The 144,179-nt window shown below is 39.6% G+C and overlaps 1 protein-coding gene across 1 annotated transcript; it reads left to right on the top strand.

Annotated features, from left to right (window-relative positions):
- Positions 1 to 38,897: 38,897 nt before the first annotated feature.
- GTPBP6 (GTP binding protein 6 (putative)) lies at positions 38,898 to 133,464 on the top strand. The gene is made up of 10 exons (XM_053707746.1): positions 38,898 to 39,357; positions 44,523 to 44,660; positions 47,207 to 47,277; positions 89,259 to 89,389; positions 90,844 to 90,914; positions 91,885 to 92,043; positions 119,587 to 119,795; positions 122,581 to 122,729; positions 123,429 to 123,578; positions 133,084 to 133,464. The coding sequence occupies exons 1-10, from the start codon at positions 38,898 to 38,900 to the stop codon at positions 133,205 to 133,207; spliced, it is 1,662 nt and encodes a 553-aa protein (XP_053563721.1). The 3' UTR covers positions 133,208 to 133,464.
- Positions 133,465 to 144,179: the final 10,715 nt, after the last annotated feature.

Here is a 144,179-nt window from a genome sequence, read left to right as displayed (position 1 = left end):
ATTCCTCTGAAGATTTTTTATTGCACATTTCATTTTTATTTCTTGTAAAGATATTGACTATAATTGATGATCATCAGCAAACCGAATTCTAATGTGCACCCAGAGAATTTCCGTAGAGGACATTTAATGTGATCAATGTATTACTTTATTAATTTGCTTACTAAAATATAATAAAATAAAGGACTTGTTATTCTATAAGTTTGGGATTCTTAAATGATCTCTGAACCATAGTGTGGAAGTTGGTATGCTTTTATACAGGGAGTGCAGAATTATTAGGCAAGTTGTATTTTTGAGGATTAATTTTATTATTGAACAACAACCATGTTCTCAATGAACCCAAAAAACTAATTAATATCAAAGCTGAATAGTTTTGGAAGTAGTTTTTAGTTTGTTTTTAGTTATAGCTATTTTAGGGGGATATCTGTGTGTGCAGGTGACTATTACTGTGCATAATTATTAGGCAACTTAACAAAAAACAAATATATACCCATTTCAATTATTTATTTTTACCAGTGAAACCAATATAACATCTCAACATTCACAAATATACATTTCTGACATTCAAAAACAAAACAAAAACAAATCAGTAACCAATATAGCCACCTTTCTTTGCAAGGACACTCAAAAGCCTGCCATCCATGGATTCTGTCAGTGTTTTGATCTGTTCACCATCAACATTGCGTGCTGCAGCAACCACAGCCTCCCAGACACTGTTCAGAGAGGTGTACTGTTTTCCCTCCTTGTAAATCTCACATTTGATGATGGACAACAGGTTCTCAATGGGGTTCAGATCAGGTGAACAAGGAGGCCATGTCATTAGATTTTCTTCTTTTATACCCTTTCTTGCCAGCCACGCTGTGGAGTACTTGGACGCTTGTGATGGAGCATTGTCCTGCATGAAAATCATGTTTTTCTTGAAGGATGCAGACTTCTTCTTGTACCACTGCTTGAAGAAGGTGTCTTCCAGAAACTGGCAGTAGGACTGGGAGTTGAGCTTGACTAAAAGGCCCCACAAGCTCATCTTTGATGATACCAGCCCAAACCAGTACTCCACCTCCACCTTGCTGGCGTCTGAGTCGGACTGGAGCTCTCTGCCCTTTACCAATCCAGCCACGGGCCCATCCATCTGGCCCATCAAGACTCACTCTCATTTCATCAGTCCATAAAACCTTAGAAAAATCAGTCTTGAGATATTTCTTGGCCCAGTCTTGACGTTTCAGCTTGTGTGTCTTGTTCAGTGGTGGTCGTCTTTCAGCCTTTCTTACCTTGGCCATGTCTCTGAGTATTGCACACCTTGTGCTTTTGGGCACTCCAGTGATGTTGCAGCTCTGAAATATGGCCAAACTGGTGGCAAGTGGCATCTTGGCAGCTGCACGCTTGACTTTTCTCAGTTCATGGGCAGTTATTTTGCGCCTTGGTTTTTCCACATGCTTCTTGCGACCCTGTTGACTATTTTGAATGAAACGCTTGATTGTTTGATGATCACGCTTCAGAAGCTTTGCAATTTTAATAGTGCTGCATCCCTCTGCAAGATATCTCACTATTTTTGACTTTTCTGAGCCTGTCAAGTCCTTCTTTTGACCCATTTTGCCAAAGGAAAGGAAGTTGCCTAATAATTATGCACACCTGATATAGGGTGTTGATGTCATTAGACCACACCCCTTCTCATTACAGAGATGCACATCACCTAATATGCTTAATTGGTAGTAGGCTTTCGAGCCTATACAGCTTGGAGTAAGACAACATGCATAAAGAGGATGATGTGGTCAAAATACTCATTTGCCTAATAATTCTGCACTCCCTGTACAGTAAAAACCAAATATATCCATTTTATTATAGACTATCAAGCATTTTATACCTCTTATGGACAAACCATTAGTGCATTTAGTAATAATAAATTTAACAAATGCGCTACTGCTCCAAAACCTGACTTAATGGTACATTATGTACATAACACTTGCTCATCGCAATAATAACAATTGTACCTAAGCAATCATAAGCTCATGGAGCTACTATGGGTGCACATAGAATCGGATTATTTACAGTGATCGCAGTCACAGTATTTGTTATAGCCATCCTGTCATTGACAGTAGATAAAAAAAGGTTATCTCTGATTGGGCCTGTATGAAGTTACTAGCAACCAATCGGTCACTGATTTCCTGCCCAGAGCACGCTATTTTGAATCGCTTGGGATTCGTTGAAAGGTGGGCGTGCTTCAAACGCACGCTATGATTGGGCAGGCTAAATAGGGGATAGGCTTATAAGGTGCTGCGAGCGAGTCACTCGTCTTGTCAAAATTCTGATTGCACATTGAGAAAGGCCGCTACTCGGCCGAAACGCGTTTGTGCCTACCTTAACAGTATGCTTATTTTAGCATAAATGTTTTTAATCATTTTCTAATCTTGTACTCACGCCATAATCAATCCACTGCAAGGGACGTGTGTACACAGAATAGAAGCCATCCCTGTCACCTGAAGCCAGCGTATCCTGTTACTGGCCAGGAATACAGGAGGGTGGTGGAAACTGTGTTTACTGTCTGGGTATATTGCAGTGTGATATCAACTGGTGTGAGTGTGGAGTGTTAGTGTGGGGCTTTTTTGTAATGGTGAGAGTGTTATTTCTAATCACAATCTTTTTAAGTTTTAACTTAACTTTACACTTTTGAATAGTTGAATATTTCAACATACTTACTCCAAATAATAGGAATGAGTGCTAATTAACCCCTTCTTGTCCATTCTCTCTCCCCCCCTATCCTCATTTAAGCAATAAGCACACGTCAGACCTCAGATCATACCCATGGTACTGAATCCCCTGTCAGCAATAAACCCACATCAGACCTCAGATCACACCTATGGTCACACCTATGGTTCTGAAGCTCCTGTCAGTAATTAGCACACGTCAGATCTCAGATCATACCTATGGTACTGAATCCCCTGTCAGCAATAAACCCACATCAGACCTCAGATCACACCTATGGTACTGAAGCCCCTGTCAGCAATAAACCAACATCAGACCTCAGATCATACCTATGGTACTGAAGTCACTGTCAGCAATAAACCCACATCAGACCTCAGATCACACCCATGGTACTGAAGCCCCTGTCAGCAATAAACCCACATTAGACCTCAGATCACACTTATAGTACTGAAGCCCCTGTCAGCAATAAGCACAGATCAGACTTTAGATCATACCCATGGTACTGAATACCCTGTCAGCAATAAAACCACATCAGACCTCAGATCATACCTATGGTACTGAAGCCCCTGTCAGCAATAAGCACACATCAGACCTCAGATCATACCTATGGTATTGAAGCCCCTGTCATCAATAAACCCACATGAGACCTCAGATCACACCCATGGTACTGAAGCCCCTGTCAGCTGCATTCAATTTTTTAAAATATATTTTTTAATTAACAGGCAATTAAAAGACCAGACTCTCTGTTTAACTACTGGACACATGGCAACCCTACTCCACACAGGTTGCACAGAATGTATTTAGTTTTAGACTGTTTTGAACTATAAAGTTGTGTTTATTTTGGATTACTTACTTGTTGTACTTCCCCTTTTATGAGGATATCTAGCTGAGAGCAAAGGGAAAACATTTCCAGGGCAACCTGTTTGGTGCTCATCTGAATTGGCTGCAAAGGTTTTTTCAAATTGATAATCACTGAAAAAAAAGAAACAAAAGTAGTAATAACAAGAAATGGTAAACTTACAGAGCAGACATAGTGATATCAAGAACTTGTGTACTTCCTGGTAAGAACACATAGGGGTAAATGTATCATAGTTCAAACGGACATGATACGATGTAGCGTATCATGTCTGCTGCCCATCGATAAATGCCGAAAGCTATCATTGCGCCAGCAGTTCTTGTGAACTGCTGGTGCGATGTCGCCCCCTGCAGATTTGCGGCCAATCTGCCGCTAGCAGAGGGTGTCAATAAACCCGATCGTATTCAATTGGGTTGATTTCTGTCCGCAGCCTCAGAGCAGGCGGACAAGTTATGGAGCAGCGGTCTTTAGACCGCTGCTTCATAACTTCTATTTCCGGGGCATCAAGCTCCATACAGAGCTCGCTAAATTGGCCCCTTAGTGTAAACATGTTCGTAGTAGCATTAGCAATAATCAGTCCACTCACTGGTATTCATAAAATGTACACATTTTGAAAATCAAAACAAAAATATATACTGTAATTGTGGAACAGTTTAGCAAGATAGATACCATTATTTTTTTAATTTTGTTTTACCATTACCAATGTCTGATTATGGGCCAGATTACGAGTGGAGAGCAAACGTTTGTGCCCGAGCAATAAGGGGTATATATTGCGAGGGTTTGCACGCATTGTGGCCTAACTATCAAACTGTCAACCGCAAATACACCAGAATTCTGCAGCGTAATTGTTGCGAGCTTGATCCAACCTAGTTATCAAAGCCTACAGACTGGCAAAAGTTGAAATTTGTGACATAACATACGATCCGCCGGTCTCAATCCGACGCAGATCGATGCATACGTCATTACAGATGTTCCGAATACACATTCGGCTCTATTTGACAGTTTTTCCAAGTTATCAAACTTTTAACAGGTACGCTCGCGGCTATTCCAGCCCAGCGTACTTGGTACTCAATCCGCCACCCTGGAGGCTGCGGATGCCATAGAAATCAATGGGAGTCTGAAAGCACCGAAAGCTTATGTTCAATGCTACCAGATATCCCATTGATTTATATGGTTGAAAACAAGTTACGTTTACAACTAACACCCTAACATAAACCCAGAGTCTAAACACCCCTAATCTGCCGCCCCGACATTGCCGCAACCTAAATAAAGTTATTAACCCCTATTCCGCCACTCCCTGACACTGCTGCCACTATATAAATGTATTAACCCCTAAACCTCTGGCCTCCCACATCACTACCACTAACTAAACCTATTAACCCCTAAACCGTCATCCCCCCACATTGCCAAAAAATAAATTAAGCTATTAACCCCTAAACCTAACAACCCGCTAACTTTAAATTAAAATTACAACATCCCTATCTTCAAATAAATTTAAACTTACCTGTAGAATTAAAATAAACTATATTAAACTATTAATTAACCTACCCTAACTATTATCCTACAATTAAATTAAACTACCAATTAAATAAAATAAATTACATATTAAAAAACCTAACCCTACTCAAATTAATTAAATATACAATTAAACATTATTAAAAGTACTAAATTACAGAAAACAAACAAACACTAAGGCCTAGATTTAGAGTTCGGCGGTAGCCGTCAAAACCAGCGTTAGAGGCTCCTAACGCTGGTTTTGGGCGCCCGCTGGTATTTGGAGTCAGTGATTAAAGGGTCTAACGCTCACTTTTCAGCCGCGACTTTTCCATACCGCAGATCCCCCTACGCCATTTGCGTAGCCTATCTTTTCAATGGGATCTTCCTAACGCCGGTATTTAGAGTCGTTTCTGCAGTGAGCGTTAGAGCTCTAACGACAAGATTCCAGCCGCCTGAAAATAGCAGGAGTTAAGAGCTTTCTGGCTAACGCCGGTTTATAAAGCTCTTAACTACTGTACCCTAAAGTACACTAACACCCATAAACTACCTATGTACCCCTAAACCGAGGTCCCCCCACATCGCCGCCACTCGATTAAAATTTTTAACCCCTAATCTGCCGACCGCCACCTACGTTATACTTATGTACCCCTAATCTGCTTCCCCTAACACCGCCGACCCCTGTATTATATCTATTAACCCCTAACTTGCCCCCCACAACGTCGCCGCAAGCTACTTAAAATAATTAACCCCTAATCTTCCGACCGCAAATCGCCGCCACCTACGTTATCCCTATGTACCCCTAATCTGCTACCCCTAACATCGCCGACCCCTATGTTATATTTATTAACCCCTAATCTGCCCCCCACAACGTCGCCGACACCTACCTACACTTATTAACCCCTAATCTGCCGAGCGGACCTGAGCGCTACTATAATAAAGTTATTAACCCCTAATCCGCCTCACTAACCCTATCATAAATAGTATTAACCCCTAATCTGCCCTCCCTAACATCGCCGACACCTACCTTCAATTATTAACCCCTAATCTGCCGACCGGAGCTCACCGCTATTCTAATAAATGTATTAACCCCTAAAGCTAAGTCTAACCCTAACACTAACACCCCCCTAAGTTAAATATAATTTTTATCTAACGAAATAAATTAACTCTTATTAAATAAATAATTCCTATTTAAAGCTAAATACTTACCTGTAAAATACATCCTAATATAGCTACAATATAAATTATAATTATATTATAGCTATTTTAGGATTAATATTTATTTTACAGGCAACTTTGTAATTATTTTAACCAGGTACAATAGCTATTAAATAGTTAAGAACTATTTAATAGTTACCTAGTTAAAATAATTACAAATTTACCTGTAAAATAAATCCTAACCTAAGATATAATTAAACCTAACACTACCCTATCAATAAAATAATTAAATAAACTACCTACAATTACCTACAATTAACCTAACACTACACTATCAATAAATTAATTAAACACAATTGCTACAAATAAATAAAATTAAATAAACTATCTAAAGTACAAAAAATAAAAAAGAACTAAGTTACAGAAAATAATAAAATATTTACAAACATAAGAAAAATATTACAACAATTTTAAACTAATTACACCTACTCTAAGCCCCCTAATAAAATAACAAAGCCCCCCAAAATAAAAAATTCCCTACCCTATTCTAAAATACAAATATTACAAGCTCTTTTACCTTACCAGCCCTGAACAGGGCCCTTTGCGGGGCATGCCCCAAGAATTTCAGCTCTTTTGCCTGTAAAAAAAAACATACAATACCCCCCCCCCAACATTACAACCCACCACCCACATACCCCTAATCTAACCCAAACCCCCCTTAAATAAACCTAACACTACCCCCCTGATGATCTTCCTACCTTGTCTTCACCATGCCAGGTTCACCGATCCGTCCTGGCTCCAAGATCTTCATCCACCCCAAGCGGGGGCTAGACATCCACTGAAGAAGTCCAGAAGAGGGTCCAAAGTCTTCCTCCTATCCGGCAAGAAGAGGACATCCGGACCGGCAAACATCTTCTCCAAGCGGCATCTTCTATCTTCTTCCATCCGATGACGACCGGCTCCATCTTGAAGACCTCCAGCGCGGATCCATCCTCTTCTTCCGACGACTAGACGACGAATGACGGTTCCTTTAAGGGACGTCATCCAAGATGGCGTCCCTCGAATTCCGATTGGCTGATAGGATTCTATCAGCCAATCGGAATTAAGGTAGGAATTTTCTGATTGGCTGATGGAATCAGCCAATCAGAATATAGTTCAATCCGATTGGCTGATCCAATCAGCCAATCAGATTGAGCTCGCATTCTATTGGCTGATCGGAACAGCCAATAGAATGCGAGCTCAATCTGATTGGCTGATTGGATCAGCCAATCGGATTGAACTATATTCTGATTGGCTGATTCCATCAGCCAATCAGAAAATTCCTACCTTAATTCCGATTGGCTGATAGAATCCTATCAGCCAATCGGAATTCGAGGGACGCCATCTTGGATGACGTCCCTTAAAGGAACCGTCATTCGTCGTCTAGTCGTCGGAAGAAGAGGATGGATCCGCGCTGGAGGTCTTCAAGATGGAGCCGGTCGTCATCGGATGGAAGAAGATAGAAGATGCCGCTTGGAGAAGATGTTTGCCGGTCCGGATGTCCTCTTCTTGCCGGATAGGAGGAAGACTTTGGACCCTCTTCTGGACTTCTTCAGTGGATGTCTAGCCCCCGCTTGGGGTGGATGAAGATCTTGGAGCCAGGACGGATCGGTGAACCTGGCATGGTGAAGACAAGGTAGGAAGATCATCAGGGGGGTAGTGTTAGGTTTATTTAAGGGGGGTTTGGGTTAGATTAGGGGTATGTGGGTGGTGGGTTGTAATGTTGGGGGGGGGGGGTATTGTATGTTTTTTTTTACAGGCAAAAGAGCTGAAATTCTTGGGGCATGCCCCGCAAAGGGCCCTGTTCAGGGCTGGTAAGGTAAAAGAGCTTGTAATATTTGTATTTTAGAATAGGGTAGGGAATTTTTTATTTTGGGGGGCTTTGTTATTTTATTAGGGGGCTTAGAGTAGGTGTAATTAGTTTAAAATTGTTGTAATATTTTTCTTATGTTTGTAAATATTTTATTATTTTCTGTAACTTAGTTCTTTTTTATTTTTTGTACTTTAGATAGTTTATTTAATTGTATTTATTTGTAGCAATTGTGTTTAATTAATTTATTGATAGTGTAGTGTTAGGTTAATTGTAGGTAATTGTAGGTAGTTTATTTAATTATTTTATTGATAGGGTAGTGTTAGGTTTAATTATATCTTAGGTTAGGATTTATTTTACAGGTAAATTTGTAATTATTTTAACTAGGTAACTATTAAATAGTTCTTAACTATTTAATAGCTATTGTACCTGGTTAAAATAATTACAAAGTTGCCTGTAAAATAAATATTAATCCTAAAATAGCTATAATATAATTATAATTTATATTGTAGCTATATTAGGATGTATTTTACAGGTAAGTATTTAGCTTTAAATAGGAATTATTTATTTAATAAGAGTTAATTTATTTCGTTAGATAAAAATTATATTTAACTTAGGGGGGTGTTAGTGTTAGGGTTAGACTTAGCTTTAGGGGTTAATACATTTATTAGAATAGCGGTGAGCTCCGGTCGGCAGATTAGGGGTTAATAATTGAAGGTAGGTGTCGGCGATGTTAGGGAGGGCAGATTAGGGGTTAATACTATTTATGATAGGGTTAGTGAGGCGGATTAGGGGTTAATAACTTTATTATAGTAGCGCTCAGGTCCGCTCGGCAGATTAGGGGTTAATAAGTGTAGGTAGGTGTCGGCGACGTTGTGGGGGGCAGATTAGGGGTTAATAAATATAACATAGGGGTCGGCGATGTTAGGGCAGCAGATTAGGGGTACATAGGGATAACGTAGGTGGCGGCGGTTTACGGAGCGGCAGATTAGGGGTTAAAAGTGTAATGCAGGGGTCAGCGATAGCGGGGGCGGCAGATTAGGGGTTAATAAGTGTAAGGTTAGGGGTGTTTAGACTCGGGGTACATGTTAGGGTGTTAGGTGCAGACGTAGGAAGTGTTTCCCCATAGGAAACAATGGGGCTGCGTTAGGAGCTGAACGCTGCTTTTTTGCAGGTGTTAGGTTTTTTTTCAGCTCAAACAGCCCCATTGTTTCCTATGGGAGAATCGTGCACGAGCACGTTTTTGATGCCGGCCGCGTCCGTAAGCAACTCTGGTATCGAGAGTTGCATTTGCGGTAAAAATGCTCTACGCTCCTTTTTTGGAGCCTAACGCAGCATTTGTTTGAACTCTCGATACCAGAGTTAAATTTATGGTGCGGCCAGAAAAAAACCCGCGGAGCGTTAACAGCCCTTTTACCGCCGAACTCTAAATCTAGGCCTAGGTTACAAAAAAAAAAACAATTACAAAAAATAAAAAACTACATTATCAAAAATAAAAAAGAATTACACCTAATCTAATAGTCCTATCAAAATAAAAAAGTCCCCCCAAAATAACCCCCCCCAGCCAACAATAAGATACCAATGGCCCTTAAAAAGGCCTTTTGTGGGGCACTGCTCCAAAGAAATCAGCTCTTTAAACTGTAAAAAAAAAATACAAACACCCCCAACAGTAAAACCCACCACCCAACCAACCAACCCCCCCAAATGAAAAACCTAAAAAAATCTAAAAAAACCTAAGCTCCCCATTGCCCTGAAAAGGGCATTTGTATGGGCATTGCCCTTAAAATGGCATTTAGCTCTTTTACATGCTCAGACCCTAATCTAAAAATAAAACCCACCCAAAAAAAACTTAAATAAACCTAACACTAACCCCCGACAATCCACCTAACACTAACCCCCGACAATCCACAGTTATTGAAGTCCCGCTTGAAGGATCCATCCAGCCGGCAAGAAGTCTTCATCCAAGTGGTCTCTTCGATCTTCATCCAGCCGGCGAAGTCCTCATCCAGGCGGCAAGAAGTCTTCATCCAGACGGCATCTTCTATCTTCATCCATCCGGCGCAGAGCGGGTCCATCCTGAAGACATCCTCTTCATAAGGTCGCCGCCGTAAACTGGAACTTCAATGCAAATGACGCCATCCAAGATGGCGTCCCTTGCATTCCTATTGGCTGAAAGATTTCAATCAGACTATAGGATTAGAGCTGCTAAAATCCTATTGGCTGTTCCAATCAGCCAATAGGATTTGAGCAGCTCTCATTCTATAGCCTGTTCCAATCAGCCAATAGGATGAGAGCTCAATCCTATTGGCTGATTGGAACAGCCAATAGGATGAGAGCTGCTGAAATCCTATTCGATGATTGGAACAGCGAATAGGATTTTATCAGCTCTAATCCTATTGACTGATTGAAATCTTTCAGCCAATAGGAATGCAAAGGACGCCATCTTGAATGGTGTCACTTGCATTGAAGTTCCAGTTTACGGCGGCGACTGTATGAAGAGGATGCTCCGCACCGGATGTCTTCAGGATGGACCCGCTCCACGCCGGATGGATGAAGATAGAAGATGCCGTCTGGATGAAGACTTCTTGGCGCCTGGATGAGGACTTCGTCGGCTGGATGAAGATCGAAGGGGATGCCTGGATGAAGACTTATTGCCGGCTGGATGGATCCTTCAAGCTGGACTTTAAAAACTGTAAGTGGATCGTCGGGGGTTAGTGTTAGGTTTATTTAAGGTTTTTTTGGGTGGGTTTTATTTTTAGATTAGGGTCTGGGCATGTAAAAGAGCTAAATGCCCTTTTAAGGGCAATGCCCATACAAATGCCCTTTTCAGGGCAATGGGGAGCTTAGATTAATTTAGATAGGTTTTTTATTTGGGGGGTTAGCTGGTTGGGTGGTGGGTTTTACTGTTGGGGAGTGTTTGTATTTTTTTTACAGGTAAAAGAGCCGATTTCTTTGGGGCAATGCCCCACAAAAGGCCCTTTTAACAAAAGGCCCTTTTAAGGGCCATTGGAAGTTTATTGTAGGCTAGAAGTTTTTTTTTATTTGGGGGGCTTTTTTATTTTGATAGGGCTATTAGATTATTTGTAATTCTTTTTTATTTTTGATAATGTGGATTTTTATTTTTTGTAATTTAGTGTTTGTTTTTGTAACTTATTGTTTGTTTTTTTCTGTAATTTAGTCATTTTAATAATGTTTAATTGTATATTTAATTAATTTGAGTAGGGTTAGGTTTTTTAATATGTAATTTCTTTTATTTAATTTGTAGTTAAGTTTAATTGTAGGATAATAGTTAGGGTAGGTTTATTAATAGTTTAATATAGTTTATTTTAATTCTACAGGTAAGTTTAAATTTATTTGAAGATAGGGATGCTGTAATTTTAGTTTAAAGTTAGCGGGTTTTTACGTTTAGCGGTTAATAGCCTAATTTATTTTTTGGCGATGTGGGGGGCTGCCGGTTTAGGGGTTAATAGGTTTAGTTAGTGGTAGTGATGTGGGAGGCCAGAGGTTTTGGGGTTAATACGTTTATTTAGGTTGTGGCGGGGTAGGGGAGCGTCGGGATAGGGGTTAAACATTTTAGTATAGTGGCGGCGTTTAGTAACAGGGTATAAAGTTTGGAAAAAGATGAAAAGACGCGATATCAATGACTGCTAGTTAACAACAGTCCGATGCTCATCGCCACGTACATGGTGCGCGTCTTTTTGCCGGCTTTTTTCATAACTAAGGAGAGTGTATTAAGATATGCGGCCGCGATGTTAGGTGAGCGTATTTATGCCGGCGAATGCAACACAGTTGACGGCTTGATAGTTATCCCCCATAGGGTTTACCTCTCATAATACGAGTTGAAAGTAAATGCGATTGCATGAGGGCAGGCGCGATTCACGCTAAAAACATTACCATGACTTCAGAGCTCTGGTTAACTGTTTCGCAAAACATAAGTGTCAGAAAACATATGAGGTCTCAGGTGTCTATGTATATGTCTATATATGTATTTATGTATGTATATGTGTAAAAAATTATTTACAGACATATATACACCTATAAACATATAAATACATATGTACACATATATAGACATATATATATACAAGTGCATTTAAATCCTTTGCCGTTAAGTAGATAAAACATGTAAAAGCATATTTATGCAATATTAATTTTTAATAAAGGCTTTAACTATGTATTTACTGTAAATAGTTGACATTTCAATGTTCTGCACATAGCAGAATATGTTCTACGTACGATTTTTAAATAGATATTCCTATATATCTATACCTATATATAACTATGTATATATATATATATATATATATATATATATACACAGTATATATATATATATATATATATATATATACAGTATATATATATATATATATATATATATAGGTATAGATATAAATGTTACTGAAATATCATATATATAATGCTCTCTCTCTCTCTCCCCTCTCTTTTTCTCTCTCTCTCCCCACTCTCTTTAGCTCTCTCTCTCCCCCTCTCTTTTGCACTCTCTCTCCCCCTCTCTTTTGGGTTCTCTCTCCCCCTATCTTTTGCGCTCTCTCCCCCCTCTCTCTTCCCCCCTCTTTTGCTCTCTCTCTCCCCCTCTCTTGCTCTCTCTCTCCTCTCTTTTGCTCTCTCTCTCCCCCTCTCTTGCTCTCTCTTCCCCCTCTCTTTTGCTTGCTCTCTCCTCCCCTCTCATTTGCTGTCTCTCTCTCCCCCTTCTCTTTTGCTCTCTCTCCCCACTCTTTTGCTCTCTCTCTCTCCCCTCTCTTTTGCTCTCTCTCTCCCCCTATCTTTTGCTCTCTCTCTCTCCCTCCTCTCTTTTGCTATCTCTCTCCCCCTCTCTTTTGCTCTTTCTCCCCCCTCTCTTTTGCTCTCTCCTCCCTCTCTTTTGCTCTCTCCTCCCTCTCTTTTGCTCCCTCTCCCCCTCTTTTCCTCTCCCTTTCTCTCCCTCTCTTTTGCTTTCTCTCTCTCTCCCTCTCTTTTACTCTCTATCTCTCCCCCTCTCTTTTGCTCTCCCCCTCTCTTTTGCTCTCTCTCCCCCTCTCTTTTGCTCTCTCCCCCCTCTCTTTGCTCTCTCCCCCTCTCTTTTGCTCTCTCTCCCCCCCTCTCTTTTGCCCTCTCTTCCTCCTTTTTTACTCTCTCTTACCCTCTTTTGCTCTTCTCCCCATCTCTTTTGCTCTATTTCTCTCCCCCTCTCTTTTGCTCTCTCTCTCTCTCTCTCCCACGCTCTCTTTTGCTCTCTCTCTCCCACCCTCTCTTTTGCTCTCTCCACTCTCTTTTGCTCTCTCCACCCCTCTTTTGCTCTATCTACCCCTCTCTTTTGCTCTCTCTACCCCTCTCTTTTGCTCTCTCCCCCCTCTCTTGTTCTCTCTCCCCCTCTCTTTTGCTCTCTCTCCCCCTCTCTTTTGCTCTCTCTCTCTCCCCCTCTCTTTTGTTCTCTCTCTCCCCCTTTCTTTTGCTCTCTCTCCCCCCCCTCTCTTTTGCTCTCTCTTCCTCATTTTTTACTTTCTCTTATCCTCTTTTGCTCTTCTCCCCATCTCTTTTGCTCTATTTCTCTCCCCCTCTCTTTTTCTCTCTCTCTCTCTCTCTCTCTCTCTCTCTCTCTCTCTCTCTCCCATCCTCTCTTTTGCTCTCTCTCTCTCACCCTCTCTTTTGCTCTCTCCCCTCTCTTTTGCTCTCTCCACCCCTCTTTTGCTCTCTCTACCCCTCTCTTTTGCTCTCTCTACCCCTCTCTTTTGCTCTCTCCCCCCTCTCTTGTTCTCTCTCCCCCTCTCTTTTGCTCTCTCTACCCCTCTCTTTTGCTCTCCCCCCCCTCTCTTGTTCTCTCTCCCCCTCTCTTTTGCTCTCTCTCCCCCTCTCTTTTGCTCTCTCTCTCTCCCCCTCTCTTTTGTTCTCTCTCTCCCACCATCTCTTTTTGCTCTCTCTCCCCCCTCTATTTTGCTCTCTATCTCCCCTCTTTTGCTCTCTCCCCTCTCTATTTTGCTCTCTCACCCCCTCTCTTTTGCTCTCTCTCTCCCCTTTTTTACTCTCTCCCCCTCTCTTTTGCTCTCTCTCTCTCCCACCCTCTCTTTTGCTCTCTCAACCCAATCTTTTGCTCTTTCTCGCCTCTCTTTTGCGCTCTCTCTCTCCCACCATCTATTTTGCTCTCTCCCACCCTCTCTTTTGCTCTCTCTCTCTCCCACACTCTCTTTTGCTGTCTCTCTCCCACCCTCTCTTTTGCTCTCTCTCTCCCACCCTCTCTTTTGCTCTCCCTCCCTCCCTCCCTCCCTCTCTTTTGCTCTTTCCCACCCTCTTTTGCTGTCCCCCCTTTTGCTCTTTCTCCCCCCCCTCTTTTGCTCTCTCTCTCCCCCCATCTTTTGCTCTCCCCCCATCTTTTGCTCTCTCTCCCTCCTCTCTTTTGTGCTCTCTCATGGCCACGCCCACTCCCATCTGGCCATGCTCCCTGGCCATCGTCGCGCCTCCCCCACCCTCTCTTTTGCTCTCTCTCTCTCCCACCATCTATTTTGCTCTCTCTCCCCCATCTCTTTTGCTCTCTCTCCCCCCTCTTTTGCTCTCTCTCCCCCCTCTCTTTTGCTCTCTCTCCCCCCCTCTCTTTTGCTCTCTCTCCCCCTCTTTTACTCTCTCCCCCTCTCTTTTGTTCTCTCTCCCTCCCCCATCTCTTTTGCTCTCTTTCTTCCCCTCTCTTTTGCTCTCTCTCCCACCCTTTCTTTTGCCCGCTCTCTCCCACCCTCTCATTTGCTCTCTCTTCCCCTCCTCTCTTTTGCTCTCTCTCTCCCACCATCTCTTTTGCTCTCTTTCTCTCTCCCACCCTCTCTTTTGCTCTCTCTCTCCCACCCTCTCTTTTGCTCTCTCTCTCCCACCCTCTCTTTTGCTCTCTCTCTCCCACCCTCTCTTTTGCTCTATCTCTTCCACCCTCTCTTTTGCTCTCTCTCCCACCCTCTCTTTTGCTCTCTCTCTCGTGGCCACACCCACTCCATCTAGCCATGCCCCCTGGCCATCGTCGCGCCTCCCCCACCTTCTCTTTTGCTCTCTCTCTCCCACCATCTCTTTTGCTCTCCCTCCCCCATCTCTTTTGCTCTCTCTCCCCCCTCTCTTTTGCTCTCTCTCCCCCCTCTCTTTTGCTCTCCCCTCTCTTTTGCTCTCTCTCCCCCCTCTTTTACTCTCTCCCCCTCTCTTTTGTGCTCTCTCCCTCCCCCATCTCTTTTGCTCTCTTTCTTCTCCTCTCTTTTGCTCTCTCTCTCCCACCCTTTCTTTTGCCTGCTCTCTCCCACCCTCTCGTTTGCTCTCTCTTCCCCTCCTCTCTTTTGCTCTCTCTCTCCCACCCTCTCTTTTGCTCTCTTTCTCTCTCCCACCCTCTCTTTTGCTCTCTCTCCCACCCTCTCTTTTGCTCTCTCTCTCCCACCCTCTCTTTTGCTCTCTCCCACCCTCTCTTTTGCTCTATCTCTCCCACCCTCTCTTTTGCTCTCTCTCCCACCCTCTCTTTTGCTCTCTCTCTCCCACCCTCTATTTTGCTCTCTCTCCCACCCTCTCTTTTGCTCTCCCCTTTTGCTCTTTCTCTCCCCTCTTTTGCTCTCTCTCCCCCCTCTTTTCCCTCTTTTGCTCCCCCCCATCTTTTGCCCTCTCTCTCCCCCCCTCTCTTTTGCACTCTCTCTTGTGGCCACACCCACTCCCATCTAGCCATGCCCCCTGGCCCTCTCTTTTGATCTCTCCCATCCTCTCTTTTGCTTCTTCTGCTCTCTCCCCCTCTCTATTGCTCTCTCTCCCTCCTTTCTTTTGCTCTCTCTCCCCCCTCTCTTTTGCTCTCTCCCCCTCTCTTTTGCTCTCTCTCCCTCTCTCTTTTGCTCTCTCTCCCCCTCTTTTGCTCACTCCCCCCTCTCTTGCTCTCTCTCCCCCTCTCTTTTGCTCTCTCCCTCCCCCATCTCTTTTGGTCTCTCTCTCCACCCTCTCTTTTGCTTTCTCTCTCCCACCCTCTCTTTTGCTCACTCTCTCCCACCCTCTCTTTTCCTCTCTCTCTCCTACCCTCTCTTTTGCTCTCTCTCCCCTCCTCTCTTTTGCTCTCTCTCTCTCCCACCCTCTCTTTTGCTCTCTTTCTCTCTCCCACCCTCTCTTTTGCTCTCTCTCTCCACCCTCTCTTTTGCTCTCTCTCTCCCACCCTCTCTTTTGCTCTCTCTCTCCCACCCTCTCTTTTGCACTCTCTCTCTCTCCCACCCTCTCTTTTGCTCTCTCTTTCCCACCCTCTCTTTTGCTCTCCCCCCTTTTGCTCTTTCTCCCCCCCCCTCTTTTCCTCTCCCTCCCTCCTCTATTTTGCTCTCTCCCCCATCGTTTGCTCTCTCTCTCCCTCCTCTTTTGCTCTCTCTCCCCCTCTTTTGTCCACAGTTGCGTCCAGCCACCCCCCCATCACAGAGCTCCCGTCCGTCCTCCCTGCAGCTGCTGTCTGATCGCCAGGTATGTTTGTCCTTGCGCAGTCTCTACTGCGCATGACAGCTTCCGGCAAACATACCTGGCCTTTTATATTATAGGATATATATATATATATATATATATATATATATATATATATATATATATATATATATATAAAATAGAACATATTCTGTTATGTAAAGAACATTGGAATATGAAATATTCATATTTTCATGTCGGGTTAGCGCAAATTAGAATATACGATCCAGTTTACACGAGTGTAAGGTGTTAGGTTTTTTTCCATTTACTTCTATAGGGTAAAACGTGAATGTGCATGCGATATTCTAACTTCAGGTTTTTGCGCTTGTTGGGTTAGCACGAGAGCAAAAAAAGTTTTCTTTCAACTCTTAATACAAGCATAACCCAATGAACACAAAAATCTTAATTCTAGTTCAATTAAAGCTCAAGCAGGAGCGTTAATTTGCACACCACTCATAATCTAGTCCTATCCCTTTTATCTAATATCAGTAGTATATGGTTAAAGGACCAGTAAATACAGAAGATTTGCATAATGAACAAATGATCGATAAAAAGACAAATGCAATAGCACTTAGGGGTCAATTTATGCTACGATGTAGCATATCATGTCCGCCGCTCATCGATAAATGTCTACAGCATACGCTGTCAGCATTTATCATTACACAAGCAGTTCTTGTGAACTGCTTGTGTAATGCCGCCCCCTGCAGATTCACAGCCAATTTGGTGTCAATCAGCCTGATCGTATAGGATTGGGCGGATTGAAGACCGCAGCCTCAAAGGCAGCGGACCAGTTATGGAGCAGCAGTCTTTAGACCGCTGCTTCATAACTGCTGTTTCCGGCGAGCCTGAAGCTTGATAATTCGGCCCCTTATCCATTCGAAGCTTGATAATTCGGCCCCTTAGTCTGAACTTCAAATAAGTTGATTTATTTCCTGGCAAATTTCAAAGTTATGTCTAGTTCCACTCCTCCAGTATCATGTGACAGCCATCAGCCAATCACAAATGTTTATATGTATATTCTGTGAATTCTTGCACATGCTCATTAGGAGCTGGTGACTCAAAAAGTGTAAATATAAAAAGACTGTGCACATTTTGTTAATGGAAGTAAATTGGAAAGTTGTTTAAATTGCCTGCTCTATCTGAATCATTGACTTGCGTGATCGCTTTAAAGGGACATTTAACACTTTGAGGTGGTAATAAAAATGATAAATCATATATATAAAACAAAGTCTGCAAGATACTCTCATTATTTATTTTGTCCTCTTTTCCTGTAATTCCATTCTGAAATAATGAGCTTTTCAGTTCCTGTTAGAAATGGAAGTGCAGAACAGTTACATTCCACACAGCCATTGGCTGCACACTCTAGTGACCTATTTATAACTGTCCCTAATTGGCCACAGCAGAGAAGGTAACCTAATTTACAACATGGCAGCTCCCATTGTTTTATAGCTACTAAAACTTTACACTTATTTTGTCAATATTTATACAGCTAATAAATCTTTAAAAAATACATCTACATGTTATTCTCAGACTAATATTTTCTTTGACTGTATCATTCTATCTAGCATTTATTTAGTGTTTAATGTCCCTTTAAGGTCCTGAAAAATGCATGCCTGGTTAAGACTCGTGTATTCAATATGGAGGCAAACGGCGAGATGCAATGAATGTGTTCCCTGGGCCTTTAGAAAGGACAAGCTTGCACTAGATAAATATTTTTTCCAGAATCTGTCCACACACACACACAGATACATACAAAAAAATGTGATGTTAATAAAAGATAACATTATCAAGAACCTACATCCATACTAATTTTTACATAAAGTATTATCAAACAAGAGTTTTCTCTAGAGCCTGTCCCCCACAGATACAATAACATGTTGCTAACAAGAACATGTACACTGACTGTTAAAAATAAGTAGAAGAACCTTTTAGCTTGCTGAAAAAAACAAGTTATGTTAAGGTGAACCCATTCACTGCTACAAGCAAATAATGTGGACAAGAACTTGGACAAACACTGGTATAAACTAGTGCCCTCAATAACCTGTCCACTCAACTTACTGATATAAACAAGTTGTGTTAGCATAACCTTGCGCGTTCGCTAGCACAAACAAGAACCTGTCTATTTATAAGTTCAAACAAAGATGGCTACCCAAGATCTTTGACAACTTAGAAAAAACAGGTCAATTCATCAAGGAACCCTTCTCTCACTGATACAAGAGCCTGTCTTAAACAGATTGATGGTGGCATAAGGAACACTCATTAGCACAAATTAGGTGTTCTGTCAATGAGTTTTATCAAAATGATACAAGTTCAATGGCATATCCATCAATTGTTAACAAAAACCTTTCCAAACCAGTTCAAACATTTGTGGTAAAAAAAAAATCATTCTCATTCACAAGTGCAAGTGTTTTTATTAAAGGGACACTGAACCTAATTTTTTTATCTCATGATTCAGATAGAGCATGAAATTTTAATCAACTTTCTAATTTACTCCTATTGTCAATTTTTCTTTGTTCTCTTGCTATCTTTATTTTAAAAGCAGGAATGTAAATCTTAGAAGCCAGCCCATTTTAGGTTCAGCACCATGGATAGCTCTTGCTTACTGGAGGCTTACATTTACCCACCAATAAGCAAGCATAACCCAGGTTCTCAACCAAAAATGGTCCGGCTCCTATGCATCACATTCCTGCTTTTTTTTTTTTTTTAAATAGTTTTTTATTTGAGGATTGTTACAAGGTATACATATAAAACAAAGCAATAAAACATAGTAATAATGAGAAATACAGCATAGTACCACATGTTTCCAATATACACTTCATATTCCAGACAAGAGGTACAGACATAAGGTATGTAACTAATATGCCTAATGATCATTACACCTCCCTGATGTCACACGAGGTCACTTTTGGGCCTCTGTAAAAAACTAGTTACATTATAGGGGGCCAACTTCAACAAAGGAGACCACTTTTGGGTCCCAGATGACAAACCTCTTTTTTATTCTTTAATATGAACTTTGTACATTCGTATTTAATTACTGCATCTACATAGTGCCATCAATGCTACAGAGATCCAGCTAAGGGATCAGAAAATAGGGTATAGTTGAGGACACATCATTAATACAGTGGCTTCATATATAGAGATAGAGAAAAACAAACTGCAAACTCAAGCTAAACCTGTATAGACATCCACAGACGTAAATCAGAAATGATGACCATTATACAATATAAGATAGTAATATACATGAGATATAAACAACCAATAAACACACTAATATTTAACTATCTGGAGGCAAAAGGTGAACTAATCTAAGAGTACATCAATTAGCAGGTTAGATGTAGAGAGGAGCGTGCATATAAACACAGCAATATTATTGTTGGTAGGGCCCAAAGAGCAGCTAGGGCTCTTTGGACAGGGCAGAGACTGCGTAACTCTGCCAAAAGGGAAGGGAATGGAGGGGAAATGCAGGAGATAAATTGCTGAGACATTATCAGACTAGTACTGAAACTGCAGGCGTTAGCAAACTCTAAGAAAGATTTGGGTAGGTGGCATGCTGATACGCTGAAAGCTGCTTCAACTAGTTAAACTAAATGTATGCTTTAAATACATTACAGAAATATCCTTTTCACATACCTATATTATAGGGATAATAGCCCACATTATGCGCAGTTAAGAGATCCAAAGATCTCCTACAAAATTTTGGCAGAGTCTGTTACATGGTTTCACCAGAGTCGCACATCAGAATTATATAATACCACTTGGTCCTAGACTTATAGAATTTATGCAAAGGAATAAGATTTCCCAATGTCTGCCGGCATATTACTAAAATACATAAATTGTAAATACAGAAACATTCAGAGGGTAAATGCGATCAGTGTGTTCAACTACATAGACCTCAGGAAAACTTATACTGGCTAAAACATATATTACTTGCCTAAGGGACCTATTCACATCTGCATTGAGCATGTATGATCTCTAAATACAATTTAAGGAAAGAAGAGAAAACAAAAATTTTTTTTAAAAAAATACACACAGTAGACATAATAACAATGGAGTCTCTCCTGTGCTCAATGTTGGAAAACACAAACTATTAGGCAGGAAGCAGATCATCTGAAATATAAATTAGTTCCCTTGGCGTGAGTCAATAATATATTTGTACACCGCAAAGACAGTCAAAGTTGGAGCAAAATGTGTAAGATTGAATGGACCAGCAAGGACCGCAAACTAGCCCACTCCTGCCCGTCTGATTCTACAGACCAAGTTGCCACAGGAACAGAACTCCCGAGAGGCCGGATCAATTTTCCCCGGGATCCAAGCTAGGGTAAGGCTGCGCATGAGGAAGACAGTTGTCCACCCCGCAACAACCTCTCCGAATTTAGAAGGGCTACAGACCTGCATAAGGACCGGATCCGTGCTGATTGGCAGTGGCTCCGTCCAGGATGAACCAGCATGCAGTATGTAAAAAGTAAGGTCCCTCGTGGCAGTTCGGGCTCCTACTTGAAAGATAGATGTAACATGGAGCTCATCCTTAATACAGTGAGCTGCGCACGGTAGGTTGTGCACAAATCCCAGTTGCTTTTCTGTATTTGGCTCCAATAGCTTAGGCACTAGGGTCCGTGAGGAAATAGTCTCTGCGGTAATGCGACTTCCTTCCAGCTGCATGGGGCTGTGATGTGAGTTGAAGCTGGGTCCAATCTCCTCCTCCATAATGAGCCCAGTGGTCTCTTGTCCATTGCTCTGATCTGCAATGATTGCCAGAAGCCGATCAAACCGATCACACATCCGTTTTTCATGTTCTCTAAATAGGGCTTGTATCTGTAGAAATAGGTTCCCCTCCATGCTGTTGTTAACCCGGTTTCCCCGGGGGAGGGTGCCGAGATCTCTCTCACGAGAGGCCGTTGAAAGGTCTCAGCTGTCTGGTCTGGAAACTCTCAGAGATTTCAAAATAGAGTCAGCTAATCAACTGCTGCTACAGAAAGCACAATATCAGGCTGGATGGTTGCATATCATCAAGATTATAGGCAAAATGTGAGTCTGTTTTGCAGAGCTCCCAAATAAGCGGCCATCTTCAGACCTGGACACGCCCCCCCCCCACATTCCTGCTTTTTAAATAAAGATAGCAAGAGAACAAAAAAATTGATAATAGGAGTAAATTATAAAGTTGCTTAAAATTTCATGCTCTATCTGAATCATGAAAGAAAAAAAATTAGGTTTGTGTCCCTTTAATTATCTTTCCACTCACTTTTATTTCTATGAGAGCCTGCACCAAAATGTATACCAGATAACACTAAGCAGATGGAGTATAAGAATTCAGCTCAAGTAGTGGGGTTTATAGTTAAAGGAACAGTAATGTCAAAATTAACCTTTTATGATTCAGATAGAACATACAATTTTAAACAACTTCCAATTTACTTCTATTATTTAATTCACCTAATTCACTTGGTATCCTTTAAAAAAAAACAACAAACAGAAAAAATATATGTATGTAGGGCGGCTCAATAGCAGAATGCACTATTGGGGGCTAGCTGCTGATTGGTTGCAGCACCTATATGCCTCCTGGCATTGGCTCATCTGATGTGTTTAACTAGCTCCCAGTAGTTCCTTCAACAAAGTATACCATGAGAATAAAGCAAATTTGATAGAAGTAAACTGGATTTTTTTATTAACATAGTATTTGCTATCCACATTCCATGTTTTTGAATGCATAATAGCAATTGATAACAGTTAACATCTGGATTGCAATACAGAAGACACATTAACTGCATTACAGCATCTTATACAGAAACTTCAAGCAATTAACCATTTAGGTCTAGAAAAGGGATAGAGAAGGGTGCTATTGTAAAGAATATGGATAAATAGCACCCCAGCACCCACTAGAATCACCACTGGTCTAAAATAAATAACCCACATAAACATACACACTAGATTATGCTGAGATGTGCACAACACATTTATTTTCCCCTGTGCTGCTGTATTCATTTACTATTAAATATTACCAGCAATGATGTTAGTTTTCTATTCAATACAGTTTGTAATACATGCAGGAAATGCACAGTTAAAATACAATGTGTTTCATTTTAAATTGATTCAGCACACAATATCAATTTAAATGTTCAGTAAACTGTTGGCAGAAAGCATTTAAATGTTTGAAAATGATTCACTACATTTTTGCATTGCTGTTTTATAGTCTAGCAAACATGCTATCTGTTTAAATCAATAAACATTGTATTTTCTAGAAGAATTACACACAGACAAGCAATACAACGTGAAATGAAGCCAGAGTTGCAGCACATACAAGACGTTCTATTTTACCCACTACCTTTATAACAAGTGTGGTAGAGGCAGGGCTGTCGCAGGGGTTGAGACAGACTCACAGCAGCCATCGTTACACCTCCAAAACCCAGAATGAAAGAAGGATTTTTTTTCCAAGAGCTTCAGTGAAGGGGTGGAAGCGAAGCAGCACAGAAGGGAGAAATGCTATGTTGTGAGGATGCAGTCAGCTGTGTGATGGTGCTCTGAACCAATAACAGTGGATTTACTGAAAGGCTACGTTTAGACATTCCCTTTTTAACACTGGTGAATATATAGATGTAGAAAAAGAGGACATGAAAACCTTCTGGACTATTAGACTGAGGACAATGGTATTTGTAAAAAGACAGTAATAAAATAATCAGTGTTTAATCCTCAAATTCTAATTACTTTTTTGTAATCCTTTCATTGCCATGGATTTATAAACCTTTTCCTTCCTACTCTCCTACACACAGTAGCCCAGATTGTCAGCCATCACTGCTATGGTTCACATTCCATAGGAAGATAAGAAGACATTTGTGTTTAGAATATCAAAAGGCAGAGTGCAGCTATATTTTGTAGCAGTTAATGGACAGCTCATTTAAAGAGACATTGTACACCGGATTTTTCTTTGCATAAATGTTTTGTAGATGATCTATTTATAAAGCCAGTCTGGGAGTGTTTTTGTAACAATGTTTAGTTTTGCTTATTTTTAAATAACATTGTGCTGATTTTCAGACTCCTAACCAAGCCCCAAAGTGTCAGATGTATATGCACATTGACTACTGCTGGCTTCTGTTTGTATAATGTGTTTTTCATATACAGGGAAGGGGGGAGGGGTGGAGTCCCTTTCACTGGGTGTCCCAGCCTAGCCTCATCAACAGTGCTAAACTGGGAGCCTCTAATTAAGTTTTTAAAAGGTTTTATACTAGATTTTTAGATCAGTATCCGTGTATATTCTTCTTTACTATAGTGTCTTACATGCAGTTATATGGAAATTGGTGGATACTGTCCCTTTTAGTCATGGAAGTTTACTATGTGTAACTTTTATGGCTATAAAAGACAATTGAGGAGGTGTCAAGAAAATAATAAAAAAAAATCTTGTTTTGTTTGTCTTATACTGGTTATATTCTTTGTAAATGTTTATTTCTGTACCATCTACCAGTAATTGACTTCCTAAGAATGTATGCCATGAATTGAACCAATAAAAAAAAAAAAGAACAGTTGAAGCCAAAAAAAAAAAACAAAAAAAAAAAAAACAAGGAATATAGCTGATATGAGTGCCTTCTCTGTTTCTATATAAAACATGTCAGCCAATCCCTTGATTCAGGCATCATTTGGAACTTATTTATTTTGATAGTGTTCATATCCTAATGGTCACAAAGATTAGCTTTTTTTTTTTTAAAGTCAACTAAAATTGGTGATTTCGCATTTTCATTTTTTTCCCATTAGATCTGAAATAAGACTTAGAGGGATAGGAAAGTCAAAATGAAACTTGCATGATTCAGAAAGAGCGTGTAATTTTAAGTAACTTTTAAATTAAATTATATGATCAAATTTATTGGTTGATCACAATCTTTCTGATATCTGTTCCACTTTGGCGAGATTTACGTCAGAAATCAAAAGGAACACTGCAGGAAATTAGTTTCTATTACAAGATGCTGGTGGTTGCAACTGATATCATCTTCTAGAACTGGATTTTAGCAGTTCTCATACTGTAAATTGTGAAACCGCTAAGTTATGAGGTTTACTCCATTTCAATAATGTAGCTACAAAAATGCTGCCAAAACTTACAAATCTCACAGTAAAGAACAAGTTTTGTCTCTGAACAATTTCTATTACTTTAAGAATATGGTGACACAAGGTTATCCATACTGTAATTTGTGATTATTTAAAACATGAATCTTGGGACTATTCTTTTTTTTTTTTTTTTAAACTGTGCAAAAGATCTTGGTCTCCAACAAACAAGATGGAACAGTAAGGGGTTAAATTGTGGTCACAAAGACACAATTGCCAATTGAAGTCCCCTTTAAAAAGGCAACAACACTGACAATTAAAGGGACATAATACTCATATGCTAAATCACTTGAAACTGATGCAGTATAACTGTAAAAAGCTGACAGGAAAATATCATCTGAGCATCTCTATGTAAAAAAGGAAGATATTTTACCTCACAATCTCCTCAGCTCAGCAGAGTAAGTTCTGTGTAAAAAGTTATACTCACCTGCTCCCAGCTGCAGGTAAAAAAACTTAAAAAAATGAAGAAATGAACAGCAGCCAATCAGCATCAGCAGTGCTGAGGTCATGAACTCTTACTGTGATCTCATGAGATTTGACATAACTCTCCTGAGATTTCATAGTAAGCTTCCTTTACCTGATTGGTGAAATAATATGAGAGTGCACGATGCTAGTCCTTTCAGTTGTCCCAGGACAGACACACTAAAATGCTGCTTAGAAATCCTTTACAATGGGAGGTGGCTACTGAGGAACTTTTGAGGTAAAATATCTTCCTTTTTTACATAGAGATGTTCAGGTGATATTTTCTAGACAGCTTTTTACAGCTATGCTGCATCACTTTCAAGTGTTTAAACATTTGGGTATTATGGCCCTTTAAGCAAATGTGAGTATAAGTTAAAAAAAACAAAAACTCATAAACTGATTGCTACATGCCATTTCTAGATTTTGTAGTTGTGATTTGCATTTTCTCGCTTTTTCTCCAGATCTTCTTAGCGGTACCAGATATCAAATATTAAATACATATAAATATGTAAATGTCTGTCCTGTACACTGCTGATGGGCTATACAATAGAGATGACTTGAGCTTTAATTAATCTAGACCATATACACAAATACACAGCTAAAATGGCATCTGTCACCATTTTAGAGTGTATTGCACAAACGCAACATAATACAATTATCCCAAATTGTCGTGAAATACTCTCATATATGTCAAAAAGGGCAGGTAGGTGTTGAATTTAATGAGTGAAAATGGATCTTGACCTGATGCTGACCAGGTATTTTTTTTTAAGTTTTTTTTTTAAAAACAAAAACAGCAGTGTGTTCTGGGTAAAATCTGAGTTTAGCGTTCTAATTTATTTTCTCGGCCATATTGCATTAATTTACTTCAAAAATTGGTATCGGGGGGGTCAAATGAGGGCTACCAACAATACTACAGTGTTTGTGTCTCAAGGAACAAAATGGGAGCCATATTTTGGGATATGAAGTCCCTGTTTTCCCCATAGACTTTCCCCAGCCAGCCCTGCTCGCCTACATGATACATGATGTATCAAACCATCAGACTACAGGTATTTATACATTTCTGCAGGTTTTTATACATTTGTAACTGTTTACTGTACACAGAGACTTAAAGGGACATTGAACCCAATTGTTTTCTTTCATGATTCAGATAGAGCATACAATTTTAAGCAACTTTCTAATTTACTCCTATTATCAATTTTTCTTTGTTCTCTTGCTATCTTTATTTTAAAAGCAGAAATGTAAATCTTAGAAGCAAGCCTTGTTTAGGTTCAGCACCATGGATAGCGCTTGCTTATTGGAGGCTTACATTTACCCACCAATAAGCAAGCATAACCCAGGTTCCCAAACTAAAAATGGGCCGGCTCCTATGCATCACATTTCTGCTTTTTAAATAAAGATAGCAATAGAACGAAGAAAATTGATAATTGGAGTAAATTAGAAAATTGCTTAAAATTCCATGCTCTTTCTCAGGGGTATCAAACTCAATGTATCTGGGGGCCACTGGCCAAGTGTCCTGCACTCATGGGGGCTACTTGAACTGAGTAAATGCTATATATATTAGAAACTGGAAGTGACATTTACCCAAGTAGAAGTACATGGTGGGACATACACAGATATATTTATCTTGTGAGTGCTAAGTGAAGTGATCATTCTGGAACTGTATAACAATGTCAAAAGTGACATTTATCCAAGCAGTGCATGGTGGGAGTCTACACTGGACTCTTGTCTTTATTTTTATCTTTTGAGTGCCTATAAAGAACATAAACTAGTTACACCTCTAAGAACCCTAAAATAATGGACAGCCCAAATGAATAGTTTGCCTTAAACAAGGGAGGGCCACATGAAACTATCTTGGGGGCCACATATGGCCCCAAGGCCTGTACTTTGAGATCACTGCTCTATCTGAATCATGAAAGAAAAAATTTGGGTTAAAGCAGCTCTGTCAGTACCCACTGTACAAACTGCTGAGAAAATAATGTTCACACAGCACAGCCTTAAAAGGGTCATGAAACCACACATTGTTCTTTCATGATTCAGATAGAAAATACAATTTCAAACAACTTTCCAATTTACTTCTATTATTTAATTTGCTTCCTTCTCTTGTTATCCTTTGCTGAAATTATTATCTAGGCAAGCCCAGGAGCAGCGGAGAACCTAGGTTCTAGTTGTTGATTGGTGACTGCATATATATATCGATTGTGATTGGCTCACCCATGTGTTCAGTTAGAAACCATTAGTGCATTGCTGCTCCTTCAACAAATGATACCAAGAGAATTAAATAAATTAGATAATAGAAGTAAATTAGAAAGTTGTTTAAAATTGTATTCTTTATTTGAATCATTAAAGAAAAATTGTCACCTTACACTGTCAGAAAAAAGGGTACGGTTGGGGTCCGTTTGTGAACACTTAGGGTACAACTGCTGTGGTTGTACCCTCAATGGATTATAATTACACCTTAAAGGGACATGAAACCCAATTTTTTTCTTTCATGATTTAGAAAGAGCATGTCATTTTAAACAACTTTCTAATTTACTTCTATTATCTAATTTGCTTCATTCTCTTGATATCACTTGCTGAAAAGCATATCTAGATATGCTCAGTAGCTGCTGATTGGTTGCTGCACATAAAGGCCTTGTGCGATTGGCTCACACATGTACATTGCTATTTCTTCAACAAAGGATATCTAAAGAATTGAGCAAATTAGATAATAGAAGTAAATTGGAAAGTTGTTTAAAATTGCATGCCCTATCTGAATCATGAAAGTTTAATTTTGACTAGACTGTCCCTTTAAGGAACTAATATGTACCATTTAGCGGTAAATAAGGTACAAATATGTTTCCAAATGTCAAAGGGTCCATGTCTGTACCATTTAATTCCTCCAAAAAGGTACAATCACTTGTGTGACTAAAAGGTTGAGGAGGATGGGTGGTTCAAGGCTGCCAAACCCTGCAAGTCCATATCATTTGTACACCTCAATTATTCATATTCACATAACTGTCAGTCACTCAAAATGAATGCAACATACATGTTGTACAGCAAAATAATTATGTTCAATCGTTGTTGGTAATATGCAAAAAGCGGGCAAAGCAAAAAAATATATATATACCCATATATTCAATGATACTGTGTTGCTGGTTCTAAATAGCAAACAAGCACTTAACATTTTAATGTTTATACTTAGAGCATCAAGATGTTAACTCTTAAACATAAAGCAAATGTATTAACTAAAATTACAAAGAAAAACATTTGTTTTAAACCCTATAAAATAAACAAGAGGGGTTTAAAAACCAGTTTTAAAAAAATAAAAATTAAATTGTAACCGTTCCCCAGTCACATACAGGGACATTGTGTAACACACCATAGCGCCATCTGTTGGTTGAAAGTTCCTTGACATGTGTAACACAGCTCCATCTATTGGTAGCAGGTTCATCACCAAAATGTGTACTGGGGAAATAGATGCATTTGCATATATTTGCATATATTTTGCATATATTTTGCATAGAGTGAAAATTCAATGTATGTATTTGAGTTTTATCATTTAAAAAGACATCTTGCACCACACGCACAGTCTTAAAGGTACAGATCACAGTATGCATCAGCATGCAAAGCATACGGCCTTAAAGGGACACTCTGTCTTAAAGGGACAGGGGCATATGTATGCACAATCACAGCACTCACAGCCTTAAAGGGACAACTTGCACCACACGCACACAGCATTAAAGGAACAGCTCACACCATACACACCCAGCGTATCCTTAAAGAGCAGCTCGCCACATGCTCACACAGTCTTAAAGGGGAATGCAAAACAACCTTTAGTGGGTAAACTAACACCACATGCATTGTCTTAACCCCTTCCTGCCGGTACTTATTGGTTACATCGGAACAAAATTCTGATGTAAACAAATAAGTAAAAAAATGAAATCACGCGATCATACATGTGATCGCCTGATTTCAATGATGGGATTGGTTCTGAGGGGAGTGCATATGATGCTAGGCACGCTCTCCAGTTTGCAATCCCAGTTAGGAAGCCGTAGCTCAGTACAGCAGAATGGCTAGGACGTTCCATGCGCAAGGCAGTTAGGACGGCATGGAACGTCCTAACGGCGGGAAGGGGTTAAAGGGAGTGATAACCATATGTATCCACATGCAACGCACACACAGCCTTATAGGGACAAGTGACAGGGGCACCTGCACACACACATCACAGCCTTTAAAGGGACAACTTGCACCACATGCACACAGCCTTTAAGGAACAGCTCACACCATGCACAGTCTTTAAAGGGGCAGTATACACCAATTTTCATATAACTGCAAGTAATAGACACTACTATAAAGAATAATATGCACAGATACTGATATAAAAATCCAGTATACAACTGTTTAAAAACTTCCAGTTTAGCTCTGTTTAAAAGGTTACTGGAACACCCACTGCAAGTGGGAAATAGCAGACACCCCCTCCCCCTGCATATGAAAAGACCCTTTACACAAACAGGAGCAAGCTGAAGTAGGTATACGTCGGTATTCTCCTAAAACTTTGGGTCTTGGTTAGGAGTCTGAAAATCAGAGCAATGTTATTTAAAAATAAGCAAAACTATCCATTTAAAAAACAAAAAAAACAAAAAACAAAACAAAACTATATGGGCTATATAAATGGATCATCTACAAAACATTTATGCAAAGAAAAATCTAGTGTATAATGTCCCTTTAACCCTTTGCGGTCCTTTGTTGGAATACATCCGACCAAGGGTTTAAGCGCATGTGCTCAAATGTTGGATATATTCGACTTTGCCGCTTTTGAATTTCACAGCTAAATAGTGACATCTAGCGGTGACTTGTTATGTAGCTGTGTAATTCAAAAATATGGGCACGTAAATTAAATAAGACCTGCCAGCCGCACCAATTAAGCATTTAAAGGACCGGAAAGGGTTGAGGGAAAGGCACACATGCTTTTAAGCACACCCAAATGCACAAAGCCTTATAGGGGCACTTAGTTTTAAAGTGACAGACACAAACACGGCCTTTAAAGGGGCAGCTCACACCACAGGTTCACAAACACAGCACACACAGCCTTAAAGGCACAGATCACATTACGCTTGCACAGACTAGTCTTAAAGGCACATTCACTCACACAATACACAAAGTCCTTAAAGTGATAGTAGTGTCCCTTTGTCTAAACTTGTCCCTTTGTCTAAACAGATCTGGAATGTTAGAGATATTTTAGATGGAGTTTAACACTTCACTTGTAATGAAGTTACGCTATAATTTACTTTTTAATGTAGCGCTGAAATGAAAATACCCTGTGCTCGGGGGACTTCCGGGCGGCGGCCATCTTACTGGTCGCACTTAGCTTCAGCTCCTCAAGTTTTCTCCATATTATATAAATTATTTGAAGCAGATTGGGTAATATTTTACTTAAAGTAGTGGAGAGACTTGTCTGTTGGTGACCCGAACCGAGATTTAGGGTATTGGATTGTGGCACAGCTTAATTGCCCTCAGTACCAGACTATTCACTTTGGGGCCTTCCCCTATAACCGAAGCCTCAACAACGTCCCCACAACTAACTGTGCCTAGAGTGCGCGGCTTTCACAAATCAATGGAGAACACTCAGATCTGTATAGCTGAGCTGGCCTTACTCTTGGATGAACACAGAATCAAACTCTGCAATGCTATAGAATGGGCATTCTGTTCTGAGCCTCGCCAAAGTAAGAAAGTCATGGAGCAGCCACAGGCAGCAAATTCACCTGGCCCTTATGGGGAAGCTACTGCAGAAACAGAGCAGACTATAGGCCCTAATATCCGTTATGAAAAAGGCAAATCTACCTCTGACCCAAGCTTTGCGATAAACCAGCATACCGTTCAGGCCACAGCCGATGAACCTGCACCGTACATGCCTGAAGATGCGGAGCTACCGCAGCGATCCCCACGTGAGCTGGTCCCAGTCATTAGCAGTCCTGTGAGACAGTGGAAAGAGCCGGACACTTTACCCCACTTGACTGAGCTGGTATATATAAAAGACGGCATGCAGAGCACGATGGGTGGAGGCTGGCGTGTGGAGCTACCAAGCATGGAAATGGATACATGGCCGGAGACCTACCTTATCATACAAGCGCTAGAATGCGGTAAAGTTACAGGCTGCCACGAGCTCCACATGTTCTCAAGTAGCCCGACGATATTGAGAATGGCTCTGGCGGAGGTTGCGGTAGCCAAGGGGTATGAAGAGCATGCAGAGGTGAGAATAAAGCACCAAACTCAAGACTGTTCACATTTGGCCCCAAGCGATCGCCGGTCTGGTGTCGGATAGAGGGATATCTTGATGGGGACTTTGCAGTCTGAAGCCCTAAATCCATAATCTATCATTGGGATCTAAATCCTTCAATGACTGTTACCTTATGTACACTTTGCATTTTTATCGCTACTCTGACTGTCAAACTGAGAGGGTGCATTACTTATATTTATCCATTTTGGCCCTGTTGGGTATAACTTTATTCCTAAGCACTGAGCATTAGTACCTGTCATCTCTTGTTTTGTATATTATGTTGCTAGAGATCGATCAATTTTTATGCAAGTCCTCCTCTCATGCTCAGGTTTTGTATCACTGTAACGTATAATCCCCAGAGTTTAACAAGCAAGCCCAGTAGCCAGGACCACATACTTTAGCTCTTGCCAGAAGGCTGGGATGCATGTTGTTACAGCACACTACATGACAGTAGTCTCTCCTACTGGATTCCCTAATAAAGGCCGGAGTTTGCATGAGTACTTGTGTATGCTGTGTTAACATGTTTACTCATTAGTATGAAATTTTAAACCCTGAGACTGGTGCTAGCTATTTCATATTAAGCCTGGCAGGTGGTTAACAACCTCAACATTTTCCTTTTTGTTCCTTTTTATGCCTCCTGCACGAATGCATCTGCGTGTTAATGTTCCAGTATGTTTTAGAGCTTCAATCTATGTCTGGATTGCAGAACTGTGTCCCCCCCTTATAAGATAAAATGTCAGTATTTGTTGTGATAATCGTTATTTATATCATTTAAAACTACCTTTATCATATATGCAACTTGTTTTGTTAGTATCAACTATATAAATATTAAAGAGGTTTACACTACTCATTGGGATCCTAAAGCGGTCCCCTATTTCCCTAGGGCCTTCTATCATTAACAAGCTCTTATAGGTCAATAGGCTCCTAGAGTAGCCCCTTATATTAGCTAGAAGGCTTTGAGAAATGGTGCTATGACACTTGCAACTTTATAACATTTGTGCCTCATCATTGTATTTTGTAAAGCTGTTGCAACTCCTTTTCTTGTACGTGCATTAAAGTTCACTTGTTTGTGATGTAACTTGCTATGTACCACTTGGTAAACCTCAATAAAAATACAATAAAAAAAAATACCCTGTGCTATGGCCGCCCCCTTCAAAAGTAATATTTTTGTTGAGCTAGCGGTTTGAAATAATCAGCGCTCTAGACATATGGCACTTTTGTTGTAGAGCAAAGATTGCAGAACAGTTCAAACTGTTAGCTCAATAAAAATATTAATTTTGAAGTGGGCAGCCAGAGCGCAGGGTATTTGAATTTCAGCGCTACATTAAAAAGTAAGTTATACAAAGGGAAAAGTTTACTATCACTGTGTGCATTGTGTGAGTTTGTCTGTGCCTTTAAGACTGTGCAAGCGTAATGTGATCTGTGATCTTTAAGGCTGTGTCTGCTGTGTTTGTGCACCTGTATGTGTGCACAGTGGGAGCTGCCCTTTAAAACATATGTATTTTTCATATGTGTCCCTTTTTAAAGCGGCAATATGGTCACCCTACTTTTAAGACTTTGTGCATTTTGGTGTGCTTAAAAGCCTGTGTGTCTGTTCTTTAAAGACAGTGCATTGTGTGAGCTGTTCCTTAAAGGCTGTGTGCGTGTGGTGCAAGTTGTCCCTTTAAAGGCTGTGAGTGCTCTGTGTGTATGTGTGTATGTGTGTGCACGTGCCCCTGTCCCTTTAAGGCTGTGTGTGTGTTGCATGCAAATGCATACTGTTATCGCTCCCTTAAATACCATACATGTGGTGTGAGTTTACCCACTAAAGGTTTGTGCCTGCCCCTTTAAGACTGAGAGAAGGCAGAGCTGCCCGTTAAAGCTGCGCTTGGTGTGCATGGTGTGAGCTGTTCCTTTAAGACTGTGCGTGTGGTGCAAGTTGTTCCTCTAAAGGCTGTGAGTGCTGTGTCTGTGTGCCACTGTCCCTTTAAGGCTGTGTGCATCACGTGCGGATGCATACTGTTATTGTCCCCTTTAAAACTGTGCGTGGTGTGAGTTTACCCACTAAAGGTTGTGTGTGCCTGCCCCTTTAAGACTGTGTGAGCAGATGCCGAGCTGCCCTTTAAGATTTCACTGTATGAACATTACTGCAATCTTTCCCTTTAAGATGGTGTGCGTGTGGTGCTAGTTGACCCTTTAAAGGCTGTATGTTTTTTTGCCTGTCCCTATAAGACTGTGTGACCAGGCTGACATTTAAGGCTGTGCTGTGCAAGCATTATTTTCTCAGCAGGTTATACAGTAGGTACTGACAGAGCTTGTACAGTAAACAGTTACAAATGTATAAAAACCTGCAGAAATGTATAAAAACCTGCAGAAATGTATTATAACCTGCAGAAATGTATAAAAACCTGAAGCAATGTATAAAAACCTGCAGCAATGTATAAAATCCTACAGAAATGTATAAAACCCCTGCAGAAATGTATAAAAACCTGCAGAAATGTATAAAAACCTGTAGAAATGTATAAAAACCTGCAGCAATGTATAAAAACCTGCAGAAATGTATAAAAACCTGCAGAAATGTATAAAAACCTGCAGCAATGTATAAAAACCTGCAGAAATTTATAAAAACCTGTAGAAATGAAATGTATAAAAACCTGCAGAAATGTATAAAAACCTGTAGAAATGTATAAAAACCTGCAGAAATGTATAAAAACCTGCAGAAATTTATAAAAACCTGTAGAAATGTATAAAAACCTGCAGCAATGTATAAAAACCTGCAGCAATGTATAAAAACCTGCAGAAATGTATAAAAACCTTCAGCAATGTATAAAAACCTACCGTGGTAAACCTGTAGGCTGAAGGTTTGATACAAAGTAACATGTAGGTGAGCAGAGCTAGCTGGCTGGCTGAGGAAAGTCTATGGGGAAAACAGGGACTTTAACACCCCCCCCCCCCCTCACCATTTTTGTTCCTGGAGACACAGACACTGCAGTATTGTTGGTAGCCCTCACCTGACCCCCCCCCCCCACCGATGTTTGAAGTAAAATATTGCGATATAGCCAAGAAAATAATTTAGAACGCTAAACTCAGATTTTAGCAGTTAGCACCTCTTATCTCTCTATACTTTACTATCGGCTAGATTTAGAGTTTTGTCGGTAAAGACCTGCGTATCTAATGCTGGCTTTTTTCTGGCCGCACCTTTAAAATAACTCTGGTATTGAGAGTCCACAGAATGGCTGCGTTAGGCTCCAAAAAAGGAGCGTAGAGCATATTTAACGCCACTGCAACTCTCAATACCAGAGTTGCTTACGGACGCGGCCAGCCTCAAAAACGTGCTCGTGCACGATTCCCCCATAGGAAACAATGGGGCTGTTTGAGCTGAAAAAAAAAACCTAACACCTGCAAAAAAGCCGCGTTCAGCTCCTAACGCAGCCCCATTGTTTGCTATGGGGAAACACTGCCTACGTCTGCACCTAACACTCTAACATGTACCCCGAGTCTAAACACCCCTAGCCTTACACTTATTAACCCCTAATCTGTCGCCCCCGCTATCGCTGACCCCTGCATATTATTATTAACCCCTAATCAGCCGCTCCGTAAACCGTCGCTACTTACATTATCCCTATGTACCCCTAATCTGCTGCCCCTAACACTGCCGACACCTATATTATATTTATTAACCCCTAATCTGCCCCCCACAACGTCGCCTCCACCTGCCTACACTTATTAACCCCTAATCTGCCGAGCGGACCTGAGCGCTACTATAATAAAGTTATTAACCCCTAATCCGCCTCACTAACCCTATAATAAATAGTATTAACCCCTAATCTGCCCTCCCTAACATCGCCGACACCTAACTTAAATTATTAACCCCTAATCTGCCAACTGGAGCTCACCGCTATTCTAATAAATGTATTAACCCCTAAAGCTAAGTCTAACCCTAACACTAACACCCCCCTAAGTTAAATATAATTTAAATCTAACGAAATTAATTAACTCTTATTAAATAAATTATTCCTATTTAAAGCTAAATACTTACCTGTAAAATAAATCCTAATATAGCTACAATATAAATTATAATGATATTATAGCTATTTTAGGATTAATATTTATTTTACAGGTAACTTTGTATTTATTTTAACCAGGTACAATAGCTATTAAATAGTTAAGAACTATTTAATAGCTAAAATAGTTAAAATAATTACAAATTTACCTGTAAAATAAATCCTAACCTAAGTTACAATTAAACCTAACACTACACTATCAATAAATTAATTAAATAAAATACCTATAATTATCTACAATTAAACCTAACACTACACTATCAATAAATAAATTAAATACAATTCCTACAAATAAATACAATGAAATAAACTAACTAAAGTACAAAAAATAAAAAAGAACTAAGTTACAAAAAATAAAAAAATATTTACAAACATTAGAAATATATTACAACAATTTTAAACTAATTACACCTACTCTAAGCCCCCTAATAAAATAACAAAGCCCCCCAAAATAAAAAAATGCCCTACCCTATTCTAAATTACTAAAGTTCAAAGCTCTTTTACCTTACCAGCCCTGAACAGGGCCCTTTGCGGGGCATGCCCCAAGAAGTTCAGCTCTTTTGCCTGTAAAAAAAAACATACAATACCCCCCCAACATTACAACCCACCACCCACATACCCCTAATCTAACCCAAACCCCCCTTAAATAAACCTAACACTAAGCCCCTGAAGATCTCCCTACCTTGAGTCGTCCTCACCCAGCCGAGCCAAATTCTTCATCCAAGCGGAGCAAGAAGAGGTCCTCGATCCGGTAGAAGTCTTCATCCAAGCGGGGCAGAAGAGGTCTTCCATCCGATTGAAGTCTTCATCCAAGAGGCATCTTCTATCGTCATCCATCCAGAGCGGAGCGGCAGCATCCTGAAGATAGGATTCTATCAGCCAATCGGAATTAAGGTAGGAAAAATCTGATTGGCTGATTGAATCAGCCAATCAGATTGAGCTCGCATTCTATTGGCTGATCGGAACAGCCAATAGAATGCGAGCTCAATCTGATTGGCTGATTGGATCAGCCAATCGGATTGAACTTGATTCTGATTGGCTGATTCCATCAGCCAATCAGAATATTCCTACCTTAATTCCGATTGGCTGATAGAATCCTATCAGCCAATCGGAATTCGAGGGACGCCATCTTGGATGACGTCATTTAAAGGAACCGTCATTCGTCGTTCAGTCGTCGGCCAGGATGGATGTTCCGCGTCGGAGGTCTTCAGGATGCTGCCGCTCTGATCCGCTCCGGATGGATGACGATAGAAGATGCCTCTTGGATGAAGACTTCAATCGGATGGAAGACCTCTTCTGCCCCGCTTGGATGAAGACTTCTACCGGATGGAGGACCTCTTCTTGCTCCGCTTGGATGAAGAATTTGGCTCGGCTGGGTGAAGACGACTCAAGGTAGGGAGATCTTCAGGGGCTTAGTGTTAGGTTTATTTAAGGGGGGTTTGGGTTAGATTAGGGGTATGTGGGTGGTGGGTTGTAATGTGGGGGGGGGGGTATTGTATGTTTTTTTTTTACAGGCAATAGAGCTGAACTTCTTGGGGCATGCCCCGCAAAGGGCCCTGTTCAGGGCTGGTAAGGTAAAAGAGCTTTGAACTGTAGTAATTTAGAATAGGGTAGGGCATTTTTTTATTTTGGGGGTCTTTGTTATTTTATTAGGGGGCTTAGAGTAGGTGTAATTAGTTTAAAATTGTTGTAATATATTTCTAATGTTTGTAAATATTTTTTTTTTTTTGTAACTTAGTTCTTTTTTATTTTTTGTACTTTAGTTAGTTTATTTCATTGTATTTATTTGTAGGAATTGTATTTAATTTATTTATTGATAGTGTAGTGTTAGGTTTAATTGTAGATAATTATAGGTATTTTATTTAATTAATTTATTGATAGTGTAGTGTTAGGTTTAATTGTAACTTAGGTTAGGATTTATTTTACAGGTAAATTTGTAATTATTTTAACTATTTTAGCTATTAAATAGTTCTTAACTATTTAATAGCTATTGTACCTGGTTAAAATAAATACAAAGTTACCTGTAAAATAAATATTAATCCTAAAATAGCTATAATATCATTATAATTTATATTGTAGCTATATTAGGATTTATTTTACAGGTAAGTATTTAGCTTTAAATAGGAATAATTTATTTAATAAGAGTTAATTAATTTCGTTAGATTTAAATTATATTTAACTTAGGGGGGTGTTAGTGTTAGGGTTAGACTTAGCTTTAGGGGTTAATACATTTATTAGAATAGCGGTGAGCTCCAGTCGGCGGATTAGGGGTTAATAATTGAAGTTAGGTGTCAGCGATGTTAGGGAGGGCAGATTAGGGGTTAATACTATTTATTATAGGGTTAGTGAGGCGGATTAGGGGTTAATAACTTTATTATAGTAGTGGTGCGGTCCACTCGGCAGATTAGGGGTTAATAAGTGTAGGCAGGTGGAGGCGACGTTGAGGGGGGCAGATTAGGGGTTAATAAATATAATATAGGGGTCGGCGGTGTTAGGGGAAGCAGATTAGGGGTACATAAGGATAACGTAGGTGGCGGCTCTTTGCTGTCGGCAGATTAGGGGTTAATTATTGTAGGTAGCTGGCTGCGACGTTGTGGGGGGCAGGTTAGGGGTTAATAAATATAATATAGGGGTCGGCAGTGTTAGGGGCAGCAGATTAGGGGTACATAAGTATAACGTAGGTGGCGGTCGGCAGATTAGGGGTTAAAAAATTTATTCGAGTGGCCGCGATGTGGGGGGGCCTCGGTTTAGGGGTACATAGGTAGTTTATGGGTGTTAGTGTACTTTAGAGCACAGTAGTTAAGAGCTTTATGAACCGGCGTTAGCCCAGAAAGCTCTTAACTACTGACTTTTTCCTGCGGCTGGAGTTTTGTCGTTAGATTTCTAACGCTCACTTCAGCCACGACTCTAAATACCGGAGTTAGAAAGATCCCATTGAAAAGATAGGATATGCAATTGACGTAAGGGGATCTGCGGTATGGAAAAGTCGCGGCTGAAAAGTGAGCGTTAGACCCTTTTTTGACTGACTCCAAATACCGGAGGTAGCCTAAAACCAGCGTTAGGAGCCTCTAACGCTGGTTTTCACGGCTACCGCCAAACTCCAAATCTAGGCCTATGTGTTTAACTTAACCTCTGGTAGCCAAAAATTGTGCTCATCATGAGCCACCTCAGATGAGGATGCAGCTGATAAGCAAATAAGAAGCATACCTACATAGGGGTGGTGGGTGTGTACTATGCAATTCCATATACATGGAAAGTAAACAGCAGCACGATTAACCTAATGATACTCGTGGTAAATATTGTGTATGTGTTGCAGAAGGGAAGAGGTTGGTCATAAAAAAAACGTTAGGTGAAACAGCCTGTGTCAGATAATAATCGTGCTTGTGGTGATATTTCTGTCACTGCAGTGCATTTATGCATTACAGATAGCTAGCTGCAGATTTTGCATTTCTGTGAGACGACTGCTATTGGACGTCTATTTAGCGTGTGACGAAGACTAGGCGTGGTTTGTTCCTCCTCCTTGTGCACACTGAGCACGCGCGGTGTTGGGTTATTCTCGTCATGTCATGGAAGCACCGACTGCAAGCAATGTCTGTGCTGCGGCATTGGTTGCTGTGGACATCACGGCCATGCGCTGTTCGCATGTTCAGTGCCGTGCACACTGCAACTAGGAAGTCGGTAGATGCTTTAGCTAAAGCCCACAGCCTACCTCTCGTATCACACACCCCCGTGAGCACTGCCCTGCCCAATACGCTAGGACATAATCACTGTTTGTGGTTCCGCTTTATTTGCACTAGCTCACCCGCTCAGAAAGCTGGCGGCAGAAGGGATGACAGAGACCCCGGGAACAGAGCAGATGCTGACTATGTGGAGGAGGAGCAAGAAGAAGAGACAGAAGAGGAGACAGAAGAGGATGTGGACGAGCTCTTATCCCCACAAACTGTTATAGAAGGGGCTCAGAGGATATTTATTGTCCACCCAGATGTGAAATGGGGCACTAAGAAATTACACTTAACCACTGGTAACAAGGCCCTGGATGTTTGTCAGAATTAACAATCTAAATGCATTATAAGTATCTGTGTTCTGCAAATGTACCGTCATGGGAATTATATGTCAAAAGACCCAACACAGGGTTTCTATAACAAATCCAGTCAGGGACTTGCTTTTTATGGGAACTTAAAAGTATTAAGCAAGAAACCCACAACCCCTTTCAAAAATAAATAAAATCCAAAACATGCCTCCAAAACACAGTAAAATTTTCCATAGATTTGCTTTCCTTGCAGAAACCTTAAGTGTGTAAAATGGGAAATCAAAGTTCTAGAGAACACAGGTTGAGAAACAAAACTTAACATATTCCAGTATAACTACGGTAGAAAAAATATATTGCACTTATTTACTGTAACATAAAATATATTTATACTAAATGGATTATTTAGAAAAAATGTTTTACACACATCTAAAACTGACTTTAAAGGGACATGAAACCCAATTTTTTTCTTTCATAATTCTGGTAGAGCATATGATTTAAAAATACCATGATCAAATGTGCTTTATTCTATTGATATATTTGTTGAAGGAGCAGCAGAGCACTACTGGGAGCAAGGTGAGCACATTGTGTGAGCCAATTACAACAGGCATTTATATGCAGACACCAATTAGCAACTAGCTCCCAGTAGTGCATTGCTACTTCTGAGCATACCTAGGTGTGCTTTTAAAAACATATACTATGAGGACAAAGCAAAGTAGATAGCAGAGGTAAATTGGAAAGTTGGTAAATATTAAATGCTCTATCTGAATCACACTATCATTTTTGGGTTTCATGTCCCTTTAAGCAAAAATGTCTTTCAAAATTTAGGGAGTCATAAATGTGGTTCAATATCTAAGCAAAAATAAAATAAATGATTATATGATTTTAATATTTTTCACAGGAAAATACATAAAAATATATAGACAATGTAAAAATAACAGATTTGTTTGGATACAATTCTACTTGGGAACTAGAGTGCACTGCTGCTTCTGAGAAGGTTGTAATCCAAGAGCCAATCAGAATCATCATATTCAGGATCCGCTTTACAGTGCTGCTGCTATGGCATCTGAAAAGGCCATGCAGCCAGGCAAGCAGCTCATAACTGTTCATTGTATTCAAAGTTGCTGCAAATTTTTTTTTTTAATTTGGCTGAGCTGTCTTGCATAACTTTTCTATTGTCAATACTGTAGTTTTTATATTATCAATATAGTTGTTTGTTTCAGGCAAATTGTAGCTATTTCAAATGACAAAATAAATGTAAACAAATGAATTTCAAAAATGTAACCCCTAGACGTCTGTAGGAATTTCCATGCCGACCTAACAGCGTTGGGCTTTAGCATTGATAGGACGGCATGGAACGCCCTAACATATGGCGTCCTGTAGCCTCCTCCTTTGAGAAAATGGAAATTCGGACTGGGGGCGTGCCAAGTAGCGTAGACAGTCTCCCATGATCCAATACCAACCGTGAAATCACGCAATCGCATTGACAATTGCGTTATTTAATTTTTCCAGCAAGTGTTTACATCGGAACTTCATTCCAATCTAAGCAGTTGGGGGTTATACACTCCCAGGTAAAATGGATCATTACAGAACATTTTACAGTATATCCCTTTTAACTGTGTACTTAAAGGGATATGAAACCCAACGTTTTTCTTTCATGATTCAGGTAGAGCATGCATTTTTAAACAACTTTCTAATTTACTTCTTTTATCAATTTTTCTTTGTTCTCTTGGTATTTTTTGTTGAAAAGTAGAGGCATATGCTTATGAGCTGGGCCATTTCTGGTGCACTATATGGCAACAGTTTAACAAGAATGTTATCTGTTTGCAAGAGCACTAGATGGCAGCACCATTTCCTGCCATGTAGTGCTTTAGATGCCTACCTAGGTATCTCTTCAACAAAGAAAATTGGATAATAGAAGTAAATTGGACACTTTTTTTTTAAATTGTATGCACTGTCTGAATAAATAAAATAAACCTTTTTGTGTTTCATATCCCTTTAAGCACTTTGGTAGGTTTAAATTTAGTTAATAAAGTATGTTAATATAATCCAAATGATAGCACTGGAGTTAAGGTGTTAATGTCTGTTTAACCACCAGTCAATAATACACACCATACTCATATTCTGGCATGTTTGTGTGCCCTAATTTTTTTTAAAGTAGTATAGAGGGATTTAATTTGTTAAACTCCATAACTATTGAAAACATGTCATTACAACCAAAATAATGAAAATAAATTAATAGATATCTTAAATTAGAGGCGCATAATACCCATATGCTAAATCACTGTAAAAAGCTGACAGGAAAAAAATCACCTGAACATCTCTATGTAAAAAAAGAAGATATTTTACCTCACAATGTCCTCAGCTCACCAGAATAAGTGTTCTGTAAAAAGTTATCTTTCAGTCACTGCCCAGGTGCAGGAAAAAAAAAGGAAGAAATGAACAGCAGTACTGTGGTGATGAACTGTTTTACTGTGATTTTATATTTCATAGCAAACTTCCTTAAACTGAATATAGAAATAACATAAGTGTGCATGAGGCACACTCCCTTGCAAGTTCCGGGACAGGCATACTGATTTGCTTCTTAAAGTCCTTTACAATCGGGTATGTATACTTAGGACATTTTGAGGTAAAATATCTTCCTTTTTCACATACAGGGAGTGCAGAATTATTAGGCAAGTTGTATTTTTGAGGATTAATTTTATTATTAAACAACAACCATGTTCTCAATGAACCCAAAAAACTCATTAATATCAAAGCTGAATAGTTTTGGAAGTAGTTTTTAGTTTGTTTTTAGTTATAGCTATTTTAGGGGGATATCTGTGTGTGCAGGTGACTATTACTGTGCATAATTATTAGGCAACTTAACAAAAAACAAATATATACCCATTTCAATTATTTATTTTTACCAGTGAAACCAATATAACATCTCAACATTCACAAATATACATTTCTGACATTCAAAAACAAAACAAAAACAAATCAGTGACCAATATAGCCACCTTTCTTTGCAAGGACACTCAAAAGCCTGCCATCCATGGATTCTGTCAGTGTTTTGATCTGTTCACCATCAACATTGCGTGCAGCAGCAACCACAGCCTCCCAGACACTGTTCAGAGAGGTGTGCTGTTTTCCCTCCTTGTAAATCTCACATTTGATGATGGACCACAGGTTCTCAATGGGGTTCAGATCAGGTGAACAAGGAGGCCATGTCATTAGATTTTCTTCTTTTATACCCTTTCTTGCCAGCCACGCTGTGGAGTACTTGGACGCGTGTGATGGAGCATTGTCCTGCATGAAAATCATGTTTTTCTTGAAGGATGCAGACTTCTTCCTGTACCACTGCTTGAAGAAGGTGTCTTCCAGAAACTGGCAGTAGGACTGGGAGTTGAGCTTGACTCCATCCCAACCCGAAAAGGCCCCACAAGCTCATCTTTGATGATACCAGCCCAAACCAGTACTCCACCTCCACCTTGCTGGCGTCTGAGTCGGACTGGAGCTCTCTGCCCTTTACCAATCCAGCCACGGGCCCATCCATCTGGCCCATCAAGACTCACTCTAATTTCATCAGTCCATAAAACCTTAGAAAAATCAGTCTTGAGATATTTCTTTGCCCAGTCTTGACGTTTCAGCTTGTGTGTCTTGTTCAGTGGTGGTCGTCTTTCAGCCTTTCTTACCTTGGCCATGTCTCTGAGTATTGCACACCTTGTGCTTTTGGGCACTCCAGTGATGTTGCAGCTCTGAAATATGGCCAAACTGGTGGCAAGTGGCATCTTGGCAGCTGCACGCTTGACTTTTCTCAGTTCATGGGCAGTTATTTTGCGCCTTGGTTTTTCCACACGCTTCTTGCGACCCTGTTGACTATTTTGAATGAAACGCTTGATTGTTCGATGATCACGCTTCAGAAGCTTTGCATTTTTAAGAGTGCTGCATTCCTCTGCAAGATATCTCACTATTTTTGACTTTTCTGAGCCTGTCAAGTCCTTCTTTTGACCCATTTTGCCAAAGGAAAGGAAGTTGCCTAATAATTATGCACACCTGATATAGGGTGTTGATGTCATTAGACCACACCCCTTCTCATTACAGAGATGCACATCACCTAATATGCTTAATTGGTAGTAGGCTTTCGAGCCTATACAGCTTGGAGTAAGACAACATGCATAAAGAGGATGATGTGGTCAAAATACTAATTTGCCTAATAATTCTGCACTCCCTGTATAGATGTTCAGGTGATATTTTCTAGTCAGCTTTTTACAGCTATACTGCATAACTTTCAAGTGTTTCAACATTTGGGTATCATGTCCCTTTAATATAGTCACTCCTTCACTAAATATTCCTTCTTTAGATATTTATTCTCAAATTTTAAAAACTAGTGATACCCTTTAGCTTTCAATAGCAACAATCAATATGTACTAGTATACACCACACCTTCAAATTAAAGAAAAAATAGATATTGGATTTTTCTTGTTTTTAACGCCGTTATGCCGTTCTATTCCGTCATAATTACACTGGGCTTTAGTGCCGTTCTGACGAAATAGAACGTCATAACCGTTGACTGTCCTAAAGCCAACAGCGCTTCCATGATGTGATCGCGGTCTGGAGGTCGTGCCCTAGCGTCACAGGGGCGCCCCCTGACCCGATCCCACCATTGAACTCTTGCGATCGCGTGCACGATCGCATGATTTCAATTTGTTTATATTGGAACGTTGTTCCGATGTAGACAAATTAACCCGATCATCAAAGGATTAAGCTTGTGTTTAGTATATTATTTGTTGCTTTTAAAAGCCAACAAGCAAGGATAGGCTAAGTATGCGGCATCGGCCCCAAAATAGACTGTTTCCCTGAACCAACTTGATGCAAATTTTGGTGATGTCCTGTATAAAACTGGAAAGTTTCCTACATTTTATGGAGATTGTTATAGCAATTTTCAGCAGGAAACTTGACATCATGAATAAACAATGCATTTTTATTGGTTTATATTTTTTACAGTTTGGATATTTTGTAATTAGATTATACACCAGTATAAATATGAAATGTTTAATGATTGGTTGCTGAAATGATCTATTTTGTTATAAAATTGAATCATGGGCATTCCTGAAAGTTTTGGGTACTGATTTAAATGATTAATACAGTATTATTTTGATTATTATTTTTTGCAGCTGAATTGCAGGTTGCTGAAGCTGAAGCCCTGGTACATAGCCTTCCCAACTGGACTGTTATAGACAAGCTAATAATGTCAACAAAATCTCCAGACAGCAAATTCATATTCGGCAAAGGAAATTTTCAAATTCTTACAGGTACCTATGAATACACATTTTGAATCTTCAGGAAGAATGATACCCGTTGAAAAAAGTATGTGTGTATATAATATAAATGTTGTGTGTGTATATATATATATATATATATATATATATATATATGTGTGTGTGTGTATATATATATATATATATATATATATACATACATACATACAGTTGTGCTCATAAGTTTACATACCCTGGCAGAATTTGATTTCTTGGCCATTTTTCAGAGAATATGAATGGTAATACAAAAACTTTTCTTTCACTCATGGTTAGTGTTTGGCTGAAGCCATTTATTATCAATCAACTGTGTTTACTCTTTTTTAAATCATAATGACAACAGAAACTACCCAAATGACCCTGATCAAAAGTTTACATACCCTGGTGATTTTGGCCTGATAACATGCACACAAGTTGACACAAAGGGGTTTGGCTATTAAAGGTAACGATCCTCACCTGTGATCTGTTTTCTTGTAATTAGTGTGCGTGTATAAAAGGTCAAGGAGTTTCTGGACTCCTGACTAACCTTTGCATCTTTCATCCAGTGCTGCATTGACGTTTCTAGATTCTGAGTCATGGGGAAAGAAAAAGAATTGTCAAAGGATCTGTGGGTCATTTTCTGACCGCTTGGGACCAGGGCTATTTTTACATTTCTGTGGTGTTTGTGTTTAGCTGTAATTATCCTCTTACTCATTTACTGTACCCACACATATTATATACCGTTTTTCTCGCCATTAAATGGACTTTCTAAAGATACCATTATTTTCATCATATCTTATAATTTACTATAATTTTTTTTATAAAATATTATGAAAAATGGAAAAAAACCACACTTTTTCTAACTTTGACCCCCAAAATCTGTTACACATCTACAACCACCAAAAAACACCCATGCTAAATAGTTTCTAAATTTTGTCCTGAGTTTAGAAACACCCAATGTTTACATGTTCTTTGCTTTTTTTGCAAGTTATAGGGCAATAAATACAAGTAGCACTTTGCTATTTCGAAACCATTTTTTTTTTCAAAATTAGCGATAGTTACATTGGAACACTGATATCTACCAGGAATCCCTGAATATCCCTTGACATGTATATATTTTTTTTTTTAGTAGACAACCCAAAGTATTGATCTAGGCCCATTTTGGTATATTTCACCGCCAAATGCGATCAAATAAAAAAAATCGTTCACTTTTTCACAAATTTTTTCAATTATGGCACAAATGTTGTAAATGCTTCTCTGAGATCCCCTTTGTTCAGAAATAGCGGACTTATATGGCTTTGGCTTTGCTTTTAGGTAATTAGAAGGCCGCTAAATGCCGCTGCTCACCACACGGGTATTATGCCCAGCAGTGAAGGGGTTAATTAGGGTGCTTGTAGGGTTAATTTTAGCTTTATTGTAGTGTAGTAGACAACCCAAAGTATTGATCTAGGCCCATTTTGGTATATTTCAGGCCACCGTTTTACCGCTAAATGAGAGCAAATAAAAAAAAAACGTAAAATTTTTCACAATTTTAGGTTTCTCACTGAAATTATTTACAAACAGCTTGTGCAATTATGGCTTGTATTATGCCCAGCAGTGAAAGGGTTAATTAGGTAGCTTGTAGGGAGCTTGCAAGGTTAATTTTAGCTTTAGTGTAGAGATCAGCCTCCCACCTGACACATCACACCCCCTGATCCCTCTTAAACAGCTCTCTTCCCTCCCCCACCCCACAATTGTCCCCGCCATCTTAAGTACTGGCAGAAAGTCTGGCAGTACTAAAATATATATATATATATATTGCTCCCTGACCCCCCCCCCCCTCCCAAACAGCTCTCTAACCCGCCATCTTGGGTATTGGCAGCTGTCTTCCAGTACCCAGTTTGCCATAAAATATGGTATTTTTAAAAATATAGTAAACATTTTCTGTAGTGTAGCTGCCCCCCCTCAATATCCGACCCCCACCCCCTCCCAGATCCCTCAACTAAAAAATCCCACCTTCCCCAGTCCTTTCCCCCACCGTATGAAATAATGTATTTATTCCATAGTGTAGCGTTCCCACCGCCCCGTGCGCGTCTCTGGCCGCCCCGCACGTGATCCCGCCCCCCGCTGGCTCGTATCCTCCCATCGATGGCCGCCCATCCGCCTCCCACATCGGCTCCCACCCACCAACGATCGTGGACATTGATGGCCGATGCAGAGAGGGCCACAGAGTGGCTGACTCTGCATCGGGTGGCTAAGAAATGTTATTGCAGCATACCTCAATATCGAGGCATCACTGCAATAACATAAAAGCGGCTGGAAGCGATCAGGATCACTTCCACCGCTTGGCAACACCAACGACGTACAGGTTACGTCTTTGGTCGATAAGGACCTTTTTTGTAGGCCGTACCCTGTACGTCGTTGATCCTTTAAGGGGTTAATACAATTCTGTAACATATTAGATCATTTTCTTTTTAAATTCTGAAATGAAAGTATAATTTATTACTGTATTAGCTCTTGTGTGTTTTTGTATTACAGAACAAAATATGATTGATTTATATTTATATATATTCTTTTCTTTTTAGAAATGCTTAAAGGACATTCTCACATAACTGCAGTTTTCGTGAATATGGAAAAAATATCTTCAGTGGCTAAGGTAATGTTTCTGCAGTGCTACAAATAGCAATTTAATAGAGAAGAAACCTTTTGTCAGAAGTGTTAAGGAACATCAACCCTTTTAGTGCTGAGCTACTTTTCACCCATGTGCTTAAAGGGACAATCTAGTCTAAAATTTGTATTGTTTAAAAATATAGAAATTCCCTTTATTACCCATTCCCCAGTTTTGCACAGCCAACGCGGTTATATTAGTATACTTTTAACCTCTGTGATTACATTGTATCTAAGCCTCTTCTGGCAGCCCCTTGCTCACATGACTTTTTATTTATTATCTATTGACTTGCATTTTATCCAATTAGTGCAGTGTCTGCCACAACTCCACGGGCGTGAGCACAATGTTATCTATATGGCTCACTTGAACTAGCAGTCTCTTTTTGGGTAAAGCTAATAAAAAAGCATGTGATAAGAGGCTGTCTGTAATGGCTTAGAAACAGGCAGACATTTAGTTTAAATGTTATAAAGGATATTAATATAACAATGTTGGTTGTGAAAAGCTGGGGAATGAATAGTAAAGGCGTTAGATATCTTTTTAAAATCAATAACAATTTTGGTGTGGTCTTTAAATCATTTTTTTAGATTTTTGAACTTGACACATTTAAACATCACATTTGGTGCTTTTTAGTTACCCACACAAATGATATATTATGCGTTTCAGCAGCACACACACTTTCTAAGCATATTTAGTTTACAACTTAGTTTGTAATTACTTTAACGTTCCACATTTAGTATCAATTTAATTCATTTGACAAAAACGCCAACATTTGTAATAAAAATATAGTAATTTAACATTAGAGGATAATGTTTTATTTCTGTCATATTGCACCATATTGACTTTTATGCAGAGTTAAACATCTAATCGTAAATGTTTGAAAACTACTACAAATTCTGATTTTTATAAAGGGTAACAACAATGTTTTTTTTTTTACAATTTATTAATGATCTTACCCCTACCAAAACTCAGTATTAAAAAAATATATATATTTCCATCATTGAATCATGCTCTATAGATGACATGAGATAAAAAAAACAAAGCAAAATGAGGTTAGCAGTTTCCAGATGATCTTAGTTACATTGGCAATCACATGACCGGTATAAGGACATGAAGCCAATGATCATTTTGGTGCTTATGTGGATGGGCTAAATTCTATTTCTGCCCAGACCATCCTACAAGTAACCTAATTCGCACATGATTGCCATGTCTTTAATAACCAGCTGCTACATAGAGGGGAATGAGACTCTTCATTTGAAAGAAGAGAGCCCCTCTTTCATATATTGTGCATATGTGGTGATTGCATTTAGAGTGTTTCAAACAATGTAAAAATTACCTTTTTGACTGGTGAGTGCTTTTGCATTTTAGTTCCCACATTGTCTTGTTTGATATGCCTTTTTTATTGTAGAGACATTTATGTTCCTATAACATAATATACAAGAGGCATGTCCTTGTATAGGATACTGTAATGCCTTTAAATATTATTATGCCCTAGAAAAATCTTTTTACTCATGTAAGGTGGGCATGTATTTAGAGATCTTCTGTATTCATGTATCTGTGTGATTTTATACAATTCAGATGGCCTTGAATACAAATAGAACATACAAATAGCATATGTTGCCACCACAATATTAAACGTTCTAGAAACAGACCACCACAATTATATAAAAGTAAAACATTTATAAATTTACCATTGGAACAAATAAAGGGGACTTTCAGTCATGAAGTATAAAATACTTCATGTTGAAAGCTCCTTTATTTGCTGCATTTGCCACACTGAGCTGCTAAGGCAGCCCACTGCAGAACGCTATTTGGCTGAGAGGTGACGTTTCCACCACTTAGCCAATAGCCGTGCGGGAAATCCCGCTTGGCGCCCTCTCAGTCAAATAGCGTTCTGCCGTGGGATGCCTGAGCAGCTCAGTGCGGCGAACACTGCAAACAAATAAAGGAGTATTTTATACTTCATGACTGTAAGTTTATATTATTTGTTCCAATGGTAAATCCTAGCATTTCACAAACGCTAGTATTTACCATTACTTTAAGACACCAACTGGGTGAATAATAATAAGTGCTGACAGTATGAAGAGAATGCAACAATAAAGTGAGGATCTAAAAACAGCAATATAAAGTATATGTATAGTGTTAGAGACAATAGTGAATAAATTCCTATGGGGCTTAAAAGAAAACAGAGTACATATCATAAAACCAACGGTGAATCAGTTGAAAAATGAACAAAATTGGTGAAGTTTGTGATTCCATTAATCCTGACTGAAAAATATTAGTCAGGAAAAAAACAACTAAATTAATAAAAAATAAAAAAGTGTAAAAATCATAGAGATAATAAATAATACATAATAGACCACCAGCATGTGATACCTAATGTATACAATAACATTGAATAAGCATGATGATGCCAGACTTAGTTGTTGTAAGCAGCTAAATCCATTTTTATTAAGACTAAATGGAGATAGGGTTCTTAATTTATAAATCCAAAATGTTTCACGCAGATGTCCAAGTCTGTTGTCAGAGTGAGACTTGGAGATTTGTTCAATGGAAGTAATCTTAAAGGGGTTGACCCATCCTTTATGTTTCAAAGAACTATGTTTAGTTATACTAGTACTTAAAAGGATTCTTAACATTTCTGTAATGTTTACCCCATCTATCACAGATTCTTCTACTAGTGCACCCTACGTTTTGATATCCACGTGAACATGTGAGAGAATATATCACATAAGTGGAAGTACATATGAGGTGGCAAGAAATAGGATATCAATTTTAAAGAAGTGGCGCCCTGAGTAATATAGAACAACATTTGTAATAACTTGTATAATTAATCCAAAGTGAAAAGTACTGTTTCCAAAAATTAGTTATCTGTGCAATGTGTGCGTAACACTTATAGGACAGCTTTTCTCTTGTTTCTCCAGTCCGGTGCAGGCCTCCTTATATACATATATTTTATTTTCTACTACTCTCAGTCCGTTTCATGCTGGATTTTTTCCACCATTGTGGAAGTTTTCTATCTGTTGTACTATGGACTGATACTATAATATGGATTAAATAAAAGTTATGTTTTAAACTTCATCAAGGTTCACTGGCTTCCATCTACAATTTAGGACAATGTCTCATTTTATTCAGCTGGTGTAAGAATGTATTGGTTTCTTCCAGCAATATGGAGCGTTGTGCTTGTGTATAGGGTATTGCTTTTGTTTAAGGTTTTTAATATTAGGACAAAAAGGTTTTGGGGATACCTTTATATTTTTATAGCAGACAATAAGAGCTCAAGATTTGTATGTTCATATTTTCTAGACCTGCTTTTCAGATTATAATACAAGGCCAAGCTTACTATAGCTATTTCAGGCAGTCATTTTTATTAGTGTGTCATTGGTTCACAATTTTTATTAGAAAGTCCCTTTTTAACCAAATGTTACTACAGCCAAATTTTGTTGCAAAAGTTTGGTAGACATGATGGTGTAAATTAAATTTGACCGCCCTGATAGAACTCAAATGGCAACCGGAATTAGCTGCAATTAACACACATAGTGGCTGGTAGTGTATTCAAGGTAGATAAAAATAGAAAAATAATACAAATATAAATGACAGAAACCATTTATATTTAGAATTCGTTCTAATACTAGTGTAAAAACACCTTGCAATGCAAAGTATTGAAAAATATTAAGCCTTTTTTTTTTTTAAATCTCTTTTCAGGGAGCATACTTATCAATCACCGTATTTCTTGAGAGATTAGTGTTGCGTGTGGCGCCAAATTCAGCTGTATGTATGAGGCATTCTTGAGTAAATGGACAAAACTTTTTTCATTTGAGTTACATTTTAAACTGATTTTTGGAAGACTATGAGCTACCAATAGAGAATATTTTTTTTTGTAACTGGTGACCAATATTTGGTCAGCTCCATCAGGCATTATAGCTCCATCAGGCATTATAAAGCTAAACTGTATTCTGAAATGCACAACCTAATTATCTATAGATATGTGCATTCGGATTCTTTGTGAGAATGCGGATGTAGGCGGCCCGCTCATGCCATTCGGCTCTTTTTGGAGCTAGATTTATTCTTGTGAAAGATCACCACACTAAGATCTGTGCAAAAAAAGTGAGCCCAATGTTACCTATATGACACACATGAACTAGCAGTGTCTAACTGTGAAAAACAGTCAAAATGTACTGAAATAAGAGGCAGCCTTTAAGTGCTTAAAAATTAGCATATGAGCCTATCTAGGTTTAGCTTTCAACAAAGAATACCAAGAGTACAAAGCAAATTTGATAATAAAAGTATATTGGAAAGTTGTTTAAAATTGTGTGCCCTTTCGGAATCATGAAAGTTTAATTTTGACTTGACTGTCCCTTTAAATTTGACTTTACTGTCCTATTCAAAGGACAGTAAACACCTTGATATTTTTATATACAATGTTTAGTTATGTCTAATGAAACTACTTTGCAATATATTTTCATTATTTAGTCTCCTTTTCATGTCATTTAGGTCTGAAAATTGTGCAATTTCAAATACTCAGAAGTTGAAATGCACCCTGCTTACTTTTCAAGACTCTGCTAGATATCTGTCCCTAATTGTCTTTAACTGACAACAGCCAATAAATGCATTTGATACTAACTTTATGACCAGGGCTAGCCTTGTTATCTGCTGACTAAAGCCCAGACTGGCTCCTCCAAATAAGGCAAATGGTGAGTGGCATTTGGCTATTAAAAAATAATTGCAAAAAAAATAGGATTCTAATTTGTTTTACAAATCTTAAAGGGATATAAAACGCAAACATTTTCTTTCATGTTTCAGATACAGATGACAATTTTAAACAATTTTCTAATTTACTTCTAATATTACATTTTCTTTTTTTCTCTTGGAATCTTTTTTTTTTATGATAAAGCGCAGGAGTGTGCACGTGTCTGGGGCACTATATGGCAGCAGTTTTGCAATAATGTTATCCATTTGTAAGAGCACTAGATGGCAGCACTGTTCCCTGCCAAGTAGTGATCCACACACATACCTAGGTATCTCTTCAACAAAGAATACCATGGGAACAAAGCAAATTTGATAATAGAAGTAAATTGAATTTTTTTTTAAAAGTGTATGCTCTGTCTGAATCACAAACTTTTATGTTTCATATCCCTTTAAGACTTGGCTGATATGTTATTATTTAGCAGCACAACAGAAATGTATTGTAATTACAAAGGGCAAGATTAAAAGTCGTGCGTGATGGTCTTTTCGCAATCAATTTCCATTGCGCAGCTATTACAAGTTTTTTTAAAAATCGCAATTGCACGCGAGCATTCCCCTTTTGTGCAACAATCTTTTCCGCACTCGAAAAGCTGCAGTTAAGTTTTGCGCAACCTAAAAGTTTCACAAAACACTGCGAAAATACATTGCAAAGTACAGTTACACTCATATTAGCACTCTCTAATAAATATTATTTAGAAAAAATATTGCACACAAAAGTTTTAAGGGCTCAAAGATAGCAGATCTCGGGTGTTAGAGAAAAAAAAGCAGACACAGGGATTTTATATTGACATACGTACACATACTTACAGAAACATGGGTTTATATGTATAGAGATATGTTTAACTATAGAGATAATGAAAATATTTCATATTACAATCTTATTCACATTAAACAATATCTCAGAGGGATTTTCAAAGAGATATTTGCATATAGATCTCGAGATATCTAGACATATATATAATTATATGCATATCTTGCTATAATTAGATATATCAGTCCAAAAATCATCACATATATAGATAAATATTTATTTAGAAATAAAAAGAACATTTCTTTCATGTAATTAGCAAGAGTCCATGAGCTAGTGACGTATGGGATATACATTCCTACCAGGAGGGGCAAAGTTTCCCAAACCTCAAAATGCCTATAAATACACCCCTCACCACACCCACAATTCAGTTTTACAAACTTTGCCTCCTATGGAGGTGGTGAAGTAAGTTTGTGCTAGATTCTACGTTGATATGCGCTCCGCAGCAGGTTGGAGCCCGGTTTTCCTCTCAGCGTGCAGTGAATGTCAGAGGGATGTGAGGAGAGTATTGCCTATTTTGAATGCAGTGATCTCCTTCTACGGGGTCTATTTCATAGGTTCTCTGTTATCGGTCGTAGAGATTCATCTCTTACCTCCCTTTTCAGATCGACGATATACTCTTATTTATATACCATTACCTCTGCTGATTTTCGTTTCAGTACTGGTTTGGCTTTCTACAAACATGTAGATGAGTGTCCTGGGGTAAGTTAGTCTTATTTTCTGTGACACTCTAAGCTATGGTTGGGCACTTTGTTTATAAAGTTCTAAATATATGTATTCAAACATTTATTTGCCTTGACTCAGGATGTTCAACATTCCTTATTTTCAGACAGTCAGTTTCATATTTGGGATAATGCATTTGAATCAATCATTTTTTCTTACCTTAAAAATTTGACTTTTTTTCCCTGTGGGCTGTTAGGCTCGCGGGGGCTGAAAATGCTTCATTTTATTGCGTCATTCTTGGCGCGGACTTTTTTGGCGCAAAAAATCTTTTTCTGTTTCCGGCGTCATACGTGTCGCCGGAAGTTGCGTCATTTTTGACGTCCTTTTTGCGCCAAAGATGTCGGCGTTCCAGATGTGGCGTCATTTTTGGCGCCAAAAAGCATTTAGGCGCCAAATAATGTGGGCGTCTTATTTGGCGCTAAAAAATATGGGCGTCGCTTTTGTCTCCACATTATTTCAGTCTCATTTTTTCTTTGCTTCTGGTTGCTAGAAGCTTGTTCTTTGGCATTTTTTCCCATTCCTGAAACTGTCATTTAAGGAATTTGATCAATTTTGCTTTATATGTTGTTTTTTCTCTTACATATTGCAAGATGTCTCACGTTGCATCTGAGTCAGAAGATACTTCAGGAAAATCGCTGTCTAGTGCTGGAACTACCAAAGCTAAGTGTATCTGCTGTAAACTTTTGGTAGCTATTCCTCCAGCTGTTGTTTGTATTAATTGTCATGACAAACTTGTTAATGCAGATAATATTTCCTTTAGTAATGTACCATTGCCTGTTGCAGTTCCTTCAACATCTAAGGTTCAGAATGTTCCTGATAACATAAGAGATTTTGTTTCTGAATCCATCAAGAAGGCTATATCTGTTATTCCTCCTTCTAGTAAACATAAAAAATCTTTTAAAACTTCTCTTTCTACAGATGAATTTTTAAATGAACATCATCATTCTGATTCTGATGACTCTTCTGGTTCAGAGGATTCTGTCTCAGAGATTGATGCTGATAAATCTTCATATTTATTTAAAATGGAATTTATTCGTTCTTTACTTAAAGAAGTACTAATTGCTTTAGAAATTGAGGATTCTGGTCCTCTTGATACTAATTCTAAACGTTTAGATAAGGTCTTTAAATCTCCTGTGGTTATTCCAGAAGTTTTTCCTGTTCCTAATGCTATTTCTGAAGTAATTTCCAGAGAATGGGATAAATTGGGTAATTCATTTACTCCTTCTAAACGTTTTAAGCAAATTATATCCTGTGCCGTCTGACAGATTAGAATTTTGGGACAAAATCCCTAGAGTTGATGGGGCTATTTCTACCCTTGCTAAACGTACTACTATTCCTACGTCAGATGGTACTTCGTTTAAGGATCCTTTAGATAGGAAAATTGAATCCTTTCTAAGAAAAGCTTATCTGTGTTCAGGTAATCTTCTTAGACCTGCTATATCATTGGCTGATGTTGCTGCAGCTTCAACTTTTTGGTTGGAAACTTTAGCGCAACAAGTAACAGATCATGATTCTCATAATATTATTCTTCTTCTTCAACATGCTAATAATTTTATCTGTGATGCCATTTTTGATATTATCAGAGTTGATGTCAGGTTTATGTCTCTAGCTATTTTAGCTAGAAGAGCTTTATGGCTTAAAACTTGGAATGCTGATATGGCTTCTAAATCAACTCTACTTTCCATTTCTTTCCAGGGTAACAAATTATTTGGTTCTCAGTTGGATTCTATTATCTCAACTGTTACTGGTGGGAAAGGAACTTTTTTACCACAGGATAAAAAATCTAAGGGTAAAAACAGGGCTAATAATCGTTTTCGCTCCTTTCGTTTCAACAAAGAACAAAAGCCTGATCCTTCATCCTCAGGAGCAGTTTCAGTTTGGAAACCATCTCCAGTCTGGAATAAATGCAAGCCTTCTAGAAAGGCAAAGCAAGCTTCTAAGTCCACATGAAGGTGCGGCCCTCATTCCAGCTCAGCTGGTAGGGGGCAGGTTACGTTTTTTCAAAGAAATTTGGATCAATTCTGTTCACAATCTTTGGATTCAGAACATTGTTTCGGAAGGGTACAGAATTGGTTTCAAGATGAGACCTCCTGCAAAGAGATTTTTTCTTTCCCGTGTCCCAGTAAATCCAGTGAAAGCTCAAGCATTTCTGAATTGTGTTTCAGATCTAGAGTTGGCTGGAGTAATTATGCCAGTTCCAGTTCTGGAACAGGGGATGGGGTTTTATTCAAATCTCTTCATTGTACCAAAGAAGGAGAATTCCTTCAGACCAGTTCTGGATCTAAAAATATTGAATCGTTATGTAAGGATACCAACGTTCAAAATAGTAACTGTAAGGACTATCTTGCCTTTTGTTCAGCAAGGGCATTATATGCCCACAATAGATTTACAGGATGCATATCTGCATATTCCGATTCATCCAGATCATTATCAGTTCCTGAGATTCTCTTTTCTGGAAAAGCATTACCAGTTTGTGGCTCTGCCGTTTGGCCTAGCTACAGCTCCAAGAATTTTTACAAAGGTTCTCGGTGCCCTTCTGTCTGTAATCAGAGAACAGGGTATTGTGGTATTTCCTTATTTGGACGATATCTTGGTACTTGCTCAGTCTTTACATTTAGCAGAATCTCATACGAATCGACTTGTGTTGTTTCTTCAAGATCATGGTTGGAGGATCAATTCACCAAAAAGTTCATTGATTCCTCAGACAAGGGTAACCTTTCTGGGTTTCCAGATAGATTCAGTGTCCATGACTCTGTCTTTAACAGACAAGAGACGTCTAAAATTGATTTCAGCTTGTCGAAACCTTCAGTCACAATCATTCCCTTCGGTAGCCTTATGCATGGAAATTCTAGGTCTTATGACTGCTGCATCGGACGCGATCCCCTTTGCTCGTTTTCACATGCGACCTCTTCAGCTCTGTATGCTGAATCAATGGTGCAAGGATTACACAAAGATATCTCCAATTAATATCTTTAAAACCGATTGTACGACACTCTCTAACGTGGTGGACAGATCACCATCGTTTAATTCAGGGGGCTTCTTTTGTGCTTCCGACCTGGACTGTAATTTCAACAGATGCAAGTCTCACAGGTTGGGGAGCTGTGTGGGGATCTCTGACGGCACAAGTAGTTTGGGAATCTCAGGAGGTGAGATTACCGATCAATATTTTGGAACTCCGTGCAATTTTCAGAGCTCTTCAGTCTTGGCCTCTTCTGAAGAGAGAATCGTTCATTTGTTTTCAGACAGACAATGTCACAACTGTGTCATACATCAATCATCAAGGAGGGACTCACAGTCCTCTGGCTATGAAAGAAGTATCTCGAATTTTGGTTTGGGCGGAATCCAGCTCCTGTCTAATCTCTGCGGTTCATATCCCAGGTATAGACAATTGGGAAGCGGATTATCTCAGTCGCCAAACGTTGCATCCGGGCGAATGGTCTCTTCACCCAGAGGTATTTCTTCAGATTGTTCAAATGTGGGAGATTCCAGAAATAGATCTGATGGCGTCTCATCTAAACAAGAAACTTCCCAGGTATCTGTCCAGATCCCGGGATCCTCAGGCGGAAGCAGTGGATGCATTATCACTTCCTTGGAAGTATCATCCTGCCTATATCTTTCCGCCTCTAGTTCTTCTTCCAAGAGTAATCTCCAAGATTCTGAAGTAATGCTTGTTTGTTCTGCTGGTAGCTCCGGCATGGCCTCACAGGTTTTGGTATGCGGATCTTGTCCGGATGGCCTCTTGCCATCCGTGGACTCTACCGCTAAGACCAGACCTTCTGTCGCAAGGTCCTTTTTTCCATCAGGATCTCAAATCCTTAAATTTAAAGGTATGGAGATTGAACGCTTGATTCTTGGTCAAAGAGGTTTCTCTGACTCTGTGATTAATACTATGTTACAGGCTCGTAAATCTGTATCCAGAGAGATATATTATAGAGTCTGGAAGACTTATATTTCTTGGTGTCTTTCTCATCATTTTTCTTGGCATTCTTTTAGAATTCCGAGAATTTTACAGTTTCTTCAGGATGGTTTAGATAAAGGTTTATCCGCAAGTTCTTTGAAAGGACAAATCTCTGCTCTTTCTGTTCTTTTTCACAGAAAGATTGCTAATCTTCCTGATATTCATTGTTTTGTACAAGCTTTGGTTCGTATAAAACCTGTCATTAAGTTAATTTCTCCTCCTTGGAGTTTGAATTTGGTTCTGGGGGCTCTTCAAGCTCCTCCGTTTGAACCTATGCATTCATTGGACATTAAATTACTTTCTTGGAAAGTTTTGTTCCTTTTGGCGATCTCTTTTGCCAGAAGAGTCTCTGAATTATCTGCTCTTTCTTGTGAGTCTCCTTTTCTGATTTTTCATCAGGATAAGGCGGTGTTGCGAACTTCTTTTGAATTTTTACCTAAAGTTGTGAATTCTAACAACATTAGTAGAGAAATTGTGGTTCCTTCATTATGTCCTAATCCTAAGAATTCTAAGGAGAAATCGTTGCATTCTTTGGATGTTGTTAGAGCTTTGAAATATTATGTTGAAGCTACTAAGTCTTTCCGAAAGACTTCTAGTCTATTTGTTATCTTTTCCGGTTCTAGAAAAGGCCAGAAAGCTTCTGCCATTTCTTTGGCATCTTGGTTGAAATCTTTAATTCATCATGCTTATGTTGAGTCGGGTAAAACTCTGCCTCAAAGGATTACAGCTCATTCTACTAGGTCAGTTTCTACTTCCTGGGCGTTTAAGAATGAAGCTTCGATTGATCAGATTTGCAAAGCAGCAACTTGGTCCTCTTTGCATACTTTTACTAAATTCTACCATTTTGATGTATTTTCTTCTTCTGAAGCAGTTTTTGGTAGAAAAGTACTTCAGGCAGCGGTTTCAGTTTGAATCTTCTGTTTATGTTTTTCATTAAACTTTATTTTGGGTGTGGATTATTTTCAGCAGGAATTGGCTGTCTTTATTTTATCCCTCCCTCTCTAGTGACTCTTGCGTGGAAAGATCCACATCTTGGGTAATCATTATCCCATACGTCACTAGCTCATGGACTCTTGCTAATTACATGAAAGAAAACATAATTTATGTAAGAACTTACCTGATAAATTCATTTCTTTCATATTAGCAAGAGTCCATGAGGCCCGCCCTTTTTTGTGGTGGTTATGATTTTTTTGTATAAAGCACAATTATTCCAATTCCTTATTTTATATGCTTTCGCACTTTTTTCTTATCACCCCACTTCTTGGCTATTCGTTAAACTGAATTGTGGGTGTGGTGAGGGGTGTATTTATAGGCATTTTGAGGTTTGGGAAACTTTGCCCCTCCTGGTAGTAATGTATATCCCATACGTCACTAGCTCATGGACTCTTGCTAATATGAAAGAAATGAATTTATCAGGTAAGTTCTTACATAAATTATGTTATTCCCTTACGGAAAAAAATTTGCAATATGAAATATTCGCATTTTCATGTACACTTTTCGAGGAGAATACGTCATGGGCTTTGCGCAACAGATAAGGGTTTTTGTGTTTTTTGTTTTTTTTCTATTTGTCTTCTCTATTGACTTCTATGGGGAATACGTGAACGCGCACGCGATTTGGCTTGGTTTGGATTACGTGGCTTAAAGCGCACACCAATTAAGTTATTTTGCAACTTGTAATAGTTGTGCAACCACAAATGCGAAAAAAGCCATAACGTGCGCTGTGTTTTCGCAAATGATTTGCCTGAATTATAATCTTGCCCAAAGTATTTACTGTCCCTTTACGTATTTCTGTGAGAATCTAGATTTCTCTGGAATGCCTGTTTTCTGGTTCAAGCCTGTGTACCCTCTATGTATGGCTTGTCTGCGTACTGCTATTTATTTGATTCTCTGGACTTTCTAATGGTGTCTGAGTAAACTAGTTTTAGTTTTCTGCTCAGCCTAGATGCTCTCTTGGTGTATGTCCAACCTTTTCTTTTTAGTCTTCTCCCTCACACCCATGCTTCCTTCTTTGTTTGCATCTTTGCCTGTCTTTCTCTTGGTTCTATCTCTTTTTCTCCTCTAATGACAAAAAATCCATTTAACTCAAATTATATTATTTTTTTCTCACATTGCTTTCTTATTGTTCAATATTTTGATGGTCACATGCACAATTTGATACACATACCGTTTTTCGGGGTACAGTTGGTATTATTTTACACTCAAAGCAGCAAGAAGTGTGAATGGGGTCCTAAGAGCTGTATATGGATATGCTTGATACATAACATCTTTACGGCTAGATTACGAGTTTGGCGTTAGCCTTAAAAAGCAGCGTTAAGAGGTCCTAACGCTGCTTTTTAACGCCCGCTGGTATTACGAGCCTTGCAGGTACAGGTGTACCACTCACTTTTTTGGCCAGACTCGGAAATACCGCAAATCCACTTACGTCAATTGCGTATCCTATAATTTCAATGGGACCTGCATAGCACCGGTATTACGAGTCTGACCAAAAGTGAGCGGTAGACCCTCTCCTGACAAGCCTGGTACCGCATTTAAAAGTCAGTAGTTAAGAGTTTTACACTACAACGCCATAGTATAAATCTCTTAACTAAAGTGCTAAAAAGTACACTAACACCCATAAACTACCTATTAACCCCTAAACCGAGGCCCCCCCACATCGCAAACACAAAAGATTTTTTTATAACCCCTAATCTGCCAACCCGGACATCGCCGCCACTATAATAATTATATTAACCCCTAAACTGCCGCACTCCTGCATCGCAAACATTAGTTAAATATTATTAACCCCTAATCTGCCAACGTCGCCGCCACTATAATAAAGTTATTAACCCCTAAACCTAAGTCTAACCCTAACACCCCCTAACTTAAATATAATTTAAATAAATCTAAATAAAATTACTACAATTAACTAAATTATTCATATTTAAAACTAAATACTTACCTATAAAATAAACCCTAAGCTAGCTACAATATAACTAATAGTTACATTGTATTTAGCTTAGGGTTTATTTTTATTTTACAGGCAACTTTGTATTTATTTTAACTAGGTACAATAGTTATTAAATAGTTATTAACTATTTAATAACTACCTAGCTAAAATAAATACAAATTTACCTGTAAAATAAAACATAACCTAAGTTACAATTACACCTTACACTACACTATAGTTAAATTAATTACCTAAATTAAATACAATTAATTACAATTAAAAAAAATTATCTAAAGTACAAAAACAAACAAACACTAAATTACAGAAAATAATAAAATAATTATTTACACCCAATTTAATCCCCCTAATAAAATTAAAAAAAAAACCCAAAATAATAAAAAGCCCTACCCTATACTAAATTACAAATAGCCCTTAAAAGGGCCTTTTCCGGGGCATTTCCCCAAAGTAATCAGCTCTTTAACCTGTAAAAAAAAAGTACAAACCCCCCCAACATTAAAACCCACCACCCACACAACCAACCCTACTCTAAAACCCACTCAATCCCCCCTTAAAAAAAACCTAACACTAACCCCTTGAAGATCACCCTACCGCAAGACGTCTTCACCCAACCGGCCCGAAGTCCTCAACGAAGCTGGGCGAAGTCTTCATCCAAACGGGCAGAAGTGGTCCTCCAGACGGGCAGAAGTCTTCATCCAGACGGCATCTTCTATCTTCATCCGGCGCGGAGCGGGTCCATCTTCAAGACATCCGACGCGGAGCATCCTTCTCGGCCGACGACTAGCCGATGAATGAAGGTTCCTTTAAGTGACGTCATCCAAGATGGCGTCCCTTCAATTCCGATTATCTGATAGAATTCTATCAGCTAATCGGATATTAAGGTAGGAAAAATCCTATTGGCTGATGCAGTCAGCCAATAGGATTGAAGTTCAATCCTATTGGCTGATCCAGCCAATAGGATTGAGCTTGCATTCTGGGGGTCACAATGAAGAAGCTAATGGTTTTCCAGTCTGTGTGGTGGTTTCTATAATTATAATGGGAAATGGGACAAAACTGTTTACACTTTTGCAAGTTTTAGTTCTGAATGAAGGAAGTAGTCTCCTTATTCTGTCCTACAGTAGACATTATTTATGTTGCTTCAGCTTTCAAAAATCTGGCTTCCCTTTCCACCTAGATTAGTTTCTTGTTAGATTTAGTTTTATCCACTCTGTCAATCTTTGTGATACCTTTATGTCCACTGCCAAGCTGCTAAAGTCTCTATGCTTAGAAAATAAATAAAAAAATGTGGCTTACGAGCTGGTCAGCAGATGAAGCAACAAACAACAGGCTCATGTACCTGCCTTTTTAGTGGCAACTCCTATCTGACTGCAGTTTGGAGGCCATTATTCATTTTTAAGCAGACTATCACTGAGTAATATTTACTCGCTATTTTTTACTTATATATTCTTTGTACATTTTCACTTTATAACACTAGTATTTTGTGCCTATACCTCACATTATTTTAAGTTATCTCTATAACACTCCGCTAGAGCGCCTTCCTTGTTTTCCCTTTTATTTTTATAGTTTGGTTATCCCTCTGGAGGGGTTCCCTAGGAGAGGCAGTGGGTGTACAGTCTAGCGCAGCACTTTTTTCTATTTTCATTATTAATTTTTAATCTTTCCCCTTTTTAGGTTCCTTGGCAAAGTCCTTTAGTAAATCCCCCCCCCCCCCCCACCTCCCGATGCTGCTTAAAATACACTGTAAAAGGCACACAAGAAAATCCTAGAAATGCTTAACTTGGAGTTATACCCCCCGATAGCACCCTAAGTTGAAGGCTATCCACCACATTTCAAAGAAAAATGTATAGTGTCAAACTCCTACAAATAAGTCCAGGCTATTGCTGCTTCTGGGTACAAAATAAGTTTCACTGATTTACTTCCTTTTGTGTCTTTTCTCGCACTTCTCTCTCTTGTCAGTCCTTATCACGGAAGTCATAAATCCAGTTTCCCCCACCAGGCATGGTCATTTTTTTTCTTACAATTTGTTCAATGTGAATTCTCATTCTCTCAACTAATTTCAAGGCATTCTAAGATGTGTCTCTATACTTTACTTAGCTTAAAAAAATACCCACTGTCTTCTTTAGGTTTGGAGGTACTAATCTTAATTTGTTTTTGGTATCCTAGTATACCTGAGGTAGGGATAGGCACTTTATTATCAGCTACCTTTTGAGACAGGTCAAACTGACTATGGGCCTGATTATCTAAAGCTCTCGGCTCTGCAAGATGTTCTAAGAAGTCTCACCTGTACTGTGAGGTCCTAAAGTCAAAATTTACCTTACATAATAATATAATATATATAAAAAATCCCCCAAAGAGCTTGCGTGATTTCTCTCCATGCTGGCGAGTTTTTGATCATCAGGCTCTATCTGTGATTAAAAAGATAAGATTTTGACTGATTGCTAGGGTACCTTATGTGTTTTGGCACACTACATTACTGTAGCTGAAGACAACCTCTTAAAGCAATTTCAATGCTTGCCCTTGATTGCAGATCTTCCAGTGAGTTTAAGACTTCCCTGTTAGTTATGCTACGGTTGCCTTGTACCCTATGTCTCGTATGTTTGGGTTTTCTTTTCCACAAACATTATGTAAGCAGGTCATCTGTTATATATTTACATAACAATATTTTTAATTAATGGAATTATGAATTTTAATTATCAATCATAAAATTATCATCAGCAATACCTCCAATTAATAGAGTAGAATATTATCAATACACCCCAATGAAATGTTATATCATTTCTGTAGTGTATTCCAAAATGGTATTGAGGTATCTAGAAATGATGACGATAAAACTATTATAAATATTAATAAATAATCTCAAATTAAATTAATCCTAAATTCTGACCAGTTAATGTTTATATACACACTGTCTATATTTATGCAAAAAAAAAAAATATGGTATTGATTATGACCAAATATGTATGTCTAGTTGTTACAATATTCTATACAGAGAGAGTTATAAAATAGTTAAATTAATCAAAATTCAATTAATCGTCAGGTACCTCAATATTATGGGCGCAATGTTTCTATGACTTAACCTTAACTCAAAATGAATTAAACATCAAATATTACCATTAGACTTTACAAGAACGATTTATAATTATCCAGAAATATTAACCAATTTAATATATAGCTTATTTAACAACGTTATATCCAAATCTCACCATAAAATCTTATTTTAACAGCACAATCTAATGGAATTTCCAGGGAAATATAATTCACTATTTTCAACCCTATATAATCTAATTTACTTCACTTAGTCCCAGAGATTGTTATACAATTATCAATTCAACACAATAGCCAATTCATGTGCAATTCTTATGAGAGTTCACAGTAAATAAAAAAAAATTGAGTTTATAAATATGGAATACAAAACCTTTCCTCTCAACAATAAATTGCTTAATGCTAGATAAGATTATTTATAGACTACACAGGCCTAGGGAACGCCTACCTGTTACTACAAATAACACTTAAAAATCACAGCTACACTTAAACTACTGTTATAGAGAATACCTTTGATTGAAAGTTCAATCTCCCAGATAACTCTATTGTCATATATTTAAGGGAGATATTGCACAATCTGAAGGTGAATAGTAGGTCCAATTTGTTTAATATTTTGGTATTAAGAGGGTCCCAAACGTTAATCTCACAAAGACTTGTATATCCAAGGCAGCATGTTAACCAGGCAAGGGTCAGGCTCAGTCAGTCACAAGTCAAAGTAAGCAGCATCAGCCCTTTTCACCTTCTGTGCTAAGAGTTTTATCTCTGATAAACTCCTCCCGATTTCTTGAATAATTCAATAGAATCTGTGTACGCCCTTAACTCTCATTGGCTACTTAGAAATATAGCTCTCTTGACAGCCAAATACCATTTGGCTGTAGTACTGGTTTTTGTCCATCGGTGGGGGGGGGATAAGACATTTCATTTTTAAAATATTCTGTTTCTCAATTACAGGGATATATATATTTTTATGAAATGTCTATATAATGCACTCATAATTTCCTAGCCTTAATAAACTATTTGGTCATATGATGTGGGCTATCTAATTTAATTGAGTGCGTATTTTTAATACCAAATATGGGGTATTCGGATATCTCTCAAATCTATATATATATATATATATATATGTATAATACACATAATAATGAATATACCTACCGGTGTATGCTTCCATACAATTCTACTTATAATATCTTTTAAAAAATGTATTTAAAAGACATATTTCTATTAGGAGATAAGGGGTTTAATAATATAGATATGTATATTTTACTTTATTTGTATATCAGCTGATAGTTATACTATTATTTGATTTTAATAGAATCATAGCATTTAATATTCTGGTATTATATTGCATTTTTTAGCATCCTATTATATAAAAGGCCAAGTGTGTTTGTCCGAAGCTGTCATGCGCAGTAGAGACAGCACGACACAACACACCTGGCCTTACCTGACAATCCATGCTGTTTGCAGTGGAAGTGGGCGTGGCCGGGCGGACCGGCATGGCGGGGGAGTGGCCGGGCACGGTCGGCGTGACAGAGAGAAGAGAGAAATAGAAAGAGAGGGGGATTGACAAAAAGAGATAGGAAAGAGCTAAAGAGAAGGGAAAGTGCAGAAGAGAGGGGGGAGAGAGAGCAAAAGAGATGGGGGAGAGAGAGCAAAAGAGAGGGGAGAGGGGGGGAGAGAGAGAGCAAAAGAGAGGGGGGAGAGAGAGAGCAAAAGAGAGGGGGAGAGAGAAAGCAAAAGAGAGGGATGGAGAGAGCAAAATAAAAAGGAGAGACAGCAAAAGAGAGGGGGGAGAGAGCGAGCGCAAAAGAGAGGGGGGGAGAGAGAGCGCAAAAGAAAGGGAGGGAGAGAGAGAGTGCAAAAGAGAGGGGGAGAGAGAGCGCAAAAGAGGGGGAGAGAGAGAGCGCAAAAGAGGGGGAGAGAGAGAGCGCAAAAGAGAGGGGGAGAGAGAACGCAAAAGAGGGGGAGAGTGCGCAAAAGAGAGGGGAGAGAGCGCAGAAAAGAGGGGGAGAGAGAGCGCGCAAAAGGGGGGGAGAGAGAGCGCAAAAGAGAGGGGAGAGAGAGCGTAAAAGAGGGGGAGAGAGGGAGCAAAAGAGAGGGGGGAGAGAGAGAGCAAATGAGAGGTGGAGCGAGGGGGAGAGAGCGCAAAAGAGAGGGGGGGGGAGAGAGCAAAAGAGAGGAGGGAGAGAGCACAAAAGAGAGGGGGAGAGAGAGAGCAAGGGGTGGGACTGCTATACTGCAAAAAATGGCCTGTGTGAATGGGCTTTAGGACTAGTATCTTTATATTCCATACATAACTGCAAGAAGAACTCTGCTGGAACTAATATCATGATATATATATATATATATATATATATATATATATATATATTTATATATATATATATATATATATATATATATATATATATATATATATATATATATATATATATAGTAAAGTAGAAAGGAGTTGCAAGCAGCGGTCTTAAAAGCAAACAGTCTTTATTAGAATATAGGATAAAAACACTCCATGAAGTGGCACAAATGCATACACAACATTAGTCCGCTAACATGTTTCGGCCTGAGGCCGTAATCATAGCTAATGGACTTAGCACCTGTGTACCTTAAAAAGCACCAGGATCGCCCTGATTGGGTAAAAACAAAATCTCACATTGTGATGCTAGTTAACTCTTTGAGTACTTTTACAAGGAAATGTTATATTTCAATTCAGAATTTTCTTATTACAAAGAGCCTGTCACTGGAGAACCTTCCAATAACAAAAATGAATATACACAAAAACATATATGACAGCAGAATTATCAAATGGAAACTGTTCAAAAGATTTAAACAATAAGTCTAACTATGAACTAAACCGCTAAAAACGCACACCATAGAGAGCAACTACCAACCTACCAAATTGTGAAGCGTTTAAAGCACAATACAATATGTAGCGGTGCACCTGTAGAGTTACTAACATGATACATAATATTATTTAATCATAAGCCCTAAACAGTTACATTGTTTCTGTTTCAATGGTGGCAAAAAGCGTTACAAAACCTACAAAGATTTGATGTAATCAAAAATTAATGTATAATGGATGAATAGTAAAAGTTTCCTAATCTGTCATGTTGTTGTAATTAAGGACATGTTATTGGATGGGGAACATAAATAATATTATTAATCTAAACTGAACTAGAGAGGAGGGAAAAATACTAATAATAAGAACACTGGTGGTTCATCACCACTCGAAGCCCCATTATCATCCCCTGACTCAAAGTCAGTGTCAGAATATGTCACTCTCTTGGTTTCTGTATTATGTACAGCCCCTTGATCATTATTTGTATTTCTATTCCTACTACCATTCCGTCTATTCCTAGATCTACCTCTAGACTGTCTTCTGGGTCTGTTGTCTGCCTTTTTCCATGTATAGACCGTATTGCTATTATAGTCTGTCTGATCCCTTATAAATTTCGTTTGTTTAGTTTCAAGGACTGCTTTTTTCACCTGTGCAACTGTTATTTTAAGAATACCATCAAATTTGGCGAAGCTAGTCTCCAGCTGTCTTGAATTCATTTCTGTCTGTAAAAGCTCTATCTCTCCTCTAATAGCCTTCAAAACATTTGATTTATATGAAATTAATAATAACATTAGGCGAGTAGAACAATCAGACAAAATATCATTCCATGTACTAATAAAATCTACATCAGTGACATCAAACGTGGGAAATTTATTCAATCTCAAACCACGTGGTATAATTTTGAGTTTAATGTATGTTTCCAAAGTCCAAACGTCCCACTGTAGTTTGTGTTCCCTTATCAAAAGCTTTTCCATATCTTCAAACAATGTGGACAATGAATAATTGGATTTATCGGTAGAAAAGATCCTCTCAATTTCTAGTGTAGGATAGTCCCTTTCCGTGACAGGCAACAATGAATAAAAATTAGTGACCTCCATGGAGAGAAAGGACAGCTCTGTGAGTTGGACAGAAACAGTAGGGTGCAACCAGGCTAAGCACCTAAATAAACAAGCCAAAGGTAAAAGTCACTGTTACTGCCCTTTCCAAATTAATTGTCTTGCAGACAAAAAACAAAGTCCGGTGAATATACGTTCTCTGTATCAAAGCAATAAACCTTTAGAGAATATATGTGTATATAAATAGCTTTGAACTGCTTAAAACAGCTCGGCTGACCCCCTATACACGCCTGTGTGGATGTCAATAAACATATCAGAGACTGAGTGTGCTTCAGAAAACCGGAGGTTCAAGGGATACAAAGAAGCGGTCAAAAACAGAGTTTTGCCATGGGTTAATTTCCCTTTTCTGCGGCACCAGCTTCTGTCCCCTATTATTATTATTATAACAATAAAGTAACGACATAATGTTTTATTATATTGTCGTATAAATATATCATGATGTAATAGAATCTATTGCATTCACTGCCGTGCTTTTTTGCATTATTGACATTTGTCATGCCTCCATTGAATCGTTCTTTCTTTTTTATGATATATAGAATTTTTCTTTTCTACATTTCCCCTTGGGGACTAGGTATTTACTAGCCATACCGTTGAATACTCCACAAGGAGAATATCATTAATACGGTAATACAGGGGTTGTTTGGTGACATACGAATCTTGTTTACATTCCTTTGTTAAAATAAAATGAAACTAAGTAAAATTAAATGAAATATATAAATTTATCAATACAAAAGAGGAATTATGCAGTGTTCAGGTTATATATAATCCAACATTCAGCTACTTAAATAAGTGTTCTTATTATTAGTATTTTTCCCTCCTCTCTAGTTCAGTTTAGATTAATAATATTATTTATGTTCCCCATCCAATAACATGTCCTTAATTACAACAACATGACAGATTAGGAAACTTTTACTATTCATCCATTATACATTAATTTTTGATTACATCAAATCTTTGTAGGTTTTGTAACGCTTTTTGCCACCATTGAAACAGAAACAATGTAACTGTTTAGGGCTTATGATTAAATAATATTATGTATCATGTTAGTAACTCTACAGGTGCACCGCTACATATTGTATTGTGCTTTAAACGCTTCACAATTTGGTAGGTTGGTAGTTGCTCTCTATGGTGTGCGTTTTTAGCGGTTTAGTTCATAGTTAGACTTATTGTTTAAATCTTTTGAACAGTTTCCATTTGATAATTCTGCTGTCATATATGTTTTTGTGTATATTCATTTTTGTTATTGGAAGGTTCTCCAGTGACAGGCTCTTTGTAATAAGAAAATTCTGAATTGAAATATAACATTTCCTTGTAAAAGTACTCAAAGAGTTAACTAGCATCACAATGTGAGATTTTGTTTTTACCCAATCAGGGCGATCCTGGTGCTTTTTAAGGTACACAGGTGCTAAGTCCATTAGCTATGATTACGGCCTCAGGCCGAAACATGTTAGCGGACTAATGTTGTGTATGCATTTGTGCCACTTCATGGAGTGTTTTTATCCTATATTCTAATAAAGACTGTTTGCTTTTAAGACCGCTGCTTGCAACTCCTTTCTACTTTACTACAATTATTCCGGGCAGCAGCAGCAGGTCTGGGACTTTAAGCTCCGAAGCCGTTTTATGGGAACTCTGTTTTCGATAGCCGATCAGGATCAGCGTATGGATTCGAAACGCTGAAGCACGCACGTCACGCCCCCTCCTGCACAGTAGGACGCCTCTCTGAAGTTTTGCCGAGGAGACCATCGAGTGCACATATGTGAATTCCGGAGGTAGATCAGAGACTGAGCTATTTTAAGGGGTCAGCGGTCCAGAGGAGCGGTGAGTATAGGCGCTTACGCCGTCTGGGATAATAGGTCCCGGTCTTCACTTTTTATGTCCGAGATTTGAAGGTACCGCATACTCTGTTTTTGACCGCTTCTTTGTATCCCTTGAACCTCCGGTTTTCTGAAGCACACTCAGTCTCTGATATGTTTATTGACATCCACACAGGCGTGTATAGGGGGTCAGCCGAGCTGTTTTAAGCAGTTCAAAGCTATTTATATACACATATATTCTCTAAAGGTTTATTGCTTTGATACAGAGAACGTATATTCACCGGACTTTGTTTTTTGTCTGCAAGACAATTAATTTGGAAAGGGCAGTAACAGTGACTTTTACCTTTGGCCTATATATATATATATATATATATATATATGAGCATTATTATTTTTGACTAATTAATATATATATTCCATTTTATCATGGCACATTTCTTAATAATTCAAAGTATGGACTCCTATCTATGATATACTTTATAAGACAACTTATTGAATATGTATTCATTTCCAAACCTCATTGGGATCAGATTCTGAAATAAAGTAAATTCTGTTTATATTGAAATACAATCAAACATTTTAAATTCAATACAGATACAGATTCACTTCACTTCATATTTAATATATTATATAAGCATTTGACACATCCCCCAGATCCATATATATACATTTTACTGAGGTACAAAAGAAATATCTGAAAAGTTCTAATATAGGTTATTAATTTGCTTTCACATGCCTGTAAGTGTCTTTTCTACACAACATATGTGTATGCAAACCTTCAAAGGATTTTTTGTCTCATTATTTGCCTGTGTTATATCAATTACCCTCCTGAGATTTTGCTAGCTTCAAATACTGACCCAGACTTTCGTCTTCGTGACTACAGGAGTGGGTCTATGATGAATTAACTGTGTAGACAGGCAACCCTTATATGGGTGTACAAATCTGAGAATGCCAAGTGCTAAAATCCTTTGAAGTGACCTGCCTTCACTATTTGAACTAAAGTTTACTTTGAACTCTGAGTTGTGTATTTAGGTATAGAGAGGGGGGTTTGATTAGCTTCAGAATCTTGACAAATGGATTTTCATTTAGCAATGGTCTAAGCATTTCATATAATATTGAAGTATTACATACATTATATGTTGATATATATATATATATATATATATATATATATATATATATATATATATATATATATATATTAATATTAATTAAATATCCCTCACCAATACCCTGACACATCTGTGACAACCTGGAGCACCTTGTGGATCGGTGATCAGTGAACATGTCTCCCAGGAAATACCACGGAAACCAGAAATTGCAGTTGCTAATCGTAAGGCGCCCGCTCTCACTCAGACGCAACCGGAAGTCTCTAAGAAACCAGACCTGTCTAGAAAGCACCCCAATGTGAGAGCTCAAGAGAAAATCGCAAACTCTCTTCATAACGCTGACCTCGGCTCATAATATAACCTAGACAACAATAACAACACTTAAAGGTGGGCCTGATCCCACGCTCTTTTCTGACACCTGCACATCAGATACTCTCAAAATAAAAGATAACCGCATCCTCAACCAGACCTTGTATCTAGCTCCTAAGGAACTAGCGATCGCACAGCCATGAAAAGAGTCTACTTTGCCAGATCAGAGACAATCTCCTGTTACAGCACTGTCCACAAAAGCACAACATGCAAACCTCTGGAACACAGGCACAAAATTCAAATGGAAAACAGAATTGGGTCTATCACTGACATGTCCCAAGTGGCAATTCATACACTTACCATATTAGAAAACACTGCACTCCTACCTCAAGTTAAAAATACTTTCTTCTACTTTCACCGTGATCCGACTCCCTCTCATGCACCGCGATGATGATGCCAAATAACTAACCTGGGGACACTGAGCAGATTGATACTGGCTCTGAGATGCCACATCTAATAAGCATCAGTTGAAGAGTCCCAAGACACCCCTTGATTAAGACTCTGGGAACTTTTTTTGACTGCACTGGATTCCATGGAAATGTCAGGCGGATTCCCATACACCTAAATGCGGTTGCTCCTGAGACACACATGATAAACATGCCAACATGGAATAATTTGCAATAGCTAGTATTCTTTTCAGCACATATAGTGTACCACACCCGTGTTAGTTATATTATTTTTTTTAATATATATATATATAATCAATTTTTTTGTTTTTGAAGTTTCAAGGGAGAATAAAATACAGAGTTCGCCCATTAATAGTATTTACATCAGAACATGACATACATTGATGTTACATTAAGATTATCCATCAAACTAGGACAAAGGTTGCGGTTCCATGCATCAAATCTGTGTTCTAATATTGGAAGTTGCAATAACAATAACAAAAGATCAACAGTGAAAGATGAGATCACATGTCATGTCTTAATGAGGTGTAAGAGAAGGGTTTGGGCTAACAAAAATGGAACTTCATTTTATATTATATTAATTGGGAAGTAATCCCCTCATCTGTAGGAGGGATACACTATAACTTTCTATTCAAATAATAACAAGATGTGGGGAGTTGGCTTTTGTGATGGCTACACTTGGGCCGCAGTAAATGGGGAGGGGAAGACAATTCAGCGGGCAAGAGCCCCTCAAATTATAGGGGAAGATGGGAGGGGGGCGGAGCGAACCATAGCAGGGCTGTAGGGTGACCAGGGGAGAGAGAAGAGGGTAAATAGCATAATTAGAGGGGTAGATATTCCCAATGGTAGGTATCTGTGGCCAGGTAGAAAGACTATTGTTTAACTAGGAGCTACACAGAGAATTTCTTAGGCTAAAGGCTCCATCAGGGCAATAACTGATGTAGGGTCATAACAATGGTAATAAAACAGTAAAACAAAACTTGACTGTCTCCAGACAGATGAAAGATATATAGACCTGACGTCATGAACAGCTATAATTCTGTATGCATAAATTCAGTTCTCTCTGCACTGGCTCCTTACTGAAGGCTGGTTATGAGTAAGTAGGACACCCAGGAATATCTTGATATGTGATTTTAAGATATATCAGTGCTTTAGAACATGCCTGGGTTGCTGCGGGTGACAATGTCAGATAAAAATACATTGGTTTAGCTAATGCTATGTGAGCAGTTGTACCCTAAACTATATAACATATTAATCCCCAGACAGCTAGAAAAAAACAATAGTAAGATAATAGGGAATATATTCCCTTAAAGTTGGGGCAAATGATATTTGGAACTCTGAGATGTAAGCTGTAATATATCATCAGTGTACCACTAATGGAGTCGTTCAGCCAGACAAATGTAACTATGTGTAGGGATGGATGTTAATGATTTTGACTAAACTCCTAAACTGAGATGAAGGAAGCTGCAAAATAAAAGTAAACATGCTTAAGTAACTAGTGACCTTAGATTAAAGCTATGCAAAATAAATATAACATGAGAGAATTTATTAGATGCATAGGGCAGGGTATGGTTCCCCATAACATAAGAGTAGTGGGTAAACATTCTCCAAGCTCTTAGGTATATATAAGTTAGGTCTCTCAAATTACAAAATATAAAGTAATTAGTGCTAACCTAAAGGACCCCCTAGTGAAAAAAATTAAGAATGAGTTTGCAGCAGGCTTTCAACAAGGCTTTGTAGAGAAATACAAAGATACCAAAATGTAATAGTGGCAGAGCTTTCATATTTGGGAAGCCTTCTAATAGATATAATATACAGAAGAATATTGCCAAATACATAAATACATATATGAACTAGTTTTTCTTAATTATCCACAGGTCTAGGTACATATATTATAATCTTTTATACAGCTCTGGGAGATACATAATAAACCATATGGTGGTGAAGGATAGGCATGCAAACATAACAAAAATAGATAAGAGAACTATTCCTCTCATGAGAGGACTCTGGAAATGAAATCAAGATAGGCCACGTAGAAGGGCCCCACTTCTCAAACCTATATTATGTCATCAGGGGCATAGTGTCTAGTGGTGTAAGTTGTAAGTGAAGTAGCAGTGATAAGTCCCCTCAGTTCCAAGTTACTTCAAAAGAAAAGCAGAGTCTGGTGTGGGTGTGTGAGGACGGTATTCTGCTTGGACCCCAATATTAGGTCAGGCTACTCCTGCTTTAATACCCTGGAGGGGTTGTAGATAGTCCACTTATCTCCCCCAAAATAGAAGTTGAGGACGGTATGCAAGCAGATAATTTCTGTGCCATGTATTTGTGGGGCAGATTATGATGAAGGGGGTAGACATATTTTCCTAACGAGCATAGGGCAACTAAATAATATTTACAATAATAAAGTGGTAATAGAGCTATATAAGATTGGCATACTGAAGGGCTTTGGTCTAATGGAAAAGACTTATTTAGAAATGGCTGGCTAAGCCGATGGTAGAATGATCAATAACAATATTGGGCTAGACTGTAAATGCTTTGTCTATAGGGATTGGTTCCCATTTTAGGTACAGGGAAATATCTATGTAGGTGTGAGTTCTATTGGTTAATATTTTTCTTAGAAGCTATGAAAGGAAATCCACACTATATTCATCCATAAGCAATTTAAGTATATGCTAAAGAAATAGTGTGTGTTCTCCGACCTATTAGTCAGCACCAATGTATTGCTCTTATGTAGATCTAAGTATGCAGTAGGACAATTCTAGGTGCTTAAAAGCCTGGACTGATTAGCGTCCTCAATTATTGAAATCCCTCTAGGCATAAAATTAGCTAAAAGTGTAAGTCTAGACAGTTGTGGTACGGCTATTTGCAGGTGTCTGCTGAATAACGTTGTGTATGACCTGTCTTAGTTGATACCTGTGGGTTGCTCTTATATTAGTCTAAGTGTATAGAAAAATAGTACTAATAACATAAAACTATAGACCAATTGGCTTTCTCAATAATCAACAAACCTGTAAACACACCTATAGAGAAAATAACAGTGCAGCCGATATAGTAATGGCACAAGTGAGGCTAATAGGATATCTTAATATAGGGCCAAGACAAACAGACTATATATTATAGACACGTCAGAGTCTGAGACATCAAACAGCATTTTTATCATAAAGACCCAGTATAGCTGAGTGTCTTATTAAGAATAAAGTAGTAAGTCTGGTTGATAAAGTTCTCCAAAACAGTGGGTGTTAGGGCATCTCATCCATAATGAAATGCCAAGTCGCTTTACCCCACTCCAGATTTGGCTATAAGTGTAAAGGCACGCATTGCCGGTGTCCAAGGATGTGGTAATCGCCTCCGGGAAGTTTGCCAGTATGTCGTGCAAAGCTGTGTACGTGCCTGGTGTGCCCCATCTTTAGGGTTCTCAGGCTTCTTTATGTACTGACCTCTGATTCTAGGGGTAGAGGGGACCATTCCAGGATGCTGTGTACTTCTATCGAAAGAGCCGATCAGGGATATCGATACTCCACTTGAGTCAGGGAGGCTGGCCGCATCACTCCTGCCGTCAGCAGAGGGCTTAGTTGGGATGAGTTTGGCTGTTGTAGGTCGGTGAGGTTGCTGGTCGTGCTCAGCTGAGTCATATGGTGGGATGCCAAGGGACCCTTGTTGCTTCTTATTCCGGGTCTCATTCCTGGACGGTATTTTGACATCTGATGAGGAGGTGGTAGATATGCCGTCCGTAAGGGGTAAAGTCTCATCTATAAGGAAAGCGCTGCAGTTGCGTACTTTGCCGAGCGAGGTAAGATCAGCAAACTGATAGTCCATTTTGGTCTCCAAGTCCCGTAGGAGGGATCTTACTATTATATGTAGTTCTTCCATAGCGGGGTAATGTTACAGACGTGTTCACACTTTGAATTTGTGCCTTATCCGTCCAGGTTCTGTGTACATGCGATTACATCCTATTTGACAGGCGCTAGGTAGAAGGAGGGTTCAGAGGCCCCGGTTAGTGAAGCGGTCCTCAGTTCAATAGCTCTCCTTGATCCATTATGCAGAGAAAGGGATAAGAGCTTTCCTGTTGTTGTCTCCGCTCAAAAGGAATGTTGGGGAGAGTCTTAGAAATATGGGCACCATTTCCCACCGTCAGGCCTCTTCATGCTGGAGCGCTATTCCACTGAAAAAGCTCTATAAACGTGTCTAAATGTGCCTTCTTTGCGGGTGTTACGGAGAACACTTGTCCGCAAGGCTGTAGAAGAATAAGATCCTTTTTTGAGCAAAAAAATCTTAATATAGTTACCTAGTTTAGGATTATAAGAGGGAGCCTCAGGGAAACACGTCTGATCTCTTTGGTGGCTAGCTCCGCCCCCGTTATATTATAATATGTTGTAAAGGGTTTAGTTTATAATGTTAATGCGGCAGAGTGCTATTAATGTTAGAGTTGACCTGGTTAACTGCTATGCAATTTAGGCTATGCAGTCAGATAAACACCTAATATTTATTAGTTGAAATGTCAAAATACCTAATTATTTCATAACAATATAGAAACGTTTTATTATGAAGCCCCAGGTATTTGATAATGCACTGTCATATGTTTCTTTTTGCCACAGCAGCCTCTGATTGGAGCCGAAATTCTCCCGAAATGCACCCATATCAGTGGGGTAATATTTAAACTAATTTATCTCAAATCCCCCTCATATCCCGAATGCTTTATACCAGACAAGGCCTAAAGGCTTTACTATAAACTTAGTCCTCACGCTGCAGCTTGTGGCGGGAGCTGTAAGTGGGAACTGCATATTGCTAAAAGCCATAAACCTCCATTCCACACTCTTTGGTATTTGAGGCCTCTTATTTTTACTGATACCGGATCTAACGATGACTAATTGACATACACATGTTCATGTACCCCAACTTTTGTAAAATTGTATACTGTTCTTATTATATTATAACACCTAATCTTTAACACGGGCTCCCTGACAGCTCATTAAATGACCACTAGATGGCTCCACGAGCATAATATAAGGTACAATTCCGATTATCCTAATTTTGTGAAGGAATAATCTAGATTTTATTAAAGACACAGAGATGAATATTTTGCTATTTCTTTTTCTTTTACTGATCAATGCAGCCTTTAAAAGTTCATAACATATAACATCAATAAATACAGAAATTTTAAATAACAGAGAAAAAGTTACAATTTTTAAATTTAAACATAATGACCAGTAGAGCAAAGGAGAGACTGGCCGATAAGGATACAAGTGACAATCAGAAATTTTCTTATCCAATTTGTAGAGGCATTGAAAGATGACTGAGGAATGGAGGGAAGAAATCCTTCATTTCGTAAGATGTCTTCATTAATTTGGAGCTATAAGAAAAAATAAAGGTAAGTAACATCATATGGGAGGGTATAACAATAAGGGAGGGAAAATATTCATCTCTGTGTCTTTAATAAAATCTAGATTATTCCTTCACAAAATTAGGCACAGATTACAGAGACTTATTTTGTTAGTTTAAAGCTATTGAGAAAAATAAATTTAACGAAGCGTGTTAAATGGGTTTGAAATTAAAAAGATGACCAATCAGCAGCATTCAAAATTTGTTGAAGTGAGGCAGATTTCAAAAATGCTTTAGAAGCCGCTGAACCTCTTACTGAATGAGCTAAAAAAGTAGTGGTAGAAGTATAAGGAGAGAAAAGAGAAACAAAAGAGATTAATAATTGAGGAAGAAGAAAGTCTGAAGGGTGAAGTTCTAGATTCATATTCTTTTAAACATTTAACCATACATAAAGCAGGTACAGAAGGAAGATGAGGATTTAAAATAGATGAAGAAAAGGTTTTAGTTCTACGAGAAAGAATAAAGGTGACTCCTTCAGGTGAAAAATGTTTAGAGTTAAAATCTAAAGCTTTAACGTTGGAAACTCTACGAAAAGAAATAATGCATAAAAGGGTAGCAAGTTTAGCTGATAATTGTTTTAAAGATAATAAGTCATTAGAAAACCATTTTTTAAAAAGAGAAAAAAATAAATCAACGTCCCAAAAAAGATTTTATTTAGGAACTGGAGGGCGTTGAAGTCTGATTGCTTTTAATAATTTACAGATTCAAGGATTTTGGCCTTTAGGAGAGTTGTTAACCAAAGAGTGGTATGCAGAGATTGCTGAGCAAGAAACATTAATAGAACGGTAAGCTAGACCGGAATCGAAAAGAGAAGAGAGAAAATTAATCACTTGATTGACAGCTGAAAAGGGAACCAGGTCCCTTTGAAGACACCAGCTAGACCATTTAGACCATGCTGCGCGGTAGCATTTTTTGGTACCTGGTGCAATGGAATTTTGAATGAGGAGTTTAGCTCCTTCTGAAAGAAAAAGGACCTCTCAAATTCTGAAGAGAAAGAAAAATATTTTGATTCAACTTCCAATCGCTCATATCTCTCAGAAAACGAGATCCCCAGTCTGCTGAAGCGTTGAAAAGGCCTGTAATATATTCCGTTTTGATCGATATATTTTTGTCTAAGCAAAGGTGAATAAACTCCTTGGTGATGTTCGAAAGATCTCTAGATTTGGTACCTCCAAGGTGATTTAAGTAACGAACTGCAGATACGTTGTCCATACGAAGGACAATGGATATTGGGGCACAAATATTTGAAAAACTTTTGACTGCAAAGGAACCTACCAAAAGTTCCAGACAATTTATATGTAGTTTATTTTCCCCAAGAGACCATTTTCCTCCGGTGATACAAGGTCTGCAACAGGCACCCCAACCGGAACCGCTAGATCTGGAGAGCTCCCGAAGATGGCTCTTCCATTCCAGGCTTCTATGTTTGCTAGCCACCATAGAAGTTATTTTGCTTCCGACGATAGCGGAATAAATTGATTGTTAGAAAGACCTTTTTGCAAGTGAAAGATTTTTAAATGTTGAAGTTCTCGGTAATGTAAGGAAGCAGGAAAAATAGCCTAGAGGATAAGAGTAACCCCACTATTCTGGCTATTGACCTGATGGAGACTAGTTGGTTTGTTAATAATTTGGCTATTTCTCTTTTGATGTTTTTCAATTTTTGAATTGGAAGACTGAGAGTTGAATTCAATGTATTTATTTGATAACCCAAAAAGATAAGGGAAGTTGAGAGCATTAGTACCGATTTTTCTTTATTGATTAAAAATCCCCAAATTTCTGAGAGAAATGGTTGTGTTCAGTTGTTCTTTTAAAAGAACGGAATTCTGTTTCATGATGAGAATGTCGTCCAGATAAATAATTATCCGAATTCCTCTCATTCTCAACCAAGAAACTACTGGTTTCAGGAGTTTGGTGAATATCCGAGGTGCAGAGGAAAGGCTAAAAGGAAGGCAGGTAACACTCCAAAATTGGTCTTTCCAACTGAATGTTAAATATTTCCAATGGTATTGATTTATAGAAACAGTGAGATAAGCGTCTAATAGGTCTAATCTGATTAATCAATTGTTGTATATTACACATTCCCTGAGAAGATGGATACCCTCCATTTTGAAATGATGATAAACAACAAAATAATTCAGAGCTTTTAAATTTATCATGGGACAAAACTGACCGTTTTTCTTTTTTACTAGAAACAAATTGCTTAGAAAAAGGTCTGGAGAAAATGGAACTTGAACTATGGCTTTTTTGTTTGCCAAATTGGTTATTTCTTTTTGAATGAGGTTCCTGTCTTGAATTGAAAAATAAATTAGATTTGGATAAGTTATTTGAACTGGAATGGAATTGAATTCTATGAGAACTCCTCAAACTGACTGAATCACCCATTGATAAGAGTACAATTCTGGGAGAACCGAAGAAGTCTTCCACCAATTAATTATATGAGGGGAAGAAGGAAAATTCCAAAATTTTGGAAGATTTGAAAATGTTACCTTATGGAAAACGGGATCTCCCTCTGGAGCGGAAATTCCTCTAATTCCAAGGACGGGATCTTGAAGGGAAGAACTGACTGGAAGAGTCTTTGAATGGTCATTGATTTCCATAGTATGGTTGATAATTTTGTGATTGTGTGTAAGGAGGTGTTGAGAATGAGCTACGGCTGGGAAAACGACCTCTACTTCTCCCGGCCCTGACAGAAAAATTATTGTTCTGAAATATTTTCTTAAAATAGTATTTTACTTTGCTATGTGTAATAAAGGTACTAGCGTATTTATTTAGGTCTTTCAAGAAAAAATCTCCAAAAGGAGACCATCTTCCTCAGAATGTAGTTCATTAGTGGCTGAATCAACCTTTTTAACATTGATTTTTCTAAGAATATTTTTGCGTCTATCAATGGCCATAGAGACATTTGTATTGCCAACTAAACATAAAATCCTGTACACCCATTCTCTGACTGTGGCAGGATCAATGAGTTTGTTATCAGTGACTTCATTATCTGATAATTCTAATAACTTTGTTATGGGACAAATAGAGACTAATAATTTAGCTTGGCAAGATTTATCTATACCTTTTTTAAGCTTATAGCCAGGGGTACCAATAAATTTAAGTATTTTGGGTCAATTTCAGGGGTCAAATTACTATTTTTTGGCAACAAAGGTCTAGGGCACTAATAAGTAAAGAAAAAATAGAGGACCGTACTCTTATTTCTATAACTAAGATCAGATATGACGCAAATATTTGATGTAACACTTATATCCTTTTTTTTCTGTCATGTATTTTTATCATTGTGTCCTCAATATAAAATATTTAAAAAAATATATATTAAAAAAAGAGATGTTGCGGCTACTGTCTTCTATGAAATATTAATATCGCAAAAACAAAACGTTATTCCTAAAAAAAACATGACAAAGGCAAAATACACAATGTTTAGAATCATAACAAGACTTTACATACATATGATAACATTATACAATACAGATAAATGAAACACTGCATATGTATATATCATAAACCCACAATCCCCAAGCTCTTATTTGTGTATTATTGAAGTCCTAGTTTTAGCATTTTATTGTAACTAAAGGGGTTGAGTTTCTGTTGACACATGTAAATCGTATAGCCGTACAATACTGTGCAAAGGGATCAGTAACATTATACCTTCAATGTAGGTGGCGATGCTGCTTTGAATATATCGTCAGTATCAGAAAAGTATTGCCACCCATTGAGATAAGTGGCGTATTACCGGATAGGCCAACAAGGCCAGTGTCTAGTGTGGCATCTTTTGGGGGGCGGCACTTGTCCACACTGACACTCACTTGATAACGCTAATTTTTGTTTTAAAAAAAATTTTCACAGAGGGTCACATGACTTTTTCAACCAACCTCACATCATGGCTTGAAGTTAAGACCGGGAGTCACGCACGTGATCTCCCAGGCCAAGTGGCAACAGAGTGGGAGACAGACTGAATCTGATCACTGATCCAGTGGAGGGGGGGATGCAGAGACAGTGACTACTGTGAGAGTGAGGACAGTGGACTGGAGCAACAAACTCAGGTAGGGAACCAAGTCCAACTCCGGCTGCCACAGAGAGTCACTACTTGTGATCATTCGATTTTCGTCAGGTGCTAACTTGTTGACTGCTGCCTGAGTGACAGGACGTTGCCACTGCTGACAGTAGATGCTGGCTGGGCCGGCTGATAGTAGTATATAATGACTGACTGATCTTAAATTTGGTAGAGGGCGGCATAAGGGCTGAAATTAAAATAAATATTGATGGATGCTGGTCAAGTTGAACAGTTACTACTTGATTTATTTTGATTATGTTTTCCATAGATTCTAGAGCAAAATACAGATCATAATAGATACTTGCAACACTTTTTCAAAGTATAACCTTGTGTCTGTGACTGTATAAACATATTGTGTATAACCTGTTTTCTTTCATGGTCTTACTTATGGTAATATAAACTGCCTTGTCTGTTGTTAACCCAGTGGCTTCAGAATTCCATCTAGCTTTTGATTATATTATATATATATATATATATATATATATATATATATATATATATATATATATATGTGCGTGCGTGTGTGTGTGTAAGCTGTGCAAGGTTTTGCTGCTAGTGCAGAATCAATATGATACAGACAGAGAGTACATAAACACCCCTAAATCTGCATGTGTGTATATATATATATATATATATATATATATATATATATATATATATATATATATATATATATATATATATAGGGCTGGTCTGTATGGATGGGTGTGTGTATGTATATCTGTTTGTTTGTGTGCCTTAGTGTGTCTCCTATCTATCTATCTATCTATCTATCAACCCCCCTGAGTGAATGCAAGCCCCGGTGAACATCTACTTAAAAAGACATAAAAAAATAATAAGAAGAAAAAATGTTACACCCTGACCAAAAAATATAATGGGGGGGCAGCAGAATTGTGATTCCCTCGGGCAGCACAACACTTTAATACACCACTCACTGAGATGTATAGTAAAATGCCTCTCTGCAAGACTGCCTTAAAACACTGATGTCAGCTGTTTTTAAAGGGACATTTCTTCTGTTAAGTGTGATCAGTCCACGGGTCATCATTACTTCTGGGATATTACTCCTCCCCAACAGGAAGTGCAAGAGGATTCACCCAGCAGAGCTGCATATAGCTCCTCCCCTCTACGTCACTCCCAGTCATTCTCTTGCACCCAACGACTAGATAGGATGTGTGAGAGGACTATGGTGATTATACTTAGTTTTATATCTTCAATCAAAAGTTTGTTATTTTAAAATAGCACCGGAGTGTGTTATTATCTCTCTGGCAGAGTTTGAAGAAGAATCTACCAGAGTTTTTGTTATGATTTTAGCCGGAGTAGTTAAGATCATATTGCTGTTTCTCGGCCATCTGAGGAGAGGTAAACTTCAGATCAGGGGACAGCGGGCAGATGAATCTGCATAGAGGTATGTAGCAGTTTTTATTTTCTGACAATGGAATTGATGAGAAAATCCTGCCATACCGATATAATGTCATGTATGTATACTTTACACTTCAGTATTCTGGGGAATGGTACTTCACTAGAATTACACTGTAAGAAATACATAAAGCTGTTTAATAACTAGAGATTATGTTTAACGTTTTTGCTGGAATGTAAAATCGTTTTCATTTACTGAGGTACTGAGTGAATAAATGTTTGGGCACTATTTTTCCACTTGGCAGTTGCTTAATCTGTTTTCTGACAGTTTCTGTTCTCCCTCACTGCTGTGTGTGAGGGGGAGGGGCCGTTTTTTGGCGCTTTTACTACGCATCAAATATTTCAGTCAGCAACTCATTGTATTCCCTGCATGATCCGGTTCATCTCTACAGAGCTCAGGGGTCTTCAAAACTTATTTTAAGGGAGGTAATTTCTCTCAGCAGAGCTGTGAGAATTATAGTTTGACTGAGATAAAAAACGTTTATTCTGTAATTTGTTTCCTGCTTTCAGAATTTGTTATCTTTGCTAATGGGATTAAACCTTTGCTAAAGTTGTGTTATTTACAAGGATTGAGGCTATAACTGTTTCAATTTATTAATTTTCAACTGTCATAGATCTTCTGTGCTTCTTAAAGGCACAGTACGTTTTAATATTATTCTAATTGAATTGTATTTCCAAGTTACAAGTTTATTTGCTAGTGTGTTAAACATGTCTGATTCAGAGGATGATACCTGTGTCATTTGTTGCAATGCCAAAGTGGAGCCCAATAGAAATTTATGTACTAACTGTATTGATGCTACTTTAAATAAAAGTCAATCTGTACAAATTGAACAAATTTCACCAAACAACGAGGGGAGAGTTATGCCGACTAACTCGCCTCACGTGTCAGTACCTACATCTCCCGCTCAGAGGGAGGTGCGTGATATTGTAGCGCCGAGTACATCTGGGCGGCCATTACAAATCACATTACAGGATATGGCTACTGTTATGACTGAGGTTTTGGCTAAATTACCAGAACTAAGAGGTAAGCGTGATCACTCTGGGGTGAGAACAGAGTGCGCTGATAATATTAGGGCCATGTCAGACACTGCGTCACAGGTGGCAGAACATGAGGACGGAGAACTTCATTCTGTGGGTGACGGTTCTGATCCAAACAGACTGGATTCAGATATTTCAAATTTTAAATTTAAACTGGAAAACCTCCGTGTATTACTAGGGGAGGTGTTAGCGGCTCTGAATGATTGTAACACAGTTGCAATACCAGAGAAAATGTGTAGGTTGGATAAATATTTTGCGGTACCGACGAGTACTGAAGTTTTTCCTATACCTAAGAGACTTACTGAAATTGTTACTAAGGAGTGGGATAGACCCGGTGTGCCGTTCTCACCCCCTCCGATATTTAGAAAAATGTTTCCAATAGACGCCACCACAAGGGACTTATGGCAAACGGTCCCTAAGGTGGAGGGAGCAGTTTCTACCTTAGCTAAGCGTACCACTATCCCGGTGGAGGATAGCTGTGCTTTTTCAGATCCAATGGATAAAAAATTAGAGGGTTACCTTAAGAAAATGTTTGTTCAACAAGGTTTTATATTGCAACCCCTTGCATGCATTGCGCCGATCACGGCTGCAGCGGCATTCTGGATTGAGTCTCTGGAAGAGAACATTGGTTCAGCTACTCTGGACGACATTACGGACAGGCTTAGAGTCCTTAAACTAGCTAATTCATTCATTTCGGAGGCCGTAGTACATCTTACTAAACTTACGGCGAAGAATTCAGGATTCGCCATTCAGGCACGCAGGGCGCTGTGGCTAAAATCCTGGTCAGTTGATGTTACTTCTAAGTCTAAATTGCTTAATATACCTTTCAAAGGGCAGACCTTATTCGGGCCCGGGTTGAAAGAGATTATCGCTGACATTACAGGAGGTAAAGGCCATGCCCTGCCTCAGGACAAAGCCAAAGCCAAGACTAGACAGTCTAATTTTCGTTCCTTTCGTAATTTCAAAGCAGGAGCAGCATCAACTTCCTCTGCACCAAAACAGGAAGGAGCTGTTGCTCGCTACAGACAAGGCTGGAAACCTAACCAGTCCTGGAACAAGGGCAAGCAGACTAGGAAACCTGCTGCTGCCCCTAAAACAGCATGAATTGAGGGCCCCCGATCCGGGATCGGATCTAGTGGGGGGCAGACTTTCTCTCTTCGCCCAGGCTTGGGCAAGAGATGTTCAGGATCCCTGGGCGCTAGAGATAATATCTCAGGGATACCTTCTGGACTTCAAATACTCTCCTCCAAGAGAGAGATTTCATCTGTCAAGATTGTCAACAATCCAGACAAAGAAAGAGGCGTTTCTACGCTGCGTACAAGAGCTCTTGTTAATGGGAGTAATCCATCCAGTTCCACGATCGGAACAGGGACAGGGGTTTTACTCAAATCTGTTTGTGGTTCCCAAAAAAGAGGGAACTTTCAGACCAATCCTGGACTTAAAGATCCTAAACAAATTCCTAAGAGTTCCATCGTTCAAGATGGAGACTATTCGGACAATTTTACCTATGATCCAAGAGGGTCAGTACATGACCACTGTAGATTTAAAAGATGCTTACCTTCACATACCGATTCACAAAGATCATTATCGGTACCTAAGGTTTGCCTTCCTAGACAGGCATTACCAGTTTGTGGCTCTTCCATTCGGATTGGCTACAGCTCCAAGAATCTTCACAAAGGTTCTGGGTGCTCTTCTGGCGGTACTAAGACCGCGGGGAATCTCGGTAGCTCCATACCTAGACGACATTCTGATACAAGTTTCAAGCTTTCAAACTGCCAAGTCTCATACAGAGTTAGTGCTGGCATTTATAAGGTCACATGGATGGAAGGTGAACGAAAAGAAAAGTTCACTCGTTCCACTCACAAGAGTTCCCTTCCTGGGGACTCTTATAGATTCTGTAGAAATGAAGATTTACCTGACAGAGGACAGGCTAACAAGACTTCAAAGTGCTTGCCGCACCCTTCATTCCATTCAACACCCGTCAGTGGCTCAATGCATGGAGGTAATCGGCTTAATGGTAGCGGCAATGGACATAGTTCCCTTTGCACGCTTACACCTCAGACCACTGCAACTGTGCATGCTAAGTCAGTGGAATGGGGATTACTCAGACTTATCCCCTTCTCTGAATCTGGATCAAGAGACCAGAAATTCTCTTCTATGGTGGCTTTCTCGGCCACATCTGTCCAGGGGGATGCCATTCAGCAGACCAGACTGGACAATTGTAACAACAGACGCCAGCCTTCTAGGTTGGGGTGCCGTCTGGAATTCTCTGAAGGCTCAGGGACAATGGAGTCAGGAGGAGAGTCTCCTGCCAATAAACATTCTGGAATTGAGAGCAGTTCTCAATGCCCTCCTGGCTTGGCCCCAGTTGACAACTCGGGGGTTCATCAGGTTTCAGTCGGACAACATCACGACTGTAGCTTACATCAACCATCAGGGAGGGACAAGAAGCTCCCTAGCTATGATGGAAGTATCAAAGATAATTCGCTGGGCAGAGTCTCACTCTTGCCACCTGTCAGCAATCCACATCCCGGGAGTGGAGAACTGGGAGGCGGATTTCTTAAGTCGTCAGACTTTTCATCCGGGGGAGTGGGAACTTCATCCGGAGGTCTTTGCCCAAATACTTCGACGTTGGGGCAAACCAGAGATAGATCTCATGGCGTCTCGAAAGAACGCCAAGCTTCCTCGTTACGGGTCCAGATCCAGGGATCCAGGAGCAGTCCTGATAGATGCTCTGACAGCACCTTTGGACTTCAGGATGGCTTACGTGTTTCCACCCTTCCCGTTGCTTCCTCGATTGATTGCCAGAATCAAACAAGAGAGAGCATCAGTGATTCTAATAGCACCTGCGTGGCCACGCAGGACTTGGTATGCAGACCTGGTGGACATGTCATCCTGTCCACCTTGGTCTCTACCTCTGAAACAGGACCTTCTGATACAGGGTCCCTTCAAACATCAAAATCTAACTTTTCTGAAGCTGACTGCTTGGAAATTGAACGCTTGATTTTATCAAGACGTGGGTTTTCTGAGTCAGTTATTGATACCTTAATACAGGCTAGGAAACCTGTTACCAGAAAGATTTACCATAAGATATGGCGTAAATACCTATATTGGTGTGAATCCAAAGGTTACTCTTGGAGTAAGGTTAGGATTCCTAGGATATTGTCTTTTCTACAAGAAGGTTTAGAAAAGGGTTTATCTGCTAGTTCATTAAAGGGACAGATCTCAGCTCTGTCCATTCTGTTACACAAACGTCTGTCAGAAGTTCCTGACGTCCAGGCTTTTTGTCAGGCTTTGGCCAGGATTAAGCCTGTGTTTAAAACTGTTGCTCCACCATGGAGTTTAAACCTTGTTCTTAATGTTTTACAGGGCGTTCCGTTTGAACCCCTTCATTCCATTGATATAAAGTTGTTATCTTGGAAAGTTCTATTTTTAATGGCTATTTCCTCGGCTCGAAGAGTCTCTGAATTATCAGCCTTACATTGTGATTCTCCTTATTTGATTTTTCATTCGGATAAGGTAGTCCTGCGTACTAAACCTGGGTTCTTACCTAAGGTAGTTACTAACAGGAATATCAATCAAGAGATTGTTGTTCCTTCTTTATGCCCAAATCCTTCTTCAAAGAAGGAACGTCTACTGCACAACCTGAATGTAGTCCGTGCTCTAAAATTTTACTTACAGGCAACTAAGGAATTTCGACAAACGTCTTCTCTGTTTGTCATTTACTCTGGGCAGAGGAGAGGTCAAAAAGCTTCCGCTACCTCTCTTTCTTTTTGGCTTCGTAGCATAATTCGTTTAGCTTATGAGACTGCTGGACAGCAGCCTCCTGAAAGAATTACAGCTCATTCTACTAGAGCTGTGGCTTCCACTTGGGCCTTCAAGAATGAGGCCTCTGTTGAACAGATTTGCAAGGCTGCAACTTGGTCTTCGCTTCATACTTTTTCCAAATTTTACAAATTTGACACTTTTGCTTCATCGGAGGCTATTTTTGGGAGAAAGGTTCTTCAGGCAGTGGTTCCTTCTGTATAAAGAGCCTGTCTATCCCTCCCGTCATCCGTGTACTTTTGCTTTGGTATTGGTATCCCAGAAGTAATGATGACCCGTGGACTGATCACACTTAACAGAAGAAAACATAATTTATGCTTACCTGATAAATTCCTTTCTTCTGTAGTGTGATCAGTCCACGGCCCGCCCTGTTTTTAAGGCAGGTAAATATTTTTTAATTTATACTCCAGTCACCACTTCACCCTTGGCTTTTCCTTTCTCGTTGGTCCTTGGTCGAATGACTGGGAGTGACGTAGAGGGGAGGAGCTATATGCAGCTCTGCTGGGTGAATCCTCTTGCACTTCATGTTGGGGAGGAGTAATATCCCAGAAGTAATGATGACCCGTGGACTGATCACACTACAGAAGAAAGGAATTTATCAGGTAAGCATAAATTATGTTTTTTTTCTTTCATGATTCAGAAAGAGCTTGTGATTTTAAACAACTTTCCAATTTACATCTATTATTTAATTTGCTTCATTCTCTTGTTATCTTTGCTGAAAGGTTTATCTAGGTAACTTAGAAGCAGCAAAGAACCTAGGTTATAGGTGCTGATTGGTGGCTGCATATATATATATACCGATTGTCATTGGCTCACCCATGTGTTCAGTTAGAAACAGGTACTGCATTGCTGCTCCTTTAACAAATGATACCAAGAGAATGAAGCAAATGTGATATTTGAAGTATACTGGAAAGTTGTTTAAAATTGTATGTCCTACCTAAATCATGAATGAAAATTTTGGGGTTTCATGTCATTTTAATATTTTACCGGCAATCTTGTTCCCGTGACGGATCCCTTTTTCAATATACCACATCTTAGATGTTTCAATCATCAAGGCCTTAGTATGAATTTCAAATTAGTAGTAGATTTTTTTCTGACAAATTTCAAAGTCACTTCAATTTTCTCCTCCCCCTGTATCATATGACAATCACAAAAGCATATATAGTGAACTCTTGCACATGTTTAATAGGAGCTGGTGGCCTAAAAAGTGTGCACAATTTGATACTGACCGTAAATTGTAAAATTGTTTAAAATTGCATGCTCTATCTGAATCAGAAAGTTTTAATTTTGACTTTAGTGTCTCATATATCAGACAAATCAATATCTTTGGGCTCCATTTACCAAAGATCGGGAGGACACAATTTGCTACCGTGAACATGTCCGCCAGACCTTGCTGCAAGTTGTTTGTGCGATGCCGCCCACTGCTCATGGTGGCCATGATCAGGGGCTGTGAGTCATCCGCATCGAATTAGGAATATTTCACTCCGCCACATTTTAGGTTGCGGAAAGGTTAAAGGACCAGTAAACATAGTAGATTTGCATAATCAACAAATGCAAGATAATAAGACAATACAATAGCATTTAATCTGAATTTCAAATGAGTAGTAGATTTTTTTCCAACAGATTTTAAAGTTATGTACATTTCCACTCCCCCTGTACCATGTGATAGCAATCAACCAATCACAAATGCATATACGTATAGTCTGTGAATTCTTGCACATGCTCAGTAGGAACTGGTGACTCAAAAAGTGTAAATATAAAAGACTGCACATTTTTTTTAATGGAAGTAAATTGTTTAAAATGACATGCTGTATCTAAATCCTGAAAATTTAATTTGACCTGAGTGTCCATTTAAGCAGCAGCGGTCTCTGAAGCCGCTGTTGCAGCTTGATAAATGGGGCCCAACACGTTACCTCATAACAATCATTTTATAAAACTGTAAGTTTAATTAAAGTCTACATGTTTAATATATCTAAGAATAAAGTTAATTTAATTAACATTATAACAGGGCAAAGGCATAAGAAACTCATAAGTATAGAAAATAAGTATTAATTTAATAAAAAAATAGATGGTTTAGCTGCAGAATTAGAAAGGGCTTTCAGACATTTTTGCTATAGTTAAGTGTTGTAAACCTTTAAAAAATAAAAACTGAAAGATTAAATAGAACAAACTGATTTTATCTGTTGAAATGGTATGTTTCCATAATAAAAACATATACTTACTCTTAAGATGCAATGAAAATATTGATGAAATAATTCAAACCCTTATGACTGATTTTTTTTGTCCAGGACAGCAAGACTTTCTCATGCTCACTAAGCCTAATAATGTTGAGAAAATATATTTATTTCTAAGTATTTTGCTGTATTGATTTTTACTTTATTTTCTGTCACAGAAAGAATTAGAAGCAGCTTGGGGTGTGAAGGTCTTTGACAGATATACAGTAGTTCTGAATATTTTCCGCTACAATGCTCGCACAAGAGAGGCCAAGCTGCAGATTGCGCTGGCTGAAATACCACTTTTAAGGTATCAAGCAACTTTATGATTTATATTTTGTTCTATGAGTTTATCAATGTGAAACAAGGTATAATAAATTGGTCATACATAATCGTATTTGACTATTTCACAGTCTTTTTTTTCTTATTTAGCTCAGCCTTTGAAGTATACGTTTATACACTATAGACCATCAGCTGTTTTTGTTTTTAACTATTTTGACTTAACCCCTTAACAGCCAGACTTAACTTAAAAAAAAGTTCTGATGTAAACAAATAAGTAAAAAATTGAAATCACACAATCGTTCATGCGATCGTTAGGCACGCCCCCAGCACGCAATCCCATTCGGGAAGCACCTTTGGCTTTAGTACAGCCAAAAAGCTAGGACGTTCTATGCCGTCCTAAGGGCGTTAAAGCCCAGTGCAGTTAGGACGGCATAGAACGTTGTAAGGGCGTTAAGGGGTTAAATTTACATTACAAGTGCCACGTTTACTCTTTTTGGTTAAGGCAACATTAAAGGAACATAATACTCATATGCTAAATCACTTGAAACTGATGCAGTATAACTGTAAAAAGCTGACAGGAAAATATCACCTGAGCATCTCTATGTAAAAAAAGGAAGATATTTTACCTCACAATCTCCTCACCTCAGCAGAGTAAGTTCTGTGTAAAAAGTTATACTCAGCTGCTGCCCGGCTGCAGGTAATAAAAAATGAAGAAAGGAACAGCAGCCAATCAGCATCAGCAGTGCTGAGGTCATGAACTCTTTTACTGTGTTCACATGAGATTTCACTTAACTCTCATGACATTTCATTGTAAACTTCCTTACACTGAATAGGGAAATAAGTTGAGTGTGCATGAAAGCTCGCTCCTTCCGCTGTCCTGGGACAGACATACTGATTTGTTGCTGAGAAGTCCTTTCGAATGGGATGTGGCTACTAAGGAACTTTTGGGGTAAAATATCTTTCTTTTTTACATAGAGATGTTAAGGTGATATTTTCTAGTCAGCTTTTTACAGATGTGCTGCATCACTTTCAAGTGTTTAAACATTTGGTTATAATGGCCCTTTAATAGCTAAGAAAACTGCTATATATTAACAGTACATAACGATACTTTGTGTTTTCAGATTATTTATTTTCTCAAACACATTATAGAACAACCAAGCAGGAAAAATAAGATGTCTGTTTAAAGTGTTACCTCATAACAGGAATAAAAAAACTGTCCTTGCTTTCTGAAGTACTTAGGGGGAAAAAAATATGTGATTTCAATTAGGTCTTACACAATTGTTAATAAATTTAGTTTAAAGAGTCTTACACAATTGTAAGTGATTTGTCTTACCTTTATAAAATAGAACAGGACTCCACTCTTTCACATTCATTAGCAGGTTTCCAGTGTCGATATTCTCCATATGTACTGATTAGGGGCCAACTAAAACCCTGTCAAGTATTTGTTTAAACTTTTGTATTGTTATAATCTTTTTAATGTAGGTCTAACCTAAAAAATGAGTTGGCTCACATGGATCAACAAGGAGGGGGATCAAGATATATAATGGGCTCAGGTAATGAGTCACTTGTTTGCTTTAGTGAGTTAATATGAAAGGGACATTCTAATGTATTGTTACAGGACTTTTATTATTAAATTAATGCTTGTTACTGTGTTTAACTATGAGAGAGCTAATGTTACATTGCAGTTCCTGAGTGTGTGTGAGCCAGTCAGGAGTGCCGTGCTACCAGTCTGGTGCACAAATGTAATTGTTATATGAAATGCACAAAAGTGCCTCATTAAAGAAATGATGCTGATAACTGTTAGGAATATAAGCAGATTGTAGGTCTATTAAATGTAGATGTGGGACTTGTGTTTTGTATATTAATATCATTATCTTGTAATATACTGACAATATTATATCAGGGCTTGACAACACCACCAAGAGCCATGGAGTCAGAACTCCTTAAAACTGTGGTTCTGGCTCATAAAAATGTGTATTCCCCTCTAAATACTTACCTATATCTTATATTACTACCATGGTTCCTCAAATATTGCACGACTGGCTTCTTCATATACTGGATGGCTCCCAAAAATCTATTTCCCATGTTCATTCTTAAGGTTTTAATTAAATTTAAATTAAATGTTGTGCACATGTGGATTTCAGTTTTAAATAGAAGCATTTTTGCATTATACTTCCATTAGGAAAAATGCCTTTAGTAAAAGGTGTTACTGTTTCATACGTACATATACTAAATGATACTAGAGGATCAGTATTCAAACACGGTGCCTGCTCAAAGAGCAGGCGGTAGTATGAATCAGTGAAGAATTTGTGTCATACAAGCAACTGCTGACTCTCTAACAAGGAGTCGTCTTTGAATGCTCTTGCTAGGGACAATCACAGTATAATCACTTTTATTAAAGTATTTTGGTAAAGGCAGTATATTACAAACCTGTTTGTATTCAAAACTGAAATGCACCCATGCACATTTCAATTTTAACACTTCTATCCAAGGTAACCACAAATATTTTCTAAACTTGACTAGGCGAGACATTCACAGAAGTCCAGCAGAGACTGCTTAAAGAAAGAGAGCTAAAGATTAAACATGCATTAGAGAAGCTTAGGAAAAAGAGAAACCTTCTCAGGACCCAGCGACGTCGAAGGGAGTTTCCCATAATCTCAGTAATGGGATATACCAACTGTGGTGAGTAAAAGGCTGGCTTGCCGTTTTATCCGCTCTGTTTAATACATACACGTAACATTTAGTTTTCTCCTGTTAAGTGTAGTCAGTCCACGGGTCATCCATTACTTATGGGATTATATCTCCTCCCTAACAGGAAGTGCAAGAGGATCACCCAAGCAGAGCTGCTATATAGCTCCTCCCCTCTACGTCATACCCAGTCATTCTCTTGCACCTAACTAATAGATAGGACGTGTGAGAGGACTGTGGTTATTAAAATTCGTTTTTATATCTTCAATCAAAAGTTTGTTATTTTAAACAGCACCGGAGTGTGTTGTTTTTTCTCAGGCAGCATTAGAAGAAGAATCTACCTGAGTTTGTGTATGATCTTAGCGGTCGTAACTAAGATCCATTTGCTGTTCTCGGCCATTCTGAGGAGTGAGGTAACTTCAGAACAGGGGACAGCGGGCAGGGTTCACCTGCAAGGAGGTATGTTGCAGTATATTATTTTCTAAGGAATGGAATTGACTGAGAAAATACTGCTAATACCCATATAATGTAAGTGCAGCCTTAAATGCAGTAGTAGCGACTGGTATCAGGCTGATATGTATGTATATTACACTGAGGTATTTCTGGGGAATGGAACTTCACTAAGAAAATACTGTATACATTTAACTTATATTTGAGCCCCCACTGCAGTGAAAGCGACTAGCAGCAGGCTTATTAGTATCATTTCATAATTTTATTTTAAAACGTTTTACTGGCATGTTAATCGTTTTTTTCTGAGGTACTTGGTGATAAAAAAATTTGGGCATTATTTTTCCACATGGCTGTCGTTTATTTATGAATAAATTCAGTTTACTGAGCTTCGCCACTGTTATAATATGAGTGGGAGGGGCCTATTTTGGCGCTTTCTTGCGCAGTAAGAATTCAGTCACAGTCTTCCTATTCCTTCCTCCATGATCCAGGACGTCTCTACAGAGCCCAGGGGTCTCCAAAACTAGTTTTGAGGGAGGTAATCACTCACAGCAGACCTGTGAGACTGTGCTTTTGACTGTGATAAAACGTTTATATTCTGTTATCCGTTTTTTGGGTATTAAGGGGTTAATCATCCATTTGCTGGTGGGTGCAATCCTTTGCTAACTTAATACATTTACTGTGAAAATTTGGTTGCTATAACAAATTTGGTTCATTGTGATTTCAACTGTGACAGTTTATTGGTGCTTCTTAAAGGCACAGTAACGTTTTTTATATTACTTGTAAATTTATTTCAAAAGTATTTTCCAAGCTTGCTAGTTTCATTGCTAGTCTGTTAAACATGTCTGACACAGAGGAAACTCTTTGTGCAATATGTTTAAAGGCCAATGTGGAGCCCAATAGAAATTTGTGTACTAATTGCATTGATGCTACTTTAAATAAAAGTGTACATGTAAAGAAAATTTCACCAGACAACGAGGGGGAAGTTATGCCGACTAACTCTCCTCACGTGTCAGTACCTTCGTCTCCCGCTCAGGAGGTGCGTGATATTGTGGCGCCAAGTACATCAGGGCGGCCCATACAAATCACTTTGCAAGACATGGCTAATGTTATGACTGAAGTATTATCTAAATTGCCAGAATTTAGGGGTAAACGCGACCACTCTGGGGTGAGAACAGAGTGCGCTGATAATATTAGAGCCATGTCTGATACTGCGTCACAATTTGCAGAACATGAGGACGGAGAGCTTCATTCTGTGGGTGACGGATCTGATCCAAGTAAACTGGACTCAGACATTTCAAATTTTAAATTTTAAGCTTGAGAACCTCCGTGTATTGCTAGGGGAGGTATTAGCGGCTCTGAATGATTGTAACACGGTTGCAATTCCAGAGAAAATGTGTAGGCTGGATAAATATTTTGCGGTACCGACGTGTACTGACGTTTTTCCTATTCCTAAAAGGCTTACAGAAATTATTAACAAGGAGTGGGATAGACCTGGTGTGCCCTTTTCTCCCCCTCCTATATTTAGAAAAATGTTTCCAATAGACGCCACCACACGGGACTTATGGCAGACGGTCCCTAAGGTGGAGGGAGCAGTTTCTACTCTGGCTAAGCACACCACTATCCCGGTGGAGGATAGCTGTGCTTTTTCATATCCAATGGATAAAAAGTTAGAGGGTTACCTTAAGAAAATGTTAGTTCAACAAGGTTTTATATTACAACCCCTTGCATGCATTGCGCCTGTCACGGCTGCGGCGGCATTCTGGTTTGAGTCTCTGGAAGAGACCATTAACTCAGTTACATTGGATGAGATTACAGACAAGCTTAGAGTCCTTAAGCTAGCTAATTCATTTATTTCCGATGCCGTAGTACACTTAACTAAACTTACGGCTAACAATTCAGGATTCGCCATTCAAGCGCGCAGAGCGCTGTGGCTTAAATCTTGGTCAGCCGATGTGACTTCTAAATCTAAATTGCTTAACATACCTTTCAAAGGGCAGACATTATTCGGGCCCGGTTTGAAAGAAATTATCGCTGACATTACTGGAGGTAAGGGCCATGCCCTGCCTCAAGACAAAGCCAAACCAAGGGCTAGACAGTCTAATTTTCGTGCCTTTTGTAACTTCAAGGCAGGAGCAGCATCAACTTCCTCAGCTCCAAAACAGGAAGGAACTGTTGCTCGCTACAGACAGGGCTGGAAACCTAACCAGTCCTGGAACAAGGGCAAGCAGGCCAGAAAACCTGCTGCTGCCCCTAAGACAGCATGAAGTGAGGGCCCCCGATCCGGAAACGGATCTAGTGGGGGGCAGACTTTCTCTCTTCGCCCAGGCTTGGGCAAGAGATGTCCAGGATCCCTGGGCGTTAGAGATCATATCTCAGGGATATCTTCTGGACTTCAAAGCTTCTCCTCCAAAAGGGAGATTTCATCTTTCAAGGTTGTCAGCAAACCAGTTAAAGAGAGAAGCGTTTCTACGCTGTGTACAAGACCTTTTACTAATGGGAGTGATCCATCCAGTTCCGCGGTCGGAACACGGACAAGGGTTTTACTCAAATCTGTTTGTGGTTCCCAAAAAAGAGGGAACCTTCAGACCAATTTTGGACTTAAAGATCCTAAACAAATTCCTAAGAGTTCCATCGTTCAAAATGGAAACTATTCGGACAATCTTACCTATGATCCAAAGGGGTCAATACATGACCACAGTGGATTTAAAGGATGCCTACCTTCACATACCGATTCACAAGGATCATTATCGGTACCTAAGGTTTGCCTTCCTAAACAGGCATTACCAGTTTGTAGCTCTTCCCTTCGGGTTAGCCACGGCTCCAAGAATCTTTACAAAGGTTCTGGGCTCTCTTCTGGCGGTACTAAGACTGCGAGGAATTTCGGTAGCTCCGTACCTAGACGACATTCTGATACAAGCGTCAAGTTTCCAGACTGCCAAGTCTCATACAGAGTTGGTTCTGGCATTTCTAAGGTCGCATGGGTGGAAGGTGAACGTAGAAAAGAGTTCTCTATTGCCACTCACAAGAGTTCCCTTCTTGGGGACTCTTATAGATTCTGTAGAAATGAAAATTTACCTGACAGAAGACAGGTTAACGAAACTTCTAAATGCTTGCCGTGTCCTTCATTCCATTCAACACCCGTCAGTGGCTCAATGCATGGAGGTAATTGGCTTAATGGTAGCGGCAATGGACATAGTACCTTTTGCACGCCTCCATCTCAGACCACTACAATTGTGCATGCTAAGTCAGTGGAATGGGGATTACTCAGATTTGTCCCCTATGCTGAATCTAGATCAAGAGACCAGAGATTCTCTTCTATGGTGGCTTTCTCGGCCACATCTGTCCAGGGGGATGCCCTTCAGCAGGCCAGACTGGACAATTGTAACAACAGACGCCAGCCTACTAGGTTGGGGCGCTGTCTGGAATTCCCTGAAGGCTCAGGGATCATGGACTCAGGAGGAGAGTCTCCTTCCAATAAACATTCTGGAATTAAGAGCAGTTCTCAATGCTCTTCTGGCTTGGCCTCAGCTAGCAACTCTGAGGTTCATCAGGTTCCAGTCGGACAACATCACGACTGTGGCTTACATCAACCATCAGGGAGGGACAAGGAGTTCCCTAGCGATGATGGAAGTCTCAAAGATAATTCGCTGGGCAGAGTCTCACTCTTGCCACCTGTCAGCGATCCACATCCCAGGCGTGGAGAACTGGGAGGCGGATTTCCTAAGTCGCCAGACTTTTCATCCGGGGGAGTGGGAACTTCACCCGGAGGTATTTGCACAACTGCTTCGGCGTTGGGGCAAACCAGATCTGGATCTCATGGCGTCTCGCCAGAACGCCAAGCTTCCTTGTTACGGATCAAGGTCCAGGGACCCGGGAGCGGTTCTGATAGATGCTCTGACAGCGCCTTGGGTCTTCAACATGGCTTATGTGTTTCCACCCTTCCCGATACTTCCTCGACTGATCGCCAGGATCAAACAGGAGAGAGCATCGGTGATTCTTATAGCGCCTGCGTGGCCACGCAGGACCTGGTATGCAGATCTAGTGGACATGTCGTCCTGTCCACCATGGTCTCTGCCTCTGAGACAGGACCTTCTGGTTCAGGGTCCTTTCAAACATCCAAATCTAATTTCTCTGAGGCTGACTGCATGGAGATTGAACGCTTGATTCTATCAAAGCGTGGATTCTCGGAGTCAGTGATTGATACCTTAATACAGGCTAGGAAACCTGTTACCAGGAAAATTTACCATAAAATATGGCGTAAATACTTACATTGGTGCGAATCCAAGAGTTACTCATGGAGTAAGGTTAGGATTCCTAGGATATTGTCTTTTCTACAAGAAGGCTTAGAAAAGGGTTTATCTGCTAGTTCGTTAAAGGGACAGATCTCAGCTCTGTCCATTCTTTTACACAAGCGTCTGTCAGAAGTTCCAGACGTTCAGGCTTTTTGTCAGGCTTTGGCCAGGATTAAGCCTGTGTTTAAATCTGTTGCTCCGCCATGGAGCTTAAACTTAGTTCTTAACGTTTTACAGGGTGTTCCGTTTGAACCCCTTCATTCCATTGATATCAAGCTGTTATCTTGGAAAGTTCTGTTCCTAATGGCTATTTCCTCGGCTCGAAGAGTCTCTGAGTTATCAACCTTACATTGTGATTCTCCTTATCTGATTTTTCATTCAGACAAGGTAGTTCTGCGTACTAAACCTGGGTTCTTACCTAAGGTAGTCACTAACAAGAATATCAATCAAGAGATTGTTGTTCCTTCATTGTGCCCTAATCCTTCCTCAAAGAAGGAACGACTTCTGCACAATCTGGACGTCGTCCGTGCCCTGAAATTCTATTTACAGGCAACTAAAGATTTTCAACAAACTTCTTCCCTGTTTGTCGTTTATTCTGGACAGAGGAGAGGTCAAAAGGCTTCGGCTACCTCTCTCTCCTTCTGGCTTCGTAGCATAATACGTTTAGCCTATGAGACTGCTGGACAGCAGCCTCCTGAAAGAATTACAGCTCATTCTACCAGAGCTGTGGCTTCCACTTGGGCCTTTAAAAATGAGGCCTCTGTTGAACAGATTTGCAAGGCTGCAACTTGGTCTTCACTTCACACCTTTTCAAAATTTTACAAATTTGACACTTTTGCTTCTTCGGAGGCTGTTTTTGGGAGAAAGGTTCTTCAGGCAGTGGTTCCTTCCGTGTAAAGGTCCTGCCTGTCCCTCCCGTCATCCGTGTACTTTTAGCTTTGGTATTGGTATCCCATAAGTAATGGATGACCCGTGGACTGACTACACTTAACAGGAGAAAACATAATTTATGCTTACCTGATAAATTCCTTTCTCCTGTAGTGTAGTCAGTCCACGGCCCGCCCTGTTTTTACGGCAGGTCTAAATTTTAAATTAAACTCCAGTCACCACTGCACCCTATAGTTTCTCCTTTCTCGTTTGGTTTCGGTCGAATGACTGGGTATGACGTAGTGGGGAGGAGCTATATAGCAGCTCTGCTTGGGTGATCCTCTTGCACTTCCTGTTAGGGAGGAGATATAATCCCATAAGTAATGGATGACCCGTGGACTGACTACACTACAGGAGAAAGGAATTTATCAGGTAAGCATAAATTATGTTTTTTCAACTTCATGATGCAAAGCATATCTAGGGTTACAGCTACAAGTGATGGCACAGCAAGAAACCTGAGGCTAGCAAATTCTAGGGAGAGATTAATGTAATTTTGTATTTGAAGGGACATTAAAGGATCATTAAAAACAATAGAATCGCATCATTAACAAGTGCATAATTAAAAGGCAATGCGATAATACATACCGTACTCTGAATTTCAAATAAGCACTAGATTTTTTTCTGACAAATTATCCCCCCCCCCTTTTGCTGGCCTATTGTGCATATAAAAATAATAAATTCTACGTTGTAAAAACTTAATAAATTCTACGTAGTAAAAACTTTGCAATATACTTTCATTATCTATTTTATAACCTTTTACCATAATTTAACTCTGATAATTGTGAGTTTTCTAATTGCACTGAGTTTCTATAAAGTAATGAGTGATGTGATGGTGAACCCTAGATTTCCCTTTTTTAATCTATTCTGCTGAGGGCAATTAGAGGCAGATATAAAACAGGCAATAAAGTGTCCAAACACTGAACATTGTAAATAATGGCTGAGGGGAAACCCTTTTAGTGAGTTACTTTTTAATATTGTCATATTCCACACAGTCATTGTTTGCGCAGATCTGTGTTGGACATTTTGTTATCTGTTTTATTTCTGTTCCTAATTGTTGTCAGCAAAATAAATTAAATAAGGGGAAACCCAGGTTTCAACACGTAGGTGCCCATTATTTTATAGAAACTAAAAGCTTACATGTATTGCCTTAAAGGGACACTCAAGTCACAATTAAACTTCATGATTCAGATAGAGCATGCGATTTTAAACAACTTTTCAATTTACTTCCATTCATAAAATATGCACAGTCTTTCTTCTGTTAAGTGTGATCAGTCCACGGGTCATCATTACTTCTGGGATATTAACTCCTCCCCAACAGGAAGTGCAAGAGGATTCACCCAGCAGAGCTGCATATAGCTCCTCCCCTCTACGTCACTCCCAGTCATTCTCTTGCACCCAACGACTAGATAGGAGGTGTGAGAGGACTATGGTGATTATACTTAGTTTTATATCTTCAATCAAAAGTTTGTTATTTTAAAATAGCACCGGAGTGTGTTATTACCTCTCTGGCAGAGTTTGAAGAAGAATCTACCAGAGTTTTTGCTATGATTTTAGCCGGAGTAGTTAAGATCATATTGCTGTTTCTCGGCCATCTGAGGAGAGGTAAACTTCAGATCAGGGGACAGCGGGCAGATGAATCTGCATAGAGGTATGTAGCAGCTTTTATTTTCTGACAATGGAATTGATGAGAAAATCCTGCCATACCGATATAATGTCATGTATGTATACTTTACACTTCAGTATTCTGGGGAATGGTACTTCACTAGAATTACACTGTAAGAAATACATAAAGCTGTTTAATAACTAGAAATTATGTTTAACGTTTTTGCTGGAATGTAAAATCGTTTTCATTTGCTGAGGTACTGAGTGAATAAATGTTTGGGCACCATTTTTCCACTTGGCAGTTGCTTAATCTTTTTCTGTCAGTTTCTGTTCTCTCTCACTGCTGTGTGTGAGGGGGAGGGGCGGTTTTTGGCGCTTTTTCTATGCATCAGTTATTTCAGTCAGCAGCTCATTGTATTTCCTGCATGATCCGGTTCATCTCTACAGAACTCAGGGGTCTTCAAACTTATTTTGAGGGAGGTAATTTCTCTCAGCAGAGCTGTGAGAATTATAGTTGACTGTGATAAAAAAAAACAAAAAAAAAAACGTTTATTCTGTAATTGTTTCCTGCTTTCAGAATGTATCTTTGCTATTGGGATTAAACCTTTGCTAAAGTTGTGTTGTTTACAAGGATTGAGGCTATAACTCTTCAATTTATTAATTTTCAACTGTCATAGATTTTCTGTGCTTCTTAAAGGCACAGTACGTTTTTAATTGAATTGTATCCAAGTTGCAAGTTTATTTGCTAGTGTGTTAAACATGTCTGATTCAGAGGATTATACCTGTGTCATTTGTTGCAATGCCAAAGTGGAGCCCAATAGAAATTTATGTACTAACTGTATTGATGCTACTTTAAATAAAAGTCAATCTGTACAAATTGAACAAATTTCACCAAACAACGAGGGGAGAGTTATGCCGACTAACTCGCCTCACGTGCCAGTACCTGCATCTCCCGCTCGGGAGGTGCGTGATATTGTAGCGCCGAGTACATCTGGCCGGCCATTACAAATCACATTACAGGATATGGCTTCTGTTATGACTGAAGTTTTGGCTAAATTACCAGAACTAAGGGGTAAGCGTGATCACTCTGGGGTGAGAACAGAGTGCGCTGATAATATTAGGGCCATGTCAGACACTGCGTCACAGGTTGCAGAACATGAGGACGGAGAACTTCATTCTGTGGGTGACGGTTCTGATCCAAACAGACTGGATTCAGATATTTCAAATTTTAAATTTAAACTGGAAAACCTCCGTGTATTACTAGGGGAGGTGTTAGCGGCTCTGAATGATTGTAACACAGTTGCAATACCAGAGAAAATGTGTAGGTTGGATAAATATTTTGCGGTACCGACGAGTACTGAGGTTTTTCCTATACCTAAGAGAATTACTGAAATTGTTTCTAAGGAGTGGGATAGACCCGGTGTGCCGTTCTCACCCCCTCCGATATTTAGAAAAATGTTTCCAATAGACGCCACCACACGGGACTTATGGCAAACGGTCCCTAAGGTAGAGGGAGCAGTTTCTACTTTAGCTAAGCGTACCACTATCCCGGTGGAGGATAGCTGTGCCTTTTCAGATCCAATGGATAAAAAATTAGAGGGTTACCTTAAGAAAATGTTTGTTCAACAAGGTTTTATATTGCAACCCCTTGCATGCATTGCGCCGATCACGGCTGCAGCGGCGTTCTGGATTGAGTCTCTGGAAGAGAACATTAGTTCAGCTACTCTGGACGACATTACGGACAGGCTTAGAGTCCTTAAACTAGCTAATTCATTCATTTCGGAGGCCGTAGTACATCTAACTAAACTTACGGCGAAGAATTCAGGATTCGCCATTCAGGCATGCAGGGCGCTGTGGCTAAAATCCTGGTCAGCTGATGTTACTTCTAAGTCTAAATTGCTTAATATACCTTTCAAAGGGCAGACCTTATTCGGGCCCGGGTTGAAAGAGATTATCGCTGACATTACAGGAGGTAAAGGCCATGCCCTGCCTCAGGACAAAGCCAAAACTAAGACTAGACAGTCTAATTTTCGTTCCTTTCGTAATTTCAAAGCAGGAGCAGCATCAACTTCCTCTGCACCAAAACAGGAAGGAGCTGTTGCTCGCTACAGACAAGGCTGGAAACCTAACCAGTCCTGGAACAAGGGCAAGCAGACCAGTAAACCTACTGCTGCCCCTAAAACGGCATGAATTGAGGGCCCCCGATCCGGGATCGGATCTAGTGGGGGGCAGGCTTTCTCTCTTCGCCCAGGCTTGGGCAAGAGATGTCCAGGATCCCTGGGCGCTAGAAATAATATCTCAGGGATACCTTCTGGACTTCAAATCCTCTCCTCCAAGAGAGAGATTTCATCTGTCAAGGTTGTCAACAATCCAGACAAAGAAAGAGGCGTTTCTATGCTGCGTACAAGAGCTCTTGTTAATGGGAGTAATCCACCCAGTTCCACGATCGGAACAGGGACAGGGGTTTTACTCAAATCTGTTTGTGGTTCCCAAAAAAGAGGGAACTTTCAGACCAATCCTGGACTTAAAAATCCTAAACAAGTTCCTAAGAGTTCCATCGTTCAAGATGGAGACTATTCGGACAATTTTACCTATGATCCAAGAGGGTCAGTACATGACCACTGTAGATTTAAAAGATGCTTACCTTCACATACCGATTCACAAAGATCATTACCGGTACCTAAGGTTTGCCTTCCTAGACAGGCATTACCAGTTTGTGGCTCTTCCATTCGGATTGGCTACAGCTCCAAGAATCTTCACAAAGGTTCTGGGTGCTCTTCTGGCGGTACTAAGACCGCGGGGAATCTCGGTAGCTCCATACCTAGACGACATTCTGATTCAAGCTTCAAGCTTTCAAACTGCCAAGTCTCATACAGAGTTAGTACTGGCATTTCTAAGGTCACATGGATGGAAGGTGAACGAAAAGAAAAGTTCACTCGTTCCACTCACAAGAGTTCCCTTCCTGGGGACTCTTATAGATTCTGTAAAAATGAAGATTTACCTGACAGAGGACAGGTTAACAAGACTTCAAAGTGATTGCCGCACCCTTCATTCCATTCAACACCCGTCAGTGGCTCAATGCATGGAGGTAATCGGCTTAATGGTAGCGGCAATGGACATAGTACCCTTTGCACGCCTACACCTCAGACCACTGCAACTGTGCATGCTAAGTCAGTGGAATGGGGATTACTCAGACTTATCCCCTTCTCTGAATCTGGATCAAGAGACCAGAAATTCTCTTCTTTGGTGGCTTTCTCGGCCACATCTGTCCAGGGGGATGCCATTCAGCAGACCAGACTGGACAATTGTAACAACAGACGCCAGCCTTCTAGGTTGGGGTGCCGTCTGGAATTCTCTGAAAGCTCAGGGACAATGGAGTCAGGAGGAGAGTCTCCTGCCAATAAACATTCTGGAATTGAGAGCAGTTCTCAATGCCCTCCTGGCTTGGCCCCAGTTGACAACGCGGGGTTTCATCAGGTTTCAGTCGGACAACATCACGACTGTAGCTTACATCAACCATCAGGGAGGGACACGAAGCTCCCTAGCTATGATGGAAGTATCAAAGATAATTCGCTGGGCAGAGTCTCACTCTTGCCACCTGTCAGCAATCCACATCCCGGGAGTGGAGAACTGGGAGGCGGATTTCTTAAGTCGTCAGACTTTTCATCCGGGGGAGTGGGAACTTCATCCGGAGGTCTTTGCCCAAATACTTCGACGTTGGGGCAAACCAGAGATAGATCTCATGGCGTCTCGACAGAACGCCAAGCTTCCTCGTTACGGGTCCAGATCCAGGGATCCAGAAGCAGTCCTGATAGATGCCCTGACAGCACCTTGGGACTTCAGGATGGCTTACGTGTTTCCACCCTTCCCGATGCTTCCTCGATTGATTGCCAGAATCAAACAAGAGAGAGCATCAGTGATTCTAATAGCACCTGCGTGGCCACGCAGGACTTGATATGCAGATCTGGTGGACATGTCATCCTGTCCACCTTGGTCTCTACCTCTGAAACAGGACCTTCTGATTCAGGGTCCCTTCAAACATCAAAGTCTAACTTCTCTGAAGCTGACTGCTTGGAAATTGAACGTTTGATTTTATCAAGACGTGGGTTTTCTGAGTCAGTTATTGATACCTTAATACAGGCTAGGAAACCTGTTACCAGAAAGATTTACCATAAGATATGGCGTAAATACCTATATTGGTGTGAATCCAAAGGTTACTCTTGGAGTAAGGTTAGGATTCCTAGGATATTGTCTTTTCTACAAGAAGGTTTAGAAAAGGGTTTATCCGCTAGTTCATTAAAGGGACAGATCTCAGCTCTGTCCATTCTGTTACACAAACGTCTGTCAGAAGTTCCTGACGTCCAGGCTTTTTGTCAGGCTTTGGCCAGGATTAAGCCTGTGTTTAAAACGGTTGCCCCACCATGGAGTTTAAACCTTGTTCTTAATGTTTTACAGGGCGTTCCGTTTGAACCCCTTCACTCCATTGATATAAAGTTGTTATCTTGGAAAGTTCTATTTTTAATGGCTATTTCCTCGGCTCGAAGAGTCTCTGAGTTATCAGCCTTACATTGTGATTCTCCTTATTTGATTTTTCATTCGGATAAGGTAGTTCTGCGTACTAAACCTGGGTTCTTACCTAAGGTAGTTACTAACAGGAATATCAATCAAGAGATTGTTGTTCCTTCTTTATGCCCAAATCCTTCTTCGAAGAAGGAACGTCTACTGCACAACCTGGATGTAGTCCGTGCTCTAAAATTTTACTTACAGGCAACTAAGGAATTTCGACAAACGTCTTCTCTGTTTGTCGTTTACTCTGGGCAGAGGAGAGGTCAAAAAGCTTCTGCTACCTCTCTTTCTTTTTGGCTTCGTAGCATAATTCGTTTAGCTTATGAGACTGCTGGACAGCAGCCTCCTGAAAGGATTACAGCTCATTCCACTAGAGCTGTGGCTTCTACTTGGGCCTTTAAGAATGAGGCCTCTGTTGAACAGATTTGCAAGGCTGCAACTTGGTCTTCGCTTCATACTTTTTCCAAATTTTACAAATTTGACACTTTTGCTTCATCGGAGGCTATTTTTGGGAGAAAGGTTCTTCAGGCAGTGGTTCCTTCTGTATAAAGAGCCTGCCTATCCCTCCCGTCATCCGTGTACTTTTGCTTTGGTATTGGTATCCCAGAAGTAATGATGACCCGTGGACTGATCACACTTAACAGAAGAAAACATAATTTATGCTTACCTGATAAATTCCTTTCTTCTGTAGTGTGATCAGTCCACGGCCCGCCCTGTTTTAAGGCAGGTAAATATTTTTTAATTTATACTCCAGTCACCACTTCACCCTTGGCTTTTCCTTTCTCGTTGGTCCTTGGTCGAATGACTGGGAGTGACGTAGAGGGGAGGAGCTATATGCAGCTCTGCTGGGTGAATCCTCTTGCACTTCCTGTTGGGGAGGAGTTAATATCCCAGAAGTAATGATGACCCGTGGACTGATCACACTACAGAAGAAAGGAATTTATCAGGTAAGCATAAATTATGTTTTTTATATTTATGCTTTTTGAGTCACCAGCTCCTACTGAGCATGTGCAAAAATTCATAGAATATACGTATATACATGCATTTGTGATTGGCTGGTGGCTGTCACATGATGCAGTGGCAGTGGAAATAGATATAACTGAAAAAATCTACTAATTTGAAGTTCAGACTAAGTGCTATTGCAGTGTCTTATCATGAATTTGTTGATTATGCAAATCTACTGTATTTACTGGTCCTTTCATATTTAAACAACTATTTTCAGGCTAATCTTTGCTTTGAATACATCATTAGATCTAGCATGTTGTCTCATGCCTTGCTAATGCTAATTATGTTCATACTTTTTTTATTTTTTAGTGAATGTTTAACACTGAATGTGGCCATATCCACATCTGTAGAGCCAAATACTACACCTGTGCACCAGGGGTTAAACACATAAGGTAAAAATGTTTTTTCTCCAACATTAGTGTGTCCGGTCCACGGCGTCATCCATTACTTGTGGGAATATTCTCTTCCCCAACAGGAAATGGCAAAGAGCACAGCAAAAGCTGTCCATATAGCCCCTCCTCAGGCTCCGCCCCCCAGTCATTCTCTTTGCCGCTCCACGGAGATGGTGAAGAGTATGTGGTGTTTAGTTGTAGTTTTTTATTCTGCTATCAAGAGTTTGTTATTTTAAAATAGTGCCGGTTTGTACTATTTACTCTAAAACAGAAAGGGATGAAGAGTTCTGTTTAAAAGAGGAGTATGATTTTAGCAGCAGTAACTAAAATCAATTGCTGTTCCCACGCAGGACTGTTGAGCCCAGAGAACTTCAGTTGGGGGGAACAGTTAGCAGACTTTTCTGCTCAAGGTATGACTAGTCCATTTTCTAACAAGACTGTGTAATGCTAGAAGACTGTCATTTTCCCTCCTGGGGATCGGTAAGCCATTTTCTTAGACTCTTAACAGAATGAAGGCTTATTTTGGGCTATACACTGGTTGACACTCTTGTGGGCTAAATCGATTGCTTTATTTAAGTTTTTTATGAAATCTGAGGTGATTTATAAAACTTTTATTGTGGGGGAACGTTTTTAGGCGCCAGGCAGTTGTTTAGACACCTTTCCAGTCAGGAAGGGCCTTTCACTATAGTAGGCAGAGCCTCATTTTCGCGCCATAATTGCGCAGTTTCTTTTGGATGCAGTGCATGCAGCTGCATGTGAGAGGGTCTGGTGATCATTGAAAATGTTCCTGGAAGGCTTAATTTGGTATCGTATAACTCCTAAGGACAGGTGAAGTCGCAGCAAACGCTGTAGCTGGGACTGTAGTGGGGTTAAAAATTGTTATTTGATTAAACGGCTCCGGTTTCCTCATTTAAGGGGTTAAAAGCTTGAAAATTGGGATGCAATACTTTTAAAGCATTAAGACACTGTGGTGAAAATTTGGTAAAGATTGGATATTTCCTTCATAGTTTTTCACACATTCAGAAATAAAGTGTGCTCTGTTTAACATTTAAAGAGACAGTAACGGTTTTGTTTTAAAACGTTTTTTTTGCATTATTAGCCTGTTTAAGCCTGTCTAACATGTCTGTACCTTCAGATAGAACATGTTCTGTATGTATGGAGGCCAAGGTGGTCCCCCCTTCAAATGTATGTGATAATTGTGCCATAGCGTCCAGACAAAGTAAGGACAGTACTGTCACATTTAATAAGGTTGCCCAAGATGATTCCTCAAATGAAGGTAGTGGGGATAGTTCATCATCCTCTCCTTCTGTGTCAACACCAGTTATGCCCGCGCAGGCGACCCCTAGTACATCTAGCGCGCCAATGCTTGTTACTATGCAACAATTAACAGCAGTAATGGATAATTCCATAGCTAATATTTTATCCAAAATGCCAGCATTTCAGAGAAAGCGTGATTGCTCAGTTTTAAATACAGTGGAGCAAGAAGGCGCTGACGATAGTTTATCTGTCATACTCTCACACCAGTCAGAAGTGGCAGTGAGGGAGGGTTTGTCGGAGGGAGAACTTTCAGATTCAGGAAGAATTTCTCAACAGGCAGAACCTGATGTTGTGACGTTTAAATTTAAGTTAGAGCATCTCCGCGCATTACTTAAGGAGGTGCTATCTACTCTGGATGATTGTGACTCTTTGGTCATTCCAGAAAAATTGTGCAAGATGGACAAATTCTTAGATGTCCCGGTGCACCCTGATGCCTTTCCGATCCCTAAAAGGGTGGCGGACATAGTGAATAAGGAGTGGGAGAAACCAGGCATACCCTTTGTCCCACCTCCTATATTTAAGAAATTGTTCCCCATGGTCGACCCCAGGAAGGACACATGGCAAACAGTCCCTAAGGTTGAAGGGGCAGTTTCTACCCTAGCCAAACGCACGACTATTCCCATTGAGGACAATTGTGCTTTCAAAGATCCTATGGATAAAAAATTGGAGGGTTTGCTTAAAAAGATTTTTGTTCGGCAAGGTTACCTCCTCCAACCAATTTCGTGCATTATTCCTGTCACTACGGCGGCGTGTTTCTGGTTCGATGAACTAGAAAAGTCGCTTAATATGGAGACTCCATATGAGGAAGTCATGGACAGAATTCACGCACTTAAGTTAGCTAATTCCTTTATTTTAGATGCCGCTTTGCAATTAGCGAGATTAGCGGCGAAAAATTCAGGGTTTGCAATTGTGGTGCGCAGAGCGCTCTGGCTAAAGTCTTGGTCGGCGGATGTATCTTCCAAGACAAAATTGCTTAATATCCCTTTCAAAGGTAAGACCCTTTTTGGGCCAGAATTGAAAGAAATCATTTCAGACATCACTGGGGGGAAGGGCCATGCCCTCCCACAGGATAGGCCTTTCAAGGCTAAGAATAAGTCTAATTTCTCCAACATAGGTGTGTCCGGTCCACGGCGTCATCCTTACTTGTGGGATATTCTCTTCCCCAACAGGAAATGGCAAAGAGCCCAGCAAAGCTGGTCACATGATCCCTCCTAGGCTCCGCCTACCCCAGTCATTCTCTTTGCCGTTGTACAGGCAACATCTCCACGGAGATAGCTTAGAGTTTTTTAGTGTTTAACTGTAGTTTTTATTATTCAATCAAGAGTTTGTTATTTTGAAATAGTGCTGGTATGTACTATTTACTCAGAAACAGAAAAGAGATGAAGATTTCTGTTTGTATGAGGAAAATGATTTTAGCACCGTAACTAAAATCCATGGCTGTTCCACACAGGACTGTTGAGAGCAATTAACTTCAGTTGGGGGAACAGTGTGCAGTCTCTTGCTGCTTGAGGTATGACACATTCTAACAAGACGATGTAATGCTGGAAGCTGTCATTTTTCCCTATGGGATCCGGTAAGCCATATTTTATTACGATGGTAAATAAGGGCTTCACAAGGGCTTATTAAGATTGTAGACTTTTTTGGGCTAAATCGATTCAGTTTTAAAACATATTTAGCCTTGAGGAATCATTTTATCTGGGTATATTGATATTATAATATCGGCAGGCACTGTATTAGACACCTTATTTCTCTGGGGCTTTCCCTAGGCATAAGCAGAGCCTCATTTTCGCGCCGGTGTGGCGCACTTGTTTTTGAGAGGCATGGCATGCAGTCGCATGTGAGAGGAGCTCTGATACTTAGAAAAGGCTTTCTGAAGGCGTCATTTGGTATCGTATTCCCCTTTGGGTTTGGTTGGGTCTCAGCAAAGCAGATACCAGGGACTGTAAAGGGGTTAAAGTGTTAAAACGGCTCCGGTTCCGTTATTTTAAGGGTTAAAGCTTCCAAATTTGGTGTGCATTACTTTTAAGGCTTTAAGACACTGTGGTGAAAATTTGGTGAATTTTTTACAATTCCTTCATGTTTTTTCGCAATTGCAGTAATAAAGTGTGTTCAGTTTAAAATTTAAAGTGACAGTAACGGTTTTATTTTAAAACGTTCTTTGTACTTTATTATCAAGTTTATGCCTGTTTAACATGTCTGAACTACCAGATAGACTGTGTTCTGAATGTGGGGAAGCCAGAATTCCTGTTCATTTAAATAAATGTGATTTATGTGATAATGACAATGATGCCCAAGATGATTCCTCAAGTGAGGGGAGTAAGCATGGTACTGCATCATTCCCTCCTTCGTCTACACGAGCCTTGCCCACTCAGGAGGCCCCTAGTACATCTAGCGCGCCAATACTCCTTACTATGCAACAATTAACGGCTGTAATGGATAATTCTGTCAAAAACATTTTAGCCAAAATGAACCCTTGTCAGCGTAAGCGTGGCTGCTCTGTTTTAGTTACTGGAGAGCATGACGACGCTGATATTATTATCTCTGAAGGACCCCTAACCCAATCTGAGGGGGCCAGGGAGGTTTTGTCTGAGGGAGAAATTACTGATTCAGGGAACATTTCTCAACAGGCTGAACCTGATGTAATTGCATTTAAATTTAAGTTGGAACATCTCCGCATTCTGCTTAAGGAGGTATTATCCACTCTGGATGATTGTGAAAAGTTGGTCATCCCAGAGAAACTATGTAAAATGGACAAGTTCCTAGAGGTGCCGGAGCTCCCAGAAGCTTTTCCTATACCCAAGCGGGTGGCGGACATTGTTAATAAAGAATGGGAAAGGCCCGGTATTCCTTTCGTCCCTCCCCCCATATTTAAAAAATTGTTTCCTATGGTCGACCCCAGAAAGGACTTATGGCAGACAGTCCCCAAGGTCGAGGGAGCGGTTTCTACTTTAAACAAACGCACCACTATACCCATAGAAGATAGTTGTGCTTTCAAAGATCCTATGGATAAAAAATTAGAAGGTTTGCTTAAAAAGATGTTTGTTCAGCAGGGTTACCTTCTACAACCAATTTCATGCATTGTCCCTGTCACTACAGCCGCATGTTTCTGGTTTGATGAGCTGATAAAGGCGCTCGATAGTGATTCTCCCCCTTATGAGGAGATTATGGACAGAATCAATGCTCTCAAATTGGCTAATTCTTTCACCCTAGACGCCACTTTGCAATTGGCTAGGTTAGCGGCTAAGAATTCTGGGTTTGCTATTGTGGCGCGCAGAGCGCTGGGGTTGTTGTGGCCCAGTGGCTAGGTCAACTGCCTCCCAATCCAAAGGTTGTGAGTTCAAACCTGGCTACAGCTGCCAATATCACTGGGGGTAAGGGCCACGCCCTTCCTCAGGACCGGCCTTTCAAGGCGAAAAATAGACCTAATTTTCGTCCCTTTCGTAAAAACGGACCAGCCCAAAGTGCTACGTCCTCTAAGCAAGAGGGTAATACTTCTCAAGCCAAGCCAGCTTGGAGACCAATGCAAGGCTGGAACAAGGGAAAGCAGGCCAAGAAGCCTGCCACTGCTACCAAGACAGCATGAAATATTGGCCCCCGATCCGGGACCGGATCTGGTGGGGGGCAGACTCTCTCTCTTCGCTCAGGCTTGGGCAAGAGATGTTCTGGATCCTTGGGCGCTAGAAATAGTCTCCCAGGGTTATCTTCTGGAATTCAAGGGACTTCCCCCAAGGGGGAGGTTCCACAGGTCTCAGTTGTCTTCAGACCACATAAAAAGACAGGCGTTCTTACATTGTGTAGAAGACCTGTTAAAAATGGGAGTGATTCATCCTGTTCCACTAAGAGAACAAGGGATGGGGTTCTACTCCAATCTGTTCATAGTTCCCAAAAAAGAGGGAACGTTCAGACCAATCTTAGATCTCAAGATCTTAAACAAGTTTCTCAAGGTTCCATCGTTCAAGATGGAAACCATTCGAACTATTCTTCCTTCCATCCAGGAAGGTCAATTCATGACCACGGTGGATTTAAAGGATGCGTATCTACATATTCCTATCCACAAGGAACATCATCGGTTCCTAAGGTTCGCATTCCTGGACAAACATTACCAGTTCGTGGCGCTTCCTTTCGAAAGCAAAGGCTCACACGGACATCGTCCTGGCCTTTCTCAGATCTCACGGCTGGAAAGTGAACGTGGAAAAGAGTCCTCTATCCCCGTCAACAAGGGTTTCCTTCTTGGGAACAATTATAGACTCCTTAGAAATGAGGATCTTTCTAACAGAGGCCAGAAAATCAAAACTTCTAGACTCTTGTCGGATACTTCATTCCGTTCCTCTTCCTTCCATAGCTCAGTGCATGGAAGTGATCGGGTTGATGGTAGCGGCGATGGACATAGTTCCTTTTGCGCGCATTCATCTAAGACCATTACAACTGTGCATGCTCAGTCAGTGGAATGGGGACTATACAGACTTGTCTCCGAAGATACAAGTAAATCAGAGGACCAGAGACTCACTCCGTTGGTGGCTGTCCCTGGACAATCTGTCTCAAGGGATGACGTTCCGCAGACCAGAGTGGGTCATTGTCACGACCGACGCCAGTCTGATGGGCTGGGGCGCGGTCTGGGGATCCCTGAAAGCTCAGGGTCTTTGGTCTCGGGAAGAATCTCTTCTACCGATAAATATTCTGGAACTGAGAGCGATATTCAATGCTCTCAAGGCCTGGCCTCGGCTAGCGAGGACCAAGTTCATACGGTTTCAATCAGAGAACATGACAACTGTTGCGTACATCAACCATCAGGGGGGAACAAGGAGTTCCCTAGCGATGGAAGAAGTGACCAAAATCATTCTATGGGCGGAGTCTCACTCCTGCCACCTGTCTGCTATCCACATCCCAGGAGTGGAAAATTGGGAAGCGGATTTTCTGAGTCGTCAGAAATTGCATCCGGGGGAGTGGGAACTCCATCCGGAAATCTTTGCCCAAGTCACTCACCTGTGGGGCATTCCAGACATGGATCTGATGGCCTCTCGTCAGAACTTCAAAGTTCCTTGCTACGGGGCCAGATCCAGGGATCCCAAGGCGGCTCTAGTGGATGCCCTAGTAGCACCTTGGACCTTCAAACTAGCTTATGTGTTCCCGCCATTTCCTCTCATCCCCAGGCTGGTAGCCAGGATCAATCAGGAGAGGGCGTCGGTGATCTTGATAGCTCCTGCGTGGCCACGCAGGACTTGGTATGCAGATCTGGTGAATATGTCATCGGCTCCACCTTGGAAGCTACCTTTGAGACGAGACCTTCTTGTTCAGGGTCCGTTCGAACATCCGAATCTGGTTTCACTCCAGCTGACTGCTTGGAGATTGAACGCTTGATTTTATCGAAGCGAGGATTCTCAGATTCTGTTATCGATACTCTTGTTCAGGCCAGAAAGCCTGTAACTAGAAAGATTTACCACAAAATTTGGAAAAAATATATCTGTTGGTGTGAATCTAAAGGATTCCCTTGGGACAAGGTTAAGATTCCTAGGATTCTATCCTTCCTTCAAGAAGGATTGGAAAAAGGATTATCTGCAAGTTCCCTGAAGGGACAGATTTCTGCCTTGTCGGTATTACTTCACAAAAAGCTGGCAGCTGTGCCAGATGTTCAAGCCTTTGTTCAGGCTCTGGTTAGAATCAAGCCTGTTTACAAACCTTTGACTCCTCCTTGGAGTCTCAATTTAGTTCTTTCAGTTCTTCAGGGGGTTCCGTTTGAACCCTTACATTCCGTTGATATTAAGTTATTATCTTGGAAAGTGTTGTTTTTAGTTGCGATTTCTTCTGCTAGAAGAGTCTCAGAATTATCTGCTCTGCAGTGTTCTCCTCCTTATCTGGTGTTCCATGCAGATAAGGTGGTTTTACGTACTAAACCTGGTTTTCTTCCAAAAGTTGTTTCTAACAAAAACATTAACCAGGAGATTATCGTACCTTCTCTGTGTCCAAAACCAGTTTCAAAGAAGGAACGTTTGTTGCACAATTTGGATGTTGTTCGCGCTCTAAAATTCTATTTAGATGCTACAAAGGATTTTAGACAAACATCTTCCTTGTTTGTTGTTTATTCAGGTACAAGGAGAGGTCAAAAAGCAACTTCTACTTCTCTCTCTTTTTGGATTAAAAGCATCATCAGATTGGCTTACGAGACTGCCGGACGGCAGCCTCCCGAAAGAATCACAGCTCATTCCACTAGGGCTGTGGCTTCCACATGGGCCTTCAAGAACGAGGCTTCTGTTGATCAGATATGTAGGGCAGCGACTTGGTCTTCACTGCACACTTTTACCAAATTTTACAAGTTTGATACTTTTGCTTCTTCTGAGGCTATTTTTGGGAGAAAGGTTTTGCAAGCCGTGGTGCCTTCCATTTAGGTGACCTGATTTGCTCCCTCCCTTCATCCGTGTCCTAAAGCTTTGGTATTGGTTCCCACAAGTAAGGATGACGCCGTGGACCGGACACACCTATGTTGGAGAAAACAGAATTTATGTTTACCTGATAAATTTCTTTCTCCAACGGTGTGCCCGGCCCACGGCCCGCCCTGGTTTTTTAATCAGGTCTGATAATTTATTTTCTTTAACTACAGTCACCACGGTACCATATGGTTTCTCCTATGCAAATATTCCTCCTTAACGTCGGTCGAATGACTGGGGTAGGCGGAGCCTAGGAGGGATCATGTGACCAGCTTTGCTGGGCTCTTTGCCATTTCCTGTTGGGGAAGAGAATATCCCACAAGTAAGGATGACGCCGTGGACCGGACACACCGTTGGAGAAAGAAATTTATCAGGTAAACATAAATTCTGTTTTTCGTTCCTTTCGCAATTTCAGGAACGGACCGGCTTCTAACTCTGCAGCCTCTAGACAAGAGGGTAACGCTTCCCAGGCTAAACCAGCTTGGAAACCAATGCAAGGCTGGAACAAGGGTAAACAGGCCAAGAAGCCTGCTGCTGCTACCAAGACAGCATGAAGGGGTAGCCCCCGATCCGGGACCGGATCTAGTAGGGGGCAGACTCTCTCTCTTTGCTCAGGCTTGGGCAAGAGATGTTCCGGATCCCTGGGCACTAGAAATAGTCTCTCAGGGTTATCTTCTAGAATTCAAGGAACTGCCCCCAAGGGGAAGGTTCCACATGTCTCACTTATCTTCAGACCAAATAAAGAGACAGGCATTCTTCCATTGTTTAGAAGACCTGTTAAAGATGGGAGTGATACACTCAGTTCCAACTGTGGAACAAGGTCAGGGGTTTTACTCAAACCTGTTTGTAGTTCCCAAAAAAGAGGGAACCTTCAGACCAATTCAGATAAGGTCGTTTTGCGTACTAAGCCTGGTTTTCTTCCGAAAGTTGTTTCCAACAAGAATATTAACCAGGAGATAGTTGTTCCTTCTCTGTGTCCTAATCCAGTTTCAAAGAAGGAACGTTTGTTACACAATTTAGATGTTGTTCGTGCTTTTAAGTTCTATTTAGAAGCAACAAAGGATTTTAGACAAACCTCATCTTTGTTTGTCGTTTACTCTGGTAAGAGGAGAGGACAAAAAGCTACTGCTACCTCTCTTGCTTTCTGGCTGAAAAGCATTATCCGATTGGCTTATGAGACTGCCGGATGGCAGCCTCCTGAACGAATCACAGCTCACTCTACTAGGGCTGTAGCTTCCACATGGGCCTTCAAGAACGAGGCTTCTGTTGATCAGATATGTAAGGCAGCGACTTGGTCTTCTCTGCACACTTTTGCCAAATTCTACAAATTTGATACTTATGCTTCTTCGGAGGCTATTTTTGGGAGAAAGGTTTTGCAAGCCGTGGTGCCTTCCGTTTAGGTAACCTGATTTGCTCCCTCCCTTCATCCGTGTCCTAAAGCTTTGGTATTGGTTCCCACAAGTAATGGATGACGCCGTGGACCGGACACACCAATGTTGGAGAAAACAGAATTTATGCTTACCTGATAAATTACTTTCTCCAACGGTGTGTCCGGTCCACGGCCCGCCCTGGTTTTTTAATCAGGTTTGAAAAATTTCTTTCTCTATACACTACAGTCACCACGGCACCCTATAGTTTCTCCTTTTTCTCTCCTAACCGTCAGTCGAATGACTGGGGGGCGGAGCCTGAGGAGGGGCTATATGGACAGATTTTGCTGTGCTCTTTGCCATTTCCTGTTGGGGAAGAGAATATTCCCACAAGTAATGGATGACGCCGTGGACCGGACACACCGTTGGAGAAAGTAATTTATCAGGTAAGCATAAATTCTGTTTTTTTTTAAAAACATAATTGATGCTTACCTGATAAATTAATTTCTTTCTGGGTGGTGAGAGTCCATGACTCCTTACTATTGGGAATTCAGCACCTGTCTACCAGGAGGAGGCAAAAACACCCTAACCATAGCTTTTAATTCCTCTCACTTCCCTGTACCTCTAAGTCCATTTTATAGCCAAGTAGAAAGAGAAACAGAAAGCAGGAAAGACAGAGTAGGGTAAATGAGATAAAAACAAGAAATGCTGCCAACTAGAAAGAAATAAACAAAGAAACGTGATTGGGTCTTGTGGACTCGCACCACTAAGAAAGAAATTAATTTATCAGGTAAGCATAAATTCTGTTTTCTTTCTTAAGGTGGTGAGAGTCTACAAGTCCTTACTATTGGGAACAAATACCCAAGCTGTGGAGTCGACAAAAAATGGGTGGGACAAAAATAAGGGCAAGCACCTAGAGGAAAACTCATCAAAATGTTAAAATTTAGTAAGTTTGTAAGGCCGACCAATTTGCTGCCTTGCAAATCTAATCCACTACAGCTGTTATACGTAAAGGAGGAGACTGTCCTGACTCCAAGTAAGATGTATTAATCAAACTCTTTAACCAAGAGGCTTGAGAAGCAGCTGTAGCTTTCTGACCCTTATATTTTTTGAAGATTGCCTAAACTGCCTAGTAGCTTGCAGATAATATTTCAAAGCTCTAACCACATCTAAATTATGCAGTAAACGTTCCTTTGAATTCTTTGGGTTTGGACATAATGAAGAAACTTCAATCTCCTGTTTAATATTCTCTGAAGTTACCACTTTGAACAAAAAAAAACTATAATGCGTACGCAGTACCACCTTATCCTGATATGAAAAAAAAATATAGCACAAGAAAGAGCAGCTAATTCAGATACTCTCCTGGCAGAAGTAGTAGTGAAAAGAAATAATACCTTCCAGGACAATAAGTGAATGTCAAACTCATGCATAGGTTCAAACTGATGAGCTTGTAAAACTCTCAAAAGCAAGTTGAGATTCCATGGAGGGGCAATAGGCTTTATAACCGGTCTGATTCTGCATAGAGCTTGAAGGAAATCTTGAATATCTGGAAGCCTAGCACTCTTCCTATAGAATTAATCAAAAAGAGCAGAAATTTGGCCTTTTAAAGCACTAGCTGACATGTCCTTATCCAGACTATCCTGAAGAAATTGCAGAATTCTAGGAATTCTAAACGAATGCTCACAAAACCCTATTTCATCACACCATGAAAGAAAAATATTCCATACCTTATTATATATATTCCTGGTAACAGGTTTATGAGCCTGAATTAGAGTATCAACCACTGAATCTGAAAAAAACCCTTTGAGAAGTAAATAACAGTTCAATCTCCAAGCAGTCAATTTTAAAGATTGAAGATTTTGATGAAAGCATGGTCCTTGTGATAACAGATCTGGACGTCAAGGAAGACACCACGGTGGAACACTGGACATTTGAACCAGATCCGCATACCAAGTTCTGCATGGCCATGCTGGAGCTATCAGAATAGCCGATGTGATGTGTGTTCCTGCTTGAGAAAAGCAATTACTCTCGGGAGTAGAACAATTGGAGGCAAAGATAAACTAGGTGACCTGGCCAAGGAACTGCCAGAACATCTATAGCTCCATGCTGGAGCTATCAGAATAGCCGATGTGATGTGTGTTCCTGCTTGAGAAAAGCAATTACTCTCGGGAGTAGAACAATTGGAGGCAAAGATAAACTAGGTGACCTGGCCAAGGAACTGCCAGAACATCTATAAATTCTGCTTGGGGTATCTGGACCATGCACCAAACCTGCAAAGCTTGTAATTCATTTAAGAAGCCATTAAGTGTGTTTCCACTGAACCCCAACGCTTAACCAACTGATTCCAAACCTCCTGATTAAAAGACCATTCCCCTGAATGGAGAGATTGACGACTCAAGTAGTCCGCCTCCCAATTATTGACCCCTGGAATGTGGATTGCTGAAATTGTACACTGATGGCACTCTGCCGATGAAAAAACTGTGAAATACTTCCTCCATTGTTAGAACACTGCAAGTACCTCCCTTGTGATTTATATAAGCTACAGCTATTATGTTGTCAGATTAAAAATTAATGTACAGTACTGTTCTGACAGAAATAAATTAGGTAAATCTTCTCTAGAAGGCGATCGAGAGGAAAAAGCATAGTCACCAAAACCTCAGAAATAGTGGTCTTTACAAAGTTTTTAAAACCTGGAGTAAAGTCAATGGGGCTCCACTGAGAGGATCCCACAGAAGGAGGACAAGACACCAGGAACTCATATGAGAGTGTAGAAACAGCATTTGAGCTGAGCTGGAGGAAAACAGTAGCCAGTGTGCAAAGCATACATTTGTTAAGAGGAATCAAATCATCAGTATTTCTCCCTTCTATTGCGTCACACAAACCTCCAGAAGGGACAGTCCGGTTCTGCTCCATGGTGTAAAAATCAGGTCAAATAAATATGAATGAACACAGATATAGAGATAAATGTTACTGCCTCTTGTGGATGCAAGATGCAGAAGTATCAAGTCAGACTGCTATAATAAACTATGGGTTCCAAAAATTAGACAGAAAATAAATAATATTGTCAAAACATATTGCAAATAAGCCCCACCCCTCGCTCCTGGTGTAAAGCACTCTTGCTTCCTCCTGATACACGCTGGCAACCGGAGCAAAAAACAGAGATGCGGGAAAAGTTAACTCCCTTGCTGCCAGAGCATAGCTGCAGTGAGCTACAACCACCAAGAGCAAGAGTTATAAGAATGATAGCACTAAAACAGTGTTGCACAGATGCACATAAGACAAGGCAGTACAAGAAAATAACTTCCAGGCTTATGCTGTCTCAGTAAATATAGCCCCATATAACCTGTGTATAAATGAAAATCATAGCGGCCTAACTTGTCCCTTACCAGTTTTAGAAGTGACATACACATTAAACATGTAAAATCATTGTATGGCCTCAGACCACTCAGAATCTGTGTTACTTGATAAAGGTCCTCTGGCTATGATATACATAACAATATGTACCTACTAATAACCTGTGGGCTGTGTGACTGAAGGTACTTACCTGACAGGACACCCACTTCACTGTGCTTATACAGCTGCAAATTCTGTGAACAGTAAAATGCCCACCCAGTATTGTATAAAACAGCAGATGATTTACATTGGGAGTACAACAGCATGGCCAAACAGGAGGAGGCTAAAGGACCAGATGGCAGACGTTGCTTAAAATTTCATGCTCTATCTGAATCACAAAAGAAAAAATTTGGGTTCAGTGTCCCTTTAACCTATTTGCTCTACTAACCTGTATATATGGGTGGCACTGGCAACATGCTAGCTGCTCTTCACTTGATTTTATCATTTTTCATCATGTGTACAAACATGACACAAATCACTCTACCAATACAGTGCAGATTGTTTTGTGTTTAATTCCTCCACCCCTCTTCCTACTAAATTAGTGGACTTGGTGGTAAAGATTACCTGTTAAACACCTCCTTGGTCTCTCATCCCCTTGCAGTTGACATGAGTGGATGGGGACAAGTGTAAATAGTTATGTCATTTAGGCAATATCTCATAATACAGCTTAAACATGCAAACTAAAGATAGTTTTCTATCAAATATAATATTTTTGTATACATAGTACAGTACTGTCATCAGAATGGTAACAGCTGGGGGTTTTTTAAATATAGACTTGCATTTGTAGATTACTCTTTTTATTTTAATTTGAAATCTTTTTTGAAAGAAATAAATAGTATACAACAAACCAAGTATTTAACCCCTAGATGCTGTTAGGACGTTCCATGCCGTCCGAAAAAGTGCTGGGCTTAAATGCCTTTAGGACACCATGGAACGTCCTAACTTTTGCGGAACAACGAATGGCGGTTGATCCGACTGGGGGATGGGCCTAGCAACGCAGGCAGTTCCCCAGGAGCCAATTAGCACAGTTTTTGATTGATTGCAGTGACAATCATCTGCTTCTTTTTACTTTTTTGTGTTGTTTACTTTACGATCTTGGACAGATTGATCCGTCCAGAAGGGGTTTTTAACAAATCAGTTAATACTACAAAATATATTAGAATAAAAAATAATAATGCATAGGCACAACAGTGTCACAGGTAGTAGTGTTCTTTTCAAGTAAAAGATAAAAGTCCATATTGCACAGACATATTGAAGGAAAAGTCCACAAGAAATATTTGTGTACCATTACAAACAACATTTGCAAGACTTATATTGTATAATAGCAAAAGATATAATATCAAAGAGAAGAAAAAATAAAAGGAAAACAAAACCACTGCTAAAAATAGTATATACTGTATGTATATTGTATTATAAATGCTTTATATGCCATAGCTAAAAAAAATAAGTTAAAGTCCAGTATAAGTGGCCTATACATTTAAGTTCTCACGTATTCCTTATTGCAGGATTAAATACCCTTCAAGAGGTTGGACGGTTAGGTGTTTGTGGCTAAGTAGTGGTATCGTTCAACCACATCTGTAAAGAAGGGGTCTCTATATTTTTCCAAAGGAAATGGCCATTTTGAATAATAATTATGATATTATTAGTATAATATAAAAAAAATCTGTATTTCAGAATAATTCCAGATTTTGAAATTGTATATTTGGGTAATTGTACCTGTACCTATTACAGTCATTTTTCTCTTCTCTTACTTGTTGTTGCTAGAAGACCTTGTCAGTTTATTGCACCAATGTTAAATCTACAGGTAAAACCACTCTTATCAAGGCCCTGACAGGCGATGCAGACCTCCAGCCCCGTGACCAGCTTTTTGCCACCCTTGATGTTACAACACATGCTGGCTTGCTCCCCTGTCGTATGCCAGTTCTTTATGTTGACACTATTGGATTTCTCTCACAGCTTCCACATAACCTGATTGAGTCCTTCTCAGCAACACTGGAAGATGTTGTGTATTCGGTAAAAAAAAACTTGTAGTCTGACATTTGGTCAATAGCAGTATGGAATTGTTTTGTGATACTATAAAAATACAAATGTAGGTTGGGTTGCATAGATAAACATATTTGTTTGTTATCGTTGAAAGAAATAACATAATTTTTAATGCTTGGCAGACTTTTAAAATGCAGGCCACTGTCGGATACTTCCCTGAAAATATTAGTAACTTAACCAACTGTTCAGTCCACAGAGTTTATTCAACCTACTATAATATGCAGTAGCCTTATACATTCCTAAAACACATAAAGGAATACAAAATGGTTGTAAAGTTTATTATCATTGATTTCTTTTTTTTTTACAGTTTACCATATAATATCGTAAAAGGAAACTAAACCCACATTTTTTTCTTTCATGATTCAGATAGAGCATGTAATTTTAAGTAACTTTCTAATTTACTTTTATTATCAAATTTTCTTCATTCTCTTGCTATCTTGATTTGAAAAGCAAGAATCTAAGCTAAGGAGCCAACCTATTTTTGATTCAGAACCCTGGATAGCACTTGCAGATTGGTGGCTGCATTTAGGCACCAATCAGCAAGCGCAACCCAGGTGCTGAACCAAAAATGGGCCAGGTTCTAAGCTTCAATTCTTGCTTTTCAAATCAAGATAGCAAGAGAACAAGGAAAATTGATAATAGGAGTAATTTAGAAAGTTGCTTAAATTGCATGCCCTATTTGAATCATGAAATAGAAAATTTGGGTTCATTATCCCTTTTTAACTGAAATGTAACTAACATTCAAAATGAGACCTTTTTTTCTTGGTTAGTTTGAGTTTTGAGTCACTAAGGTATTCTAGCCCACATACATTCTCAAATGTCTACAAAATATTAATAGGTAAAACAAAACTCTGGTTGTTTGATAGATTAATGATTAACCATAGTTAAAGAGACAGTCTACTTGATTTTATTTATTGTTTAAAATATAGATAACACCTTTACTATCCATTTTCCAGCTTTGCATAATCAACATTGTTATATTAATATATTTTATAACCTCTAAGTTTGCCTGTTTCTTTTTAAATCTTGCACAGCAGCTAGACGGTGCTAGTTCATGTGTGCCATATAGGTAGCATTGTGTTTACTTCCATGGAGAATAATAATGGTTATGCAAGAACCAGCATTGATTGTCTAAAAACACTGAGATAAGGGGCAGTCTGCAGTGGCTTAGATACAGGTATTCCTAGAAGTAAAAAGTATAGTAATATAACTGTGCTGGCTATGCAAAACTGGGGAATGGGTAATAAAGGGATTATCTATCTTTTTAAACAATAGCAATCTTCTTGTTGACTGATGAGCCAATGTCGATGTGATCACAATCAGCCATTTTCATTGTTTATTGGAATTACTTTTTTCATTATCCTTTCAGTGACGTGGTCATCACATGTGTCAGTCCTAGTTTTCTGATCATAATCCAAATTCTCTATACTTAAAGTGATGGTAAACTGTCCCCTTTATAAAAGCAGATCTGAATTGTTAGTGATATTTTAGATGGAGTTTAATTAATCAGTTGTTATAAAGTTGCGCTAAAACTTACTTTTTAATATAGATATGAAATTCAAATTCCCCCCGCTACCTCACAGAAAAAAATTACTTTTGCAGTTGGCGGTGGAGTGAAGGGAATTTTAATTTCATATCTATATTAAAAAAGGTTATAGCGCAACTTCATTACATATGATGAATGAAACGCCATGTAAAATATCACTAACATTCCGTATTTGTTTTTATAAATGGGAGAGTCGCAGATACAGGGCCACTTTACATGCACCATATTGTTTGCACTAACATCACCAGATACAGACGCTACTCGTGCAATTAACAAAAGTTAAAAAAATAATTAGAACATTTTTCAAATAAAATTGTCAAATCAATAACCCAACAAACACATCAAATAATACCTTTATTCAAATTTCTTAAAGAGATACACACACATCTCTATGGTTTTAAAGGTTAATTTAACATGTCAATTATTAGTATCACTACACACTAATAAAAGGGATTTATCATCATATGGGCTCTTCAGCCTGTGATGTTATAGTTAAACCTGCAAAATCACAATTTTGTTTGTCCTGTGCATTTGTTTTTTTTATTACAAAACTAGGAGATTCACAGCGAAACTGAGGATTTTGTATTGTTTTGTGAGGTAAAGTTTCACGCATCAATGGTATTAAGGGCAGAAGCATTTTCGGATTGTGATCACAGGAAAATTACACTGATAATACTGCCCGATATTTAGAAATCGTTATTTAATAAAAACAAGTACAAGATTGTGATCAACACCATAGTAATCTAGGATCAGTAATACAAATATCATATGCTCTCATGAATTAGAGAATCTCCCTTAAAAATACATTGTGACAAGTAAAACATTAGCTAATACACTGTGATGAGTAACTCATATATTTTACTTATCACAATGTATTGGCTAATATATATGCATGTTACATAAACTGACGTTCTGATAAACACCTGGCACAGTTTAATGTTTGCAGTTCTTACACCGTGAAGCGCCTCAACAATGTTATGTATAGGAAGGAAGTTGTTGTATCCTCACTGGAGTTGTTTGTATTACAAAATGTATTTACCAAAGTACAGAGATCATTTTCATGATAAAAAGTTATCTTATGTTACTAACAGCATTTTATTGCTTCAGCCTTAAACTGTTTCATATTGATACATAACAATAATGACCTCAACTCTTATTGTCTGCATGGCAGAAAATGGGGATGTTTACGTCTGCTTGTTTCCTTGTCAGGATTTAATAGTCCATGTGAGAGATATAAGTCATCCTGAAGCCACAAATCAGAAAACAAGTGTCCTGTCAGTTTTGAAGAATTTGAATATACCACATCATCTTCTTGATACTATGGTCGAGGTTCACAACAAAATTGATTTAGTTGAAAAGTAAGTGCAATTATTATTGATAATGTGAGTCTAAACATTAATGTGATAAAATTAAAATGTGCCAGGAGCGTGCATGTGTCTGGAGCACTATGTAGCAGTGCTTTAAACAGTGTTTTGCTCCAGACGTGCACACTCCTGAGCCAACCTAGGTATACTGTTCAACAGAATACAAAGTATACAATTTAAAAAAAAAATCCATTTCATTTCTGTCTTTATCAGGAAAGAAACATTTTCAGTTTTATGTTTCTTAAACTATAGAATTTACAGCACTCAAATGCTACCTCATCCTTTACATGCTTAGTTATAGTCTGGTGACAGTAAAACACTAAAGCGAGTACAACTCACAGTATGAAGATAAGACTTGCGTAATGACATGAGTGTCCCATGATTATTGATGCAAATAAGACTTTTTATTTGCCATAAGCTGGTTCAGCCATTTTGCATCAGGCAGTGTGTTGTGGTAATCTGCTGTATTCAAGCATTAATCAAGCTGAATATTTTCTGAGATATTTCTCACTTTAGCACTGTACTCCATTATGTTAATAGATTAACTGAAGCCTGATGCTTACTTAGCCATATTTTTTGTTTCTTTTAATTAACAAGACCTTTTACAAATATATATTTTTATGTAAAATACAAATGAGTGAATCTTAATTCAGATTTGTAGAAGCATTAAGAGATGTATCCTATCTTTTCTAGATATGAGGCCTCTGCAGACGCATTACCGCTGTCTGCTCTTCTTGGGCACGGATTGGAAGACCTAAAGCAACAGATTGAAACTGGTGTTATGAGAAGCACTGGAAGAAATATTGTAACCATCAATGTAAACCTGGCAAGCCCACAATTAAGGTAATCAGCCCAAGATGCATTACTATGACCCCTATTTATACCCACCCAGATGACCAAAGCTGACTTGTTATGCATAATCAACTTGTAAGATCTGTCAAAGTTTTGTAAAGTCACGTGCCCTAAATCTGTATTTTAGTCAATAAGTATTGCTTTAGTTCATCCCTTTAACCATAGCACCTTTAGCATTCTCTCAAACTCAGTAACAAATAACCCCTATTTCTTTCATGTAATTAGCAAGAGTCCATGAGCTAGTGACGTATGGGATATACATTCCTACCAGGAGGGGCAAAGTTTCCCAAACCTCAAAATGCCTATAAATACACCCCTCACCACACCCACAAATTAGTTTTACAAACTTTGCCTCCTATGGAGGTGGTGAAGTAAGTTTGTGCTAGATTCTACGTTGATATGCGCTCCGCAGCAGGTTGGAGCCCGGTTTTCCTCTCAGCGTGCAGTGAATGTCAGAGGGATGTGAGGAGAGTATTGCCTATTTGAATGCAGTGATCTCCTTCTACGGGGTCTATTTCATAGGTTCTCTGTTATCGGTCGTAGAGATTCATCTCTTACCTCCCTTTTCAGATCGACGATATACTCTTATATATACCATTTCCTCTACTGATTCTCGTTTCAGTACTGGTTTGGCTTTCTACTACATGTAGATGAGTGTCCTGGGGTAAGTAAGTCTTATTTTCTGTGACACTCTAAGCTATGGTTAGGCACTTTTTATATAAAGTTCTAAATATATGTATTCAAACTTTTATTTGCCTTGACTCAGGATGTTCAACATTCCTTATTTCAGACAGTCAGTTTCATATTTGGGATAATGCATATGAATAATTCATTTTTTTTCTTACCTTAAAAATTTGACTTTCCCTGTGGGCTGTTAGGCTCGCGGGGGCTGAAAATGCTTAATTTTATTGCGTCATTCTTGGCGCGGACTTTTTTGGCGCAAAAATTATTTTCTGTTTCCGGCGTCATACGTGTCGCCGGAAGTTGCGTCATTTTTGACGTTCTTTTGCGCCAAAAGTGTCTGTGTTCCGGATGTGGCGTCTTTTTTGGCGCCAAAAGCATTTAGGCGCCAAATAATATGGGCGTCTTTTTTGGCGCGAAAAAATATGGGCGTCACTTTTGTCTCCACATTATTTAAGTCTCATTGATTTTTTTGCTTCTGGTTGCTAGAAGCTTATTCTCTTGCATTTTTTTCCCATTCCTGAAACTGTCATTTAAAGAATTTGATCAATTTTGCTTTATATGTTGTTTTTTCTAATACATATTGCAAGATGTCCCACGTTGAAGCTGAGTCAGAAGATACTTCTGGAATATCCCTGCCTGGGGCTGGAGCTACCAAAGCTAAGTGTATCTACTGTAAACTTATGGTATCTGTTCCTCCAGCTGTTGTTTGTACTGTTTTGTCATGACAAACTGTTTATGCAGATAATATTTCCTTTAAGTACTGTTACATTACCTGTTGCTGTTCTGTCAACATCTAATACTCAGAGTGTTCCTGATAACATAAGAGATTTTGTTTTTAAATCCATTAAGAAGGCTATGTCTGTTATTCCTCCTTCTAGTAAATGTAAAAAGTCTTTTAAAACTTCTCATTTTTCAGATGAATTTTTAAATGAACATCATCATTCTGATAAGAAAAAGCAACAAGAAAGAGGCGCCAATGGTGCAGATCAATGGAGATTTTTGGTACAACAGACGTATGTGAACACTAGGTACTCACAATATGAGAAGGCACTCAGTTGTGCCGTTAGACACAGGCTGGGTTTTAACAGCAATCCAGCTGGCTGAACTAGGAAGCAGCTCTCTATCAGCATCCAGTAGGAGGAAATCTAAAAAGTGTAAGCAGGGATAGAGGCGCCAATGGTGCAGGTAAATGGTGGTACAGATAGCAATAATAGCCCAGTATACACAGGGTACTCACATTTATTGAAGGCACTCACTTGTACCTATAGAGACGGGCTGGATTTTAGCAGCAATCCAGCTGGCTGATCCAGGGTGAACTGGCTTCAGAAGATTCTGTCTCAGAGGTTGATGCTGATAAATCTTCATATTTATTTAAAATGAAATTTATTCGTTCTTTACTTAAAGAAGTTCTAATTGCATTAGAAATTGAGGATTCTGGTCCTCTTGATACTAAATCTAAACGTTTAGATAAGGTTTTTAAATCTCTTGTAGTTATTCCAGAAGTTTTTTCCTGTCCCTAGTGCTATTTCTGAAGTAATTTCCAGGGAATGGAATAATTTGGGTAATTCATTTACTCCTTCTAAACGTTTTAAGCAATTATATCCTGTGCCATCTGACAGATTAGAGTTTTGGGACTAAATCCCTAAAGTTGATGGGGCTGTCTCTACTCTTGTTAAGCGTACTATTCCTACGGCAGATGGTACTTCCTTAAGGATCCTTTAGATAGGAAAATTGAATCCTTTCTAAGAAAAGCTTACTTGTGTTCAGGTAATTTTCTTAGACCTGCTATATCTTTAGCGGATGTTGCTGCAGCTTCATCTTTTGGTTAGAAGCTTTAGCGCAACAAGTAACAGATCATAATTCTCATAGCATTTTTATTCTTCAACATGCTAATAATTTTATTTGTAATGCCATCTTTGATATCATTAGAGTTGATGTCAGGTATATGTCTCTAGCTATTTTTAGCTAGAAGAGCTTTATGGCTTAAGACTTGGAATGCTGTTATGTCTTCTAAGTCTACTCTGCTTTCCCTTTCTTTCCAGGGTAATGATCGTTTTCATTCCTTTTGTCACAACAAGGAACAAAAACCTGATCCTTCATCCTCAGGAGCGGTATCAGTTTGGAAACCATCTCCAGTCTGGAATAAATCCAAGCCTTTTAGAAAATCAAAGCCAGCTCCTAAGTCCACATGAAGGTGCGGCCCTCATTCCAGCTCAGCTGGTAGGGGGCAGATTAAGTTTTTTCTAAGAAATTTGGATCAATTCCGTTCACAATCTTTGGATTCAGAACATTGTTTCAGAAGGGTACAGAATTGGCTTCAAGATAAGGCCTCCTGCAAAGAGATTTTTTCTTTCCCGTGTCCCAGTAAACCCAGCGAAGGCTCAAGCATTTCTGAAATGTGTTTTAGATCTAGAGTTGACTGGAGTAATTTTGCCAGTTCCAGTTCTGGAACAGGGACTGAGGTTTTTATTCAAATCTCTTCATTGTACCAAAGAAGGAAAATTCCTTCAGACCAGTTCTGGATCTAAAAATATTGAATCGTTATGTAAGGATACCAACATTCAAAATGGTAACTGTAAGGACTATCCTGCCTTTTGTTCAACAAGGGCGTTATATGTCTACTATAGTTTTACAGGATGCATATCTGCATATTCCGATTCATCCAGATCACTATCAGTTTCTGAGATTCTCTTTCCTAGATAAGCATTACCAGTTTGTGGCTCTGCCGTTTGGCCTAGCTACAGCTCCAAGAATTTTTTACGAAGGTTCTCGGTGCCCTTCTGTCTGTAATCAGAGAACAGGGTATTGTGGTATTCCTTATTTGGACGATATCTTGGTACTTGCTCAGTCTTCATATTTAGCAGAATCTCATTCAAATCGACTTGTGTTGTTTCTTCAACATCATGGTTGGAGGATCAATTTACCAAAAAGTTCATTGATTCCTCAGACTTAGGTAACCTTTTTAGGTTTTCAGATAGATTCAGTATCCATGACTCTATCTTTGATAGACATGAGACATCTAAAGTTGATATCAGCTTGTCGAAACCTTCAGTCACAATCTTTCCTTTCGGTAGCCTTATGCATGGAAATTCTAGATCTTATGACTGCGGCATCGGACGCGATCCCCTTTGCTTGTTTTCACATGCGGCCTCTTCAGCTCTGTATGCTGAACCAGTGGTGCAGGGATTACACAAAGATATCTCAATTAATATCTTTAAAACCGATTGTACGACACTCTCTGACGTGGTGGACAGATCACCATCGTTTAGTTCAGGGGGCTTCTTTTGTTCTTCCGACTTGGACTGTAATTTCAACAGATGCAAGTCTTACAGGTTGGGGAGCTGTGTGGGGGTCTCTGACAGCACAAGGGGTTTGGGAATCTCAGGAGGTGAGATTACCGATCAATATTTTGGAACTCCGTGCAATTTTCAGAGCTCTTCAGTCTTGGCCTCTTCTGAAGAGAGAATCGTTCATTTGTTTTCAGACAGACAATGTCACAACTGTGGCATACATCAATCATCAAGGAGGGACTCAGTCCTCTGGCTATGAAAGAAGTATCTCGAATTCTGGTTTGGGCGGAATCCAGCTCCTGTCTAATCTCTGTGGTTCATATTCCAGGAATAGACAATTGGGAAGCGGATTATCTCAGTCGCCAAACGTTGCATCCGGGCGAATGGTCTCTTCACCCAGAGGTATTTCTTCAGATTGTTCAAATGTGGGAACTTCCAGAAATAGATCTGATGGCTTCTCATCTAAACAAGAAACTTCCCAGGTATCTGTCCAGATCCCGGGATCCTCAGGCGGAGGCAGTGGATGCATTATCACTTCCTTGGAAGTATCATCCTGCCTATATCTTTCCGCCTCTAGTTCTTCTTCCAAGAGTAATCTCCAAGATTCTGAAGGAATGCTCGTTTGTTCTGCTGATAGCTCCAGCATGGCCTCACAGGTTTTGGTATGCGGATCTTGTCCGGATGGCCTCTTGCCAACCGTGGACTCTTCCGTTAAGACCAGACCTTCTGTCGCAAGGTCCTTTTTTCCATCAGGATCTCAAATCCTTAAATTTAAAGGTATGGAGATTGAACGCTTGATTCTTGGTCAAAGAGGTTTCTCTGACTCTGTGATTAATACTATGTTACAGGCTCGTAATTCTGTATCTAGAGAGATATATTATAGAGTCTGGAAGACTTATATTTCTTGGTGTCTTTCTCATCATTTTTCCTGGCATTCTTTTAGAATTCCGAGAATTTTACAGTTTCTTCAGGATGGTTTAGATAAAGGTTTGTCCGCAAGTTCCTTGAAAGGTCAAATCTCTGCTCTTTCTGTTCTTTTTCACAGAAACATTGCTAATCTTCCTGATATTCATTGTTTTGTACACGCCTTGGTTCGTATTAAACCTGTCATTAAGTCAATTTCTCCTCCTTGGAGTTTGAATTTGGTTCTGGGGGCTCTTCAAGCTCCTCCGTTTGAACCTATGCATTCATTGGACATTAAATTACTTTCTTGGAAAGTTTTGTTCCTTTTGGCCATCTCTTCTGCCAGAAGAGTCTCTGAATTGTCTGCTCTTTCTTGTGAGTCTCCTTTTCTGATTTTTCATCAGGATAAGGCAGTGTTGCGAACTTCTTTTGAATTTTTACCTAAGGTTGTGAATTCCAACAACATTAGTAGAGAAATTGTAGTTCCTTCATTATACCCTAATCCTAAGAATTCTAAGGAGAAATCATTGCATTCTTTGGATGTTGTTAGAGCTTTGAAATATTATGTTGAAGCTACTAAGACTTTCCGAAAGACTTCTAGTCTATTTGTCATCTTTTCCGGTTCTAGAAAAGGCCAGAAAGCTTCTGCCATTTCTTTGGCATCTTGGTTGAAATCTTTAATTCATCATGCCTATGTTGAGTCGGGTAAAACTCCGCTTCAGAGGATTACAGCTCATTCTACTAGGTCAGTTTCTACTTCCTGGGCGTTTAGGAATGAAGCTTCGGTTGATCAAATTTGCAAAGCAGCAACTTGGTCTTCTTTGCATACTTTTTCTAAATTCTACTATTTTTATGTTTTCTTCTTCTGAAGCAGTTTTTGGTAGAAAAGTACATAGCAGCTGTTTCAGTTTGAATCTTCTGCTTATGTTTTCATTTAAACTTTATTTTGGGTGTGGATTATTTTTCAGCAGGAATTGGCTGTCTTTATTTTATCCCTCCCTCTCTAGTGACTCTTGCGTGGAAAGATCCACATCTTGGGTAGTCATTATCCCATACGTCACTAGCTCATGGACTCTTGCTAATTACATGAAAGAAAACATAATTTATGTAAGAACTTACCTGATAAATTCATTTCTTTCATATTAGCAAGAGTCCATGAGGCCCACCCTTTTTTTGTGGTGATTATGATTTTTTTGTATAAAGCACAATTATTCCAATTCCTTATTTTTTATGCTTTCGCACTTTTTTCTTATCACCCCACTTCTTGGCTATTCGTTAAACTGATTTGTGGGTGTGGTGAGGGGTGTATTTATAGGCATTTTGAGGTTTGGGAAACTTTGCCCCTCCTGGTAGGAATGTATATCCCATACGTCACTAGCTCATGGACTCTTGCTAATATGAAAGAAATGAATTTATCAGGTAAGTTCTTACATAAATTATGTTTTTTCCAACAAAACTGTTGAAACATCAGTATTAAAACATTAGTTTGTTGTTAATTTACAGTTAGTCACTTGCTTGTTTTTACAAACTTATTATTTCTATTTGTTGAGCCCAGATCAGCATTTTGGAGTCTTAGGGACAGTGACCATGGAAGTTCGTCCAAAAAAAGATACATTGGGCTCCAAGTTCGTTTAAATTTTAAACTAATATTCTGGTGCATTTTCTTTTTTCCCTTAAAGTGAAAGTCAATCCTGGTGTTTGTGAAACACTAGGATTGACCATTGAAACAAATAAAGGGGACTTTCATTCTAGAAGTATAAAACACTTCACTTCATGCTGAAAGCTCCTTTACTTGTTTCAAGCATTCGCCATTCTGAGCTGCTCAGGCAGCCCACTGTAGAACGCTATTTTGCTAAGAGGTGACGTTTCCACCTCTTAGCAAATAGCCGTGCAGGAAATCCGGCTCCCAAGACCGCCAAGACTGATTTCCCGCACGGCTATTAGCTAAGAGGTGAAAACGTCACCTATCAAGCATAACAGCGTTCTGCCGTGGGCTGCCTTAGCAGCTCAGAACGGCAAACGCTTGAAACAAGTAAAGGAGCTTTTAGCATGAAGTATTTTATGCTTGGGATTGGGTCAGAGGCGGAGTGCCTATGATGCAAGGCCCACGAACCCAGTAAGCTGTGGCTTCAGTACAGCAGAATGGCTTGGACGTTCCATGCCGTCCTAACGGCTAGGACGGCATGGAACCTCCTAACAGCGGGAAGGGGTTAAGGCTTCTAAATTATTATTCTGCACCACCTATGTGTTAGGGAGTTGGCCATCACTGTTCTAGAGCAATAAACACAATATTCCCAGTTAGGGAGTCTGCATCCCCTTCTTACCAGGGAAAAAAAAGATATACACTTTATTTAAAAACATTGGCAAGTTATTTAGAGAGCTAAAACGATGGCTTGTGTTTTATGAAAATCGTGTATTTTCTTGCTAAAGAGGTAGAAATCTTAAAAATAAATTGGAACCTGACTGCACAGTGATAGGTTTCCTTCTCTTTACTGAGTTAAAGGTGATTTTGTAACCCTATAAAAGTAACACAACTATGATCATATGTAACCTGTAATACAAAAGCAATGGTTTATTTAGTCAAATGCCACTCATAGTGTGTAGGTCAAACAGCACCTGCTGTAAAGCCACATCTGAATGCAGATTTTCTATTTGTTCTTCTGTGTTGTGTTTTACATTTGATGTAAAAGGTTGGAAAGGATCACAGCTTAGATAATGCCATTTTACTTAAAGGGATAGTCTACTCCAGAATTTTTGTTGTTAAAAAAGATAATACCTTTATTATCTATTCCTGCACAACTAACACTGTTATATTACTATAATTTTCCCTCTGTGATTACCGTGTATCAAAGCCTCTGCAGACTGCCTCCGTATTTTAGTTTTTTTTGAAAGACTTGCATTTTAGCCAATCAGTGCTGACTCCTAGGTAGCTCTACAGCAGTGAGCAATGTTTTCTATATGGCACACGTGAACCAACGCTGTCACTATCAAAAGGCACTGAGATAAGAAGCAGCCTTCAAGGGCTTAGAAATTAGCATATGAGCCTACCTAGGTTTAGCTTTCAACAAAGAATACCAAAGAACAACGCAAATTTGATGATAAAAGTAAATTGTAAAATTGTTTAAAATTGCATGCCCTATCTATAATAATAATAATGAAAGTTTAATTTAGACTAGACTGTCCTTTTAATATAGTTCAACCTAGGGAGTTCAATTTAACACTGAGCCTAAAGACAGAACTTTCACTTTCTGCAATTAGATTTTTTTAAAATAATTTTTTTTCTGCAAGTCATTTTGAAATTAAATTCATTTTAAATTAGGCTGTTACACTAAAGCACCATTTCAATTACAATGTGTTGATTAGGGAATAAGGCAATTTTTTAAGTTGTATAATATATTACAGCAGCTGAACATTTCTGAACATTTCATTGCAAATTAGCTGCAGAGAAAAAAAAAAGAAATTGCTAAGATTTAAAAATGTTTCTTGAATAAATTTGTTTCCTTTGCTCTTGGTCTAACATATTTTTAAGGTAAAATGTAGTTTAAAAAAAAAAAAAAAAGTGTATTGCTCACTAGAATGTCATATTCAGGGGTCACAGCTTTTCAGACCAGAAAAAGGCAAGGGGTGTGGTTTAAAAAATCAATTTGAACCGGCCCTGCTCCATATTTGACTGTTCTCTTCAAACTTCGCTCTGGTTGCACTTTGTTAGGAAAACTTACACAGTGCAGCTAGAACATAGCACTGTTTGAAGAGAACAACCTGATGTGGTGCAGCTCTGAAAAGCGAAAGAGCTAACAGTTCCTGTATGTGTCCCATTCTTTTTATAATGTTTGTAGAGGTTAAATACATAGTTACCCAAGGACACAAATACAAACAGGATTAACATACTAAAGCCCCACTTAGAAGTTGCAAGAAATTGTAGCTCCTCCGCAGGACACTCTGGTAAGAAAATTAGGAGCAGCATATGCACGTAGCCACCAACAGCTTACAGTATGATGTCAGGAGCTGTATTGCAGATCACTATGTATTTAACCAATCTGTGGGGATTAAACAGATAGTTAACAGGGGGCACTAATGCAAAAAAAAAACATATGCTATAACACATTTGAGCATTAAAGTTGTTTGAACTCTTTTTTTAACTTATTAAGAGAACACCTGTAATTATACTGGTACATTAAGAGCCATTAAACCTATTTTTTTTTTTCATGTATGATTCAGATAGAGAATACCATTTTAAACAACTTTCTAATTCACATCTATTATCTAATTTGCTTCATTCTCTTGATATTCCTTCCTGAAAAGCATATCTAGATAGGCTCAGTAGCTTCTGATAGGTGGCTGCCCATAGATGACTCATGTGATTGGCTCACCAATGTACATTGGTATTTCTTTAACAAAGGATATCTAAACTTTGCAGCAAATTATGTTATAGAAGTAAATTGGAATGTTGTTTAAAATTGTATTCTCCATTTGAATCGTAAAAGAAAAATTGTGGGTTTAATGTTCCTTTAATCTCTTGTATGTATATAGTTCTAGTTTCTATAAATATTCTTAATGTGGGGTAGATGACTCATTTTCTGGGCCAATCTATAATAATAATAAGTATTTTTTTCCTGCAGCTGGTTGTATAAGGAGGCGTCTGTACAAGAAGTAAATGTGTTGCCAGAAGATGGTAGAGCCAATGTTCGAGTTATAATAACCACCGCTGCTCTGGGAAAATATAAGAAACAGTTTCCTGGCTGAGAGTGGTTACCGGTTGCATATGGTTCACAATGGCTAAATGAAGATTTTTTTTTTCTCTGCTTTGAAGAGAACCACTGCCACTTGGGGGATGGCTGAAGACTGTTAACATAACCTTGTTTTACTACAATGTATTTATTGGTAAAAATACTATGTTCAGGATTTGCCAGTTTACTGTGTCACTTGGTCATGATCTCCTAAAAAAAAAAAGGTTGCAAGATAATTTATAAATAATAAAATTTAACATATTTTGCAAAGAATTGGAATTTGTGCTATTTTAAAAACAAACAAACAAAAAACTGATGGAGCATGATGGTCCTGAGAATAAGCACCATTTAACTCTATAGGGTAGATCCGGCTCGCTGGAAACATAAGTTAAGAAGCAGCGGTCATAAGACTGCTGCTCCTTAACTCGTGGCGGACAGCAATTATCCCGATCCAATACAATCAGGATAATTGACACCACCTGCAAGCGGCTAATGGGCCGCGAGTGTGCTGGGAGCGGCATTGCACAAGCATTTCACCAGAGATGCTTGTGCAATGTTAAATGCCGACAGTATACTTTAGCGATGCCGGGCGGACATGATTCGCTGCACCAAATCATCACCGCCCCGGCATTTGATAAATCGGCCCCTATGAACGAGACTTTCTCATTGGTGGCAATTTTTTTTAAATTTTTTTTAATGACCCTTTGCTTAGCAGTGTTCGGAGGGTTCTATCTCGGACACAAATACCATAAACCTTTCTATTTAAAATATGGGTTGTTATTGTCTAGCAAATATGTGATCACTCTATAAGTGGCAAATTCATGACCTATTACACGCCAGGTTAAAGGGGCCGTATACACCAGTTTTCATATAACTGCATGTAATAGACACTACTATAAAGAATAATATGCACAGATGCTGATCTAAAAATCTAGTATAAAACCTTTTAAAAACTTACTCAGTTTAGCACTGTTGATGAGGTTAGACTGGGACTACCACTGAAAGGGGCAGGGAAACAGGCAGACCCCCCCACACACACACCTTCCCCTGCATCTGAAAAGACCCATTACACAACCAGGAGTCTGTATACATATACAACTTTGGTGTTGGTTAGGAGTCTGAAAATCAGCACAATGTTATTTAAAAATAAGCAAAGCAATACAATTTTACAAAAACACTCCCAGATGGGCTATATAAATGGATCATCTACAAAATATTTATGCAAAATCTAGTGTACAATGTCCCTTAAAGACTAACAAAAAGGGAGAAAGTGCTTATATAAGGAGAAATAGGATCTTATTTTTCTTTGAAAAGTAAATCCATACATTTATTAGATCTCCACCATGGAAGAAACCTTTTTATAAAGATATCCATCATGACCATCTTTATCTCTGATATGGTTGATGGGGTGGGGGAAGTGAATATTTAGTCCTCCTGACACTGAATTAGATAAATAAAATGCATTAGACAAGGAAGCTGTATGACACATAAACCAACACAAACCATCACATCATTGGAAGTTTTTTTTCTTTCCTATGGCATAGAGAGTACACAATTCATTCCAATTACTAATGGAATATTCACTCCTGGCCAGCAGGAGGTGACAAAGAGCACCCTAGCAAAGCTGTTAAGTATCACTTCCCTTACCCATAACCCTAAGTCATTCTCTTTGCCTTGATCACAGGAGGATGGCGAAGAAGGTGTCTGAAGTTTTAATCCTTTTATGGGTACTTTTCCCTGCAAGCAAGGATTGGGGCTATGCTGTGTCCTTGTCAATCTCTTTAGTAAGAGTAATGGTGGCTTTTAGCAGTAAGAAGGAGGCGAGGTAGTCGTTGCTTTATTTCTAACACCGATGCTACCCCTTTAATAAAATACCAGAGTTGGTTACTTTGTTTTTTTTTTATCTACAAGTGTCTGTTAGATGTGGAGTGAACTGACATACCTAAGAAACTGTTCCCTGCTTGACAGCTACTTCCACAGGCAAGTGCTTCCCTTCTAAGTTAGAAGGTACCAGCACTCTAAGGGGCATATTTATCAAGGTCTGGCGGACCTGATCCGACACTGCGGATCAGGTCCGCCAGACCTCGCTGAATATTCAGCATTGCACCAGCAGCTCACAAGAGCGGCTGGTGCAACGCCGCCCCCTGCAGACTCGCGGCCAATGGGCCGCCAGCAGGGGGGTGTCAATAAATCCGATTGTACTCGATTGGGTTGTATTGTGGCGAAGTGTGCCCGCCTTCTCAGAGCAGACGGACAGGTTATGGAGCAGCGGTCTTTGTGACTGCTGCTTCATAACTGCTGTTTCTGGCGAGCCTGCAGGCTCGCCAGAAACAAAGGGCATCAAGCTCCGTACGGAGCTTGATAAATATGCCCCTAAGAGTTTATTGAAGACTTCTATTCTATAAGATCTTTGTGGATGTCATGGTAAAAATGTATGTGTTTAACTTTTAATAGACAGGGAGCATTTAAAGGGCATTGCAGTTGGGAACTTTAGAGTCTGAGCAGACATGTTATAAAGATTATTTATTTTGTATCTGGGCTCTATGAGAATGGGAGTTTGCCAGTCCTCCTTTTTGTTTAGGAGGTGTGTTTTTTTAACTTGCCAGAGTTTTGCGGCAATGAGAGGTGAGCGATTATGTGATTGGAGACGTTTCTCCAACATAGGTGTGTCCGGTCCACGGCGTCATCCTTACTTGTGGGATATTCTCTTCCCCAACAGGAAATGGCAAAGAGCCCAGCAAAGCTGGTCACATGATCCCTCCTAGGCTCCGCCTTCCCCAGTCATTCTCTTTGCCGTTGTACAGGCAACATCTCCACGGAGATGGCTTAGAGTTTTTTAGTGTTTAACTGTAGAAGATAGTTGTGCTTTCAAAGATCCTATGGATAAAAAATTAGAAGGTTTGCTTAAAAAGATGTTTGTTCAGCAAGGTTACCTTCTACAACCAATTTCATGCATTGTCCCTGTCACTACAGCCGCGTGTTTCTGGTTCGATGAGCTAGAAAAGGCGATCACTAGTAATTCTCCTTCTTATGAGGAGATTATGGACAGAATCCGTGCTCTTAAATTGGCTAATTCTTTCACCCTAGACGCCACTTTGCAATTGGCTAGGTTAGCGGCGAAAAATTCTGGGTTTGCTATTGTGGCGCGCAGAGCGCTTTGGTTAAAATCTTGGTCAGCGGATGCGTCTTCCAAGAACAAATTGCTTAACATTCCTTTCAAGGGGAAAACGCTGTTTGGCCCTGACTTGAAAGAGATTATCTCTGATATCACTGGGGGCAAGGGCCACGCCCTTCCTCAGGATAGGTCTTTCAAGGCCAAAAATAAACCTAATTTTCGTCCCTTTCGTAGAAAAGGACCAGCCCCAAGTGCTACGTCCTCTAAGCAAGAGGGTAATACTTCTCAAGCCAAGCCAGCCTGGAGACCAATGCAAGGCTGGAACAAGGGAAAGCAGGCCAAGAAACCTGCCACTGCTACCAAGACAGCATGAGATGTTGGCCCCCGATCCGGGACCGGATCTGGTGGGGGGCAGACTCTCTCTCTTCGCTCAGGCTTGGGCAAGAGATGTTCTGGATCCTTGGGCGCTAGAAATAGTCTCCCAAGGTTATCTTCTGGAATTCAAAGGGCTTCCCCCAAGGGGGAGGTTCCACAGGTCTCAATTGTCTTCAGACCACATAAAAAAACAGGCATTCTTACATTGTGTAGAAGACCTGTTAAAAATGGGAGTGATTCATCCTGTTCCATTAGGAGAACAAGGGATGGGGTTCTACTCCAATCTGTTCGTAGTTCCCAAAAAAGAGGGAACGTTCAGACCAATCTTAGATCTCAAGATCCTAAACAAGTTTCTCAAGGTTCCATCGTTCAAAATGGAAACCATTCGAACAATTCTTCCTTCCATCCAGGAAGGTCAATTCATGACCACGGTGGATTTAAAGGATGCGTATCTACATATTCCTATCCACAAGGAACATCATCGGTTCCTAAGGTTCGCATTCCTGGACAAGCATTACCAGTTCGTGGCACTTCCGTTCGGATTAGCCACTGCTCCAAGGATTTTCACAAAGGTACTAGGGTCCCTTCTAGCGGTGCTAAGACCATGGGGCATTGCAGTAGTACCTTACTTGGACGACATTCTGATTCAAGCGTCGTCCCTTCCTCTAGCAAAGGCTCACACGGACATTGTCCTGGCCTTTCTCAGATCTCACGGATGGAAAGTGAACGTAGAAAAGAGTTCTCTATCTCCGTCAACGAGGGTTCCCTTCTTGGGAACAATAATAGACTCCTTAGAAATGAGGATTTTTTTGACAGAGGCCAGAAAAACAAAACTTCTAAACTCTTGTCAAATACTTCATTCCGTTCCTCTTCCTTCCATAGCGCAGTGCATGGAAGTAATAGGTTTGATGGTAGCGGCAATGGACATAGTTCCTTTTGCGCGCATTCATCTAAGACCATTACAACTGTGCATGCTCAGTCAGTGGAATGGGGACTATACAGACTTGTCTCCGACGATACAAGTAAATCAGAGGACCAGAGATTCACTCCGTTGGTGGCTGTCCCTGGACAACCTGTCACAGGGGATGAGCTTCCGCAGACCAGAGTGGGTCATTGTCACGACCGACGCCAGTCTGATGGGCTGGGGCGCGGTCTGGGGACTCCTGAAAGCTCAGGGTCTTTGGTCTCGGGAAGAATCTCTTCTACCGATAAATATTCTGGAACTGAGAGCGATACTCAATGCTCTCAAGGCTTGGCCTCAGCTAGCAAAGGCCAAGTTCATACGGTTTCAATCAGACAACATGACGACTGTTGCGTACATCAACCATCAGGGGGGAACAAGGAGTTCCCTGGCGATGGAAGAAGTGACCAAAATCATTCAATGGGCGGAGACTCACTCCTGCCACTTGTCTGCAATCCACATCCCAGGAGTGGAAAATTGGGAAGCGGATTTTCTGAGTCGTCAGACATTACATCCGGGGGAGTGGGAACTCCATCCGGAAATCTTTGCCCACATTACTCAACTGTGGGGCATTCCAGACATGGATCTGATGGCCTCTCGTCAGAACTTCAAGGTTCCTTGCTACGGGTCCAGATCCAGGGATCCCAAGGCGACTCTAGTAGATGCACTAGTAGCACCTTGGACCTTCAAACTAGCTTATGTATTCCCGCCGTTTCCTCTCATCCCCAGGCTGGTAGCCAGGATCAATCAGGAGAGGGCATCGGTGATCTTGATAGCTCCTGCGTGGCCACGCAGGACTTGGTATGCAGACCTGGTGAATATGTCATCGGCTCCACCATGGAAGCTACCTTTGAGACGAGACCTTCTTGTTCAAGGTCCGTTCGAACATCCGAATCTGGTCTCACTCCAACTGACTGCTTGGAGATTGAACGCTTGATCTTATCAAAGCGAGGGTTCTCAGATTCTGTTATTGATACTCTTGTTCAGGCCAGAAAGCCTGTAACTAGAAAAATTTACCACAAAATATGGAAAAAATATATCTGTTGGTGTGAATCTAAAGGATTCCCTTGGGACAAGGTAAAAATTCCTAAGATTCTATCCTTTCTTCAAGAAGGATTGGAGAAAGGATTATCTGCAAGTTCCTTGAAGGGACAGATTTCTGCCTTGTCTGTGTTACTTCACAAAAAGCTGGCAGCTGTGCCAGATGTTCAAGCCTTTGTTCAGGCTCTGGTTAGAATCAAGCCTGTTTACAAACCTTTGACTCCTCCCTGGAGTCTCAATTTAGTTCTTTCAGTTCTTCAGGGGGTTCCGTTTGAACCCTTACATTCCGTTGATATTAAGTTATTATCTTGGAAAGTTTTGTTTTTGGTTGCAATTTCTTCTGCTAGAAGAGTTTCAGAATTATCTGCTCTGCAGTGTTCTCCTCCTTATCTGGTGTTCCATGCAGATAAGGTGGTTTTACGTACTAAACCTGGTTTTCTTCCGAAAGTTGTTTCTAACAAAAACATTAACCAGGAGATAGTCGTGCCTTCTTTGTGTCCGAATCCAGTTTCAAAGAAGGAACGTTTGTTGCACAATTTGGATGTTGTTCGCGCTCTAAAATTCTATTTAGATGCTACAAAGGATTTTAGACAAACATCTTCCTTGTTTGTTGTTTATTCTGGTAAAAGGAGAGGTCAAAAAGCAACTTCTACCTCTCTCTCTTTTTGGATTAAAAGCATCATCAGATTGGCTTATGAGACTGCCGGACGGCAGCCTCCTGAAAGAATCACAGCTCATTCCACTAGGGCTGTGGCTTCCACATGGGCCTTCAAGAACGAGGCTTCTATTGATCAGATATGTAAGGCAGCGACTTGGTCTTCACTGCACACTTTTACCAAATTTTACAAGTTTGATACTTTTGCTTCTTCTGAGGCTATTTTTGGGAGAAAGGTTTTGCAAGCCGTGGTGCCTTCCATTTAGGTGACCTGATTTGCTCCCTCCCTTCATCCGTGTCCTAAAGCTTTGGTATTGGTTCCCACAAGTAAGGATGACGCCGTGGACCGGACACACCTATGTTGGAGAAAACAGAATTTATGTTTACCTGATAAATTACTTTCTCCAACGGTGTGTCCGGTCCACGGCCCGCCCTGGTTTTTTAATCAGGTCTGATGATTTATTTTCTTTAACTACAGTCACCACGGTATCATATGATTTCTCCTATGCAAATATTCCTCCTTTACGTCGGTCGAATGACTGGGGAAGGCGGAGCCTAGGAGGGATCATGTGACCAGCTTTGCTGGGCTCTTTGCCATTTCCTGTTGGGGAAGAGAATATCCCACAAGTAAGGATGACGCCGTGGACCGGACACACCGTTGGAGAAAGTAATTTATCAGGTAAACATAAATTCTGTTTTTTCTTCAGTTCAAATTTCAGGAAGTGAGGTTATTTTGTGCCGTTTTGTCTTGTGGCACAATTCTCTTTTTAGTGGCGGTCCTGTGACCGTGTTTGATATGCGCTTCCTTTTTTCCGGCTTCTGCAGACCGGAGTTTCTCGGCTGTGTTGCAGCTGCCGTAGGTGAGCGGCTGGAGAGGATCCAAATTAATAGTGGGATCTTTCTGGTGTGCTAGGAGCGGTAAGCCCTCAGCAGTGCTAAGGTTTAAGGTGTCTAGGTTTTTCTGTTTAATTCATTTTAAGAGCTAGTGAATCTTATAACGTTTTTTTGTTTTCTTTTATTGTGGACACTAATGAGAATCCAAATTTGCCAGTTGACAAATGTTTGTTTTGCTTGGAGGCTCAGGTGGTTCCTCCTGTGCAATTTTGCTCCTCTTGTTTAAATAAGACTTTATTATTTAAAAATAAGATTTCTCCCCTGGAGCCCTCTTTCTCTCTGGATAATGTTGTTCCAGCTTTGCCTCAGCTTTCCCCTCAAACTTCACATGCAGTGCCCTGCGTTTCCTCTCAAAAACCTCCTGGAGGTGTTTATTTTCCTGCACAGATAACTTCTGTTGTTTCAGCAGCCTTATCAGTGTTTTCAAAAGTTGCTGGTAAGTTTAAGAGGAAATCTAAACATATTGATATTAATAAGGGTTCTGTCTCCGCTAAGGCTGCGTTAGTCAGTCTGTCTCAGCTATCTGATGGGGATAATTTCTCAATGTCTGAGGGAGAATTGTCAGATTCTGATACTGTAGTGACCAATTCTGCAGATTCAGAGGAGATTAATTTCAAATTTAAGTTGGAACACCTCCGAGTACGGTTAAAGGAGGTTCTTGCTACTTTGGAAAAATCAGACTCAGCGGAGAATCCAAAGAGGTATAGTAAACTTAAAGGGACGCTGAACCCAAATTTTTTCTTTTGGGATTCAGATAGAGCATGAAATTTTAAGCAACTTTCTAATTTAGTCCTATTTTTCTTCGTTCTTTTGCTATCTTTAATTGAAAAAGAAGGCATCTAAGCTATTTTTTTTGGTTCAGAACAAAGGACTTCACTTGTTTATTGGTGGGTGAATTTATCCACCAATCAGCAAGAACCCAGGTTGTTCACCAAAAATAGGCCGGCATCTAAACTTACATTCTTGCATTTTTTTAACTTGCCAGAGTTTTTCGGCAATGAGAGGTGAGCGAAGATACCAAGAGAATGAAGGAAATTTGATAATAGGAGTAAATTAGAAAGTTACTTAAAATTTCATGCTCTATCTGAATCATGAAAGAAAACAATTTGGGTTCAGTGTCCCTTTAATAGGGTTTATGATGTACCTTCGTCTGTGGAAGTGTTTCCAGTTCCGTACCGTATGGCAGATATCACTCAGGAATGGGATAAACCAGGGATTCCTTTTTCCCCGTCCCCTATTTTTAAAAAAATGTTTCCTGTTGATGACTATTCGCCACTCTTGGCGTACAGTGCCCAAAGTAGAGGGAGCTATCTCAACTCTTGCCAAGAGAACTACTATTCCTTTTGAGGATAGTTGTTCTTTCAAGGATCCCATGGATAAAAAGCTTGAGGCTTTTTTTTTTTTTTTTAAGAAAACGTACATTCATCAGGGATTACAGTGGCAGCCTGTTGATAGTATTGCTACAGTTGCAGGGGCAGCATCTTATTGGTGCGATGATTTATCTAATCTTATCCTAGAAGTAACTACTATAGAGGAGATCCAAGATAGGATCAAGGCTCTAAAGCTAGCCAATACCTTAATTTGTGATGCCAATATGCAAGTTCTTAGGCTGGGAGCTAAGATTTCTGGTTTCACTGTATTAGCTCACAGAGCTCTGTGGTTAAAGTCTTGGTCTGCTGATGTCACATCCAAGTCTAAGCTTTTTTTTCTTTGCCTTATAAGAGTAAAACCTTGTTTGGTCCTGGTTTGGCTGAAATAATTTCCGAGCTTACAGGTGGAAAGGGCTCTTTCCTACCTCAGGATAAAAAGATTAGGCCTAAGGATTGCCAGAATTCTAATTTTCGTTCCTTTCGTAACTTTAAGAGAGAGAAGTCTTCCTCCTCCTCTTCCAAGTCGGAACATTCCAAGTCTTCTTGGAGGTCCAGTCAGCATTAGAATAAGGGAAAGCAAGCCAAGAAGCCTTCTGCTGATTCTAAATCAGCATGAAGGGTCTGCCCCCGATCCTGTTTTGGATCAAGTGGGGGGCAGGCTTGAATACAAGATGTTCCAGATCCTTGGGCAATAGACATTGTATCTCACGGTTACAGAATAGGATTCAAATCTTGTCCTCCCAGGGGCAGATTCCACCTGTCAAGGTTATCTGTAGACCAGATAAAGAGAGAGGCCTTCTTAAACTGCGTAAATGATCTTTCCTCCCTGGAAGTGATTGTTCCAGTTCCTCTAGAGGAACAGGGTCTAGGATTCTATTCAAATCTATTTGTAGTTCCCAAAAAGGAGGGCACTTTCCGTCCCATTCTGGACCTAAAGTGTCTTAATCAGTTTCTCAGAGTTCCGTCCTTCAAAATGGAGACTATTTGTTCCATTCTTCCATTGGTACAAGAGGGTCAGTTCATGTCGACCATAGACCCGAAGGATGTGTAATCTTCCTGTTCCCATTCACAGGGATCATTATCTGAGGTTTGCCTTTCTGGACAAATATTTCCTGTTCGTTGCTCTTCCTTTTGGCCTTTCTACAGCTCCCAGAATTTTCACAAAGGTTCTGGGGGCTCTTCTGGCAGTGGTCAGGTCCCAGGGCATTGCTGTGGCGCCTTATTTGGACAACATCTTGGTTCAAGCGCCCTCTTTTCATCTAGCAAAATCTCATATAGAGATGTTGTCTATTCTACGTTCCCACAGGTGGAAAGTGAATCTGGGAAAGAGTTTCCTTTTACCAAATACAAGGGTGCGTTTCCTAGGAACAATTTTAGATTCCTTGTCCATGAAGATTTTGCTGACGGACGTCAGAAAATCAAAATGTCATGCTTCTTGCCTTTCTCTCCAGTCTGCTATTTGTCCATCTGTGGCTCAATGCATGGAAGGGATTGGTCTAATGGTTGCCTCCATGCACATCATTCATTTGCTCAGTTCCATCTGAGACCTCTGCAACTGTGCATGCTCAGTCAATGGAATGGGGATCACTCGGATCTCTCGCAGAGGATAAATCTGGACTCCCCAACAAGAGTCTCTCTTGTGGTGGATTTCTCAAGACCATCTGTTTCAGGGGCACATGCTTTCTGAGGCCTTCCTGAGTGATTGTGACCACGGACGCGAGCCTGTTGGGCTGGGGAGCAGTTAGGGGTTCCTTAAAAGCACAGGGCTTGTGGACTTCAGAGGAGTCGTCAATAAATATCTTTGAGTTGAGAGCAATCTTCAATTCTTTGATAGTTTGGCCTCATCTAGCTTTGGTCCGGTTTATCAGATTTTAGTCGGACAACATCAATCGGTGGCTTATATCAACCACCAGGGGGGGAACTTGGGAGTTCCTTGGCAATAAAGGAGGTGATTTGCATTCTCCAGTGGGTGGAGTCTCACGATTGCCATCTCTTTACCATCCACATTCCAGGGGTGGGCAATTGGGAGGCTGATTTTCTGAGCAGTCAAACTTTTCATCCAGGAGACTGGGCTCTCCACCCAGAGGTTTTCACGATGATAACTCACAGGTGGGAGATTCCGGAATTGGATGTGATGGCGTCTCGTCAAAATGCCAAGCTTCCAAGGTACAGTTCAAGGTCAAGAGATCCTCAAGCCGTTCTGGTAGATGCTCTCTCGGTTCCTTGGAATTTCAATCTAGCATATCTGTTTCCTCAGTTTGCTCTACTTCCACGAGTAGTTGCTTGCATCAAGCCGGAGAAAGCTTCTGTGATTCTAATAGCTTCTGCATGGCCTTGCAGGATCTGGTTTGCCGTATCTTGTGACAATGTAATCTTTTCCTCCTTGGAGGTTCCTTTGCGGAAGGACCTTCTACTTCAGGGTCCATTCCTTCATCCAACTCTGGTTTCTCTGAAGCTGACTGCTTGGAGATTGAACGTCTAGTTTTCGCTAGACGTGGCTTTTCTGAGAAAGTTATAGATACTATGCTTTAGGCTCGTAAACCAGTTACTCGCAGAATTTACCATAGGTTATGGTGT

The sequence above is a fragment of the Bombina bombina genome, chromosome 3, assembly GCF_027579735.1.
Source record: "Bombina bombina isolate aBomBom1 chromosome 3, aBomBom1.pri, whole genome shotgun sequence".
Taxonomy (NCBI): domain Eukaryota; kingdom Metazoa; phylum Chordata; class Amphibia; order Anura; family Bombinatoridae; genus Bombina; species Bombina bombina.
Note: the sequence above shows the minus strand (reverse complement) of the source record. Positions and strands in the feature narration are given on the sequence as shown.

Coding starts and splice junctions, on each gene's coding strand:
- GTPBP6 (XM_053707746.1), top strand. CDS start 38,898: ATGTCATGGAAGCACCGACTGCAAGCAATGTCTGTGCTGCGGCATTGG. Junction 90,915..91,884: donor AAGATATATAATGGGCTCAG/GTAATGAGTCAC, acceptor AAACTTGACTAG/GCGAGACATTCACAGAAGTC. Junction 119,796..122,580: donor TGGAAGATGTTGTGTATTCG/GTAAAAAAAAAC, acceptor TTTCCTTGTCAG/GATTTAATAGTCCATGTGAG.